This window comes from Salvelinus namaycush, chromosome 3, assembly GCF_016432855.1.
Source record: "Salvelinus namaycush isolate Seneca chromosome 3, SaNama_1.0, whole genome shotgun sequence".
NCBI lineage: Eukaryota > Metazoa > Chordata > Actinopteri > Salmoniformes > Salmonidae > Salvelinus > Salvelinus namaycush.
In genome coordinates this window covers 22,852,504-22,972,721 of record NC_052309.1, presented here as the reverse complement: position 1 = coordinate 22,972,721, position 120,218 = coordinate 22,852,504, and the positions used below count along the sequence as shown (strand labels likewise).

Genomic DNA, 120,218 nt, shown 5'->3' with positions numbered 1-120,218 from the left:
GCTCAAAGGCTGGAAAATCCCCCCGAAGGAGCCCCTCGAGTAACAGACAAGGCCTTAAATTCTCTATCACCTTGGTGGCTAAGAGCCCCTATAGGCTAACATCACAACTTTACAGTGTCTCGTTAATCTAAAAGCCATCATTAGGAGTCAAACTTGTGGTCGTCTTAGTGATTTTAGTGATTGTATATTTTCATTTCACTTTTATTTTACAGTCAAGGTAATATGGCGGTGATATTTAAAACCAATCATATTAATTAACATGTGGCCCTGGCCTCCACATAATGTTACTGAAATTAGATATGCATTAGGTTGCCTGCCTCCCAGGTGGGTCCATAGGCAGGCAGAGATATGCTCTACTCCTTTTCCACATACCGTAAATTGTTCTATGCCAGTGTTGCAGACCAAGTGGTGTTCGCTAATTAGCCGACCCATTAACGAATGAAAATAATCATTCCTCAAATATGTTGGTCAAATTAGACGACATGCTTATGGTCATCTTAAAATATCTGGCTCAGAGCAACCACACAGAGAGATACAGTAAAATGGCTGGGCTGAAATGTCCTGGGGCCTGGAACCTAAAGCCTTGTGGTCTGTCCGACTACCCCTGTAAAGTCTCTGGTGGCAGGCTCGTAAAGCTGGGCATGATTCATCCGTGCCTCAATGCTTCTCTCTTATACAGTGCAGTGACACCATGCCAGACAGTGACGATTATGACAGCCATGTAGTTGCTAGTATGATCATACAGCATTGCAGTGTTTTAGTTTCACTATACAATCTTACATTTAAAAAAATGTTGATGGTTTGAGGGGGTGTAGTACTTGAGTCCTATATTTCTGGGTAAATTCAAGGTCAACCAAAGTTGTACTTGACTCCTTTTGTAGTAGGCTTTACTAACAGGCACAAAGCAATTGACCTCAAGCCTTTATACTTGTGTTGTGTACAGTAGCCACCACCTGTAGAAATAAATGTCTACTGATAAAACGTGTTTGACATAATTGAGTAATGATGGACGCAAATTATGTATGCACATTGAATGACTTACATTTAGATGTAGATGGATGTTTAATCTACATTTAGATGTGGATTTATAAGGCATTTTATTAATTGTAATGTCTTAAGAGATTGACCGCTTACTGCTTACAAATGTGTATTGTATGGGTGGGGATCTGAGAGGGCCGTAAGGTTGCCTGACATGATTTGAGAGGCTGAAAATACAGGCACATCTTGTCCTTTCAACTGTACAATAATTTGTTTTTGAATAATTTTATTTGACTAATGACATGCTATACTAAATTAAGCCACAGGATAAAAGTGTGCTTTTGTGAGTGATGTAGTAAACAAATTACCCCTCTAAAAATAATGAAGCTGGAGTAGCTCTGACTCATTTATTCTCAGAGCAGAGCAGCACACTCATATTTTCAGTCTCTATTTCTATCAAGTATTCTACATTGTTGAATAGCAGAAATCAACTGACCAGATGTTTCATGAGGACACTCCTGAAGTAAAGCATAGCACTCATCAAGAGTGCCTGTCTGAGAGGGTTGGAATTCCACTCCATGGCTCGGATGGAAAATAATCATATTTTAACCTACCATTTACTGCATGGCGGTTTAGGGGTTTAGGGGCAAGAAGAGAAGAATAACATTCACACATCGCTATCATTATTTATTATTTTATCAATAGCACAGAAATGTGTTTCTATGTTCCCTGAGTGTGCGTGCCAAGAGTCATGGTACATTTCAGTTGGTTCAATACACCCAATTTTCCAATAAGCATAATTTGTTTTGAGTGTGATAAAAAAAAATGCCAGAGTAAGAAAACCAATGAGAAGGCGACATTCTTCTGGATAGGTACAATATTGGGTTTGTTGTAAGTTATTAAAAGCATGTCACCTGATTATTTATGTGAAGCTAGCACCAAGCACGCCAGGTACCAACGCATCAGTGTCATATTTATACAACGTCTACTGCAGTACATTTTCCTTTGTAACATTATCTCTTCAAGTGGATATAGATTTTTAGCTAGGAATGTCTGGCCAAAGACAAATGGCAAGGCAAATCTACGTATCTCTTCCTTTGTACTGTAAAAACAGACACTTTCTATGTACTGTACAGCTTTTTTCCTGCCCCTCCCTCGCACCTGTAGTGAATATGATGGATGTTAAAAGCTGTAGATTTTATGTCAGCATGGAACTGTACTGTACTCAAACCGGGAAAAAAATATAACATTTTTCCCCCCTCATCCTGAAAGGTAATTCTGCCTGCAGCTGGTGCTCAATATTTTGATCAGTCCATTACTTGCCCACTGTATACATCAGCACTGTGACTGTTTTGCTTTCATCAAAGTAAATGATACAAAGGATGCATCCTTCAAAGCTATTGTGAGACAAGATTATTGCATATCTTTCAGTTTGACAGCGATTGAGCCCCTCTCATAAAGATGATGGGCCTTTTAAAAAAGTGTCCTCTTACTCAGAGCAAAATCTATAAAAACTGTTGTTGTTTGCGGGTCAGATGATGAATGATTCAGTCTGAAAGACAGGAAGGCTTTCCGTGCCCTGTGGCACAAACAAAGCAGGCTGTAATGTAAACTTGTACTATCGGATTACCCAGACTGTGCCGGTGGGGCTGTTTTTACCCTCGGCTCACTTGCCTTGGCTGTACAGTGGTACATCAAGAGCACAGGCTAATAATACATTTCTGTGTGGCAAGGACCCACTGCACACATTTAGCTCCAACATGGAGATCATTCAGGGCAGGACAGTGCAGCTGTACTTGGAATTAGATCATGGGTTACTTGTCTTTTCTTTACGTTTCCCACTTCCTACAGAGGATGGCTGTTAGCTCAGGTCACAATGGTTTCTAAACGTAATGTCATTTGGTCAACTAATGAGCATAGGCAGAATTTTTCTACCTCCAAATAGATTACTTCAGAGCAGCGTTCCTACAGCTGATGACTTTGATTTGCAGTACAGGAGATTTTTTCTCAACCAGAATCTGGGGGAATGTATTTTTGGCTAATGCAAATGTAAATAATAGCAAGTGTTAGAATTACGCATGTGTTCAAACCCTTCCCCAACACTTCTTGTTGTGTTGGGAGTTACTGTATTCCTCATGGCCATCAAAACAAGACCCTACATATCTGCTAAGCATATCCAGATATTCATATTCTAACAGTTTCAATACTCTTGTGGCATTACTTTCAGCAATGTTCTTGATGCCAGACTCACAACAGCAAGCTTTCCAGAACATTTTGCATTCTTTTGGTTACAAGTCTGCTATATGAGAACACGCAGAATGCAAAGCTCAGAGGACGTCAAGTAAATCCAGCAACTACCTACATTATTAATGAATCAACATCCACAACTGCTTTGTTTCCTGAGAGGAGACCCCTCCAACAGCCAGACACAGCCCCTGCTTATGAATAAGCAGTGAGAACTGCCCCATTTTCCCTGGAATGCTGTGGATGGATTTATTGACTTGCTCCCTCAACTGTGACTCGACTGTGATTATGTCTGTGTTGACTGGAAACTCGCCCTTCATAAAACTCAACCTTTGGGACTGAGAGGGTTCACTTATACGTCTATTAAGGGAGCAGTTCTAATGAATATAACTAACAACATTGACATCTTTATTCTAGCTTTCCGTACTGTATGTGGTGTGTCTGTGTTTTTTTACAGTATATATCAGCTGTTTCCATGAAGAAATAGCTATTTATATCCCTAGACACTCATAGAGTTGGCGTTGTTATGAAGAACAGAATAAGTATACCACTGCTTGGCCTCTCCATAGGAAATGCAACTTCCCTTAACACCCCATAAAATACGCATTCCCCCTCCCTTTTAGCCCGATGTGTAAAACAAACAGACAGGCCTTAGAAATGATGGTAGGTCCTAAGACCTTTTATACAATGATTAAGTAAAGCTCTCTGTCTGCTTACAAAAAAACCTGATATTTAACTGGGTCTTAGAATTTATACATTAGAAACAAAAGATTTCTCAAGATTTTTTACTAGAAATTGAAGCAGCGTGTTTTCCCCTGAGTATGCCATTGCAAAACAAACAATCATTGTTGTTTAAGTCTGCCACAGGTTTGAGCGATACTGTAGTAAGTGATATCTTCAATTTCACAGTGTGATGTCATGTCTCCATTGACATTTTGCCTTCAATGCAGCTTAAAATTACACATTAGATCAAGTCATTGGAGGGGAAACTGTGTTAGATGCGTACATCACTGAAAAAGTAGAAGGCTAGCCAAATAATGGCATTTTCTTTGTGAGGAGAGTGAGTGAGTGCATTTAGTGATACATCTTTCTATTCTAACCACAGTCTTATCAGAACTGTGATGGACTAGAACAATAGATGATTTGAATGGGAAATGATAACACTGAGGTGTTTGCTGTTGTAGCCTAAATATGTGCCAACGGGGATTTCCAGAGGCTAATGATTCATTATCTAATGCCTTCAGCTGGCAAACTGTTTGTCTTTTACCTACTCCATTGCAAACAACAATGTTATCACATCCATGTGTCACAATCTCTTACACACATTACATACATAGATCCACACACAGTTTTGGCATGAAATACTAAGCTGGTTTGAATTCATAATTCAAGGCATTGCTGTGTTAACATTAAATCTATGATACAAGTGATATTAGCTTACAATACAATAGCCAAGGGGGAACTCCGCCTGTGTCCACCACTCCAGGTCCCATCAAATCCCCTGTGATTACTCTCCTGCCCTCCACTAGGACATAAATCTCTGATTATCTCAGCCCCCAAACAGCAGGATTTTTCTAAATATCTGCTTTATATTAAGTTGCAGCCTCTAAAAGGAGAACAAAGTCTTGTTGAGGGAATAAATAATGCCCAGGGTGAAGCCATGAGCAGATTTACACTGCTAGACTGGGGGGAAGGGATTACCGCTGCCACTCCTCAGCTAGGCTGTAGCCCAGCACTGACCCACTCTCTGTCCAGTTAGAAGGATGTCCTAGGGCCACGTAGGACCAGGCCTGGGTCTGGAATGTCTGAGTTCACAGGGTCATCACAGAACCTTCACCCCACATAATCAGGGTCCAGTGATTAACTTCCAATACTCCCCTTTCCCAACAGACGCAGCTCGAAACATAAAGAAAATATTTCAAGCACAGATTATGTCGGTGCTCTATTGAGATTGATGCATAGTAGGCCTAGTGATCCATTAGTTTGTTTGAACCAAATGTCTTTGTTGTTTATCACAAGCATTTATAGCAGCAGGCGTCTTTAAGTTGTGTACACTTGTAGGAGGTCCTTCCAAAGCCCTCATAGAATGGCTTTGCTCGTTGAATGTGGATAATTGAGTGGATATAGATTTGAAGGGGCATTGCAGGAGGAATCTCTTGAGAATTATTATCAATACCCAGCGTTCAAGCAAAACTAAACATGAAATATTTTAATAAATGTTCATGTTTGGTTTTCTGCTTTGTTTAAACTTCACATGAAATTCCAAATGAAGCATAAAGATAATAACCAAGAGTTTAAGTATTGAGTTGCCTTTAACAGTCATCAATTTGTAATTGCATGTTTGAAATGACCAAGGAAAAAAAATATTTGTTCTAGTCATTGCTTCTAATTTTTTCTTACATAGTATTGCAATAGATCATTTAGAAAGAAAACAACCTGTGAATGTTTTCTTAATTTGGTGGTTTCTTCCTGGGCAGTATTACTTTCATCATTAAGGCCTCAAACATTCGACCACCGTCTGTATTACTCGGAATATGTAACCGATGTGCATAGTTTTTTCTTTACACATGCCTACACAGCATAGGGAGCTTGTCACTAAACTATTCCCGCTAATCTTTATGGCTCGTGAGAGGGAATCCAAGAGCAAACTTAGTGTTAACATTTGTGGTGGTCATCTGAACCTGTACAGCACCTTCTATTACAGTTGGATTACTGGACATTTAATAACTCTGGACATTTTTGCTCAATAATTCTGCAAGTACAGACCTCTGAAGTTTGAGTAAGATGACCTCAGCAATTTGTAATATTCTCTAAAGAAATGAACAATTGTATTGTTAGAAAAACATTTTATTTTAAGGACATGGCATTGTCCTTAAACAACCTTTAAGGGTAGGGTGCATTTTTGTGTGTCTATGGTCAGCATTTCCTGTTTATTTGTATCACATAATAAACCAGCCTAATAACAATCCTAGATTAATGATTGTTTTATCTTTTGGTTTTAGGTTTATTTAAAGGGCAAATCAGCATTTGCTACTGTACATCTATTTTTGGACTAAATGAATGATATTGATTCTTGAAGAATATAATTTATATATGCCTCATGAGTGGTTGCACCCCATCAGAACCCAAAATATAACATTGTTTTACTCCAATGTTTGAAAACAAAGAAAATGTAAACAAACACTATGGAACCTCAAAACATGGATAAAACTAAATGTTTTATATCATGGATGGTCAGTTCTTGCATCCATAGCTTTGACTATGAATTTGAGAGTGGTTACATTTCTCCAGCCCCATCCCTCAGTTTTTACCGAACCAGGGGCGAGGAGTCCGCTTTGTTATTGTTAATTCTGCTGATTGTCGCTTTAAATGTATGTAACTATGTATTATTAAAGACTGCAGACTTGGTCTAAAAACATCTGTTTCTGGTATGTGTTACCTATCCAGCCAGGTTAAACATTTGGTCTTTCTATCTGAGCCTCTCCTGGGACTAGGATTAGGGTGAGATTAAAGGAGGTTATAGTTTCCCCACGGTGTTTAGTTTACTCAGTGCATACTCTGGGTTAATAATCTGAGTTGGAGAGGAGAGGTTTTCTGTAATTAATATCACGGACAGTCACAACATTGCACTTCATTCACGACTCAAATTAATCTAAAGTCTAAAACAACAAAACTATGTATTTGTCATGAAGGGAGTACTTCATGTTTTGTTAAAGAAATGTTTCATGAATGCATCAAAATGTGGTTGTGAAATAGACCTTTATTTTTCTTATCGTAATATGAATAGACTATAGATTGTTAATACATTTTTTGAAATATGGAAATTGTGATTCCATATGGCGACTGACATGTAGTACAGTACTCTGCCATGGGAATATGTTCAGTAGCTGCCTGTCCAACGTGCTAACGTAAAGCATGGCACTGTTCTCTCTGGTGGAACAGAACAGGACAGGGTGCAGGGTAGCAAAGGTCTCTCATATAAACATCTCTTTGTTTAGACATGTCAGGGACGTGGTGTAAATATAGCCATGTGCGTCTATGTATTTATCCTAACATTTCACAGTCCTGCAGACATAGCATTGGCATTTCCTGTAGTTGTTCAGTGTGAAACTAACAAGGTCATAAGAACCCTAATGTCTCATACCGTATCTGAAGAATGAAGAGGAGTAGAGGCCCATCGTTGCCCTTTTCATGAGAGACACGTTTGAAAAGCGCTGGAAAGTAAACACAAGTTAACCTGTGGGAGTGGAGAACTTAAGAGCTCCCACTATCTGTCCATCCGGGCCTATGGTGCCTAGTGATTAATGCTGTGTGGTTGGGAGGCCTCTTCAAAATATACAGTCCCTTCAGCTTGTTCTGTTGTTCCCTTTACTATCTCCAGATAAACCATAGCCAGCTGCAGACTGGTTAGTTCTGGTCCTAGGGTGCTCTAAGATATTAGACATCAGCTGTGCTAACAACCACACCTCAGAGTCCCGGATGTTATATCCCAGTTGACATGTAGAATTATTTTTTTGTGGCCAAAAAATACATTGAGGAGGAAATTATGTCCTCAGTGAAGTAATGAGAAGGGTTTAGGCATACAATAGGAGTCCGTTACACTGTAGTGTTGTAGGCATACTGCTGTGAGACTGAGGGATAAAGATACAATCCAACTTTCTTTTCTCCGTCCCAGTCTCCCATGAATTCCTGGGGCAGCATATAAAAATAACAAATGACCACAATGAAAACTAACAATTTCACATGTTTCACACATTCAGGATCAAATCAGTTGTTGTTTCAGTACAGACAACAATGCTTTTTGATTCCCTCTCATAAGGTTTGTGCGTAGCAATATGCACTTTTATGAACATTGGCTTTTGTCTTTAGTGAGGCAACTGTGAAGATAATTTATTTTAAATAAAAAACGTAAAATGTGATGCTTCCTAAAAGAGCACTGATAACACTTCTGCACGACTTAAACCTTTTACAACAAGCTTAAGTTCATTTGGCCCCAAATATTTTGTTGGGGCACTTTCGATTCAAATGCGAGTGTCTGCCTCCAAACAAGAGGCAGTTAAAGCAAGAAAGTAAGAAATAATTAACAAGGTTGACAAGTGATCAGAGAAATAATTTGGTCTATTAAAAAAGTAGCATAATAATACGTACCTAAATGTAATGTTTAAAGTTTTATTAGCTTAATTACTGTTTTGACTGCTACTTTGTAGTCAATTTTGTTTGTGAAATTGGCTTGAACAGGAGAAGTTATATGTAACAAGTATTATTTTTTTGATCATTGATCATTGATCATTAAAGCCCTTTTGGGTAAACTCCCTCTTTACCTCTGATCTCCTTCACCACCAGCAGTTACCGTACCCAGTCTGCTAGGTGGTTGCTACTTAAAGTCCAGAGGACATTTACAGTATCGTCTTGTGCACCAGTGGCATGGCATAGTCTACAACCCATGCTTCATCTAGATATGTTAATGCCACTGAATACATTTTACATTTTGATGGGAGACTGTTACAGTGAAGTGTAAATGCTTTTTTTAGGCTGGATCATGTTGTTGAATTGTATTCTGTTGTTGTATATTTTAATCTTTAATGTATTGATTTTTGCTCCTTTCTTGGCCAGGTCTCCCTTGAAAAAGAGAATGTGGGTCTCAATAGGCTTTTCCTGGTTAACTTAAGGTTAAATTAATTAATTAATTGTTACGTGAATGAATTTTTTTTTTACGGGAATGAACCCGGGTCTATAGTAACGCCTCTGACACTGCAATGCAGTGCCTTAGACCGCTGCGCCACTTGAGAGGCCCCTGCTGCTAGGTTTAAACTGAATACGATTTTAGCTCAACAGCTAAAGTCATTACTTTAAGATGAAAAAATATTCCACTTACATTAAAGCCATAGTGCAGTGGGGCTTGGCTGGTAGAAAGGGTTTTAAAGTCTCTGCATTCTTCAGACATGTCCTTTCCCATCATTTATGTGTGTTTGTCACTTATGGTAAGCATTGTCTAAGGTCATTATATAATGAATATGATTGCGTAATGAATATGATTGACTGTCACTTAGCACTCTCACATTGATAGATCTATTTTCTAGAGCAACTTTCTTCAGAAGTACAACCAATTCTTTATAAAGATGGTTCCCATTTTAGAGGATGCAAAATGACTCCAATCCTGACCCAGAGAATGTATATCATCAGGGCTACGTCACCTCTAAGTGTTCCCATGTTCTGAATCAATATTAAGTGTCTTTATTGACCATTATAAATTATGTTTATGGATTACTGTACCCTACTGGTCATCACGTGAAAACCAAAGCATGAGTGTATATGACACCAATTTCGTTTCCTTTCACATGGCAACCAAAGTGCCCGAGTCCTATGCAGACTAGAATTGGCAGTGTTGAAAGAGTAGAGATTGTTTTGGTCATGGAATATGGTGGGAAGTTCAGAGATTTTTTTAGGCTGGTTTGTTGTTGTGCCAACATAGTGAGTGTTGATTGCCATCCTAAAGCTTTTTATTTGGTTGAAAGATTGTTGGAAGATAGGAGGAAAACTTGGAAGACTTAGTTTTTTTTCTCAGTGGATTGAAAAACAACTTCCTCCACAATGTATGTTGCAGTGCAGAAACACCGGGGTGTTTAATACTGGGTGACCGTGCACCACTCCTACCCATAATGATGTCTTTGTATCACAGAAAGTGCCTCTGGCTTTCTGTTCAGTACTCTGCTAGGACCGTTTCAATGCACACACTTTTCCCCAAGCCGGAAGATAGTTTTATTGTGCAAGAGTATGGCAAGTATTGTAGCTCAAGTTAAAATAAACAACTCTATCCCCAAGCTATTAAACAAACAGTCATGACAAAATCAAGTTACTTGTTAGGTTCAGACCAAGTCTCCAAGTTCTTTCCCCCCCCCGTTGTTGTTCATTCCCTTCTCTGGATATGCATATAAAAGTCCCTGAGATCCCCCCCCATCCAAAAGTCCAAAGACTAAGAAAGCGCCCCAAGTGTTGTGCTAGAAATCGAACAGGCAGAAGCAGACATTTTCTAAATATCCTCCGGTTTCTGACTGCTTACATTACACAAAGTTATTAGTTTGGCCTTAGCAATCAAAGCAAATCAAGAGTCCACACTCTGAAAACCAATCTGTGTTTATTGGCCTTGGTGATGCCGACATTCCAGCTGGTGGCTCTATCCCGAATCCTGATCCTGCTTCACTAACTTTTAATGGCCTCAGCAATATGTCACGAGGGCCAACGCGGAAGCCAACGTGCACCCAGAGCACTGCAAACGATCCATGAACTAGCCTTATATTTTTGGCCAACTCTTCATAAAACTAAGACCCCTCTTCCTACTTTCAATCAATAAGTCACGTATAATATACGGGCAGTAAGATAAATACATAATTAATTACCAATGTTTTCATACTCCACATCTGTAAAAACAAAAGGTGTTAAAGGTTTTTTGGGGGGAGCACTTGCTATGAATCACTCATCGTCGTCGGATCAAATGAAAAATAGTACTGGCTTTCACAAGAACACCTATTCCCTGGGACTTCTCTTTTACATGAGCTAACAGGCCCTGTTGAAGTGAAATGCACTCAAAGTGAACATGTTGGCTAGTGTTACACATCTCCAAGGTACAGTGGTTTCACAGTGAAGTTGGTTACGGCGGCGTGGTCATGTTCAGAGTTTGGTCTTGGCAAGAAACGAGGCTCCTGGTTTTAAAAGTGCGGGATATCTTACATGAGAGAATGAGGAGTCAGGTTCAACAAACCTGCCACAGGGACAGATCGAACCTGGCAAATAGGAACAAATTATCTGTAATTGTTGAAGGCTCTTTTTAAAGCAAACCATGGCCACACACTCTGACAGCCCAAGAGGAATAGCCCTCTTCTCCTTACAAAGAGCCTGATGTTTAGGTGAGGTCCAACAGGCATAGGAGAGACATCCAGCATCCGCTCAGCTATGCAAACAGAGCACGACTCCAAATGCAAAAACAATGTTTGACTGTGTGTGCGTGCGTGCATTGCCGTGTGTGTGGCCGCGCATGTGCGTGTGTATGTGTATGTAGGCGGAGGAGAGAGGAAAGGACACAATGACTTTCAGAGACAGAACAGCATTGCATGAGCCTTCTCTGCCGAAGGCCACCCATTGGCTGTGACAGGTCATTTCTGTGGTGTTGCTGCAGGTGTGTCCTCAGCTGTGCAGCGTGTGGGAAAGGAGCAGGAGGCCTGTATCCCACTGCCACATGTACAGAATGGAGCGGAGCAGGCCACAGCCTGACTGACTGTGGGCCAGCCATCACCCCTCCTTTCTGAACTGCCTCCACCATATTAGCTACAGACGTTTCCTTCTATGGCAAAACTAAACAGCAGATATGAGAAAGAAGCACCGCCGCACCACGTTATATTTTACAGCGAAGGCTGCAGCAGAAGCAAACTCTGACTCTTTCGTCTGTGTGTGCGCGATTGGCTGTGAAACAACGTGTCCCCGTGGGGAAACTTGTGAAGGCTCTCATATCTTTTCTGTGGGGAAACTCGTTTAAACCTGTCTGAAGGCTCTTATATATTGGTTCACTTATGACCTAAAATAAATGTGTTCATATGGGCAGATTATTGTATATAAATTAGTTAAGATGGGCAGAATATTGTATAAAATAAAATAAATGAAATGCGCTGCATGCATTGTGTTACTTTTATACAAAATAAATAATACAGGGTTGGGTAAATAACTTGAAAAATGTAATCCGTAAACCTACTAAGACATTAATTAATAAATAAAAACGTGCACATGTAAAGACATTTTATTTCAACCTTGTAATAATGTAATAAGCATTACAACTCCATCAGAACAACCATTGCATTAAGTACATTCATATCCAGTGGAATGCTACGTTTGCCTTGCAGCATACTCCGAGTCGATATTCACTCATAAGAATGAATTCAACCGCGACCACGGTCATAAAATTGGGGAAAACAAACATTCTTTCCCATTGACCACTATTGTAAAACAGCCAACTTCGTCATCGATTTTTAGTTATGCAGAAATAACAAAACATGCCAAAAAGCTGCTGTGTTGTTCAATGTACATGTAACCAAGTAGAAAATCCCGACCTATGGTTTGCAATGCACATGTAACCAGGTCAAAAATCCCGACCTATGGTTTGCAATGCTCCCATGTACTGTAGGGAAATAGAGCATGCGAGAAGAGCCCTGTGGGCTTCAGGCTATGCAGATGTATAGTCTGTTTGTTTGTGTTGTTTGTCTTGGCTAGCTTAATGTTCCGGTCGGTAGCTAACTAGCACTCACTCATGTAGCTGTTATCACCGTCATGAAAAGGGGCATGTTTTTCTAAGTAGTGAGATTGCTCGAGAGCAGGCAATGTTGAAAAATAATTTTTAGACATGTTCTACTTAAATGTAGTTTTGTAATTAATGAAAACAAGCACACAACAAGAAAACTGCATTTGAAAAAAGATCCAGTTTTTGCTGTGAACCAATGGGATAGGGAACCACAGGTTGTTTACCACACAGTCGAATGGGGCTGCTACGTTCTATAATACCGACTGGGACTATTGAGTTGCAGAGGCAGTTGCAGTGCGTTCTGTGTTCTATGTGGTGCATTTATTGGATTTATCCAAGGTATGCATCAACTTGTATGCATAGACTTAACAGAATAGTAGCAAAAGGTGAATGTTTAACTTTTGTTGCACAAATATCTACTAAAATTTTACATAATTACATAATTACATAATGAAAAGAGTTTAAATGCAAAATGTATTATGCAGTATTGATGCAATGACGCTGTCGGTCTGATCAAGGTGTTAGTCTATAGTGAGCTGCACCAATAGCCTATGTAAAGTCTGTATCAATAGGCTACCAGTTGCATTTCTTCGATATGAAAAGGAGAGGGATATATGACTGATTTGGACTGCACATAGGAAAGTGTCCAGATGACTGTGAGCTGATTGACAAGTAGGCTAGGTGTGAATGGTCTGAAAGCTGAATATGAAACCCATCGACCCTTTATGGCCCATCAGTGGGACAGAAGTCTGGCTGAGTCTATGCGATGGTGCACTAGTAAATGGCAGCTTTATCAAATGTTCATATTTATATTTTAGACTACGCCGTGAAAACAGTTTTCATGGGCACACAAATCCAAAATGTTGTAGTCCTATGCGATTGCAAAGTCGAAGGAAACTCAATGTATCTCAACGATGTTGAGTGCGCGGGGGTCTGTAGTACCTTCCACAAAAAGTTTTGCTCAACAAAAAGGCATGTAAGCACTAATGTCAGAAAAAAAACAATAGGCTGGGCAGCACCTCCTACTGGAGAATTAATACCTACAGCTACCCTTTGGTCTCCCAACCAGGGATTTAACCATGCCCAGCTATGATATTTGTTACTGACTATTACCAATGTGCTATGGGGAGAATTATTGTTGTGATATCTCTACTTAAAAACTAAATAGATTCACTGTTGCTATTGCTGTCATTGGAAAGGATAGGTTTAAGAGAGCAAATTAAATTTGAGCATACTTTACCACAAATGTATCATCAATGATGCTATTTAGGACTATATAGCATTTGCAAAGTCATCAACAGTTGTTTCAATTCAACCCAAAATTAACCTCTACGGGATCACCCCCCCTCCCCCTCCCTTCCCCAGCGGGACGGTTGAGCTGACATGCGCTCATGTGATTAGCATTACGTTGTAAGTAACAAGAACATTTCCCAGGACATAGACATCTCTTATATGGGCAGAACGCTTCAATTCTTGTTCATCTAACTGCACTGTCCAATTTACAGTAGCTTCTACAGTGAAAAAATATCATGCTATTGTTTGAGAGTGCAGAACAACAAAAAACGTTTATCACGGCAGCTGGTTTGATACATTCACCTCTGAAGGTAAATAATGTACTTACATTCAGTAATATTGCTTTGATTTGTCATCCTGAGGGTCTGAGAGATAAAATGTAGCATAGTTTTGTTAGATCAAATATTTTTTTATTCAAATGTAGGAACTGGGTTCTACAGTTTGAACCCCTGCTGTGTCTGATCCCCCCCCCCCATCTAGATGTGTGAAGGTTATTGTCTTTTCTGTAGGGAAGCTAATTATCCATAATTTATGACATTCCTGGGAGTGTGTAAACTTTAACTATTACTATATCATTTTTGTATGTTCTCTGTAGTTATGTACTTGAAAATGTATCAATTGACCAATTCGGCACATTTGGGCAGACTTGATACATCATTTTGAACATTAATGCAATGGTTCATTGGAACAGTCTAAAACGTTGCACATACACTGCCAAATTCTAAATTGCACCTAGACTCCTAAGTGATATAATGGCCTTTCTCTTGCATTTCAAAGATGATGGGGGAATTTTTTTTGAAAACGCATATTTTTTCTTTGTATTATTTTTTACCAGATCTAATGTGTTATATTCTACTACATTCATTTCACATTTCCACAAACTTCAAAGTGTTTCCTTTCAAATAGTATCAAGAATACGCATATCCTTGATTCAGGTCCTGAGCTACAGGCAGTTAGATTTGTACAAAAATGTAAAAAAAAGTCAGATCCTTAAGAGGTTTTAAACTAAAAATAGACAATACAATAGTCTTAGGGTTTCAAGCTCTGGTTGATTTAAAATGTAATCACATTTAGTGATATTCAATTGTGTTTGGTTGATATTTGTAACCAAATATCAACATCAACCTCAGAAAAGTTCCTTGCATAAGTATTCAGACCCCATGTCAACAAACTTACCAAAATACTCTGTAATGTCAAAGTGGAAGGAAAAATCTATTTCACATTACAGAGTATTTTATGTAGTTTGTTGACAAGTAGTCTGAATACTTATGCAAGGTACTTTTGCAAAGTTGATATTTGGTTGTGTTGACAACCAAACAGTTTTCTGAGGTTGATGTTGATATTTGGTTACAAATATCAACCAAACACAATTGAATATCACTAAATGTGATTACATTTTAAATCAACCAGAGCTTGAAACCCTAAGACTATTGTATTGTCTATTTTTAGTTACATTTTGGGTTGAATTGAAACAATAGCTGTTGATGACTTCGCAAATGCTATATAGTCCTAAATAGCATCATTGATACATTTGTGATAAAGTATGCTCACATTTAATTTGCTCTGTTAAACCTATCATTAGAAAATGTATAACTAAAATATAGTTGTTGCGTAAGTATTCAGCTCCCTGAGTCAATACATGTTGTGAGTCTTCTTGGGTAAGTCTTTAAGAGCTTTGTACACCTGGATTGTGCAATATTTGCCCATTATTATTTTCAAAATTCTTCAAGCTTTGTCAAGATGTTGGGAATCATGGCTAGACAGCACTTTTCAAGTGTTGCTATAGATTTTCAAGCATATTTAAGTCAAGACTGTAACTTGGCCACTCACTAACGTTCACTGTCTTCTTGGTAAGCAACTCCAGTGTAGATTTGGCCTTGTATTGTAGGTTATTGTCCTGCTGAAAGGTGAATTCCTCTTCGAGTCTCTGGTGTAAAGCAGACTGAAGCAGGTTTTCCTCTAGGATTTTGCCTGTGCTTAGCTCCATCCCGTTTCTTTTTATCCTGAAAAACGTCCCAGTATTTGCCGATGTCAAGCATATCCATACCATGATGCAGCCACCACCATGCTTGAAAATAAGGAGGCAGTGATTTGTTGTGTTGTGCCTCAAAGATAAGGCTTTGCATTTAGGCCAAAAAGTGTATTCCTTTGCATTTTTTTGTTGCAGTATTACTTTAGTGCCTTGTAGCATACAGTAGAAGATTACTGTTTTGGAATCTTTTTATTCTGTATATTTTTATTCATCTTTTACCACTGTCATTTAGGTCATTTTTGTGGAGTCAATACAATGTTGTTGATCCGTCCATAGTTTTTTCTCTTCACAGCCATTGAACTCTGCAGCTGTTTTAAAATCACCAATGGCCTCATGGTAACATCTCTGAGAAATGTAATTCCTGTCCTGCAGCTCAGTTCAAAAGGACGATTGTATCTTTGATGTGTCTGGTGGGTTTAATATATAATCCACAGCATAATTATTAACTTGACCATGCTTAAAGCGATATTTAATGTCTGATTTGTTATTGTTATTCATCTACCAATCCCTGCCCTTCTTTATGAGGCTTTCAAAAAGCTCCCTGGTGTTTATAGTTGAATCTGATCTTGAAATGCAATACTTGACTAAGGGACCTTACAGATGTTGTATGTATGGGGGACAGAGGTAGGAGTTGGTCATTCAAAAATCATGTCAACCCCTATTATTTCACACAGAGTGAGTCCATGTTACTTATCATGTGATTTATTAAGCCAAATTTTACTCCTGAACTAATTTAGGCTTGCCTAAATAAAGGGTCTGAACTACTATATAATCAACTACTATATTTTAGGTATATATTTTTTAATTATCTTTAAAAAATATATAATTTTTCTTCCATTTTGACATTGAAGAGTATTTTTTGTAGATTGATGACAAAAATTACAATTAAATCCATTTGAATCCCACTTTTTAATACAATACATTTCACGGTAAAGTCTACACTTGTTGTATTCGGAGCATGTGACAAATAAAGTTTGATTTTATTTGAAGAAAATGTGAAGAAATCCAAGGGGTCTGAATACTTTTGCAAGACACTGTATCTTCTGCTTGGATAGCTCCATCTGTGCCACTGGCTTTAACGGTAGTATATATGATACCAAAAATGAAAGTTAATTTTATTTAATTGGACTAAATCAAATCAAACTTTATTTAAAGTGCATTTAGTCCTATTATTTAACTTGGTTTTTGGGTTGAGATATTGATTATTCATTTGTAGACAAACTGAAATTAAAGCCAGTGGCACAGATGGAACTATCCAAGCAGTAGATGCAGGTAAGTGCCAAAATAAAGGAAAGCCTAACATAAAGCGTGTTAATAGGGCATTGGGCCACCACGAGCCAGAACAGCGTGAATGCGCCTTGACATAGATTCTACAAGTATCTGGAACTCTGTTAGAGGGATACAACATCATTATTCCACAAGAAATTCCATAATTTGGTGCTTTGTTGATGGTGGTGAAAAAACGCTCTCTCAGGTGCTCACCGCTCCTGAATCTCCCAGAAGTGTTCAGTTGGGTTGAGATCTGGTGACTGACACAGCCATGGCATATGATTTACATCATTTTCATGCTCATCAAACCATTCAGTGACCACTCGTTCCCTGTGGATGGAGGCATTGTCATCCTTTGGGGGAATAGCCATGGTGCAAAAATGAATGACCCTAAGCATGATGGGATGTTATTTGCTTAACTAACTCAGGAACCACACCTGTGTGGAAGCACCTACTTTCAATATATTCTGTATCCCTCAAAGTGTTTCCTTTACTTTGGCAGTTACTTGTACATCTCTTTTAAATGTTGATATTTGGTTGCAGCGTTTTTTTTGCCATTGAAATTAAATGTCATTGCAAAATGTCCTTTTGCTTAGCGTTGATATTATTTTTATTTGCTTTGATATATGAATAAAGGTATTCCCCGTCTGCCTGCCACCTGTGTAAAAAGTTTGCCTTTTCTTAGTTACAGTATATCATTTAAGTAAACACCAAGAAGATGCAGTAGTGTCCAATGTGGATGTAAGCAATTATGAGGCCATAATGAAATGTAAGCACTCAGTATAATGAGGACTAATGACTTTATAATGTAGACACACAAAGGAAACTATGTATGTTTGGTTGCTGTAATCACAAAGACAGCCCTCCAGTTCTGCCTACTGGCTCTAAATCCCAAGGAGACAAGCCCACTGACCCTCTCATTTGTAAGGTCCTGCGCCTCAAAACGCACAGGCCTTTGATCAGTGGAGTCACCACAGAACTCGTCCTGTAGACTGACTCCAACAGCTCTGAGATCAGTGATAATATCATACAGAAAAATCACCTCTTTGGAAAATGAGCTGGGGGAATTCTGCAGATAGAGTTGCAGGCAGTAGTTTTCTGGGTTCGTTGTATTTTATAACACAGCAGTTAACCATCTGTGCTAGTTTTCTTTTTTCGTTTGCACCTGAGCCCATGGTTGTAAATCTCAATTACCTTACATGCCAGTGCACATGTAGGATAGCAGAACCAATAATACTGGCAATTTGTAATAAAGGTGAGGGTTGGTTTTATCATTTAGCCTTTAATCTTACTTAAACAGTTCAATACACGCATGTGGAGTAACACCCGGGAAAGCATAAAGAATAATACAAGGGTCTTAAGGGCATCTCTATACCGATGGATCCTTGCCTGCTAATGAGCAGCTCAGCCCTGAAGCAAGAAGAGAACTAAAGATAGTTAACTGATAGTTTTACTGAAACTTTTAACTTTTTTAAATATTTATATTGATTTTGCTTTGTGCAAGTTCAATAGAGGAATCTGGCTTTTTTCCTCAATAATTGTCAAGTTTTTAATGATCCACACTCTTATCAAGGAAAATATTTTCATAATATTCCATGAGGCTCACATTTGACCACGTCCTTAAGTGACTGAATCAAGTTTGTCACAGGGATGTCATCTAATTTTTCATCACTAATCAGCTCCATATGTGGATGAAAGCAGTAAAAATGAATGTGTGCCTCTGAGTGAGCCTCCTCAAACACAATGGAAGGAAGCCATACCAGAGAGAGCCTCTCGCATTGCACACGCCTGACTGAGTGTGTGTGTGTGTGTGTGTGTTTGTGTGTGTGTATGTCGTCTCCCTAGCCAGGCCAGCCTTGTGTACGCGGCTCATTAGCATTTCCCATATACTTCCTGGCCATCAGCTTGGAGAGGTTTCACAGCATATGTAACTGATGAAAAAGCTGTGTTGAGCCCACCATGACACAGTTACTTTTTAAAGAGCTCAAAGAGGGCAGTGTTTCATGTGAAACGCTGTGCTATGTTCTCATTGTGTATCAGAGCGGTGTAATGAAGGCTGCTCTGACTGAGCTAATGGTACAGACTTAGTGCTCTCCCACTGGGCTCAGACGTGAGTTCAACGTCTAGTTTTGATTTACATTTGGTTGAGTTGTCGACTAACATGAATTCAATGTGACATTATTATTTATTTATTTTAGACTAAATTCCCTTACGTTAATGACTTTCTTTCAAATTCAATCAGTCTTACACATTGATTCAACATCATCACATTGCATTTTTTTGGTTGCAATGACTTGGAAACAACGTTGATTCAACCTAGTGGGCTAGTACTTTGTTCCAGACTTTTCTATTTCAGTACTAACCACTGCAAAAACTGCCCTGCTTGCCATAGACTCTCTCTTAAGTGAATTTACTGTAATACTGTATGTTATGTGATTTTCACAAGTCTTTTAGGACATAGTTAGAGCCAGAAGGGCATTCTTTTCAGTGAATCGAAAGGAAATGTGCTTTTCTTGTCTTTATTTTGAGCTTGTCGTCCTCCACCCATTGCACTCAAAATGGTAAACGGCTCAGCCTCTGTTTTCCATTTTTCCAGAGAAGGACTGTGTCATTACTCTGTGTTGGCTGGGTGGTGGTGAGACTGTGCATTTTGGTGCTGGCACATTAGTCATATGAGACAGGAAATGCAGTTGCTCATATTCTGTTGACGTGTCAAATGTACTTGCTTTTTCACATCCAATGAAGAAAGGGCCCCAAAAAAGAAATGGATTTATGCTGACATTCTGTTCAAAAACCCACAAACCAATATGACGTGGTGCAGCAGCACATACAGAAGTCCAGAACCTGCCTTGTCAATGAATAAGACAACAGACTAGTTCAACCAGGAAAGACTGTTACTGCCATCTAATGGTTCAATTTATCACAAACAGATTTTCTTGGCAGTAATGGCTTCAATGCGCTCTCATTTCTTTCAGAAGATTTTGGTTTCAATGTTTGGGTACCTCTAGTTTCACATTTAGCCTTTTGGTTTCCGCAAATGCTTTTTTTATATATACTGTACATCATGGTGTCTCAGGAGTCATTAAGATGGCCTTTAAAATTCAGAATGGCTTCACTAACTTTTGTAAATATAAAACAAAAAGTTACAATGGCCTTACAGTAATAGAGAGTTGTTAGAAATCTCATATTTTTGAGAGAAAAAAAACGACACATCCCCGTTCTTACGTCTCTGCACACTGAGATAACCTGCCCTAAATAACCCGTCCTCCTACTGCTTAAAAGCTCAGACCTTACCTCTTTCTTAAGTGTCTACTCTTTCACTTCTGTTATGACTTAAACATGGTCTTTATCAAAGGGCAGCTCTTGGAATTTGTACCCTGCAGTGCTGTTTACCAAGAAGCAGTAGGAGGACAGATTACTTAGGGCAGGTTATCTCAGTGTGCAGCGACGTAATGCTTATTGGCAGCGTAAGCGCGGGGTTGTGTCATGTGACCCAGGTCACTAGCCTACTCCAGACAGAGGGAAGAACTAATCAAATTCTAGGAGGGGCAGAGGAGTGGCTCCTCTTATGATGTAATTCACTCTAAGTCTCCCCTACCTGACAGTCATTACTCATCTTGACCCCTGACCCTTCAACTCTGTTATCCCAGGTCCTGTCATAGAGAATGTGCTGTGTTGCATGGAGCCAAAGACCAGGCTAGTTCTGTTAAACCTTTTGAGTGTGTGTTTAGAGGTGTGTCAAGGATGATCCGGGAACAGTAAAATGAAACTCAGAATGGACTGGAATAGTTCTAAAGGGATTTTTCTTTTTCCTCAAACATGAATACTGTGTAGGCGTACACCAATTAATTCATGTTTCAATATGTTACTCCATTTTTTTCATAAGCATAGGCGTTTTATAACATACGTTACTGTATCTAATCAAATGTGTTCTAACTAGACTGTAATGAGTTGTAAATGATGTGATGATACTATTCCGATTGAGCGAATGAATGTAAACTTAGTTTTTTGACTTGCTTCACCACAGCAAGGAAAAGGGTAGCTCTGTTATTCTACATCATTTCCCACTTATAGAATGGCACTGGGTGGGGTGCAGCATTGCAAAATATACTAAACAATGGCTGCCCATGTTGTGGTTGGCAGGCGGAACACTGTCATTATCAAATAATTTATGTGACAACTGCCTGCCATCGACCAACATAGGGGAGCATGATGACAGCTATCATTAATAAAGACTTAGAGGCAACGAACAAGAGACACCACAAGATGGTTATTGTTGGCCTTTAAGGCTACAGAGGGAGTCAGCTTGTCATTGGAGTTGTTTTTTTACGAAATGGGCTCAATTATTTGATTGAGATGGCATCTGTCATGTTACCAGTCATGATGGCTGATACTTGACATAAAAGACAATGCATTAGATTGTCTATTTTCTAGAATCTGCATTATTACAAAATGCAAAACCATCCATTTTGAGTTTTGATTGGAGCTTGTCTGCAATCATACATACAGTTATATAAATCTTCCTTGCACTGGCATCCCTCTAACAATTCCCATAACTTTCATTAATGTAATGACCCACTGGGCACAGACGTCAGTTCAATGTCTAGTTTTGATTTACATTTGGTTTGAATTCAACGTGAAATCAACATAACATTTCACCATGTCAATGGATTTAGGCTACATTTGAGTTGCAAATCCTATTAGTTTTTCACAATGATTCAACGTCATCACATTGATTTCTAGGATTGAAATGACGTGGAAACAATGTTGATTCAACCAGTTTTTTCCCAGTGGGGACTATATGTTGGCTCCAGGAACTATGGCTGTTGGCCTGTGGAGAAGCAGCCTGGCAAACGATTAATTTGCTATTTTTTATGGGGCCGATCCACACGGTATGGTAGAATATGTGGGTTTACAGTACAACATTGTGATTGTATCTATTTGTCCTACGTCTTAATAAATAGACATATAATGTTGATAAACAGACATCTAATCTCACAGATACAGTACATTTCTGAGTACCATATATCAGATATTTTTGTGTATTGGCTTAAATGGATCACACCAGCGTTTTCACAGGTGTGTTGTTATCACCTGAGACTCGGAGCCCTCACAAATCAAACAGGCAGAGACGGGGAGCTTTGGCCCTCTCAGAGAGGGTAGGGGCCTAAAGAGATTCACTACATGGTCACCTCTCAGCACTTTGGCCTATCACGTTACGCCAGCTCTCCAAACATACCAGGGCCATTCAGGCCTGCCAAAGGAAGTGTTATCTTATCTCACAGTTGAGCAGGTTTGGACTCCTGCACTTTCAATACCCTCACCACTCCTTTAGCCTTCAGTAGTCTTTAAAGACTGAATCAGGATCAGCTTCTGAGTGACCTCTGGAAACACAACACTCCGTGGCAGTTTAGACAGATATCAGGAGCTGGGCAAAGACTGATACTAGCATTTTGCCTGGCAGTGGTGGCTAACCCTTGACCTTGGGGTTTGAGACTGATCATTGGAGCTCTTGGGAGAGGCTGTGTATTATTCTAATTGAGAAGTAGAATACTGTTGATCTGCACGCACAGGAAAGTCATGAGTCTTATTCTTGAGGGATGGATTACTTGGTCCTGCTCTCATAACTCAGGCAGTCAACCACTCCATTACACTCAATCCGTGTCCTTCTGACGCACAGGAGGCAAATAACCAATGATGTCCCCCATGATCTCTCCATCAATGCTCTGCTGTAACTCAAAGCCTATTGAAAAACATTAGAGAACTGGATGTTCTTGATATATATATTGGACTAGATGTCCTCAATGCAGGGACATGAGGAAGTTATTGTCCACTGATCTGATTCACTGCTATTGGCATTTTCTATTTTGGTCATTGGGTTTCTGTCTGTTATCAACCCAATAAATATTGACTTGTTTATCCACTAATTTGGCCCGTATAGATTCATGTATTAATTTAGATTCGCTGCATTATGGAATCAGGACTCTGCTCTACAGTCATCTGTCAATAATAATACCCATAGGAAATACTTGACGATTTTGGCCATGTGTGTGGGTGTGTGTGGGCTTGGGGTTTGTTATGGGTGAGACCCTTGAGTCTTTAAGAGCAACTTCCTGAGAGAGGGAGTCGACAGCCACACTGACGGCAGGACGCTGCAACAAAACAGCCATGTCGCCACAAAGCCCTAAGCAACGATCAATGGTAATATGGCGAATCAAAACATAGGTTGTCTTTCATCTGGAGTCATATAGAAGTGTGTTTACACGCAAGTATTCTCAAGTATTTATATAATGTGGGTTAGACGATATACCTAATGGCAATGACTTAGCAGACCCTTTACTTTTTACTCTCCAACAATAAAAGATGCAATGCAACACCACATCTGAAAATATTGGTGGTGTAAAAACACTACGTCACTGTCACTGTCATTGTTTGATAAGGCAATCTTATATAAAGAAATAAAAACTACCTTATCAACTTCTTTATAGAGGAAGCACCTCTAAATCTAATCCACTCAAAAAGTCCAGCTACGGTCAGGTTGAGTTTCATCTTTGTTAAGCTTTTACTCAGCAATTGAAGCAGTGTGGAGCAGATAATTACCAGCTCATTATTCCCCATGTCCCCAGTCCAAGACACAAGGCTCAGTGATTGTGACTGATTAGATGTCTAATGATATAATGTGCCTGTTTTGTGGCCTTCTGGTGATGTGATGGGGAGTCTGTCTAAACTAAAGCACATCTCTCTTTGAATTCCTTCCTTCTGCAGAACCTGATTCCTGATCTGGCTGTCTCTGATTTACGACGCTGTCCCGGAGGCTGAAACAAGCCCAAACAGACCCCCTTTGGCCTGGACACATGGCCCCACACGATGGCCCAGCTGGTCATGCAGCTATCAGAGGTAAATATGTAAACATCTCTCTGGGATCTGGCCGTCCAGACAGCTGATACCGCAGTGATATACTATGGAGCCCAGAGACGTAGAGACAAAGGAGCAGAGTAAAACACATGCATTTGTTTTGTGTTTCCACTTCAAACAGACTGTGCTATTTGAGCTGGAGCGAGGAGGGGAGTGAGGAGCTGCCCAGCACACTGTGCTCATATCAAAGAGGACTTCCTTCACAACATACCTCCCACCCTGTCACACACACACGCATGCGCACACACACACACACCACACACACCAACAACAACCTCTGACTTTCTTTAGCCCTCATTGTATGAGAGTGGGTTTGAGGAGGAGAGTGGGTTACAGAGGAGAGAGAGTTTTCGATGTCATCATGAGGGCTCGGGTCAGGAGGATATTGTACTAAGCAATACATCAATGACAGACTTGAAAAACATACAACTAACTAACAAAAGAGGCTTTCAGACAACTTTCCTAACCCCCCATTAGGTTCTAAAAGGCCAGACTTGACGTTTCGGGGAATGTTTAATAGTGTTTTTAAAATATGTGCATTGAAATGCATATATCTACAGTACTCTAACTGTCATCGTGGCTAAACAGAATTATTAGAAACTGACAGCATCACCCACTGATGAATATTAGTATTTTTTATTTAACCTTTGTTTAATGAATGTGTCAATAAAAAAGCATTGTTTTAGCATATAGAAAATATAATCTTTGTTGAAAAGAATAGTTTAGTGTAAAGATAAATAGTTGATAACAGGCTTATTGTTACATTACTTTTAGAACACACTTTTTAATCATTGATCTGGTCTCCATCGCCCTCTATTGGCGATAAATATGTACGTTGTTGTTCTAGAATTCTCTTACCAGCAGGGGGACCTGCAAAACAATTTATAGTACTGGCATGTATCCTGATACCATATTGTCAATGGTTCCTTTCCTATGGTTGATTGAAATCATGTGGTATTGAAAGTGGCTTGTTAGTGGAAGGTAGCATGTGGGTTTTCACTATAGGCAGGTGGAATCATTATGTGTGTGTGTGTGTGTGTGTGTGTGTGTGTGTGTGTGTGTGTGTGTGTGTGTGTGTGTGTGTGTGTGTGTGTGTGTGTGTGTGTGTGTGTGTGTGTGTGTGTGTGTGTGTGTGTGTGTGTGTGTGTGTGTGTGTGTGGTAGAGACATGGTAAAAATTACATCAATTACATCATATTCCACATCCATCTCAAGTCCTGACATCATGGGAGAGGAAGTTTCTAATTCCACTTTGGCAATTTACCACTGATGTAGTCTTAGAAAGTACCACATTTCAAGGGAGAGAAATTGATTTCCACTCCTATTATATTTTTAAGCACAAAATACTGTACTTTCATCTTCTGCCAAGCCTCCCCTTGTAATAATAGACAGAACTTTTCTGAGAGAGGACTGATTGTGGAATTTACTCTTGGTGTTCGGGTTTTACAGTCTTACACTAAAATACAGAATGCATAGACAAAGAACATTTGGGTACAGTGCAATCTGTGAGCAACACACTGCATTAAAATTGTATTCTACAAGTGTATGCCTTACCGGTACGGTGACAATGTTAGAGCACATTCAACAGCCAGATGCATTTACAGCGAAAGCACCTGCAGGTCTGACACACCAGTCATCTGTGGTTGACCATTTATTTTGAAAGAAACCACAAGGGAAGGAGAGGTGTCCTCTCTGAAGATACTCCTTTCACTATAGATATGTGCTGGTATGGCATGGCTTCAAATACCCAATCTGTGCACCAAAAAACTATTCCTGGATTTGTGATGATTGATGACTCTTTCACTTGGGAGGCAGAGGGGGAAAATAACGATGTTTGATGAAATCCAGGTTAACACCCTAAAGAAATGTAATAAAGCACGGGCAATGTTTGCAGCTGCTCGCCATGTTAAAATGACTAGGGCCTGTAGCTGGCAGGTTATCAGGGCAGATGGTTCTAATTGAACCTTTGATCTTGGTGCCAAGGTCTGTCATAAAGAAAGCTCATTCTCCCCATCTGCTAGTGACAAGGCTTCATCTTTAAGGCCTGTCTGACAGAGGAGAGGTGAGCCACATGTTCATGTGCATTACAGGGTTAGCTACCCTATATAGTCTGATCTCCCATGGCTAACGTGGAGTTACATTACAATAGGCCATTTTCTGACTTCAGAAATGTGTTTTAAACTTTCTTTGTACAAATGTTCTGATTTACGCAGAGTTTGAACAATGCATGTTTGTCTCTCAAATCATCATCATGATCATGACTTTTTATTAACTGTTTTTGGAGGGAGGAAACTAAATAAATGCCAGATACAAAACATTGATAAAAAATTATTTTACTGACAAAACTGAGTAAAGCATTTAGCATGCGACTACTAGAAAGAGGGGGGAACATACCTCATACCTAGATCTGCACCTGTGTGAGATACTGTACCTGTCAAAATGTCTGCTTGTTTACTACCTGGTAATATATTTTATTCATGTTAATAACATTAAAAGACACCAAGTTATATAAAACGTGCCAGTTAATAAGACATATTGTTATTAAAAGCACTTTGCTAATGCTAAGTTAATATGTAGTTTATTAGTTAGTTCTGTACATCAGTTATTTAAAGGGAGTCAGTCATTCTTTTTCCAACAGGTGTCCCTGTATATCAAAAATAAACTAGTTTGGTCAATGGTTGACAATTATACCTGATTCACAATATAGGGCTTACTTTTAACCTCTACAGGATTGGTGGGTCCCCCAGGGGTTCGGTTGAGCTAACGTAGGCTAATGCAATTAGCATGAGGTTGTAAGTAACAAGAACCTTTCCCAGGACATAGACATATCTGATATTGGCAGAAAGCTTAAATTCTTGTTAATCTAACGGCACTGTTCAATTTACAGTAGCTATTACAGTGAAAGAATGCCATGCTATTGTTTGAGGAGAGTGCACAGTTATGAACTTGAACAATTATTAATAAACCAATTAGGCACATTTGGGCAGTATTGATACAACATTTTGAACAGACATGCAATGGTTCATTGTATCAGTCTAAAACGTTACGTGTACACTGCTGCCATCTAGTGGCCAAAATCAAAATTGTGCCTGGGATGGAATAATACATTATGGCCTTTCTCTTGCATAAAAAAAAAACATGTTTTTTTTCTTTGTATTATCTTTTACCAGATCTAATGTGTTATATTCTCCTACTTTCATTTCACATTTCCACAAACTTCAAAGTGTTTCTTTCAAATAGTATTAAGAATATGCATATCCTTGCTTCAGGTCCTGAGCTACAGGCAGTTAGATTTGGGTATGTAATTTTAGGCGAAATTTGGAAAAAAGGGGCAGATCCTAAAGAGTCCTTTCCAGCATAGTTCCAGCAGCTAAGGTGTATGCGTAACCAGGCCAGCCTCGACCAGCCCACTTCAGCTCAGCATGGATTGGCTCGATTTGCCCTATAGTGTGAATCAGAGTTAAATCTACTTTATATATTATATGAAAATTATATGAATTTTAAGCAGATGTCTTCTGTTAGTGCATGTGACATGGTACAGCAACCCAGGATCAGTCTAACAATGAGTAAAAACAGGTACTCAATACCTTTTGGACATGTCTAACACAATGAGTTAAAGTAGGTACTTGATACCTTTTGGACTTTAAACAGACCAAATTATAGAGAATGGTTGGAATTTTTCTTATTTTATTCATTGATGTAGCTAGTCATTTTGCCTGCAATTCAAAAACAATCTAATTTGTCCATCAAGGTTTGGGCTTACTTTCTTGTGGACTTAAGGATGACTTTACTAATTAATTTACAATACAGTATAAGGCTTGATATACAGTACTGTGGGGTCCGAAATTATTGACACCCTTAATAAAGGTGAGCAAAAATGACTGTATAAAATAAATAAATCAAATACTGAGCTATATTGGGGCTGTAGTGACAGTTCCTCCAAGGCACACAGACAGTTCCTCCATGCTGTGGCTGTTTCTCTCAGCATGCACTCAACAGATTCGTCCAAACAACAACAGCCCCCTGATGAGCAGGAGGCGTTGTCGTGCCCTCTTCACAATTGTGCGAGTGTGTGGACCATGTTAAGTTCTCAGTGACCATGTTAACATGCTCACCAATATCTACAAGGCAAAAGGCCTTGTGCGGGGAAGGGGGCTGGGATTCAAATGTTTTAATTTCTTTAAAAATATAGGAAAAAACACACGACAAGAGAGACACCACAACACTACATAAAGAGAGACACCACGTCACTACATAAAGAGAGACACCACATCACTACATAAAGAGAGACACCACAACACTACATAAAGAGAGACACCACAACACTACATAAAGAGAGACACCACCACACTACATAAAGAGAGACAACACAACACTACATAAAGAGAGACACCACAACACTACATAAAGAGAGACACCACATCACTACATAAAGAGAGACACCACAACACTACATAAAGAGAGACAACACAACACTACATAAAGAGAGACACCACAACACTACATAAAGAGAGACACCACATCACTACATAAAGAGAGACACCACATCACTACATAAAGAGAGACACCACAACACTACATAAAGAGAGACACCACAACACTACATAAAGAGAGACACCACATCACTACATAAAGAGAGACACCACAACAGGACATAAAGAGAGACACCACAACACTACATAAAGAGAGACACCACCACGCTACATAAAGAGAGACACCACAACACTACATAAAGAGAGACCCCACAACACTACATAAAGAGAGACACCACAACACTACATAACGAGAGACACCACAACACTACATAAAGAGAGACCCCACAACACTACATAAAGAGAGACCCCACAACACTACATAAAGAGAGACACCACAACACTACATAAAGAGAGACAACACAACACTACATAAAGAGAGACACCACAACACTACATAAAGAGAGACACCACAACACTACATAAAGAGAGACACCACAACACTACATAAAGAGAGACACCACAACACTACATAAAGAGAGACCTGCCACAACACTACATAAAGAGAGACACCACAACACTACATAAAGAGAGACACCACAACACTACATAAAGAGAGACACCACAACACTACATAAAGAGAGACCCAAGACAACAACATAGCATGGCAGCAACACATGACAACACAGCATGGTAGCAACACAACATGACAACATGGCAGCAGCAGAACATGGTAGCAGCACAAAACATGGTACAAAATTATTGAGCACAGACAACAGCACAAAGGGCAAGAAGGTAGAGACAACAATATCATGCGAAGCAGCCACAACTGTCAGTAAGAGTGTCCATGATTGAGTCTTTGAATGATTGTCCAGTTTGAGTGTTTTTTGCAGCTTGTTCCAGTCGCTAGTTGCAGCGAACTGTAAAGAGGAGCGACCCAGAGATGTGTGTGCTTTGAGGACCTTTAACAGAATGTGACTGGCAGAACGGGTGTTGTATGTGGAGGATGAGGGCTGCAGTAGGTATCTCAGATACAGTTGAAGTCGGAAGTTTACATACACTTAAAACAAATTTTTTAACCACTCCACAAATTTCTTGTTAACAAACTATAGTTTTGGCAAGTCTGTTAGGACATCTACTTTGTACATGACACAAGTACATTTTCCAAGAATTGTTTACAGACAGATTATTTCACTTATAAAGTTTACATACAATAAGTTGACTGTGCCTTTAAACAGCTTGAAAATTCCAGAAAATTATGTCATGGCTTTAGAAGCTTCTGGTAGGCTAATTGACATAATTTGAGTCAATTGGAGGTGTACCTGTGGATGTATTTCAAGGCCTACTTTCAAACTCAGCAAAATGGGGGGGGCCTTGTATGCCTTGTATGGAAGTTGGAGCAGTGGTGACCCGTCATTCAGGGCAGAGCCTATTTCGAGCACCCCATTTTTGGCAAAATATAAAATAAATCAAATTTGTATTTTTTGGTGGGGTGGGCTTGCCTATTTTGCATGTTTTTTTGGGCATTAATACGTCTCATATATCAGTTTGCAAACAATGTAAAAAAATATATATCATTGAGTTAATAAAGCCGCATACAAACATTGTCTCTTTTTTGTTTTCTTGAGTAAGGCAGCTCCAAAATGCAGGTGTTTCAGCCTAGCTCAGTGCTTTCTGTGGTGGTTGGGCAAGCCAGCAGAAAATAGGAGCATTGTGCCATGATTGCCTCAGTGTTCTGTCACTCATGGGGACACACCGTCACGTCAAGTCTAAGTCCTTAGTAAAGGTAGACATCGAACATTTAAGCCCTTTGGGTCCTGCCGTAGAGTTACGTTAGAAGAGCCCTTCCAAGAAGGCTCAAGGTCATTGGCTACAGATAAAATAACGTCAAATCACGTTATATGTACAGTATATCTTTTGTGTATCTCTTTTGACACATCGTTCGTGGCCGATGTGTGCATGTTTGCAGACTTTTTGTACAGCTTTGACAGTGCTACTGATAGTAGTGGTGGCGCTTAGCTTGCACGTGCGAATTCAGCACAAACAACATTCTATAATAGAATTGTGTTATTTGACATATCAAATTATAAAGCTTATTTAACGCGTCAAATAGTGTTATCTGATGTGTATCTTTTTTGACACGCAAAGACCCAAACAGTATTCAATGTGCCTCACCCTAATCATTTGGTCTATTTTCACCTCTGAATTTTGCCTTCTGTTCTGACTTGGTGGTGCACATGTAGCCTATAACCTGTTTTAGAGAAATGTAATCATTGAATATTGTAAGAGCTTTCAATGTCTGCTTATATGCCCCCTTTATTTATCCTACGGTTCTGACGTGGTGTACAGGGAGAATACTGTAAGAACGGCCCATGTTCTGAGTTCTGTCGCTGTACATTTCAAAAGTGCAGAACAAATAGTTATATTGACTACGTCCATCGTCGCTTGCTCATTAATGTCTTAATCGAAATGACGGATTGCCTCTTATCCGCTCATCGTTCCCTTCAGCCATAGTTTGTACATCTAAACTGTCAGTAGAAACCACATTTGTTTAAGCAAGTCAACCATATCAACTTAGTTTTTTTTAAAGGCAGTAAATGAGGCTGAATTAACTGTTTCGCTGCCAGACAAGGCTCAGCTGAAAGCCAGGTGTAGCAGTGATAAGGTGTTGGGACTGCTGTTGGGACTCTGCTGTATGTAGGCACTAACAGTTTGTGGGCACCATTTGTCACCGTTATAGTGCAATTCATGTATTGTTTAGTGTTGTGTTGTATTGTGTAGTGGCTTTGCTGGTATGCATCCCACATTTTTGCTAAAATTGATTTGGAGTAACAGTGGTCGAGTGTTTTAGCAGCGTAAGTACTACAGTCGATATGCTGACATTCCTTGAGGGCTGTCATGGTATCGGCTTGAGGGGTGATATACAGAGAATTATCTTGGGAGATAATACGGTCTCCAGAAAGGCATCTTCTGAGGCTGAGGGGTGCTTTTCCGACGGTGCTGTGGTGCTGCATGGAGATCACAAGCTCTTCAACTGGGCAGCAGTGTCACGATGGAGGGAATAACCTATATGGAGACTACCTAAAAACCATTGCAACAGAGTTATTGTATAGTGTGGGAATAGGCTTATGCCAGACTTGGACTACATTTAACCTCTCCCTACAGAATATGCTTTGGCAAGATTTTGAGTGATATCAAAATATTCTATAAAAATATATTTTGAGTGGCAAAGTCTCCAGTGGTTATACATAATTCATAGATTCAACAAACATCTATTATTATTCTATGTTTCAATATTCCTGGTTGATACTACTGGTTATGATTGCAGACAGAGCCCAGAGAATGGGATGGTGCAATATTGAATTAGTCATAAGGTGCATGCATGGGGATGCCCGTGCTGTATATACTGTACACCTAGCAGACTGAAACTTCACTGTTGTAGGCATAATACAGCTAGTGCTATCTAGACTTGCGCTGGCAAACAAATCCATTACATTAGCTACCTACATGTGAAGTAAACTCAACTGAGTAATAGAGAATGGAGACTTTTAACTTGAAAACGTGCAGGATACCTCTTTCCGGTTATGCTTGTTCTCGTAGCACTCCTCACAGGCCGTTTGGTGTACATTTTTTTGTGTGTGTGAGATGAAACTGCCAAAAACTCTGAAGGGTAGTATTGTACGTCAGAATTGCAACACAACATTTGTTCAAGCCTAAAATGTTAGTCCGTAATCGTAACACGGTGTTTGTATGTTCACAGATGAAATGTCACATTTATGTTTCATGTTTCACGCATGGCTTTTCTTAAGATCCTAACAATTTACTTATGGATTTTCTTACGATCCTAAACGTACGTACGTGCAACCTTTTGGAAGGTATCTAGCTCCATAGCTCCACCCCTGTCACTCAACAGGCAGGCAACATACAGACAGTTCCTTCACGCTATCCATGTTTCTCTCAGCATGCACTCAACAGATTCTTCCAAAACAACAACGATACTGCTTTCCACGTTGCTTCTAAATATGAATCCACATGTTTTCGCTATTGTAATATTAGTTTGTCTATCTTGCTTTTTTCAAAAAGCGAGTTAGTGTAAGGAACCTGGCATATGCCTAAAGCTAATCGCTAGCTGGCTAGTTAAATGCCCTTTAGCTAAATGCACTATTTTTGTATTTATTTGATTTAACCTTTATTTAACTAGGCAAGTCAGTTAAGAACAAATTCTTATTTACAATGACGGCCTACCCCAGCCAAACCCTAACCCAGACAACGCTGGCCCAATTGTGCGTCGCCATATTGGACTCCCAATCACAGCTGGTTGTGATACAGCCTGTAATCGAGCCAGGGTCTGTATTGACGCCTCTAGCACTGAGATGCAGTGCATTAGACCGCTGCGCCACTCGGGAGCCACTAGCTAGGGCAATGCAAACGCTAGCTCTAATACAGGTTGCTAGCTCTAATACAGGTTGCTATTCGTCTGGGCATGGACTCTACAAGGTGTTGAAAGTGTTCCACAGGGATGCCGGCCCATGTTGACTTCAATGCTTCCCAAAGTTGTGTCAAGTTGTCTGGATGTCCTTTGGGTGGTGGACCATTCTTAATACACCTGGGAAACTGTTGAAAGTGAAAAACAGCAGCATTGCACTGCTTGACACGAACAGGTGTGCTTGACAACTACTAGCATACCTCGTTCAAAGGCACTTCAAGCTTTTGTCTTGCCCATTCACCCTTTGAATGATACACATACACAATCCCCTTTGCCTCCACTGATTGAAGTGGATTTAACAAATTACATCAATAACATAACTTTCACCTGGATTCACCTGGTCAGTCTAGGTCATGGAAAGAGCAGGTGTTCATAATGTTTTGTACACAGTGTATACTGAACAAAAATATAAACGCAACATGCAACGATTTTCCTGAGTTACAGTTCATATAAGGAATCAGTCAAATTAAATAAATAAATTAGGTCTTAATCTTAGGATTTCACATGACTGGGCAGGAGCGCAGCCATTGGATGGCATATGCCCACCCACTGGGGAGCCAGGCCCAACCAATCAGAATGAGTCTTTCTCCACAAAAGGGCTTTATTACAGACAGAAATACTCCTCAGTTTGATCAGCTGTCCAGGTGGCTGGTCTCAGACGATCCTGCAGGTGAAGAAGCCGGATGTTGAGGTCCTGTGCTGGCGTGGTTACACATGCTCTGTGGTTGTAAGGCCGGTTGGACGTAATGCCAAAGTTCTCTAAAAAGACATTGGAGGCAACTTATGGTAGAGAAATTAACATTACATTCTTTGGCAATAGCTTTGGTGGATATTCCTGCAGTCAGCATGCCAGTGGAATGCTCCCTCAAAACTTGAGAAATCTGTGGCATTATGTTGTGTGACAAAACTGCACATTTAGAGTGGCCTTTCATTGTCCCCAGCACAAGGCGCACCTGTGTAATGATCATACTGTTTAATTAGCTTCTTAATATCCCACATCTGTCAGGTGGATGGATTATCTTGGCAAAGGAAAAATGCTCACTAACAGGGATGTAAACAAATTTGTGCACAAAATTTGAGAGAAATAAGCTTTTTGTGCATATGGAACATTTCTGGTATCTTTTATTTCAGCTGATGGTACCAACACTTTACATGTTGCGTGTATATTTTTGTTCAGTATACAGTATATTGCAAGTCAAATCACGATATTTGGTTGAAAAATCGCAATTAGATATTTTGCACATATCGCCCGAACATCCTGGTAAGTTTTAGCCTCATACGAACCATCCTGATCTGACGAGCTCACATTCAGAATGTGTGACAATAGTAGGAACTTTATGTACAAAAAAAGTCAACATAATCACGAAAAAAGCTAGGTCGGGTTGGAACTCGGAAGATGTTGCCCTTCTCCGTCGTCGCCATTTTGCAAGGAGTAATACATGTTTTTTCTCAAAAAGGTTGGACACCAAACCCACCACTGTTGTGCATGGCCAATTAGTTATATTTTCAGGTCACACCCAACAAATATAAACGCTTGGAGTTTGCTAAACAACATTGGCACTTGGATTGGAACCGGAGCTTTGTTCAGATGGCATGAAAATAGAGCTATTAATTGTCAACACGCACCAGTGGTGGGTTTGGCGTCCAAATGAGATCGCATGAGCAGAAAATAATCCCATACCTACTATAAAATATGGTAGTGGATGTTTGATGTGAGGAGGCTATTTTGCTTCCACTGGTCCTGGGGCCCTTTAAGGTCAACGGCATCATGAACTTTACTCAGTAACAGGATATTTTAGCCAAAAACCTGGTTGCCTCTCCCAGGAGACTGAAACTTGGCCGCAAGTGGATCTTCCATCAAGACAGTAACCACAAGCACATATCAAAATCTACAAAGAAATTGGTAATTGGCTTCAAAATCAACGTTTTGTAATGGCCATCTCAGTCTCCGGACTTGAAACCTATTAAAAACCTGTGTTTTTAATTGAAGAGGGCAGTCCACAAGAGCAGACGAAGGCTATCTTGAAGGATCTGGAAGGATTCTGTATGAAGGAATGGTCTAAGATTTCACCCAATGTGTTATAAAACTCATAAAACATTTTCAAAAAAGGCTCAGTGCCGTTATCCTCGCAAGGTAATGTATTGAAAGTATTGAGTATTGAAAACAGGGGTATCAATCATTTTCACCCCTACCCTTTCGAGAAAAAAAATATTACTTGTTTAACAAAATCTCTTTCTCGGAGCAATTCCATTACTATAAAATAATATAATTTCCCAATTTTTTTGAGCATACCATCTAGCTCCGTATTTGAATTATTTATTTTATAGAGACAGTTTTGCTCATTTTATCAAGGGTGTCAAACATTTTGGACCCCACTGTTGTTCTTATGTGCAGATTGCAGAACCATATATAGAGATTAGGATTATTGTGATTATTGATGATGATGCTAATGATGATATTTAGTATTGTTATTATGGTTATAAACTGTAGTAGTAATAATTTGCCTAGTCAGGCATTAGTAGTAGGCCTACAGTAGTACTTGATGACAATCCATACCACTTCTTCTTTAAAATATGTTGGAAAACATCATCAAATAGTGTAAAATTAACAAACATTTTGAAAAAATCCTGTGACCTCACATTTTCTCGGTGTATAGAATTACCACACTCAAAACCTGTACTATTACTACACTCGAAACATAATCTAAATCTGTTTACCATGGAATATTATTTTGTAACATAACATTTCATATTTTCTTGCAAACCTTGCAAACCAGATGAATAATGTTTAATCTCTCTCCTTAAATTCCTCCTCGGGTAAGGATGCCCAATGAAAGGATTGAATGAAAGTTGGGGAATGAATGGGCTTGCGTTAAAGGCCTAGTGCAGTCAAAAACGTTTTATATATATTTCCACACCATGAGGTTGGAATAATTCTGTGAAATTGTGAAAATTATGATAATCCACTTTTACTGTAAGAGCTGTTTGAAAAGACAGCCTATAATTCCAGCCTGTTTTGGTGGGATAGAGTTTTAGCCTGCCTGGTGACATTACCAGGTGGTAAATGAGTTAATAGATCAATAAGAAAGAGTTCCAAACCTCTGCCAATAACAGCTAGTTTTCAGTTTTCCCCTCCCCACTCAGAACACTCACAGACTGTCATAGCAAAATACTTATTTGAGAAATTGCTCTTTGCTAAGAAGCTATTTTTGTTTATTTTTTACCATTTTAAAAACAATCACAGTAAGGCACTTAATTGTTACCCAGAAAGTATTTTCTATTGAGATAAAAACGGCTGCATTGGACCTTTAATGGGAATGTGAGAGGAGATGTGGAACCACAGGGGCGACCAATAGCGCAGGCGCTCCACCCCCTTCAATTAAATAATCTGAAGGTTTTCTGTGCTAAACCGAAGATGGCGACAGATTAAACTAGACTGTCAAACGGAAGGAGAAAATGAGAGGCAAATGTCGCTTTTTGCACTAAAAACGGAAGAAAATATAAGACTTGTCATGTTTGAGAATGGCAGATCTAGAGTAAAGATTTCGTTTTTGTACGTGCTATGCGTTTCTTGTGTGATGCTGCACCGGTGCTGGGGGTGTCGGTAGGATTTCACAACATGTTACAATTTTGGGTGTATAGGAAATATTATGCCGGACGTTATCTATTTGCAATGGATTAGACTCCGGGGTTTGGAGCTGGATTGATTTCTTGACACAACAACTTGGAAAAAAATGCTTCCCATCACCATGTTGCAAACGAGGTAGGTGACATTGTTTGGGGGATATATTGCAAAGGTGAAAAAGCCATCTGAGATCGCTTTTGTCTACCCCCAAAAATATGATCAGGGGTGCTTGGATGTTTCGAAGGGAAGATGACGCCGTGTTAAAAATATGTTGTGCACCCAAACAAAACGACAAACCCTGTGCCGATTCCGAGAGGGTACAGAAATGGCGAATGTCTTTGGCATCCCTATTATTTTTCACTGTCCTTCTCTCTAATCACCTCTGGCTGTGTGCTGGAGTTAAACTGAGATCCAAGGATAGGAGCAACCGCAAAACCTGGATCAACGCGACTGACGGGGTCCATCCGGCTCTAAATGAGGGGAAAAGTGGTATTTTTCTAAGCAATTTGACCAAATCCGCTGCTCCAGGTCCTCATTGCACTGATGCTCAAAGCCACCACACTCACCTGGAGTCAGCCTGCACCACATTGTATCGGCAAAAAAATGGCTTTGGGTCCTCAACTCCATCAACGTTCTCGTCACAGATGTTACTTGATTATTTTAGGAATTTTAGCCTCTCTTTTTGTGATTCTTACTCCATTTCCGATTTACTGTTGGGGATGTCAAGCCCAGACAGTTTAAATTGCAGTCTTCAGAACATGGTTTTGGATTTGTTTAGCAGTGGTGGGGATGATGAGGATGTCTGCAGCATCTGTATCCAGGCTTACATGAGGCTGGACCAACACGCTCAGGAAAAATATGAGGAGTTTGACTTCTTCTTTCTCAAGTATTTATCAGAGGATTATTCTGTCCGATCCCACACAGAGGACTGTAAGGTAAGATCAATTTGTGCTTCCTGTCATAGGCTACACCTGTTCTCCAGGTGTGCATGTTCCCTCATAATGGCAGTTTATTTTCAGCAGGGGACCAGTAGGCTACTCTCTTAGAAAAAAGGGTTATTTGGCTGTCCCCATAGGACAACCCTTTTTGGTTCCAGGTAGAACTCTTGGATTCCATGTAGAACCCTTTGTGTAAAGGGTTCTACATGGAACTCAAAAGGGTTCTTAAATTCTTCAAAGGGTTCTCCTATGGGGACAGCCGAAGAACCCTTTTAGGTTCTAGATGGCACCTCTTTTTTCTCTAAGAGTGTATGGCTGGTAAAAGCTCCTAAGTCTCCATTGGCATGTGTAGGCTACACACAATGTTTTGAAAACACATTTACACACACATAAGTGACTAAATTATTACATAGATAATGTACACAATACCTCTTCTTATGAATGTTTGCCATTTTGAAACAATGAATGTGCTGCATGAATAATGTGACTATTCACACTGAGTTGATGAATAGGCTAGTATGCATTCAGAATAAGTGGTTCATGGTTGCCTAAGACTCCCACAAACATCTACCTATAGCAGATGTTTCCTTGTGCTTCTATAACAAAAAACATGTTAATAGTGTTTTGTTTTTCATGCCACTTCTCAGCTCTGGCGTCTTGCCACCTGTGTGTTGAGCTCTGATGTCACCCCTCTGTGCCCTCTCCGGGTTGCCTGAGTGGTCTGGCAGAGCCTTTGATGTTCCACTACCTTGCAGCACAGGGCTATCTGTGGTGAGGGGTATTTATGAGTTATTATGGACCACAGGGCTGTCTGTGGTGAGGGCTATTTGAGTCATTATGGACCACAGTCAGACTCTTTGACCTGGTTGGTATTGATAGGGCCATGATAGCCTACACTGTTATTATTTTTTAAATAATCTCAAATCCTATTAATTTACAGTAAGTCTGGCAGCACAGGTGCCAGAAATAGACTGTAAAACTACAGACTAAAAATGTACATAAATAATCTGTATAAAAACGGTGATTACTTTCCATCAAATAAAGTATATTACTGCAATTTTCCGACATTAACTCCTATTTTTACCTGTAATCTTTTTTTTGCTGGCATTGGTTGTGAAAATAAAGAATTGGCCAGCTAAAAAGAATAAAGAACTCCTTAATTGATGACAAATTATAGTTAGAACACAGATTATAATCATAAAATTACAAAAAACTGCTCTCAATTTATCAGTTGTGAAAATAGAGAATTAGACAACTTAAACCCAGAAATGACTCCTGAATTGATGCCAAAATATAGCTAGAACACAGAATTGTCATATTACTTAAACCTACTTTCAATATAACTGGTATCAGTTGTGAAAAATAGAATTGGTCAGCTAAAAAACTTAAATAATTCCTTAATTGATGCCAAAGTTACACAAAAACACAATTGTCATATTACAAAAACCTACTCTTGATTTAACTGGCATCAGTTGTGAAAATTGAGTATTGGTCAGCTAAAAAACAGACGACTCCTTAATTGATTACAAAAACCTTACTCTCAATATAACTATTATTGGTTGTGAAAATAAAGAATTCTCCAGCAAATAAACAATAAGACATTACACAGGGATTTCCTTATATATTTATATATATCTTACGTATATTACGTTATTCAATACACGTTCAAACCTTAACCTGTGTGTGTGCAGTGGCATGGTAAAGGGGTAAAGGGAAGGGTGTGTTAAGAGGGGTATCAGGTAATCTCAGTGTACAAACATTTCTAGAACTATACACTTGATAGTTACTATGTCAAACATAGGAAATTCAATTAAAGGTTGTTTATTTTTTATTTTATTTTTTAAATATCATTTTTTTAAACATTTTGGTTCTGAAATGTAGGTCACGTTATTATTCTGTCGTCCTAACCCACAACTATATGGGGGGGAGATGTGTGTAGGACAAGGTATGTCGATCCAAGTGCAAAAACATTTCTTCAACTCAAACTTTACATATATTGTGTCAAACATTCACTTAAAAGAAACTTACAACATGCTAATGTAAAAATATTCAGTTCTAACATTTTGGTCAAGTGTTTTTTTTATCATCTGCCTGTTTCTTGACTGTGTGCTGCAGTCGGTGGATTTAAGTGCCTGTGTGTGTGCGTGCAAGGCCACTCCCTCCTTAGTCTGCAATGTTTGAGATCAGGGAAATCATTTTTGGATTGATTGCATGTCACTTTGAGTTCTTCTCCACTTTGGACCCCTTATCTGGGTTGATCTTGAATAGGCACCTGCGTTGGATGAAATAACAAATGCCATTCTATACTAGTGTGTCCGCCATTCTTAAATCACTAGGAGTGGTCCTCTACCCCTTCAAATACAAAAATTAGATTCGTTGACTAACATGGATTTTTGCAGGTACATTTGTATCTAATTAAAGGGGCTACATGTAGGATGTTTGCAATGTAATATTAGAAAATGTCTGATACAGTTAACAGTGAAACGATGTTTCACAATGTTTTTTTCACCAGAAAGTATATTGGGTGCATAGAAAGTGTATCCTGAAATGCTACATTTCTGTTGGCCAACAAGGGACTTGTGTGGTTCTGTTTTGAAATTGAAAGTTGTAGTTAACAGTAAGGCATCCTAGATGACAACACCAGACTAGAGTTAGTTGTAACGTCTGCAAAGAAAGTAATGTCTATTGCAATAGGTGCGCAATATAATGTTACACGCCACTTTCCCAAGTGCTACAAAGAAATCCTGGGAGAACTATACAGTCAGTCACTTCAAATGAAATTGTAGTGGGTAATAAGGGATTAATTTATACCTCTGCGGGAACTCCAATGTTGCTGCCAGATCAGAGGGGTAATTTATGTTAAAGCGATAATATGCCACAAACGTCATTACCAGGGCATCATTGAAAGTAAGAATGCCATTCAGGACGATCTGGTCCACAGAAACCATGAAGTTTCCAGCAGTCAGAGGAGAACTCCCTATGGTAATAACAGACAAGGGATGAAATGTTTTACCACTATCTTCCATTCAAACTCTCCCTCTCTTTACCCACCTCTGTCATTACCTCCTGCAACCTCACCCACTTCATCTCCCTCTTTTTTTTGTTCCTGCTCCATCCCTCTCCCTCAAACTCCCATTCCATCTCCCTCACACACACCCACACAGGTCTGACACATTGTTACCCAAGCAAAAAAAGCTGTATACTTGTATTATTTTGGAACCACAAGTTGTACATTAGAACACTATATAGTATTCAAATAGTAATAAGCAGAGATGGGAAGAGTTTAAAAAAACAAGCTCTGATGCCCAGTACAGTTTTCAAAGAGCTACCAATTCAATGCAGTAAGCCAGAAGCTTGTTGTCAAAGTTACAACACCATGTGCCTAATGATGTTCGTCGCTTCGATACCTCACAACACCCTGACAGGAGTCTGACTCCTCTCCTCCTATTCATAAGTATAGCTTCTGTTAAGTCTCTTTTTTGTTCCTTAGAGTGCATATTGGTTTACTGTTTATTTTATTTCCCTTAATGGTCAGAGAAGTTGACTTGTTTATTTAATTGAAAACACTTTAAATTGCCCTTGGTTCCTTTTGTCTCGTTCCTTTTCCACTTGTCCTGCTTTATTGTTATGCAGGACCGGTCACAATACTTTTAATACAAGATTACAAATACCATTTTGGTACACTTAATAAGCTATTAGTTTTAAATTAGGAATATATTTTAAGTGTATTAAAATCCTATTTCCAATCCTGTATTATAAGTATGCTAAAATATAAAATAAATAGGTTTATATAATGATTACTTTTAATACTATTCAGTGTACTAAAGTAAAACTTGTGGTTCCAAAATAATACACTGTAGGAAAACTGCTGATTTTAACTTGGGTATGTAAAGTGAAAATGTCTTGCCACAAACAACAATGCATGGTGTGCTTGGCAGCTTTGCACAGTCAATTTCCGATGAAAGGCAAGTTTCATCAACGTTGAGGAACATCTTGTTCTCTTCTTCATTTAACGAAGTTAAGTAGCAGCAAAACAGACCCAGGTAGGTTGGCTTCTGGCTTCTCTTTGACAGTTTCTGTACCTGACAGTGTCTTGGCAATCTTGCTCCCCCACTCACGAGGGAGAGATTTGAAGTAGGACACAATTCTCCCACATTTGCTCGCCCAAACCGGAAACCCAAACCGGCTGCGCGTGTGCGCTATCGTGCATACATTTATTTTGCCCCGCCCACACCAAATGCGATCACGACACACAGGTTAAAATATCAAAACAAACTCTGAAGCAATGACATTAATTTGGGGACAGGTCGAAAATCATTAAACATGTATGGCAAGTTAGCTTGCACTTGCTAGCTAACGTTAATTTGTCCTATTTAGCTAGCCTGCTGTTGCTAGCTAATTTGTCCTGGGATATAAACATTGAGTTATTTTACCTGAAATGCACAAGGACCTCTACTCCAACAATTAATCCACACATAAAACGGCCAACCGACTCGTTATTAGTCATCTCTCCTCCTTCCAGGCCTTTTCATCATTTAACTTATATGGTGATCGCATCTAAACTTTCATTGTATTACCACGACTACCGGCAAAACAGTTTGTCTTTCAATCACCCACGTGGGTATAACCAATGAGGAGATGGCACGTGGGTACCTGCTTCTATAAACCAATGAGGAGATGGGAGAGGCAGGACTTGCAGCGCGATCTGCTTCAGAAATAGGAACGCTCGCAAGCAGTGTGGGTGCAATAATTGAATAACATGGATTTCTACATTTATTTTGCGACGCACGCGACATGTCCGGTCTGGTCACCATGTTAGGATACGTCAGCACCATCTTTCTGGCTACTGGACAAACTGTAAGGATTTCATCTACAATCAGGTGAATAACTTTGTCTCTCCCTTCCAGTTGGACCCTCCTTGTTCTCCAGCTTTCTTGTAACCTCAGATGGCATTCGATTCCAAGGAATTACAAAACTGAAGTGCCAGTTATTGTTCACTGCTGTCCGTCTACTGGGCCTGGAGCATGCGGTTGAACTAGCCAGTGGTGAGCTTGTGCTTTCAGTGTTGTATCTAGACTGTCAAGGTGCACAAGAAACACATTTGGGGTTCTCTTAACTCCACATTTTACTCCCTGACACCACATACATTATCATCACTGAGTTTCTAATCCAAACTTAACTCCCATTGTAACATACACATCTTGTTATCAATTGTCTGCTTTTTAAATTATATGATTATGACAACTTTTTATAAAAGCAATAAAACTACATTTGACCCATGAATAGGAGGGCTACACTAGGCTTAATCAGAGTCTGAGAAACTGAGCCTACACCGTTCTAATGTCTGTGTAGATTGAAATCATTGTAGTATAGCTCAAAGCTTTCCAAAAGTTATGATTTGAATTAGACATATTACCTGACTTGACACCCACCTTAAATACTTTATTGTCAATCATATCGTTATACATAGAGCCCATTTTTTTAAGTTTTGGGTGTATATGCATTTTTTTTTAAAGTAAATGTATAACCAGTTTAGCATTCTTTTATGTACTTATGTATAGCAAAGGAACAATCCTTGCTGCGGGGTGTTTGGGGGCTACCAGACACACTTCTGGGTGTTAGATCATCCTTTCAGTACTATCCTTTTCACCTTGGATAAAAAATAAGAGGTTGGGAATCAGGCCGTGTACCATGTTCTAATTTTCGCACCATGCTTAACACATTTTACATAGTGACAATACCATGTTTTAATGACCGTTATCATGAGTTTTCTAAGTAACAAACTGATACTTACATGTAGCGTTCACTTGGGCTATCTGCTTCCTTGCGTCTACTGGCCTCAGGACATGGAGAAGATCTGCCTCCTGGACATACTTCATGTCTTCCAGCTCTTCCACACCCAATGTATTAAGAGAATCCAGCACTGACTGATGTCACACATCAATAAGATCTACTCCGAACAGACTTTCAGCATCATCATGAGAACTCACTGAATGAATGGAATAATTGGACACATGCGCAGCTGCAGCATACCTATGCTGCCTTGAAATGTGGGAGGTAAAAGAGGATCTTAATGTAAAGGCTTTGCCACAGTCTCTGAATGGGCATTTGACTTTTTCTCTTTTTGAAACGTGACCTTAGATGAGCAAAAAGATTCTTCAGCTCAAGGCATTGTTTCTGACAATGACGAGTTTCACATGTAAACGGCCCTTGCGTCTTGTCACATTGATACAGCAGACTATGATGATGACGACACATGACTTTTAAAAGTATAATATATTTTCTAAACTGACATTTGCAGCTAACCATGCAGCATACATATTTGCCATTTGCTTTATGTCGGTGTAATGACTGATGAACCACAAGATCGTAACGTTTTAACTGTGAGGCCACAGGAACGACGTGCCAATTTGGGAAAACCTGACATGTTCCCAATTTCTCTATATTTAACTTAACAAAGAAAAATAAAAAGTAGTTTGTAGATTTTAATCTAGGTTCCAATTAACTACTGACGTATATATTTCTGATTTGCTTGATTAGAATGACAATGGACTTCAAAAGGGGACAAGAGTGATTTATTTCTTTGTACTTCCATGCTAAGCTACTCAGTTTGCTAAACTAGCTATGAATATTACTTCAGTTTGAGGATTGCAGGGAATTTCCTCAATTCCAATTCAAGTAACTGTTGAGTGAGAAACATATGTTATCAGATGGAATTGGCTTACAGCAAACTACCTAGCTAGCAAGATTAGCGCGCGCTGGCTAGGTTATGAAATGCAACTAGCAATCTAGCTAAATAGCTGAATGTCAATGCATCAATATTCATAATTAAAACTTTAACGATCATATTTTACAAAAAAAATTATTTTAGCTGGCTTGCTGCTAGCTAGCCAAGGTCTGGTTGGTAGCTAGCGCCTCGGGTAGTATTAGCTAGCTATCTTGCTAATGTGTGAGCAGCCAACTACACACTCCACGATATTAGCTAGCAAATACAACACAAAGTTAATGAGCTGCACATCTAGCAATTTCGTCAACTATTTAAACTTTATGTTAAACAATTAAGCAAACGTTTGGTGGTAGTGCTTGCCTTGGGATGATGGATATCCGCTCTCCTAGCAATGCATGTGCCAAGCTGCTGTATTCAATTGGTGCCAGTTGTGTGCGCGGGCGTTTGAATGACGCCTCCAACGTGTTTCTGATTCATTTGACAAATGGAAAAATGCGATGTGAAATATTGACTAGTCTTTAATTACACTAACCTTTTTAATAGTTCCGAAGAGTGATGTAGAGGATGGTGACTTTGAAATAGTGGAGGAAGTGTCTGATATGGAAGAGAATGTTGGATCATAGTGAATGATCATAATGAATCATACTCAGATGAGGACAAAATTGCATGATATTGTAGCGACCCGCACAGACAGCTGTGTGTTGTGTTAGGCTAGTAGGTGGTTGTGTTGTACTGACCAGTACCCAGTGTTAGCAGGTTGATTGACATGTCGGACCCCGCAATCTGCCAATCACGGGAATGCCTGGAATGTTCTGATGCCGGGCATCCTGGCGGTTGGCGGAGTGGCGTGGAGGGGGGTTGGGCAGGGGGATGGAGCATTGGAAGTTAAGACCAGGTTTCGCCTTTGTTCTCTCTCTTACGTCTGGGCTTCACAAGAGAAGGTCACGGTTGGCTTGTGGGTTATCTTTCATTTATTTGGCGTGGGCTTCGGCCAAACAGTAGCCTGTGTAAAGTTAGGTTAATAAACCGTCAATTCGTAAACTCAAACCTCTGTCTGGACAATTGTTCCTTTATGATCTAGTCAGGTCATTACATTGGTGTCAGAAGTAAAAACGTTGATAAAAGTTAGCCAGCTAGCTAGCTGACTTATGTGGCTAGCTACCGTAGGTGAGAACGGGGGTTGAAAATGCTTCGAGGGAATCCGAAAGTGAAGGTGGAGGTAGGGGACGATTATGGCCAAGGAGGTGCGTGTGCATGGACGTCGGAGGTTCTGGCTGAGGAGATCGCCAGGGCGTCGGAGCGCAGAGGCCGCTTGAGGGAGGACGCAAGAGTGATGGCGGCTGAAGCGGGCATGAGCGCCTCGTCGACTGTGTTTCGCGCGGATTCTGGTGGGCGGGCCGAAGTGGTGACGTCGACGCGGCGGGACGAGGAATCTGGGGCTCAGGATGTAAACAAACATGGCGGCGCCCAGTTCCCGGCTGCGTCCGTATCTGTTAAGACCCCGAAGTATTCCGGTAAGGCGGATTGGGAAGCTTTTCATGCTCAGTTTGAACTGTTAGCTCATTTTAGGGGGTGGTCGGATGAAGAAAGGGCACTGCAGTTGGCTTTATGCCTCACGGATGAAGCTCTGGCCTGTTTGATATTGATTAGCCCCGAGGACAGACATGATTATGGTGCTTTAGTGGGAGCACTGAGGAGGCGCTATGGACAGTGTGTACAGCCCGGGCTACTGCGCTCCGAACTGAGTAATAGACGCAGGCAGCCTGGAGAGCCTCTACGGGTGCTAGCTAATGACATTGAGAGCCTCTCTCGGCGGGCATATGCTCACATGCCCCCCTCCGTGCAGAGCGAACTAGCACGGGACCAGTTCATACAGGCGCTCTCTCCTACGGAGCTGCGCATACAGACCCAGCTGGCTCATCCTGAGTCATTGCAGATAGCCTTGGAGATGGCTTTGGAGAGGGAGCTGGTGTGGGCTGGGGCTTCAGCTGGGGCTTTGGTGGGGGTGCAGGGAGACACACCCTCTGTGCGAGCTGGGGGGCAGAGCAGCCCGGAGCCGGAAAAGCCTGCATGGGTGGCTGAAATGACAGAACTCATTCGTGCTGTGTCGCTACAGGCGGCACGAAACACACACCCTGGTCCCAGGGTCTGCTGGGGTTGTGGCCAGCCAGGCCATCTGCGCCGAAATTGCCCCATGTCCCCCAGAGCTCAGGGAAACGGCTCGGGGTCCGCATAGACCGGGTCGTGCGGACCCCTGGCTTTCTATCCCAACCACCATCATCTTCAGGAGGAGCCCACCGGCACAGACGGGGAAGCAAGGCTCCACTTCCCCCAGAAGCAGACGAGAGCAAGCGGATGGAGCCTGTTGTTGTGGTGGGCCGGACCTGTGTTGGGGACTTTTGTCATGTCCCTGTCACTGTGGAGGGGGTGCCCTGCTCCGCCCTGGTGGACACTGGGTCCACAGTAACCCTGGTGAGGCCAGATATTGTGCCAGGTTGGACTCAGTGTGAGCCTACAACTGTGCAGCTCCGCACAGTCACAGGTGAGCTGGCACCCATGAAAGGAAAGGGAAGGGAATAATGACTCTGACAGTAGGGGGCAGGACTGTGCGTCATCCTGTGTGGGTGGCGGCTGTGCAGGACCCTTGTATCCTGGGGTTGGACTTTCTTAGGAGCACAGGCTGCCAGTTAGACCTAAATAGGGGCACACTGAGCTTCCAGGGAGGGCCGGAAGTCACCATGGCCCCCCCCTAATGTCACATTCACTCAACCCAACAAACCCTTTACTCCAACAGTTAAAGCAGCAGAGACTCATGGCTGCCCCCCCCTCCCCCACAGCTGTGTGTGACTTTTCCCCAGCCCCCCTGTCACCTACGGCGGTGTGTTACATTCCCCCAGCTACCTCCATGACACAGCCCTCTGTGAGCCCAGGCCGCGCCCCCCCAGCCCAGCTACCCCAGATGGGAGAGGAGAGGACACTGTCTGCAGTGAGGGAGATATGGGGGAGGAACTGTGTTGGTCTTGACCCCGAGCAGCAGGAACGGTTGTGGCAGTTGCTGTTTGAATTCAGAGACAGCTTTGCGCTGAGTGAGGAAGAGGTGGGTCAGACTCATCTGGTGCAGCATGAGATCGACACAGGTGATGCTCGACCCATCAAGATGCGTCCCCGCCGTATCCCGCTGGCACGTCAGGAGGCGGCAGACAAGGCTGTGTTGGAGATGCAGCGGGCAGACTTCATTGAGCCCTCAGACAGCCCCTGGGCGGCGCCAGTCGTCATGGTTCCGAAGAAGGGGGGCAAGCTGAGGTTCTGTGCGGACTACAGGCGGCTGAATGAGGTAACCAGGAAGGACTCATACCCCATACCACGTATCGATGAGTCGCTGGACCTGGTTAGGGGGTCCTCCTGGTTCTCCTCACTAGACCTCCGCAGTGGCTACTGGCAGGTGCCCCTCTCCCCAGAGGCCAGAGCCAAAACTGCATTCTCCACTAACAGAGGACACTGGCAGTTCAAGGTCCTGTGCTTTGGCCTGTGCAACGCTCCAGCTACTTTTGAGCGTTTGATGGACAGGGTGCTGGATGGCATCCCCAGACAGCAGTGTCTGGTATACCTAGATGACATCCTGGCCCATGGCAGCTCCTTCCAGTCAGCCCTGGGGGCGCTACGGCGTGTGCTGGAGAGGGTGGCTGCCGCAGGTCTGAAGCTCCACCCCGAGAAGTGCCACTTCATGAGGAGAGAGGTGTCCTTCTTGGGCCACCGAGTGGGGAAGGAGGGGATCAGCACCATGGAGGACAAGGTAGGGGCTGTCAGAGACTGGCCCACCCCCACCGACCAGCGTCAGCTGAAGAGCTTCCTGGGCCTGGCCTCGTACTACAGGAGGTTTGTACGGGGCTTCTCAAGCGTTGCTGCTCCACTGAACCGCCTGCTGCCGAAGGACAAGGCTTTCACTTGGACAGTGGAGTGTGAGGAGGCGTTCAACACCCTCAAACGTGCACTGATCGAGGCCCCCGTGCTCGCCCCCCCTGACCTCACCTTGCCCTTTATCCTGGACACAGACGCGAGCAATGTGGGCATGGGTGGGGTGCTGGCCCAGGTGGGGCCAGAGGGGGAGAGAGTGGTGGCGTACTTCAGCAAAACATTTGACAAACATGAGCGCTGCTACTGTGTCACCCGGCGGGAGCTCTTGGCTGTTGTGGCTTCCGTCAAACACTTCAAGTACTACCTGGGTGGTCTGCCCTTTACTGTAAGGACTGACCACTCTGCTCTCCAGTGGCTCATGTCTTTCAGAGAGCCAGAGGGGCAGGTGGCACGCTGGTTGGAGGAGCTTCGGCCGTATGACTTCACGGTGGTGCACAGGGCAGGGGCACGCCACTCCAACGCCGACGCCATGTCCCGTCGGCCCTGTACTGCAGACGGCTGCCGCCACTGTGAACAGAAAGAGGGACGGGAGAGAGAGCTGTGTGCAGAGGGGGTCTGTGCCACAGTGTGTCGGGCGAGCGGGCCTGTCTGCAGTGAGCTGCAGACTGTCGACGTGGCTGAATGGCGGCAGCAGCAGGGACGGGACACAGACCTACAGCCAGTGCTACAGTGGGTAGAGGCGCAGGTGAGGCCACCATGGGAAGAGGTGACAGCGCTCTCACTCGCGACCAAAGGGTTGTGGTCAAAGTTTGAGAGACTGCGGCTGGCTGATGGCGTGCTACAGCGGGCATGGAAGGAGTCAGCTACGGGAGAGGAGAGGTGGCAGGTGGTGGTCCCAAAAGCATTGCGGGAGGCTGTGCTCCAGAGTACTCATGGCGGGGTGGGGACTGGACACTTTGGGGTCACAAAAACACTGCGCCGTCTCCGTCAGGGCTTCTACTGGGGGCAGCACAAGAGGGATGTGGAGGACTTTTGTCGCCGCTGTGACAACTGCACAGCGAGAAAGGGCCCCCCAGGCTGCTCTCATGCTCAGCTCCAACAGTTCCCAGTGGGGGCTCCCATGGAGAGGGTGGGAGTGGATGTAGTTGGGCCGTTCCCCACCACAGACAGTGGAAACCGCTGGGTGCTCACGGCCATGGACTATTTCACAAAATGGCCCGAGGCCTATGCTCTGCCTGACCAGGAGGCAGAGACCATCGTCGACGCCCTTACAGCGGGGATGTTCAGCAGGTTTGGAGCTGCAGAGTCCATCCACAGCGACCAGGGCAGAAACTTTGAGTCCCGTGTGTTCGCCACCATGTGTGAGAGGCTGGGTATGCACAAGACCCGCACTACTCCTCTCCATCCTCAAAGTGATGGCCTTGTGGAGCGCTTCAACAAAACGCTTGGACAGCAGCTGGCCATCGTCTCTTCCAAACACCAGCGTGACTGGGACAAGCACCTGCCTATGGTCCTCATGGCATGCCGCTCCGCTGTCCAAGACTCCACCTCCTGCACGCCTGCCCTCCTCATGCTGGGGAGAGAGATCCGCACCCCTGCGGAGATGGCGTTTGGTCGGCCCCTGGATAGCCCCTCATGTTCCCCCGGGGCCGGAGTATGCCCGGAGACTCCAGGACCGCCTGGAGACAGCCCACACCTTCGCCAGAGAGCAGCTGGTGAATGCAGGTGTGAGGCAGAAGAGGAACTATGACGTGCACACCCGGGGAAGGCACTTTGTGGCTGGGGAGCTGGTCTGGGTCTACAGCCCGCTAAGGAAAAAAGGCAGATGCCCCAAGTTGGACAGTCACTGGGTGGGACCCTGCAGTGTCCTGGAGAGGGTAGGGGAGGTTGTTTACCGGGTGCAGCTTCCTCCCAGGGGGAGAAAGGTGGCACTGCACCGGGACAGGTTAGCCCCATACAGAGGGGCCTCTTCTCCCCAAACCCCAGGAACCCCCACAATTCCCCTCTCTGGCAATGCCATTCTCCAGGCACCCACCCCCAGGTGCCGCAGACAAGGCTCCAGACAGCCCACTCCCCCTGTCTCCCCCCCTGTGTCACCGCGTGGTTCCCCAGAGCCACGGACTGTATTACCCGTTCCCGCTTCCTTGTCCCCCATATCCCTGCCTTCATCCCCTGGTTCCCAGAGGGGCACTCTGCGACCATCACGGCCACACAGGCAAAGGAGACCTCCGGGTCGCTTCAGAGACTTTGTTTGTTCCCTCGGGGACGAGGGACTTTGTGGTGGGGGGGCTGTGTAGCGACCCGCACAGACAGCTGTGTGTTGTGTTAGGCTAGTAGGTGGTTGTGTTGTACTGACCAGTACCCAGTGTTTGCGGGGTCCGACATGTCAATCAACCTGCTATCTGCCAATCACGGGAATGCCTGGAATGTTCTGATGCCGGGCATCCTGGCGGTTGGCGGAGTGGCGTGGAGGGGGGTTGGGCAGGGGGATGGAGCATTGGAAGTTAAGACCAGGTTTCGCCTTTGTTCTCTCTCTTACGTCTGGGCTTCACAAGAGAAGGTCACGGTTGGCTTGTGGGTTATCTTTCATTTATTTGGCGTGGGCTTCGGCCAAACAGTAGCCTGTGTAAAGTTAGGTTAATAAACCGTCAATTCGTAAACTCAAACCTCTGTCTGGACAATTGTTCCTTTATGATCTAGTCAGGTCATTACAATATTAATATAAGAAAATCACAATATCGCATGGTCTTCTACCTGAGAGTCAAGGTAGAATGCAGTCTACCTACATTACATAACATGTAAGCACAATCTCACACTTGTAAAAGTAGGCAACTCCTGTATGGTCACTTTGATGGCAATAAACCTTAAATACTTAACGTAAATAGTTTTAAGTATTCTAGTTAGCTAGCTGGGTAGATTCGTACTGAAGCATAAATGCAATACAACCATCTGCTAGGTCTGCCTACTGGCTAGGTAGCTAGTAAGCAGTTGACAATCTAGCTAGCTACTGGTTAAAGGGGCCACAGAAGGGCAAATGGGAAAGGGGGTGTTGAAACTGGTCAGAACCAGGCTACCATAGGCTAAATCAAAACTTTGATTATGATGTTCCAGTCTACTATGCCCACACAAAACCTAGCTAGCTAACTAAAGCAGTTGAGTTTAGCAAAAGTCTTGGCTATATGAATGCAAACCAACTCGTGTAAGTATATTGTCATTAGTTTGCTTGTTAGTCTACCTTGCTAACTAGTGGTTTACCGGTAGCCTACCTAGTCTCAAAACAACTAGGTAGATGCGCCCCTCAAGTGTTCCACAAATCCTAGCTAACTATTCAAAGCAGTTATGAGGACATAATCTACCTCCATTGTAAATGTCAGTAGGAATGCAAACCAGCTAGCTGGATCAAGGCAAAAGCAGGATGGAACTGAGACTACTGTACATATTCACAGCTTTTTTTTGTGAACAGTCAGTATCTGTTAAATTATATGTATTCACCTTCATTGAGGTATTGTAAATACTCATCATTTTACAGTTCATGTTTAATGTAGTGATCAATATCAGTTCAATCAGATGACAGCATTCTTTTTACATTCTCTTGCATAGTTTTATAAACATCAAATCTTTTTTTTACTATAATTCTGCATTTAGAATGTAAAACCTAAAGTAAATATCCATAAAACAATGCTAAATGTAGTTATTTCTTTATTACTGTATTTCTACAGATTATTGTTGTGAAAAGGGTATGCATGTCTGTAAAAATATAGGAAGTTTAATATATTTTGCATTTACTGACATTTCATATTATTCTACACGACGAGAGTTAAATAAGTTTATCCCTGTAATTTCACAGTATTCTACCATTATTCATAAATATAGAAAAAACATGTAGAAATGAACAGTTAAGTATTGTAAAAAAAAAAATATAATAATAATAATGTTTTTTACAGTGTAGGTGCTGCCCAGGACTCTAATGAGCGCTGCAGCAACCAGGTATTTCTTAGGCTTTGAAACTACTGTTTCAGGGTGGCACAAGTGGAGAGAGAAGGTGAGACACTGCACCGTATTGACAGCTGTAGGTTTAAGAACAGCCCTAAGATCAGAAAGAGTGCTTCCAGCAAACAGAGGATGTACGCTACATAGGGCAAAGGTAATGTTTTCTGATGGTTGTCATAATGTTCAGACCTAATGGCATGAATGTTCTAAAAACGTGGTAGCCCTGCATTCCATGCAGGAAAAACACAAGCAAGAAGGCCACAGGAGCACATCAACCTTTTCTTGCTGTCTATAAGTTGCAAAGTAACAACTTCATGTAATGTAATCTTGTTATCAAATTAAAATGTTAGAAGTTATCTTACTTAATCTCTATTTAATTACAACCTCAATCTTGATGAATTGAAAATGTAAAATTGACCCCACACATACACTTAATGTGCATATTTCTGCATACACACGAGGTGCTAATAATTGGTTACTGTGTAACTGCTGTTACTGTGTAACTGCAGTTACACAGGTGCTGTGTAACTGCTCAGAGGCCAGCCTTAGTGACTGTCTCAGGCATGACATACTTCTCAGTTTACATATTTTTATTTAACTAGGCAAATCAGTTAAGAACATATTCTGGGTTAACTGCCTTGTTCAGGGGCAGAAAGACAGAGTTTTTCCTTGGCAGCTCTGGGATTCGATCTAGCAACCTTTCGGTTACTGGCCCAAAGCTCTAACCACTAGGCCATTGCCTCCCTTACAAAAAAAAACAAACATGGAAAACGGCGGATGTGCATTCGGAACGTATTCAGGCCCCTTGACCTTTTCCACATTTTGTTACGTTACAACCTTATTCTAAAATGGATTAAATGTTTTCCTCATCAATCTACTGTACACACAAAACTCCATAATGACAAGGCGAAAACAGGTAGGTGGAATTGTTTTACAAATGTATAAAAAATTTAAAACATCAACACCTTATGTAAATAAGTATTCAGACCCTTTGCTATGAGCCTCAACTGAGCTTCGTTGCATCTGATTTCCATTGCTCATCCTTGAGATGTTTCCACAACTTCACTGGAGTCCACCTGTGGTAAATTCAATTCATTGGACATGATTAGGAAAGGCACACACCTGTCTATATAAGGTCTCACAGTTGACAGTGCATGTCTGAGCAAAAACCAAGCCATGAGAAAGAAGAAATTGTCCGTAGAGCTCTGAGACTGGATTGTGTCGAGGCACAGATCTGGAGAAGGGTACCAAACAATTTTTGCAGCATTGAAGGTCCCCAAGAACACATCATTCTTAAATGGAAGAAGTTTGGCTCCACCACGACTCTTACTAGAGCTGACCGCCAGGCCAAACTGAGCAAACGGGGGAGAAGGGCCTTGGTCAGGCAGGTGACCAAGAACCTGATGATCACCATGACAGAGTTCCTGTGGAGATGAGAGAACCTTCCAGAAAGACAATCATCTCGACAGCACTCTACCAATCAGGCCTTTATGGTAGACTGGCCAGACGGAAGCCACTCCACAGTAAAAGGCACATGACAGCCATCTTGGAGTTTGCATACTTTGCAAACTCCAAGATGGCATACTGTCTGAGTACTTTTAAAATGTATTATCATTTTGTGCCAAAATGCCTAAGCCAGGTTTTGCACATCTAGCAATTTCGGGGGGGGGACTTTTGAAAACATTTTAGAATAAGGCTGTATCGTAACAAAATGTGGAAAAAGTTAAAGGGTCTGAATACTTTCCGAATGCACTGTATACCCTTAGTCTCTACGGACAAAGCCATAAGACTGCTGAACAATTCATTAAATGGCCACCCGAACTATTTACATTGACCCCCCCCCCCCCCCCCGCCCATTGTTTTTACACTGTACACTGCTGCTACTCACTGCTTATTATCTATGCATAGGCACTTTACCCCTACCCACATGTACAAATTACCTCGACTAACAGGTACCCATGCACATTGACTCGGTACCGGTACCCCCTGTATATAGCCTTGTTGTTATGTAATTTTCTTGTTACTTTCTGATAAAAAATTTTTACTTAAGTTTATTTAGTAAATATTCTCTATTTCTTTGACTGCATTGTTGGTTAAGGGCTTGTAAGTGAGCATTTCATGGTAAGGTCTACACGTGTTGTATTTGGCGCATGTGACAAATAAAATTAAGATCATTACAGTAAAGTCAACAAAAACACTACAGTGAATTCTATATTATTTATACTATAGTGTTCATGTGGGATGTTAACATCACCTTTTCACGTGAGGAGAATAACACTATTTTAACATCACGTGAACTTGTAATTCTACATGTGAACTGTCACACCCTGATCTATTTCACTTGTCTTTGTGATTGTCTCCACCCCCCCCCCTCCAGTTATCGCCCATCTTCCCCATTATCCCTTGTGTATTTATACCGGTGTTCGTCTGTTGCCAGTTCGTCTTGTTTGTCAAGTCAACCAGTGTTTTTGTTATCAGCTCCTGCTTTTCCCAGTCTCTTTTTCTCGCCCTCCTGGTTTTGACCCTTGCCTGTCCTCTGCCTGCCAACCTGTACCTTTACCCCACCTCTGGATTATTGACCTCTGCCTACCCTGAGCCTGCCTGCCGTCAGGTATCATTGCCCCACCTCTGGTTTACTGACCCCTGCCTGCCTTTACCCGTCTATTGCCTGCCCCTGTTGGATTATTAAATCATTGTTAATTCAACGTTGTCTGCATCTGGGTCTTATCTTCATACCTGATATGAACGTTAGATTTACACATGAGAAAGTGTTTAAGATTTGAAACAGCAAACTTCACATATGCAACTGCAATTCACATGTAAGGTGTGAAAACAAACATGTTATTCTTCTCACATGTGTAAAGGTGGTGTTAACATGTGAACCCTTATTCAAAAGGCACTCGCACATCTGAGTTATGTTTGTTGCAGGTGCATGGTAACAATTGAATAAGATGAGAAAAAATAAGAAACCTGCGCACAGAGCTTTTATGAATGCCTTGAGGCCGATTGGTAAGCTTAATAAAGAGCAGTGATACTAGCAAGAGCAGTGTGCGGGTTTCTTCTTTTATCAACATGTGAACTCTAAAATTAGTGCATGTGAAAATATGGTTTCACATGAAATTTAAGCTCAGCATGTGGAAACAGCTATTTCACATATGACAATGTGATTTCACATGTGAAACTGCACATTTGAATCATGTTTTTTTGTTGTAAGAGCTGTGTGGCATAAATATCAAAAACAAGCAAGGTACCCTGTCTTCCTCTTAAACAAGACGGTCTTAAAAGGTTGTATCGAGGTCACCTTTTGTAGAGCACATCGGTTGCCCTCCGAGTGTGGCACACTCTCACATTTTATTTTTAATGAGCGTCTAGTAGAAACGCCTGTCAGCTAAGGAAGCCTATCCAAACAGATCCCCCTCTCTTTCACTCGGCTGTAGGGTGGTGACACGTGTCCCCTCCCTGTTGTCCCTACTGACACCCTGTGTTATGGCAGATTTGCTATCCCAGACAAGTGGAGGCACCATGGGACTACAGAGTTCATGCGTTCTGACAGGGTGGCTAATTGGTTTGAGGGGTTTTAGCATGGATGTGGCCTCTAGCGCACCTAATGTATTATACCAAATCAACCTGTCCCAACAGTAGTCTCTGCAGTGCAGAAGCTAGAGGGGACAGCAACTTTCACTCAGCAGGCCTTCCATTCCATGTTTTCAAATCAGTCAAATGTTTTTCTCACAAATGTCCAAAATGCAGAAAAACAATGTGAAATAGAAAATAATTTGGTGTATTCCTGTATTAAAATAGCCTGGTTAGTAACAATTAATTTAATAAGCCCAAAGGAAATACTTTAGGATTTGAGGGTATGTACACTGAACAAATGTATAAACGCAACACGTAAAGTGTTGGTCCCATGTTTCATGAGCTGAAATAAAGCCCCCCTAAAATGTTCCATACACACACAAAAATGTATTTCTCAAATGTTGTGCATAAATTTGTGTAAATCCCTGTTAGAGGTGTGACATATCAAGAAGCGGATTAAACAACATGTTCATTACACGGGTGCACCTTGTGCTGGGGACAATAAAAGGCCACTCTTAATTATGCCATAGATGTCTCAAGTTGATGGAGTGTGTAGTTAAAAAAAATTATAAATATAACCTTTAACTAGGCATGTCAGTTAAAAACAAATTCTTATTTACAATGACGGCCGACACCGGCCAAATCCGGACGACGCTGGGCCAATTGTGCACCGCCCTATGGGACTCCCAATCACTGCCAATTGTGATACAGCCTGGCATGCTGACTGCAGGAATGTCCACCAGTGCCGTTGCCAGAGAATGTAATGATCATTTGTCTACCACTAGGCTACCTACCGGGGCGGCAGGTAGCCTAGTGGTTAGAGCGTTGGACTAGTAACCGAACGGTTGCAAGATCGAATCCCCGAGCTGACAAGGTAAAAATCTGTCGCTCTGCTCCTGAACAAGGCAGTTAAACCACTGTTCTTAGGCCGTCATTGAAAATAAGAATTTGTTCTTAACGGCCTTGCCTAGTTAAAGGTAAAAAAATAAAACGACTCCAATGTTGTTTTAGAGAATTTGGAAATGCGTCCAACCGGACTCACAACTGCAGACCACGTGTAACAACGCTAGCCCAGGACTTCCACATTCAGCTTCTTCACCTGCGGGATCGTCTGAGACCAGCCACCCAGACAGCTGATGAAGCTGTGGGTTTGCACAACCAAAGAATTTCTGCACAAACTGTCTCGAAGCTCATCTGCGTGCTCGTCTTCCTCCCCAGGGTCTTGATTTGACTGCAGGTCGGTATCGTAACTGACTTCAGTGGGCAAATGCTCACCTTCAATGGTCACTGGACAAGTGTGCTCTTCACAGATGAATCTCGGTTTCAGCTGTACCGTGTCATGTCGCAAGGATCTGTACACATTTCCTAGAAGCTTGACATTTCCATGGCCTGTATACACCACCAGACATGTCACCCATTGAGCATGTTTGGGATGCTCTGGATCGATAGTGTATGATGGAGTGTTCCAGTTCCCGCCAATATCCAGCAACTTCGCACAGCCATTGAAGAGGAGTGGGCCAACATTCCACAGGCCACAATCAACAGCCTGGTCAACTCTCTCTCTAGATGTGTCGTACTGCACGAGGCAAATGTTGGTCACACCAGATACTGACAGATTTTCTGATCCACGCCCCTACCTTTTTTTAAAAGGTATTTTTGACCAACGGATGCACGTCTGTCTTCCCAGTCATGTGAAATCCATAGGTTAGGGCCTAAGGAATTTATTTCAATTGACTGATTTCCTTATGAACTGTAAAGTCTTAATGTTTGCATGTTGCGTTTTTTTATATTTTTGGTCAGTATATGTACAGTGAGCCTATTTATTTAATAGAAAGCCACACGGCTTCTTCGTTTCACTAGTAAACATCCAGAAGGGTCTGTGAGTAGGGCCATGAACTGAAATATTTTAGTTCAGAAGATGTTGCTGTCAGAGTCCGTTTAGTTCTCACATGTCTGATCTCCTTTGCTGTGGATATTCTTGTTTGTGTGATCCTACACTGGACTTATGGTTGCAGTAGTAAAATAAAATAGAGATGGATAGGAGGTGACAGCCCACACAGTCTAATTCCTTATCTTTCCTCTTATGTAGGCTACAGTTGCTGTTATTTCAGACTGTCTCTCCAGGCCCTTGTCCAATACTCCCGAAAGCATTCCCCTGTTTGACAGAATTATTGTTCTTTCCAAGGACAAATATCTTATTTTTCTCAGTATCTTATTTTTCTCAGTGTGACCTTACAGATCAGTCTTCTTTGGTGACGGAACACTGAAATCCTTCAGGCATAACTGTTATGGATGATGTCAACATCTTGGTGGGGGCATATACAGATAACTTTCAGTTATGTTTTAACATGGGAGTGTCAAGTCTAAGCTGTTATGTATACTGGCTAATACTTTACATAAATGAATGGACACATTTCATAGGTGCAGTGGATTAGTGGGATTGTCCCTGTGCCTACCTGTCTCATGCCTTGAGTCATACACATTTACTCTTAAAACATTACAACTGCTTTGTGTTCTGTAAAACTGCTCTGTCTGTACAACCATGTACTGTATTGTGCACATTTCTCAAGTTCAGCTTAACCGGTTGGCCTATCCTAATATTCAGTTACAGTACTTTCCTGTTACCATATCATTATCTGAGTAGAGTGTAGGATATTTGTTAGCTTTGATTCTACATATTTGCTAATGTATTGGACCAGCTCTCACTATTTTAAAAATATGATATGGTCAATTATGTATGAACCCCCTTCTGCTGCTGCTGCACAAAGGCAGCCAGTAAACACACCCTAGCAGTGTGTCTAATCAGAATCCATGTTTAATCACTGTTAATCTTATGTGACATTAGCTTTCTTGACGGAATAGCAGGAGCAGCAGCTGTGCACTCTGCTTTTAGATATGATAGTACAGCCACCACACCAAGCTGCTTTGAGATCTATTTCCTATTGCAGGAAGTAAAGAAAATGTTATAATTTTAATGAGTACTGTATATTAATATTTACCCCTGACACTCACATTCTTAACCCATATCAATCTCTTACACATTTTCAAACACGTTTTCAGCAATATATTGCTTTCGGTTATTCGTGTGAATGTGTATTTACTAATTGCATCATCAAATATACATCCATAACCTAGGAGTATTTTGCTTCTATGTAAACAGGTGTATATGATGTTGGATGTCACATCTGACCCCATATGCACCTGTTAACCTAGGAGTATGTAAAGGATGGTAGTTTGGAACAGAGAGGGCTGGGTTTTGAAGTAACACAGCTGGCTCAGAGAGAGTGGCAGAGTATAAAGCAGCTGACTCACAGCATTCTAGAATATCAATGAGGCAAGCTGGAGCTTCCTAAAGGATTTACGAAAGGGTTGTCACATACCCACACCACCAGTATTAGTCCAGACCATTGGCTGCTGATTGGCATCATCTGACCAATAAAAGGGTGTTAGCCTGGACCATCTCTTTCATAAGCATGCGGTCATCCATATTCACCCCATGCATTGAGGAACAAGCATACTGCATCACATCTGTGCTGTGAATACTTGCAGTATAAGGAGTGACATCTTGCATTGGGAAATCATTACATTTATCCTAAATGGAAGTCATAATAATAGTAATCTTAACGTTGTGAATTACATGCTGATAAAGTCGTTGCCCTGATCTTTTTTTCCTTCTTCCTGAAAGCAGTGAAGACTCCCTCCAGGATCCTATTGCTGATGTACTTGCCTTGACGGAAGGCCATGCTGTCTGCCTGCTTATCACCCTGGTGAATGGGCTCCATCAGCTGTGTAATGTGCCCTCCCTCTGTTGTCCTGGATGGCAATATTATAAATGTGCTCACAGATGAAAGTGGCACCACAGGGAGAACGACTGTTTCTAATGTAAACAAAACCTAAACAAAGGGATATTTGCTTTATGCAGTTAATCAATTCCATGCCTAACATTGGAGGTTTTCAAGTAAAAGCTGATTGTTTTTATTTTTATGATTTTGGCTTTGCATTTATAGAATTCATTACAATTGGTAAAAAAAATTGTTTATTCCATTTAATTTGGTTAAATAATAATGTATGAATGATAATTTAAGAAGATTTTTCCTCATTGAGGTTACAATTTTCAACAACATAGTGTCCTCATATGTAATCTATTTAGTAGTATAGTCTGAGGTGTCCACCTGAGAAGATATTTGTAAATATAGCTAGTTATGAAAGTTTTATTACTTTCATTACACTTGGGCTTCATATAAAGGCCCTTTTAAAAGACTGCAGAATTGGGGCAGTTTTATTTTCAGAAACAATCTCTCCATGAACCAGTTTCAATAATTAGATAGGATGATGTCTTACAGTGCCTTCAGAAAGTATTCATACACCTTGACTTATTCCATATGTTACAGCCTGAATACAGAATGGATTAAATATTCTGTAAATATTCCAGACATGGCGCTTTACAAGTATTTTCTCACCCATCTACACACAATACCCCATAATGACAAAGTGAAAGCATGTTTTAAGAAATGTTTGCAAATTTATTGAAAATTAAGTATTTAATTTACATAAGTATTCACACCCCTGAGTCAATACTATAGTATGTAGAAGCCCCTTCGGGCGCCGATTACAGCTTTGCGTTGTCTTGAGTATGTTTTCAGCTTTGCACATCTGGATTTAGGGATTTTCTTCCCTGCAGATTTTCTCAAGCTCTGTTAAATTAGATAGGGAGTGGCGGTGAACAGCAATCTTCAAGGCTTTCCACAGATTTTCAATGTGATTCAAGTCTAGGCGTTGGCTGGGCCTCTCAAGGACTTTCACATTTCTGTTCTGAAGCCATTCCAGTGTTGCTTTGACTGTATGCTTGGGATCGTTGTCCTGTTGGAACGTAAATCTTCGCCCCCAGTCTGTCATTTTCACTCCAGCAGGTTCTCATCAAGGATTTGCCTGTATTTGGCTCCACTCATTATTCATTCTATCCTTACCAGTCTCCCAGTCCCTGCAGCTGAAAAGCATCCCCATAGCATGACGCTGCCACCACTGTGCTTCACAGTAGGGATGATGTTAGATGTGTGCCTGGTTTTCTCCAGACATGGCGCTTTACATTCAGGCCAAAGAGTAAAATTTTGGTCTGTCGTATGCATTTTTCTCAGGAGTGGCTTCCGTCTGGTCACTCTCCCAAAAAAGCCTAGATTGGTGAAGTGCTGTAGAGACTGTTGTCCTTCTGGCAGGTTCTCCCATCTCAGCCAAGGAACTTTGTAGTTCTGTCATTGGGTATTTAGTCGCCTCCCTGACTAAGGCCTTTCTTGCTCAGTTACTCAGTTTGGTCGGATGCCAGCTCTAGGCAGTCTGTTCCATATTTTTTTCAATTTCCCAATGATTGAGACGAATTTACTCTTGGAATACACACACACACACAGTGCATTTGGAAAGTATTCAGACCCCTTGACTTTTTTCACGTTTTGTTACATTACAGCCTTATTCTAAAATGGATTAAACGTTTTTTTCCCTCAATCTACACACAATAACCCATAATAACAAAGCAAAAACAGGTTTTAGCAAATGTATTAAAAATAAAAACAAGTATCACATTTACCTAAGTATTCAGACCCTTTACTCAGTACTTTGTTGAAGCACCTTTGGCAGCGATTACAGCCTCGAGTCTTCTTGAATATTTTATTTTTGCATTTTCCAATTAACAACATTCAAGACAAACGTGAAAAGATATTAGACAACAATAGGACAAAGTGACAGTGACAGATGAGCGTAACAAAGAAAGAAAAAATAAAACATAATTATATATACAAACATACAATAAAAAAAATGTATAATGAGACATTGGATTATATGGTCACCTGCTGTAGGCTACATATTATACATTACGTGTGAAACATTATATAAGGATAATATAGAGATTCATTCAATGTGATGTGGGGGGAGATTCTCCATATAGTCAGTAAAAGGTTGCCAAATTCTGTAAAATGTATTTAACTTATTCCTCAAGCTGTAAGTAATTTTCTCCAGTGGGATACAACTATTAACTTCTGATAGCCACATTGCAACTGGCAGGGGGGAATCCAATTTCCATTTCAAGGCGATACATTTCTTGGCAATCGCTAGCAATATTTCTGTTAGCTTTATAGTATGGCTTTGCCTAAGATTGGTGTTAGTAAAGTTGCCCAGTAGACAGACCTCCGGGTCTAAAGGGAATGCAACCCCATGAATTGAGGATATGGTATCGCATACCCCCTGCCAGAAACCGTGTAGTTTTGAACACTGCCAAGTGGAATGGAGGAATGTTCCTTCATCTGAGCCACATCTAAAACATAGGGAGGAGATATCAGGGTTGAACTTGTGCAGTCTAGATGGGGTGATATAGAGCTGATGGAGGAAATTAAACTGGATCAGTCTGTATCTGGAGTTCAATGTGGATGTAACACCATCCCTGCATAGGTCACTCCATAGACCCTCATCAAGATCAATACCCAGATCTTTTTCCCATCTAAGTTGGGGTTTATCTAGCCCAGGCAGTGTTAGTCCTGACATAAGAGCATCGTAAACACGGGAAATGGTCTTGAACAGTGGTTGGTCTGCGTGGCAGAGTTGTTCAATAGGTGACATCTTAGGTAGGTTCCATTGTCCCTTGAGAGACACCCTAATAAAGTTTCGTAGTTGTAGGTAGCTAAAGAAGTCCCTGTTAGGCAAGTGGTATTTCTGTTTCAGCTGATCAAAAGACATAAGAACTCCCTCCTCGTAACAATGTTCCAGAAGAGTGATCCCCTTATCAGACCATGGTCTAAAGTTACTATTCTGGAAAAACATAGGAATCAATCTATTGTTCCATAAAGGGGTTTTAGGGGAAAGGAATCCCCCTCGTCCGAACAGCTCATGCAGTTTGCACCATGCCAGGACAGAATGTATGATTAAAGGGTTGTCTGTGATGGTTTTTATAGATTTTCTGTCCCATTTGTAAAACAATTCTGCCCCAGTGTCATCATTTACCTCAAGCTTTTCAATGTTCAACCATGAGGGAGAGGGACCCTTGTCAAACCTCTGAGCCAGAAACCTAGACTGTGCTGCCCAGTAGTACATTCTAAAATTGGGGAGGTTTAAGCCCCCTTGACTGTAATCCAGGGTCAGTTTATCCAGGCCAACCCTAGGGGTTTTGCCGTGCCAGATAAACCGTCTGGTCATCTTGTCGAGAGAGGAAAAGAATGCTGCGGGAACAGGGATAGGGAGAGATTGAAACAGATATAGAAATCTGGGCAGGACATTCATTTTAATTACATTGATTCTACCCAGTAGAGTGAGAGGTAAGTCCATCCATTTACAAAGGTCACCCTCCACCTTTTGCAACAAACTGGCCAGATTGAGTTTATAGAGGTTGTTCAGGTTACCATCCACCATTATGCCCAAATATGTGAAGCCCATAGGCGACCATCTAAAAGGAAACTTGTGCTTGATGGTATGATGGTCAAAGACAGACAACGGTAAGATTTCGCTTTTATCTAAATTGACCTTATATCCAGAGAAAGAACTATAACACTGTAGTAGGATCTGCAAGTGAGAGAGGGAGTGTTCTGGGTTTGTTAGAAATAAGATAAGGTCATCCGCAAAGAGTGATAATTTATGGGTATGGGGGCCCACCTCAAAGCCATGTATGTCAGGGCACGTTCTAATAGCCTCAGCCAACGGTTCGATGGCGAGGGCAAAGAGGTGGGGGCTAATTGGGCAACCTTGTCTGTTCCCCCTATAGAGAGGGAAAGAGGAGGAAGTAATCCCATTGGTAGCAATCCTAGCTTTAGGAGATTTGTAGAGTGATTTTATCAAATTTACAAACACGGTACCTAAACCAAACTTTTCCAAGACGCGAAAGAGGTATGGCCATTCAACCCTATCAAAGGCCTTCTCATCGTCGAGGGAGACTGCGACACTAGGTATTTTGTTTTTGTTAGCAAGGTGAATTATATCAAAGAACCTTCTGAGATTATTGGAGGACAATCTATTAATTATGAAGCCAGTCTGATCTGGGTTGACCAACAGGGGAAGACATGACTCCAGTCTCTTAGATAGCATCTTGGTGACCAGTTTACAATCTGTGTTAAGGAGAGAGATTGGTCTATATGAGGCGCACTTTAGTGGATTTTTCCCTTTCTTGTGGATTACAGTAATCACTGCTTGAAAAAAAGACTCTGGAAAGCAGTTGTCTTCCCTGGCTTTTTTAAGTACCTCCATAAGGTAGCGGACCAACAGCTCCCTAAATTCTTTATAGAACTCTGGAGGGAAGCCATCCTCCCCAGGAGATTTATTAGAAGGTAAGGATTTAATGGCCTCCAACAATTCAGGAACTGAGAAGTGTTCACTCAGGCGCTCGCTGTCTTCCCCTGACAGGCATGGGAGGTTGAGAGAGGAGAGAAAGGAGTCGATCTCTGATAGATCATCGCTTGATTGGGAAGTGTAGAGGTCTTCATAGTATTTCTTAAAAGTATTATTAATTTCAGTAGGGTCGAAAGATATCTCATTAGTAAGAGTTTCTATAGCATTAATTGTCCTCTTACTTTTCTCTGCTTTCAGTTGCCATGCCAATACTTTGTGAGCTTTCTCTCCAAGCTCGTAATAACGCTGTTTTGATTTAGTGATGGCCCTCTCAGCTTGGTATGTGTTCAGAATATTATATTTCAGTTTTTTATTTACCAAAAGCCTGTATAGATCTTTATTCGGGCCTCTTTGGTAGGTTTTCTCTAGCTCTGAGATTTCAGATTCAAGGGCACTCAGTTCCGCACCGTGTTTTCTCTTCAGCCCTTTAGTATAGGAAATGATCTGTCCCCTCAGATAGGCCTTCAATGTGTCCCAAAGAATGAAACTGTCAGGAGCGGAGGGTTTGTTTGTCAAAGTGAAAATATTGATCTGCTCTTTGATGAATGCACAAAATTCAGGTTGCTTTAGGAGTGTAGAATTTAGTCTCCATCTATATGCTCCATTTACCTTGGTAGGAATGGAGATTGATAATACCAGGGGAGAATGGTCACTAAGCAATCTGGGGAGATACTCGACATCTAACACTCTATGAAACAGTTGTGTCGACAGTAAAAAGTTATCTATGCGTGTGTGTGTCTTGTGTGGGTGTGAATAAAACGAGTAGTCCCTATCCTGTGGGTGCAACTGTCTCCAGATGTCTAGTAAATTGAGATCTTTCATGAATGACATGGTGAGCTTGCTGGCTTTGGTAAGAAGTGAGGGTTTATCAGAGGACCTATCAAGAACTCTATCTAAACAAAAATTAAAATCTCCTCCAACCAGTAAACATCCTGGTGGTGCTTGAGCAACCTGAAGGAAGACATTCTGAATAAACATATGGTCATCGAAGTTAGGAGCATAGATATTCAATAGGGTCCAAGACTCTGAAAACATATGCCCCTGCACCAAAACAAACCTGCCAGAGGGATCAGAGATGGTGTTGTTGACGCAGAAGGGGATGTGTCTACTTATCAAAATTGCAGTTCCTCTTGCTTTGGAGTTAAAAGAGGACGCAAAAACTTGTCCTACCCATTCCCTCTTCAATTTCTTGTGTTCACTGGCTGTAAGATGTGTTTCTTGTAAAAACACAATGTCAGCCTTTAATTTCTTAAGGTATGTATAGACTCTATTCCTTTTAATCGGGCTGTTAAGATCTTTTACGTTGAATGTGACATATTTTAGTGGGTTAAGCATAGTTGGGTTTCAAATATGTAACTGAATGGAAATCTATCATATGTAGATAGTTAGGAAATGTTTCAACTTTGGTTTGAACACAGAAGTGACCTATGTGTCTCTTTAGGAAGGAAACAATAAACATAGAAAAAAGGGGAAAAAAATTAAGAATCCCACCCACCCCGATTGTTAGACTAAAACCACAATCCCAACAATCAAACATGAATACACTTGTAGAGATACGTTGCCTCTCGCTTTCCATCTTGCTCTTACTAGCTAAACCTTGGCGTAAACTAAAACCTGCGAGCTCTCTAAATTGAAAACAAACGTTGTGAATAGACATTTATGGCTGAATATTTACTGCCCACGGTAAGGGCTGCTTGAGTCTCTTTTCGAAAGATTAACATAAATGAGGGGGAAAGCAGTGGGCCTAAACCCACTTATTTGCTTCGCCCAGTGATATGGACTAAACCAAAATATACTCTACTGTAAATGTAATAGAACTCACCCCGGAAGGATACGGTTAGTTGAAAATGTACAAATCAATTATAGCGACCGGAGGATATCAGCGGTTCAGTCCGGATAAGAGAAAACAAACAAACTGCATCTTATCCCCCAAAGAGACCGTCCTGGCTCAGACGTTGCTCAGTTCTTTGAGAAAAGTGTACACTTCTCCCGGTGTGTTGAAGAGATGGCTTCGGCCTTTGTACTGAACTTTCATCCGCGCAGGGTGGATGAGGTAGCCGGTGATGTTCTTCTCCTTCAGTGCTTTGGCGGCAGGTCTGAACTGCTTGCGACGTCTTGCGAGATCCGCGCTCATATCCGGGAAAAGGCTGACCCTCTTGCCATCAATGGTGATGTCCCCTTTGGCTCTTGCGAGTTGCAGTACCTTCTCTCTGTCTTGGAAACGGAGGAACCTGATCAGGACGGCCCGTGGGGGCTTATCTGGCCGGGGTTTCGGCGCTGATGTTCTGTGGGCGCGTTCGATTTCCAGTGGCTTGGTGAAGTTGATTATGCCTAGGACATCCGGGATCCATTGAGTGAAGAAACGGACCGGGTCACGGCCCTCGCTGTCCTCTTTCAATCCCACCACACGGATATTACTACGTCTGCTCTGGTTCTCCATCTGATCTACCTTGTTTTTGAGGTAGGCATTGTCCTTTTGCAGTTGTATCAAGACCTGGTCATGTCGAGCGATGGTGTCTTCAACTGTGCTAATGCGCAACTCTGCCTCAGTCGTTCTCAAAAGGAGATCATTCATGGAGGATTTCAGGTCGTCAATGGAAGAATGGAGTTCAGCCGTTTTCTTATCGATTTTCATAGAAAGACCTTTGTTACAATCCTGAATTTCCCGGAGGAGAGTAGCCAGCATGTCGGCAGGCTCGCAAGTGGCCGAGAGCAACAGTCTGGAACTGTCGTTTGAGTTATGAGGGCTAATGCTAATCTTGCTACCTGTAGCGTTATCGTTATCTTGGGAATCAACGACGTTTTGGTCGTCCTTCTTGCCTCTCGGTCGGAGGTCCATGGCTCTTTGGGAAGGTAAGTACTTGACAATTTATCAGCCGATGTTAGAATATTGTTTCAACGTTGTTATTTAGGTAATAATAGAATAACTTTGAAGAGCTCGGTTTGTCAACGTCTGCTCAGCTCCGCGGCATCATGTGCTCCAGCCTCGAGTCTTCTTGGGTATGACGCTACAAGCTTGGCACACCTGTATTTGGGAAGTTTCTCCCATTCTTCTCTGCAGATCCTCTCAAGCTCTGTCAGGTTGGAAGGGGAGCGCTGCTGCACAGCCATTTTCAGGTCTCTCCAGAGATGTTCGATCGGGTTCAAGTCCGGGCTCTGCCTGGGCCACTCAAGGACTTTCAGAGACTTGTCCCAAAGCCACTCCTGTGTTGTCTTGGCTGTGTGCTTAGGGTCGTTGTCCAGTTGGAAGGGGATCCTTTGCTCCAATCTGAGATCCTGAGCACATTGGAGCAGGTTTTCATCAAGGATCTCTCTGTACTTTGCTACATTCATGTTTCCTTTGATCCTGACTAGTATCCCAGTCTTTGCTGCTGAAAAACATCCCCACAGTATGATGCTGCCACCTCCATGCTTCACCGTAGGCATGGTGCTAGGTTTCCTCCAGACGTAACACTTGGCATTTAGGCCAAAGAGTTCAATCTTGGTTTCATCAGACCAGAGAGTCTTGTTTCTCATGGTCTGAGAGTCCTTTAGGTGCCTTTTGGCAAACTCCAAGCGGCTGGCATGTACTGAGTGGCTTCCGTCTGGCCACTCTACCATAAAGGCCTGGTTGGTTGAGTGCTGCAGAGATGATTGTCTTTCTGGACGGTTCTCCACAGAGCTCCAGAGCTCCTGTCATGGTGACCATCAGGTTCTTGATGACCTCCTTGACCAAGTCCTTTCTCCCGCGTTTGCTCAGAGTGGCCGGGCGGCCAGCTCTAGGAAGAGTCATGGTGGTTCTGAACTTCATCCATTGAAGAATGATGGAGGCCACTGTGTTCTTGGGGGGCCTTCAATGCTGCAGACATTTTGTGGTACCCTTCCCCAGATCTGTGCCTCGACACAATCCTGTCTCAGATCTCAACAGACAATTAATTCGACCTCATGGTTTGGTTTTTGATCTGACATGCACTGTCAACTGTGGAACCTTGTATAGACAGGTGTGCCGTTCCAAATCATGTCCAATCAATTACATTTTTGAATTTACCACAGGTGGACTCCGATCAAGTTGTAGAAACATCTCAAGGATGATCAATGGAAACAGGATGCAACTGAGCTCAATTTCGAGTCTCATAGCAAAGGGTCTGAATACTTATATGGTATTTCTGATTTCAAAACATTTCTAAATACCTGTTTAAACTTTGTCATAATGGGGTATTTTGTGTAGATTGAGGAAAACATTTCAATTGAATCCATTTTAGAAAAAGGCTTTAAAGTAACAATGTGTAAAAAGGGAAGGGGTCTTAAAACTTCTTCTCAATAGGGGGTGCTGTTTGCACTTTGTAATAATTTCGTTCCCAAATTAAACTGCCTCGTACTCAATTCTTGCTCGTACAATATGCATATTATTATTATTATTACTATTGGATAGAAAACACTCTCTAGTTTCTAAAACCGTTTGAATTATATCTGTGAGTAAAACAGAACTCGAGTTGGAGCCTTTTTCCTATGTGGATGTGAGAATGCTGAATTATGCAAGCTGTTCCCAGGTCAGTTTATTAATTTGCCTGTCTTCTATTGGTTGAGATGCACTGCATACGCCTTCCCCTGGATGTCAGCGAATAGTGAGATTTGAAATGGAGTCTCTAGGCAGATCTGAGAGGTTATAAATGGCTTGGGAATGAAAGGTCCGGTCTTTGTTCACTTCGCTCTGACGCAGGAAGGACCTTGGCATGTCGTATTAGAAAGCTCCGGTTATAGCTCTTAGATATATCCGGCTCTGTTTTTATTCGATATAGCTGTTAAAGACATCATAATGTTGTTATTTTAAACCGAGTTATATCAGTTTATGTCAGTATATTGCGATTTTCGGATATTTATTAGTGTTGCGTTCTAGGGAGTTGGTGATGTCTGGCCCACATGGCTAATGTTTACTGCTAATTGCAACGTTGAAGACTACATTCTACAACCGAGCAACGATTCTTTTGGACAAAGGACAACTTTCCCAAGATTCTGATGGAAGCACATCAAAAAGTAAGAACTATTTATGCTGTTAATTCGTTGTTCTGTTGAAAAATGTAAAATGCATAATCCGCCATTAATTTCCGTGCGGTCTCACTTTAACGCACGCTGTATGTCGTAGTAACGTTAATTTTAAAAATGTGACACAGCGATTGCATTAAGAACTAATGTATCTTTCATTTGCTGTCCAACCTGTATTTTTTAGTCAAGTTTATGATTAGTTATCGATTAGAATAGGTGCCTCTCCCCAGATTTCTCCCAACATTTTGTTGGCAGCTTGGCTACTTTTCTCATTGTATAACCACGATTTGTGCCGCTAAATATGCACATTTTCGAACAAACTCTCTATGTATTGTGTAATATGATGTTATAGGACTGTCATCTGAAGAATTCTGAGCAGGTCAGTGAAAAAATTTATATCTTTTGCTGGGTTATACGTTATCGCTATTTTTGGCTTGAATCAATGCTGTTGTGTGGTTTGCTATTGTGGTAAGCTAATATAATGCTATATTGTGTTTTCGCTGTAAAACACTTAAAAAATCTGAAATATTGGCTGGATTCACAAGATCTTTGTCTTTCATTTGCTGTACGCTGTGTATTTTTCAGAAATGTTTTATGATGAGTATTTAGGTAATTCACGTTGCTCTCTGTAGTTATTCTAGTCACTTTGGTGAGAGTTGTGATGGTGGCTGCAATGGTAAACTATGATTTATACCTGAAATATGCACATTTTTCTAACAAAACATATGCTATACAATAAATATGTTATCAGACTATCATCTGATGAAGTTGTTTCTTGGTTAGTGGCTATTTATATCTTTATTTGGTCGAATTTGTGATAGCTACCTATGCAGGAAAAAAATGGTGGAGTAAAAAAAGTGGTGTCTTTTGCTAACGTGGTTAGCTAATAGATTTACATATTGTGTCTTCCCTGTAAAACATTTAAAAAATCAGAAATGATGGCTGGATTCACAAGATGTGTATCTTTCATCTGGTGTCTTGGACTTGTGATTTAATGATATTTAGATGCTAGTATTTACTTGTGACGCTATGCTAGGCTATGCTAGTCATCTTTTTTACTGATGGGGGTGCTCCCGGATCCGGGATTGGGAGGAATTAGAGGTTAATACTTTCCGAATGCACTGTACCTCATGACAATTCTACCTTGTAGATCTACTAACAGTTCCTTGGACTTCATGGTATAGTTTCTGCTTGGCCATGCACTGGGACCATTATATAGACAGGAGTGTTTCTTTCTAAATCATGTCCAAAAAAATATAATTGGTGTCAGGTGGACTCCAGTGACATCTCAAGGACGATCAAAGGAAATTGGATGCACCTGAGCTCAATTTCGAGTGGCATAGCAAAGGGGTGTTAATACTTACAGTACCTGTCAAAAGTTTTTCTTTATTGTAGAATAATAGTGAAGACTTAAACTATGAAATAATCATATAGAATCATGGAATGGAATCATGTAGTAACCAAAAAAGTGTTAGAAGAATCTATAATATATTTTGATTTTTTAAAGTAGCCACCTTTTGCCTTGAAAGCTTTGCACACTTAGCATTCTCTCAAACGGCTTCACCTGGACTGCTTTCCAACAGTCCTTGAAGGAGGTCCCACATATGCTGAGTACTTGTTGGCTGCTTTTCTTTCACTCTGCGGTCAACTCATCCCTAACCTTCTCAATAGCATTGAGGTCGGGTGATTGTGGAGGCCAGGTCATCTGATGCAGTACGCCAGCACTCTCCTTCTTAGTCAAATAGCCCTTACACAGCCTGGAGGTGTGTTGGCTCATTGTCCTGTTGAAAAACAATTGATAGTCCCACTAAGTGCAAACCAGATGGATTGGCGAATCGCTGCAGAATGCTGCCATGCTGGTTAAGTGTGCCTTGAGTTCTAAATAAATCATTGACAGTGTCACCAGAAAAGCACCCCTACACCATCACACCACCTACTCCATGCTTCACGTTGGGAACCACACATGCGGAGATCATCCGTTCACCTACTCTGCATCTCATAAAGACACGGCGGTTGGAACCAAAAATCTCAAATGTGAACTCGTCAGACCAAAGGACAGATTTCCACCGGTCTAATGTCCATTGCTCGTGTTTCTTGGCCCAAGCAAGTCTCTTCTTATTATTGGTGTCCTTTTTAGTAGTGATTTCTTTGAAGCAATTTGACCATGAAGGCCTGATTCACGCAGTCTCCTCTGAACAGTTGATGTGTCTGTGAAGCATTTATTTGGGCTGCAATTTCTGAGGCTGTTAACTCCAATGAACTTATCCTCTGCAGCAGAGGTAACTCTGGGTCTTCCTTTCCTGTGGCGGTCCTCATGAGAGCCAGTTTCATCGTAGCGCTTGATGGTTTTTCTGACTGCACTTGAAGAAACTTAAATTTTCCGCATTGACTGACCTTCATGTCTTGCTTATTTGAGCTGTTCTTGCCATAAAATGGACTTGGTCTTTTACCAAATAGGGCTATCTTTTGTATACCCCCCCACTTTGTCACAAAGAAATTCCACAAATTAACTTTTTAATAAGGCACACCTGTTAATTGTAATGCATTCCAGGTGACTACCTCATGAAGCTGGTTGAGAGAATGCCTAGTGTGCAAAGCTGTCATCAAGGCAAAGGGTGGCCACTGAAGAATCTCAAATATAAAATATATATATATTACTACATGATTCCATATGTGTTCTTTTGTAGTTTGTCTTCACTATTATTCTACAATGTAAAAAATAAAGGAAAACCCTTGAATGAGTAGGTGTGTCCAACCTTTTGACTGGTACTCTATGTAAATTAGATATCTGCATTTCATTTTCACTCAATTTTGAAAAACAATTTTAAAAAATTGCGCACTTTGTTGTTATGGGGTATTGTTAGTAGATTTTTAATTCAGGCTGTAACACAACAAAATGTGGAATAAGTCAAGGGGTATGAATTCTTTCTGAAGGCACTGTAAAATGGTTTTGGCATCAGCATTTCAAGTTTCAACAAAACTCCAGAGGACACCTGATGACTAATTTACTTTTTGATTTTGTTGCATAAGGGCATTTTATTGAATAAAATTGTATCCATCTGCATTTATTTTAAGATTTGCCACAAATAACTTTATCAAAGGGGTGAAGATACTTTATCAAATTAAATTATGACACATTATCCAAGTCTAAGGGCAGTTTCAAAAAGAATGGTGAGAGATTGATGTACTGGTAGTGAAGTGGTAGTCAAGTAAGACAACAAAGCGAAGTGAGAACTCATTTACTTAGCCATTATTTAGCCATGTCCACAGACTTTATGTTCTGAGAGGAGGTTTAAACTAAGAAGATTGCGTATTTAATCAGCTCTCCATCTCAGGGTGCCTATCAGGGGAAGGGGATGTAACTCTCTAGAAGGATCAGAGACACACTGTAAATTAAAGATACCTCACTTTTTCTGTTCCTCTTCCCGTAACTGTGCCTGCACAAGATGTCCAGGACCATAACTCAATCATCATCCTCACTCCAGAATTGGCATGTCCATTATGAGCTCTGTTAACACAGGAAAGCTCTTAATTTCCCATTATCCAGTGTGTATGCCTGTCACGGCCGTTGAAAGAAGACCAAGGTGCAGCGTTGTGAGCGTACGTTTTCCCTTTATTTAAAATGACGCCAACAAAACAATAAACCATACAAAACGACCGTGAAGCTTAAGGGCTATAGTGCCACAAACAAAGACAACTACCCACAAAAAAAGGAGGGAAAAAGGGCTACCTAAGTATGGTTCCCAATCAGAGACAATGATAGACAGCTGTCCCTGATTGAGAACCATACCCGGCCAAAACATAGAAACACAAAATCATAGAAAACAAAACATAGAATGCCCACCCCAAATCACACCCTGACCAAACCAAATAGAGACATAACAAGGCTCTCTAAGGTCAGGGCGTGACAATACCAGAGATCCCTCTGCTGATTATTTTGTGAGCATTTTTCTATAGGGGTTCATTACACAGATTTCATAATTTCAACTGCCCATTCACACACCATAGCACTCTATGGTCTCTAACACTGCCGACATTGTGAGACTATCAAACAAATGTTCAGAGGCCTTTAGTAAGAGGTACTGCTCAGCGTTAGGCCACCCGGGATAACAAAGTGTAGTATAGTAATGGCCTTCTCTGCCCAAAGCTGGTGTAACCCTCACAAGGTCTTGGTGCCCTGCCTGATTGGTGCCCACCTGGGAGACCTGTACTCTCCAACTCGTCTCCCATGCAGCCACCCTCTGCTTTAAGGGACACAGCGCTCCATCATCTGTCCAGATCGTTTTGTTTCCTCATCATTTTCTTGCCAAAGCCAATCAGTTTGTCTACAACTTAAAATCACTTGTAACATTGAATTCTTATGAAGCCACTATTTGTAACATGAAGCGGTATATTATTACTTCTGTGCTGCAACTGTTCTGTGTGGCATCTTAGCGGAATTGACTGACTGCCATCATTTACTATCTATTAACCATAACCTTTGTCAGAATGCCAGATTTCTAATGATTTTTAATGAATCCATTCGGGGATGTTTGATGAGATCTATGGACACTCCAGCATTACAGGTATAACTGTCACCCATTAATATCTTCATATGGCAGAGGGCAGCAGTTACATTAGACTGCGTCTTCAGATATGAAATTCTGTGATATTTTGCTCCAGAACAGCAACTGTCTGTTATTCAGACCACTAGTTATTCAGACCAATGATGGCCTCCTACTTCCGGCGCCGGCCGAGATGGCCGCCTCGCTTCGCGTTCCTAGGAAACTATGCAGTATTTTGTTTTTTTATGTGTTATTCCTTACATTGGTACCCCAGGTAATCTTAGGTTTCATTACATACAGTCGGGAGGAACTACTGAATATAAGAGCAACGTCAACTCACCATCGTTACAACCAGGAATATGACTCTCCCGAAGCGGATCCTGTGTTTTGCCTTCCACCCAATACAATGGATCTGATCCCAGCCGGTGACCCTAAACAACGACGCTGTAAAAGGGGAAAACGAAGCGGTCTCCTGGTCAGGCTTCGGAGACGGGCACATCGCGCTCCACTCCCTAGCATACTACTCGCCAATGTCCAGTCTCTTGACAATAAGGTTGATGAAATCCGAGCAAGGGTAACATTCCAGAGAGACATCAGGGATTGTAACGTTCTTTGCTTCACGGAAACATGGCTCACTCGAGAGACGCTAACGGAGTCGGTGCAGCCAGCTGGTTTCTTCACGCATCTCGCCGACAGAAACAAACATCTTTCTGGTAAGAAGAGGGGCGGGGGTGTATGCCTTATGATCAACGAGACGTGGTGTGATCATAATAACATACAGGAACTCAAGTCATTCTGTTCACCAGATTTAGAATTCCTCACAATCAAATGTCGACCGCATTATCTACCAAGGGAATTCTCTTCGATTATAATCACAGCCGTATATATTCCCCCCCCAAGCAGACACATCGATGGCCCTGAACGAACTTTATCTGACTCTTTGTAAACTGGAAACCACACACCCTGAGGCTGCATTCATCGTAGCTGGGGATTTTAACAAGGCTAATCTGAAAACAAAACTCCCTAAATTCTATCAGCATATCGATTGTGCTACATGGGCTGGTAAAACCTTGGATCATTGTTATACTAACTTCCGCGACGCATATAAAGCCCTCCCCCGCCCTCCTTTCGTAAAAGCTGACCACGACTCCATTTTGTTGCTTCCAGCCTACAAACAGAAACTAAAACAGCAAGCTCCCGCGCTCAGGTCTGTTCAACGCTGGTCCGACCAATCTGATTCCACGCTTCAAGACTGCTTCGATCACGTGGATTGGGATATGTTCCGCATTGCGTCCAACAACAACATTGACGAATACGCTGATTCGGTGAGCGAGTTCATTAGAAAGTGCATTGACGATGTCGTACCCACAGCAACGATTAAAACATTCCCAAACCAGAAACCGTGGATTGATGGCAGCATTCGCGTGAAACTGAAAGCGCGAACCACTGCTTTTAACCAGGGCAAGGTGACCAGAAACATGACCGAATACAAACAGTGTAGCTATTCCCTCCGCAAGGCAATCAAACAAGCTAAGTCCCAGTATAGAGACAAAGTAGAGTCGCAATTCAACAGCTCAGACACGAGGTATGTGGCAGGGTCTACAGTCAATCACGGATTACAAAAAGAAAACCAGCCCCGTCGCGGACCAGGATGTCTTGCTCCCAGACAGACTAAATAACTTTTTTGCTCGCTTTGAGGACAATACAGTGCCACTGACACGGCCCGCTACCAAAACCTGCGGGCTCTCCTTCACTGCAGCCGAGGTGAGTAAAACATTTAAACGTGTTAACCCTCGCAAGGCTGCAGGCCCAGACGGCATTCCCAGCCGCGTCCTCAGAGCATGCGCAGACCAGCTGGCTGGTGTGTTTAAGGACATATTCAATCAATCCTTATCCCAGTCTGCTGTTCCCACATGCTTCAAGAGGGCCACCATTGTTCCTGTTCCCAAGAAAGCTAAGGTAACTGAGCTAAACGACTACCGCCCCGTAGCACTCACTTCCGTCATCATGAAGTGCTTTGAGAGACTAGTCAAGAACCATATCACCTCCACCCTACCTGACACCCTAGACCCACTCCAATTTGCTTACCGACCCAATAGGTCCACAGACGCGCAATCGCAACCACACTTTACACTACCCTAACCCATCTGGACAAGAGGAATACCTATGTGAGAATGCTGTTCATCGACTACAGCTCAGCATTTAACACCATAGTACCCTCCAAACTCGTCATCAAGCTCGAGACCCTGGGTCTCGACCCCGCCCTGTGCAACTGGGTCCTGGACTTCCTGACGGGCCGCCCCCAGGTGGTGAGGGTAGGTAACAACATCTCCACCCCGCTGATCCTCAACACTGGGGCCCCACAAGGGTGCGTTCTGAGCCCTCTCCTGTACTCCCTGTTCACCCACGACTGCGTGGCCATGCACGCCTCCAACTCAATCATCAAGTTTGCGGACGACACTACAGTGGTAGGCTTGATTACCAACAACGACGAGACGGCCTACAGGGAGGAGGTGAGGGCCCTCGGAGTGTGGTGTCAGGAAAATAACCTCACACTCAACGTCAACAAAACAAAGGAGATGATTGTGGACTTCAGGAAACAGCAGAGGGAGCACCCCCCTATCCACATCGACGGGACAGTAGTGGAGAAGGTGGAAAGTTTTAAGTTCCTCGGTGTACACATCACGGACAAACTGAATTGGTCCACCCACACAGACAGCGTTGTGAAGAAGGCGCAGCAGCGCCTCTTCAACCTCAGGAGGCTGAAGAAATTCGGCTTGTCACCAAAAGCACTCACAAACTTCTACAGATGCACAATCGAGAGCATCCTGTCGGGCTGTATCACCGCCTGGTACGGCAACTGCTCCGCCCACAACCGTAAGGCTCTCCAGAGGGTAGTGAGGTCTGCACAACGCATCACCGGGGGCAAACTACCTGCCCTCCAGGACACCTACACCACCCGATGTCACAGGAAGGCCATAAAGATCATCAAGGTCAACAACCACCCGAGCCACTGCCTGTTCACCCCGCTATCATCCAGAAGGCGAGGTCAGTACAGGTGCATCAAAGCAGGGACCGAGAGACTGAAAAACAGCTTCTATCTCAAGGCCATCAGACTGTTAAACAGCCACCACTAACATTTAGTGGCCGCTGCCAACATACTGACTCAACTCCAGCCACTTTAATAATGGGAATTGATGGAAATTATGTAAAAATGTACCACTAGCCACTTTAAACAATGCCACTTAATATAATGTTTACATACCCTACATTACTCATCTCATATGTATATGTATATACTGTACTGTATATCATCCACTGCATCTTGCCATCTTTATGTAATACATGTATCACTAGCCACTTTAAATTATGCCACTTTATGTTTACATACCCTACATTACTCATCTCATATGTATAGACTGTACACTATACCATCTACTGCATCTTGCCTATGCCATTCTGTACCATCACTCATTCATATATCTTTATGTACATATTCTTTATGCCTTTACACTTGTCTGTATAAGGTAGTAGTTGTGGAATTGTTAGGTTAGATTACTTGTTGGTTATTACTGCATTGTCGGAACTAGAAGCACAAGCATTTCGCTACACTCACATTAACATCTGCTAACCATGTGTATGTGACAAATACAATTTGATTTGATTTTAGTTCCACCGCTGAGGTTATGTGTGTGTCGTTTCTTTGCCACAAGGATATTCCAAAGATCTTGACAATGGTTATATAACATTGTAGCTGTGTTAATTGACATGAAAATGTAGTTCCCATTGCTATTGGTCATAATGTGCTGCCACCCCACCTCTCACATCACTGTAGGCTATGTGTGGCATGTGCTAAGCTGCTCTCCTCCATGTGTATGGTCCTGGGTATGTTCTGTCCATGAAATGGATGCAGTCAGTCAGTGTTATATTCTGTGATGTGTGGGAGGAAACTCCCTTTTTGCGTGATCCGTTTCCTCTGTCTTTATTTAGCTGTCCAGGCAGCTGAGTGTGTCCAAATGAAGGGTTGGCAGTTCACAAGCTCCTAGCCTTCCCTCGGGACAGTTACCATAGATACCACAGTCCGTGCCTAGCAACCTTCCTCTGTATGGCTTAGAGAATAATCACAATTAGAAAGGATATGTTTCAATTTAAACTAGCCTCTGAAGGGTTTACCGATAATGTCCCTTTTCAGGTGTTTAGATACTTTGACCATGTGCAGATGAGATAAGTAGTGAATGGTGATAGGATTGTTCAAGTTATTAGAAATTCCAGAATTGTCATAAACTGTCACATTGATTAGATGGGCACCACTCAATCTGAAATTATTCCTGGAAATGTAGGGTGCATTGCGTTTTAAGTTCTACCATGAAGTGTAACACATTTTATTTTACTCTTCAGAGATAAAGTAGAGTCAATAATATTAAACATCTCACAGTTAAGATAAGAAAACAGAGGGACATCCAAAGGATTGAGCCAACACAACTGTTTGAAGCGATATCATCTGTAGCCAACATATTACACGTATATTCAGGAGCAGTCAAAGATTCTTCCTCCAGCAATTAGCTTTTTCTGACAGAAACTTCACAGTTAATCCTAAAATTAGTCTTCATAGATATCTGAGATTAGTATGCCACAAACACCTGCTCCTGTAGATGCCAATCAACCAACAGATCAAAACCTACATCCAAAGGTGTGTCTGTGCTTTTAATGCTACTTATAGTACAACATAGCAGAGGTACTATACCGGTCTTAATACAACAGCTATTGCGGTGGACGTTGATTAACAAGAACTTCCTACAACAGATGTTTAGTGGACTTGATGCACCATGTTATGAACATCAGGGCTCTTCCTGAAACCTACCGGTCTCCCTATCTTGCTACTGTACATGTAGTGTATGGAAATGTCTGAATGCATATTTTGAAATATTTGGGAGAGATATATCTAAAGCACATCTATTACCAGTTTATTACAAACAATACACTTGGAAGAATATATTATTTTCCTAGAATAGGGAATAGCACTATTGCAAGTAGACATCAGAGAAAGCAGAGTGACTCATCTATTGGCAACCGACATGGAAGACACAGGGCAAAACTAGGGCATCTGTTGCTCTTAATCGTATCTGTATCTCCACTCTGGCCACTGACTGGAAACCTCCATCCGGAACTGTAGTATTCTATGGTCTCTATCTTCCAGACCGACACACAGATACCTGTGTGTCACATTCCTGTGTATCATGTTTTAATGTGCCATTATGCTTAGCACTGCATTATCCTGTAATACAACTCCAGTAGTATAGTCATGCAGGGGGAAAAGTGATCAACTAATGTTATAATGTTCAACATGATCTTGTGATCATTTAAGTCAGATGTTGACCCATCAGAAGCTCCTGATACATTTTTCTGACCCATGCCAGTATTCTCTTTCCAACAATAAGGTGTTCCTTGATCCAGGTCTTCAGTGAGACTTGATCTTTCTGATTATTCAGAGGATACATGTTTATGACAGCTGTATGCTGGGCCATTTCCACCCAATTTATACATGTATAATTGCTTCACATCACTGTTACTGAAAAGGAACCCAGCTGCCATAGAGCTGCAGTGTAGGCCCACTGTCACCTGACCCCTTTAGCTATGAGAATAGATTTGGGAGAGAGATACAGAAAGAAAGAGAGCTCTTATAGCAGGACTTCTATCCCCTTTAGCGATGATAATTTATTTTGGAGAGAGAGAGCTCTTAAGACCGTCTTCAATAATATATTCCTATAACATACAGTATAGCTTTTGTCCCAAAGGTAGCCATATGGGGTTGCTAAGTATATTTGGATTCTAGATTCCCTATAGGTCATAAATACTTGAAAACCGATCTATTAAAGCTACCACTGGTTAGTTCTGCAACAAAAGATACTTGACGGTATCGCTTGTCAATGTCTCAAATGTGTTGGACTAAAACTGGTCTGTATTTTGTACTAACTGAGTGTGATCTGAGGTCATATTCGTTAGAACTGATACAGACTCCAAAGGATTCTCTTGGAACAATTCATTTGGAGTTGTGTGGTTCCTCCCCTTAGCAACAAGCTACCTATTGATTTAACAGCAAGCCAGGTGCTCCACGGGCATGGAGCATTTTAATGTTTGACAGGTCGCCATTGTAAATATGAATTTGTTCTTAACTGACTTACCTGTATAAATGAAGGTGAAATAAAAAATGTATCCTAGCTAAAAGTATAGGAGGGAAAATTAAAATAGTAGAAGATTTGAGTAGGCAATACTGTAATAAGCTGTAGGTAAATTGAATACAACACACTCCATAATGCTAGGACTTTCTAGACTTGTTTTGGCAACTCCAAGCGAACCTTTGAGGCTCATGCTCTTAACTTGCTCTCTGCTCTTTTCCTGAGCTGTGCATAATGACAGGTTTGCTTGTGTAGTGGCAGGAGTGGAGAGGAGAGGCACTCACACTGGTTCTTGCACTGTGAAATGAATAAGCATAACTACTGCATATGTTTGATGAAAAACTCATGAGTTGACTAATTGATAAATGGAACAAATTAAGAGGTTCTGAATAAATATACTATGCCATTAAACAGACGCTTTTATCCAAAGTGACTTACAGTCATGCATGCATAGATTCTTATGTATGCATGGTCCCAGGAATCAAACCCACTATCCTGGCTTTGGAAGTAACAAACGCATGCTTTACCAACTGAGCTACAGAGGACCACTCTGCCACCTGGATGTGAAAGGGCTTGTTTTGCTTTGGCTTATCCAAACATTGAGGTAGTTATGGTCTTATCTTGGAGAAAAAAATATTGCAAATCACATCTGCTCTGAGAGACAATGGCTGCTAACTGGCTCCACCATAGAACTGACTCCAAAAGGTTCATGATTAGATACCTGCTTAACACCATGCTTAACGAGGTGATTAAAACAGTGCAGACGTACTTTGCTTTAATTGAATCTGCTCTGGATGCTTTCCTCATCACTTTCAGTCCTGGCCAAATATAGGACCTGCCGCAGACAGTGAATATGACTCATTACGTTCTACCTCACCTTTACATACTAGACACTTGCTGCATACACAAGACATCTGTCACACATTTTAAAAGAGCTTACATGAAATACATCACTTATCTGCACTTTAGCTACACTGTACAGGAATGGAAACAGGTTACAGCAGCATGTGAAAAACTGTAGGAGTGGTAGAAGGCTTCTTTTCACTGTGTCTCTTGTGTTTTTCTATTGAGCACTTGAAAAATCATTGGTCTCATGCAGTTGACTGTCTCCAGCCTGTTAGAGCAGCCCTGTGCTGTACGTCTGTCTGCCGGGCCGGGCATAGAGCCAGCTCATTGGGCTGTATAAGGATAGCCAGCCAGCCAGGTTAACAGGCCCACATTCAGAGCCAGACAAGCGGCTAACACTCCTTAGTCTGAGACCCACACAAAGCCATGTTGTCAGGTTAGCACACTCTGATTGTGTTCTTTCACAGACTCAAGGAAAGCAAAGTCAAGCTAGCTTTTAGCCCTTCTAGCAGGCAGACTATCACCTTTATGTAGAACATAATTTAATGATTTGGGTTTGGGTTCATAATGTACTCAAAGTCTATTTGACCAGGAATTCACTGCATTAATGTAATGGTGTCGGTCTGAAAGCCATCTCAATCAATTGCACTGCTCTATACAATTACTGATTGCTTTCTGACTGTTAAAACTCTTCACATCAAACTCACCTAAGTTTGTTTAATTAAGGTAGTTTTATTATGATTGGAAAATAAATTATGGGTTTGTGATTCTTCACATTTTATAGGAAATTATTTTGAATCATTGGGTGTTAACCATGCTGTATGATTTCTGGTGACACAAACAGGATTTCGGTGTAGCAGTAAGGACATCTGCTGGTGAAAAGAATACTGCAGGCAACTTTTGCATTGACAAAGACTGTAGTAGACTATACAGCAGTATGTGCAAAGCCGTGCCCAAAGAAGTACAATCAAAACAGACATTTTATAAGACTTGACTACCCATGTCACGCTGTGTGGTCTCTAACTGTGCAAAGGATTGCTGTGTGGAAGACAGGCCTGGTTTTAAAAGGGTGTTGTCGACTGACTGGGGATGCCCAGGGGTGTATTCATTAGTTGGATCTGTTGAAAACATTTAGTCTGTTGCAAAACGTTTAGCAACAGAAACCGTTTACCGTTTAATTTATGAACCAAACGGGTAGGGAACTACATTCATTTGTCTAATAGAAACTGTTGTTTTCGTTGCAAAACGTTTAGTCAACCGTTTCCTCCAAACGGAAAACGTTTTGCAATGAAAACAACAGTTTCTATTAGACAAATGAATGTAGGTCCCTCCACGTTTGGTTCATAAATTAAACGGTAAACGGTTTCTGTTGCTAAACGTTTTGCAACAGACTAAATGTTTTCAACAGAATCCGACTAATGAATACACCCGAGGGCAGACTTTTTAATAGGCCTAATAAAAAAGGCAGACAAAGCCCTGATGTCATGAGAAAATCCATGGAAAGGTTGTTAAAAAGCAGACATTAAAGAGCCCCCAATTAGCTTGAAGAGTAGACTTCATCCAACTGTGTGCAGCATTTAAAGTTAACTTTAGGCCTAAATGTAACTTAAACCATTGATTCTGTTAAGTTTTTGTACCTTGTGCAGTTTGCTTTGGCAAGACGAGTCCACAATTTTTTTTCCTACAGTATCGTTGGTCGGTGCTGTAGATCTACAGTTAAAGTCAGAAGTTTACATACACTTAGGTTGGAGTCAATAAAACTAGTTTTTCAACCACTTCACAAATTTCTTGTTAACAAACTATAGTTTTGGCAAGTCGGTTAGGACATCTACTTTGTGCATGTCACAAGTCATTTTTCCAACAATTGTTTACAGACAGATTATTTCACTGTATCACAATTCCAGTGGGTCAGAAGTATACATACACTAAGTTGACGGTGCCTTTAAACAGCTTGGAAAATTCCAGAAATTATGTCATGGCTTTAGAAGCTTCTGATAGGCTAATTGACATAATTTGAGTCAATTGGAGGTGTACCTGTGGATGTATTTCAAGGCCTACCTTCAAATTCAGTGCCTCTTTGCTTGACATCATGGGAAAAATCAAAAATAAATCAGCCAAGACCTCAGAAAACAAATTGTAGACCTCCACAAGTCTGGTTCATCCTTGGGAGCAATTTCAAAACGCCTGAAGGTACCACGTTCATCTTTACAAACAATAGTACGCAAGTATAAACACCATGGGACCACGCAGCCATCATACCGCTCAGGAAGGAGACGCGTTCTGTCTCTGAGGAAACAGGTACAAAAGTATCTATATCCACAGTAAAACGAATCCTATATCGACATAACCTGAAAGGCCGCTCAGCAAGGAAGAAGCCACTGCTCCAAAACTGCCATAAAAAAAGCCAGACTACGGTTTGCAACTGCACATGGTGACAAAGATTGTACTTTTTGAAGAAATGTCCTCTGGTCTGATGAAACAAAAATAGAACTGTTTGGCCATAATGACCATCGTTATGTTTGGAGGAAAAAGGGGAAGGCTTGCAAGCCAAAGAACACCATCCCAAGCATGAAGCACGGGGGTGGCAGCATCATGTTGTGGGGTGCTTTGCTGCAGGAAGGACTGGTGCACTTCACAAAATAGATGGCATCGCAAGGGGTGAAAATTATGTGGATATATTGAAGCAACATCTCAAGACATCAGTCAGGAAGTTAAAGCTTGGTCGCAAATGGGTCTTCCAAATGGACAATGACCCCAAACATACTTCCAAAGATGGGGCAAAATTGCTTAAGGACAACAAAGTCAAGGTATTGGACTGGCCATCACAAAGCCCTGACCTCAATCCCATAGAAAATTTGTGGGCAGAACTGAAAAAGCGTGTGAGCAAGGAGGCCTACAAACCTGACTCAGTTATACCAGCTCTGTCAGGAGGAATGGGCCAACATTCACCCAACTTATTGTGGGAAGCTTGTGGAAGGCTACTCAAAATGTTTGACCCAATTTAAACAATTTAAAGGCAATGCTACCAAATACTAATAGAGTGTATGTAAACTTGACCCACTGGGAATATGATGAAATAAATAAAAGCTGAAAAATCATTCTCTCTACTATTATTCTGACATTTCACATTCTTACAATAAAGTGGTGATCCTAAATGACCTAAGACAGGACATTTTTACTAGGATTAAATGTCAGGAATTGTGAAAAACTGAGTTTAAATGTATTTGGCTAAGGTGTGTGTAAACTTCCGACTTCAACTGTATGTCAGCATCAATCAAGCTGGCCTCGACAGTGTTGATAGTGAACTCAGGGGTGGCCATAGGTGGCATTTACTTTGTGTACGTTCATCATTGTGATATTGTTACAGAGATAAGTCAACTTAATGTTACTAGATATAAGTTTTTCAGAGGCATTATCCAAAATCCCCAAGTGCTATAATGCTCCAGCTGTTTTTACACTTTGAAAAGGTAAACGTGTCTTGCGGTCGGGGAGGCAGGCTAAGGATAAGAAAAGGAAAAACATCTGATTTCATTCACAAGTCAATTGTAGTGATGGTAGCGGTGGTCAGAATAAATAATAATGTCCGCAAAATAAGCGAAAATACAAAAACACACGAACAATGACATTTTTTTGACAGGTTCTGACATCAAAATCAAACCTAAAATAATCCACACTAGATCTGGCCTAGAATCAGGCTACGAGCATAGCAACAAAAGTGGCCTACCACATCAACACTCTCAAACAACACTACAGAAGACTGGCAGAGCTACAGTAGGTAGAAATACCTGGTGCCACGTCGTGAGCTAAACCACAATGAGCAATGACCAATTAACTAGTAGCCTCTTTTAACCAACACAGAGACAAACATTACAATGGCTACAGCAGACTATCATCATAACAACATATTCACAGGCCTTTCTCAAATTAATCCCAGTTTCAACTGTACCGGTGTCGTGTGGGTGAGTGGTTTGCTGATGTCAACGTTGTGAACAGAGTGCCCCATGGTGGCGGTGGGGTTATGGTATGGGCAGGCATAAGCTACGGACAACGAGCACAATTTGCATTTTATCGATGACAATATGAATGCACAGAGATACCAGGACGAGTTCCTGAGGCCCATTGTTGTGCCATTCATCCGCCGCCATGATAATGCACGGCCCCATGTCGCAAGGATCTGTACACAATTCCTGGAAGCTGAAAATGTCACAGTTATTCATACACGCCAGACATTTCACCCATTGAGCATGTTTGGGATGCTCTGGATCGTTGTTTATGACATCGTGTACCAGTTCCCGCCAATGTCCAGCAACTTCGCACAGCCATTGAAGAGAAGTGGGACAACATTCCACAGGCCACAATCAACAGCCTGATCAACTCTATGCGAAGGTGATGTGTCGCGCTGCATGAGGCAAATGGTGGTCATACCAGATACTGACTGGTTTTCTCTATACCAGATACTGACTGGTTTTCTCTATTCCCAGTCATGTGAAATCCATAGATTAGGACCTAATGAATTTATTTCAATTGATTGATTTCCCTATATGAACTGTAACTCAGTAAAATCTTTGATATTGTTGCATGTTGCGTTTTGTATTTTTGTTCAGTATACATATAACGTGGGTAAAACAGTATGTACAAATGATTAAAGTGACCAGTGTTCTATGACTCTATATAGGGAAAAGCAGTGTCAATACATGACAAACACAATGCACTCCAAATAAATGCACCAGTTGGAGGAAAGAACTCCACTTGAATTACACAGAACTGATATTTCATAGTCACGTGTTTAAAATCAGTAGCAAAATTGGGGAACTTCATAATTTAGTGGAGAGCACACAAGTGTGAACAGGGTTTGAATTTGGCACGAATGTGATAGTCACCATCTTTGATTGCTGTGTGCGGTGAAGCTAAATTGTCCCCAATACAACCATATAAAATGGAGTCTTTGTACAGATTGCAGACATGGCATCGCAAGAAGAGGATGAAGGAGTTTTGAACTTAATCCCAGATTGAGATTGAATGAATCAGTGCTTGCTGGAGGCTCATTGATTACACCTAAAATCGATTTATCCCTCCCGTCATTGGTTCCTTTCTCTGCCAGCTACTGTCTGTCACCATGCACTAGGGTTTATTATCATGTGCTTTTCAGTAGCTTTTAATGCTAAACATGTCAGAAACTAATGTTGGAATATTATTGATGGTTTCTACCCAAAGAGGGAGAAAGTAGACCTACAGTAAACAAAATTGGTAAGAATGGATGAGATACACAATTTATTCTTCTAATCCCCTCATCCCTCAAGTATTTTATTTCTTATTACAGGATTAGTATTGTGTTGCAATAGGTTGTACATACAGTACAAAAATGTTGGATAACATCTTATGTTAGAGTCAACTTCTGTGGTTTGAACTTATTTATTCAGATGAGTTCAGTTCTGAGGCCCCTTGTTCTTGAGGATGTTGCTGAGTCCCTAGATGGTCTTTGTCATTCTCGAAACACAATTCCAGCGTACCATCTGTCAGCAATATACTGCAGGTTAATGTGTATGGAAATGTAGTCAGGGAATTCCTCTCTCATATCTGTGTCTCTCAGGAGTTTGTAATTGAAAGGTGAATCGAGGAAGCACGCAGAGGAAGACATACTGAACATTGGGCTAAGGTGTAATAGTGTGCAATGTAGTTTGTTTTAATTGTGCGAGAAAATAATTGAGTATCTGTTGAGTATCCTCCTCCTTTAGCGATCTACCATGTTTATTCTTGGTGGGGCAGGTGACTTTAGTCCTTTAGATTAACCCCATCTCCTTGGGTTGATGTGTCACTGGATAAGCATCATCTTATCCTCTTGTGATTAGAGCAAAAGATGGTTGTAGTGTTGTGTGTACTATACCGATGATAAATATAATGGCTGTGAAAGAGGCTCTGGCTCATCCTGCTGCCATGACAGCAGTAGCCCTTGGCTCCACAGCAGAGCGGAGGTGAAGAAACTGCTGTGGTCCTCTGTCTACATCACTGCTGCCCTGCTTCCTGTGCATCTGTCTATGGAGAGCTGCTGCCAACTTGCTCATATTAACAGCTATATTTATCTCTCTTACTTTATCATACACAGGGCCCGGTGAAGAGCTTTCTGAGTAGGTTGAAAATATGCCCTGCGTCTCCTTTAGATACATTGTACTGTACTCCAGTTTGCCCCAAACAGTGCTTGTTACAGTGATTTACAGTGTGCATTACCACATATGCTGACTCAGTAAGTTTCACTATATGGTTCTGTGGTTATAGCCTTGAGAGTAAACTGTTGATGAAGTGTATACCGGGTTGACTTTGTTTTGACAAGGTTTTCTTGCACTGTAGTCAGCCCAATTAGTATCATCTGTCCACTTATGGCCACCTCAGCAGAAGATAGTAGATGTTTGTAAAAGCTGCTAATACTGTAGAAATGGTTTTAATGTCCATCCATTAGCCTCAATTACACCCATTATCACCTCGGGCACTGCTATGACAAAAACCTGCTGTGTGTGAAAGCTGCCAGGCGCTGTGCTCTTCTCTTGCAGTCAGTCTACAAAGCCTGGTTATGCTCAGAATACTTCAACGCCACCCAGAGCCAGTGTCACCACAGGATTCCCTGCAAGCAATATTGTCTGGAGGTCCAGACCATGTGCCCCTTTGTGTTACCAGACAATGACGACTTGGTCTATGGAGGACAATCCAGTTTCATCTGTACAGGTACAGTATGATTGGGGCCTTGACTGACATTCTGTTGTTTGTGTTGCCATTTTTCTCTCACCTCCCATAATTTCACAGGGACTGTAACTTGTTTGTCATCTGAAGAAATCTGTTTCTTCTCTGTGTGTGATGCAGGGCTACTAGAAAACCATTTAACCAATGCAGACCCAGAGTGTTGTGACGTCAGACGGAGTGGCTGCGACCCCTCTGTGGGGGCGGCGTGTGCCCTGGCCCAGCTTCCGGGGTCATCATCATGGCAGCGGCGCAGCTCCCCGCCTGTGTCAGCTGCATCGCGGCTGTGCAGCAGCAGACTCAGACTGTGTGTTCTGGTCCTCATCCTGCTGCACACTGTCATCTCCTTTTCCACTGTCCAGAGCAGTGGCGCTGTGGGCCTGGAGGCCATGGTGCCCATGCCCCTGGAGGAGAGCTCTGCCCGAGAGGAGTGACTGATGATGAACAAGAGTTTCTACTGTTCCCCCCCCCGGCTTCCAGTCTACAGAGACTCCCTTCCTTCCCACTACCTGAGGAGTGAGGCTTTATAACCCTCTCTCTCCATCCAGTCCCCTCCACAGGACATCAGGAATGAGGAGGTTATACACCGCTCCAGGGAAGGCTTCAGGTCGGTATACCTCTTCGCCCTCCAACACACTAGAGGAGTGGCGAAGCACGGGCCCTCCCCTCCCGCAACACAGAGGGATATGGAGGTAGTAGATAAGGCTTCGGAACTGAGAGCCAGCCATATCTCACGTGTAAGGAGGACATGAGAGGGCATGGGGAAAGAGGCGGGTCTCCCATCATGCTGAAAGAGGTACTGAATGCTGTTTCTAAGAAGGGTTTGGGTACAAATGGCCTTTTTCGCTTATCACCACTCTATTTAATACGTTGAGTGATGGTTTTGGGGAGTTACGTACGAGGTTGAGTTTGTGAACTGCACAATTGGGAAAAGAGTTGCAGGCTTGTATGCTATTTTTATTAGTTGTGTGTGTGTGTGTGTGTGTGTGTGTGTGTGTGTGTGTGTGTGTGTGTGTGTGTGTGTGTGTGTGTGTGTGTGTGTGTGTGTGTGTGTGTGTGTAAATGCAGTGAACAAGTCAGCAATATAATTTATATGACCCAACACATGAAATCAGGTGATCATTACATCTATCAAGCTAATAGTATACATGCGAGAAATACTTTGTTTGGCTTACAGTAAATATAGTTATTATTATTCTCAGTAACACTAGCCTCATTGTCATATACCAAGCAGAATCATTTCATGCAAATATTAGATTACAGATCCTCACCGAAGGTAAACCATGTTGTTTTTGATAGATGTCAGAGGTATACTACTAATGCTGTGGAGGAACATGTGTCTATGCAAAGCTGATTGAAACCAGTGGAAACTCCCCCTGGGTGTCTAATCGCTTACAGAAGGTAGATGATTGTGCCATGGAAGACTGTCTGGATTATAACTACACCAATCATTTCTTACTCATAAAACAGACAATTTACCACATATAACATATAACAAAGACCCAGAGTGGCTAATTGGAGCAGGAGGCCCTTAATCATGGCTAAATGTTTAAGAAAATATTTTCAAGATGCGAATGCGTCGCATCATCAAAAACAATTTCTGTCACAGTAGAGATTTAGGGCGTGTCTATGCCCTCAATGTGAAATAGAGTGATTACATTATTTGGAAAGAACCAAAACGTATATATATATATATATTACTTCTAAATTCTAAATATCAGAGATATGAAAAAAGATCCACCTTGATTTATTTCATAAAGGTCATCTGTTGGCACGGTATTGTTATTTGTAAAGAAGAGCTAGAGTATGACTATATAAATGGTTCTCATGTGTTTCTGATTTATAAAATAAAATTATTCTGACCTCTCTTTTCCTGGCATAATCTGTGTATTATTATTTTTTTAAATAATGTTTTTTAAATTTGGGCTTGTCTTTGGGAAGCTGAAATAAGATGTCTTCCAATGTGACAAATTGATTCACAAATACAAATATATTTGACACATTATTTGTATCTTACAAAGTTATTCTAAGCCAAAACAATTGTTTTAGGGTAATCCTGGGTTCACCTCCCAAACACATACTGTATGTGACCTTGGTCTACCACAACACAGGCATACTGTTTATGTCCTAACAAAGCTATTGTAACTATTTTACTATTGAAAAACTATATCATAGCAGAGGTTTTTACAGAGTATATGTATATGAATTGAACTTGGATTTGAATATATGATATAAAAAAGTATGACATTTATGATATTCTTTATTTATCCTAAATAAAATATATAATATCACTGTAGCCTTTTAATGCCTACAATGAATTAGTAGGCGCTAATTTTGTCAGTGTCTAACGAACTGCTAGTTTCTTTAGTTTATATTGCTAAAAGATAGTTATTTTTCTTATGACTGACTGTGGTGTTTAACTGAATATCTAACAGACATTGTTGACATGCTGATTTATAAACTGGTTGAAGATACCAAACACTGTAAAAGAGACAACCATGTTGATAACTATACCTTGGGATTGAAAATCCTGCCTGCCTTGTATGACTAACGTGTGAAACATTGTCTGGTCTCCCTATTTCCAAAAAGGCCACTTGTACCCTTCATTCATATCAGTCATGGCTGTTGCTCATCCTACTAGAATATGAAGGAATCGTACCTCTATCAGATGAGGGAAAAGGGGATATAAATCTACACTGGTGTCCTAAGCCTGTATTCTGTAAGGGAAATACTTCTTATGCCATTTTATACACTGTGCTTTAATGTTTAGAACTTTTTGCACTAGTTCTAATAACATTTATTTTTCTCTGAGATTGTTTTGAAACTGTGCTAATTAATTCCGTTCTAAAAACAAATATTATCCCATATCTGTGTTTCTAGCTAACCTGTATATATGAAATCGGTTTTCTGTTTCTATTGTATTTTGGGCGGATCAGTGCCTGTTCACTGTTAAAGCCCAATAAAGTAATACAATTGTTCATCAACAGCCTCTCTTTTTGTGAGCAGTACAATGTTATACAACCTGACATTTAGATTAAAGGTGAGCATCACCATCATAATCATGCAGAGAAATATATCAGTTGATAGGTCACATAAATCATGTCATCCGTGTTACTCTGTTTTACCAGTAGAGAGAGCTATTGTTAAGTGAGAAGTGTGAGAAAATCCGTATGCTGTATATTTGTGAGAGAACTGTCTGCAGCACCATACTATTTCTGCATCAATGTCAGTGAGAAGGTTTTATACTGATTGCTATTAAACAATATGATTTAACTTCCTACTGTTATATGATCAGTCAAATTCCTGGAACATCAACAAATAGACACCGACTACTGCACATTGGATTATCACAATCACATTTCAAATGTGATGTGTGACAGTATGCCTTGATAAGCAAATTGCCTTAGAAAACAAAAAAGTCTACTCTGTGTGTAAGTATGTTCTTATTTTAGTTTCGCTTTAAACACTGGAGTGAGAAACCACATTAGCATGGTCAAGTGTTTCATAAATGGTACACCTTTTGAAATGATTTGAAATGATTACCTTGTGAGTGGCCTATTCATGTCCTTGTGAATTATGCATATTATCTGCTGAAGTAGTCTCCAACATTATTTGGTGGTACTACAGTGTACAGTATATCCACTCTGACAGCACTTGTGTCTGATTGATTTTTGCAATAATGTTGTTATTTCTCTTCAAACAGTGCAGTATGAGGGCCTGGTCTCTCTAATACGTCTGCTGTTCTGTTGACATCTGTCAGATGTTGAGAAAAATAATGGATCACAGCAAATCTTCACATCAGAAAAGGGCAGTTTCCCAGTTCTCTGTTGTATTGATGTTCAAATCTCATTCTGAACATTGGATCTCATAAAGCTCCTCTAAAAGCATGATCCATTCCCAATGCTGGAAAGTGATAAAAGGCATATTTATATGAAGCTTGTTTTATTGCTCTTGGAATGGTGCTTCTACAGAAAGTCCTTTCTAAAGTTAATACTTTAAGGAACAGACATGGCCCATGAAAGATATAGGGACAGCCCCACTTGGTTCTGGGATGGAGACAAAGGATCCATGATTTAAGGTATGTTCCCCACAAACTGTTTTATTTTGTCAATGTATTACCTATTACCTTCCCACCCACCACTGTCATGTCTGTAGAAATGTATCACTATGTAGAAACATGAACATCATCTAGTTAACGCTGGAGATATTCTTGGGCATACTTAAATAGAATAAATATGGGTCAGTGATTGTTTTGCCTGTATTTACATAGCACCACTGAATGTTAGTGGGTGATAGACAGGGGTTGTCTGGGATTTTATGTATGTTCATGTCTGTTCTGCTATGCATAAAAACAACAGTGCTGGAATCACTGCTTTACTCTTTTATGACAGTGATGGGCATTCCTTACCATTGGGGGCCTTGGTGTCTGCAGGCTCCTGGGGTTGCCTACCAATCCACAACAGATCTAGACTTGGAAAACCAGATGGAGTCACTTACTGCCTATTGTGCTGAAACATTGACAAAACAGAAACCAGCAGATCCTAAAGCTTTCCTGTAGCTTTCCAGGCTTACCAACAATATATCTATGGCCAGTGTTCATGTGTTGGTCAAATAAACTCAGAAGGTCAACACATAATGTTACCTTATGACCTGAGAGATTACATCAACGAGGAAGGATATAGGTCACAGCCAATGTTTTACACCATTACTGTGTGAGAGGCCAGAGGCTCTCAGGGACTCAAATAAGAAGTGACTAGTCTGACATCAACAGGCTGTTACTGGTAGTGTATGCAGCTAATCATCAAATCCTTCAAACAAACAACAACTAAAAAGGGATCCAGGTACTAGAGTACTGTATGCTGAGGGCCTTGTCATTGTGCCATTCTATTTGCTTTAATGCTTTTCACTGTGAAATCATCAGATGGCTGAGGGGGTGGGGCTTAAATGAGGCCCCATAATATACTACGTTGATCTTTTTAGTGGGCATGAGGAAATTATTACACTCTCCTGTTTTAATCATATTTTTCCAATTTATAGCCAAACACCATCCATAATATTTGAAGTCTTGCAGCCAAGTGTTCTGTGACAGATGCCTAGACAGGAGTGAGCTGGGCAGCACCGCTCTCTCTCCCCATGCCAAGAGCTGACAGATCCTGCTGTTTCAAAGGGAGTCTAACACTTTGAGGATTACGGATAGCTCTGACATGGAAGGGGCTCAGCGCTGGAAAGTGGAATACCAGTCCCGGTTCAACCCCCCCCCCACCTCCACAGGCCCACTGAGGTACTCCTGTGGACCTGAATGTGTGACAGGCAGTGAGTGTGAGAGAGAGAGGGATTCATTAGACATGTTTTAAACAGCATATCATTATAACCAAACAGCTGTGAACAAAATGTCTGAGTTGACTTGAATGGGCGGATTTGGTAAATCCAGTCAGGTCATGAAGAAACTCACACTGCACCGCATCTGTTTATAGTGGGTTTAAATGTGTAACTATGGAAAATATGAATGTGTATTTTACACAAATGACAGTGTTTAGAAGAGGAAATTAATAGGGAGCCATCATGGTTTTCCATTGCCATTTTCACATGATGCATCATCGTCACTTTAACCAACTGTATCCCACATGATCTCATTATGAGACATAAACAGTGCACTGTCACAGAACCAAAATGTATATCCCTATCCAATACATACATACAGTAGATGGATAAGGTCATAGATTCTCATGGCTGATGACAGGATGTGCTTCATGCCACAATGGGCACTGACCATCAGTCATAGTGGAAGAATGGCTGAATTTGTTGGCAGAAAACAGAACTTGATCATGTGTGTATGTTTATTCAAAGTTCTTTGACATATGAATTTCACAATTCCTGTCCTTTTAACTGACAGGCTTGAGGGTATGAAAATATATCGCTCTACATATGTTACTATAACGCTATAATGACTTTTATATTAACACTTTAAAGATGTCAGCTCTATGTGCTTTCAGAAGGCCTCGTATGTCTTCAGCTGTTGATATTGTAATAATGTTGGGGGCATGACCAGTGAGCAAGCAATGGGGCTGTGGGCATGCACCCAGAAAAGATATGTCACCAAAATAATTTACATAGCATGACTCCAAGGTTATTGATACCCCCAAATAGTGTTACAGAATAAGAACATACTTTTGGTTGATGTTTCTCAGGGGACCCTAATTAGTGGCGGACATGTGAAATGTTAAAAGCATCCCTTACTCATTTTTAGGTGAACGCTTTTGTCCAGAAGATCCCGGTTACTGTACATAGTAACACTTGTAATTTATGGTGCATGGCTAAGCATTCAGAATGTGTGTCTCTGAAATACACTTAGGTTATGTGTGGTCTCAGGTAAGCCAGAATATTGACCTCTAACAGGTTGCATTATATTCAAGACAGGTTACATTATATTCAAGATTTGTATTTATTATGGATCCCCATTAGCTGCTGCCATAACCCTAACCTAAACCCTTGGCTTAACCATTTTACAATTCAACTTCAATATGGTAGGGACGTCTCAAGGACCCCGCATAGCAATTACCTTTTTTTCCAACGGAGTGGCGTGTAATAGCCAATGAGAGATGGAGGGGCGGATCTAACAAACGGGAACACTTTATTTTACGGTATCAGTGTGTGGGTTACCGTACCGTCCCCCTGACTAGATGTGGATGGAGATAACTGTCACTGTGCTATCGTTTGAGCATCAGTCAGCTCAGGTTAGGGACATAGCATCATAGACAAAAGCCGAGTATGCTGAAATAGCAACGACTGAAAGAGTATTTAGACATGGCACCCAAATCGTTTTCTGAAAAGTTAGCAAATTTAGAGGACAGTGACTTAAAAGAGTCTACCTGCATTTGCAGGAAACAGTGTAAGAACTGTAAAATCTTTCTGGGATTCTTCGTCTTATCCCTTTCATTGCATCTAGTTACGCTTTTCTGTTATTTGGACCTGAGATCCGAAGTGAAACGCGAGATTCTCCAGAAGAACAGAGAGGAGACACTGTCACCGGCCGCAACCGATATGAATGACCGATATTCTCCAGTATTCCAGCTGTTGGATATCAGCTACCCAGCTGATCTACAGGTAGGATAATTATCGCCTAACTTAACACTAAACACATATTTACATTTTGTAAGAATGCATTGAAATACACATCAGGGACCAAAGTGTAGCCTTATACACCATATTATTTTATACAGATTATGGATAATTTATTATTACAAATAACTGTATTTGTAAGTTCAATATGGACATCACTTTTGGTCTTTAAACATCTTTGTAAGACCTTGCATTTCAGTTGCTTATTCTCAATATTTAACCTAACTGACCAGATGAACAACTGGCCCCAGGGTGGCATACATGGTTAGCCTACTGATGATAAACGGTATGATGTCTAGAACGTGGGGGACCTCATGCAGAGATATTTTCCTACACGGGTGTGCTTTGCGTAAAGTGCCTGGAATGATCACATGGTTAACATATTTTTCACTTGTGGGATGTTGAAACAACTGCCAATGTCTATCATGAATGTGTATGATGATTAGGCTATTGGCTGTCGTCAGTTAGAACCTTTCATTAGTCCTTGATCAGACAGAATAATATATTGGTCCATGGTTCTCAAATGAGAACTACTTAGGCTTTCTTTGATTATGATACAGTCTCGTTGCAGGTTGGCAGTATGCTTATAGTAATACAAATCATAATTTCACAGTTGTGGTGCCCAATTCTCTATTGTTACTTGAGATTGATAATGCTTAATAATGCTTTTGGTGAAAGTACTTTTTCCAAAGTGGTTTAGCGAGGATTTGAAAAGTGAGTGTATGATTTGAGTGACCTGGTGGTGCATGTTGAGACGAGCAGACACCTACGAGAATACTGCATGCCATCAGCATGTGGCACAGTAAGATTACACCCATCCCCTCCATGTATTAACAAGCCACTCACACATTTTACTGCATTGTTGGCATATTATAATCGCCTACAATTTCGTCATGAGGGCAGAAAACACCTGGGGCCATTGAAGTTGTTACTGGAATCAAATCCTAAAAGGCGCTACAGTTCTCTTGTCAGCTATTCTTTTAGCCTGTGAATTGACATAATGGGACAGAGCTCCCACTTGTCTGAGGCTATAGTGTGTACGATGCCAAACGTGCGTGGTTTGAAATATTGTTTTACATGGCATGGTAAGCCATGTGAAAAGTACTACTGCACAGAAACGTATGGTAGGAAGACGACAGTCAGTGGATGCCTTTCAATTTCAGATCAATTAAATTACACATAATTCGACAATGTTAAGATCCATCTAGCCCTCATCGACATTATAATCAGATGAGATGAAAAGTTGAATGATTTGGTTGTGATCATGTTGCTCTGAGTTCTCCAGAATCCACGTTGTTGTCTTTGACCTTGCTACCAGCTGTGAAAGTACTACACAGCACTAGTGGTTGTAATTTTCTTTTTTTTAAATCCCCTAGTAGACTTATCAAAAAAATCCTTAGCTTTTAAGTTCAGTCACTATGTTTGTTGTAGGCCTATGGATGATTTGTTCATAGAGGTTTATATTGAGAAAAAGACCTAAAAAAGCCCAAATGAGATTGTGAATGAACTATAGCAGGTATACGACCCCTTGCTTCGTCGTTTCAACTTCCCCAGGCATTGTGGCTTGCCTCCAGAGCTCAGTGTGAAATCTCTAACTAGCACAGTTAGCTCCACACAAATATCCGGTTCCAACCCTCAACATCACTATTAAATCAGACTTTGTGCTCTGTTGCAGTATGAGATTTCTTACAGGATATTACCTTAAAAGCAACGTTGTGCAACGCAAGTAATTACATCCACTCAATTACTCAACTCCATTAAAATGGAGCATTGTGGGAGAATGTACATATGGCAGTACATGTTAATATAGATGCAGACATATATAAGAAGTGAGAGACGTTTTAGAGTTGATTTAGGCACCATATTTGGAATTACGTTTATGGATGTGTTTATTGTTTGCGCTTGTATTTGTCTGTATTGTCAATTGCATTGAGTCCTTATTACCATAGATTTAAGCAAAAACCTGAACCAAAGAACCATCCAGAGTATGTATGTGGTCAGGGTTCAATCTGAGGGCTGTAGTTATAGAGGTTAGAGTTAGGGATGGGCCATGTGTCATTTTACATAATCTATTGTAATACCCACCACTCAAGCTAATAAAACATAAGTAAACACACATTTAAACACACATACATTTAACACACACACACATACCACCACATGACACACCACCTCCCTCCCCTCAATTAGATCATTCCCTGATGATGAACTGTAGATGTGTGGTCAAGAAATATGTGTTTACTTTAGCTGTAGGTTTTAATTGATATTTGGAATGCTTTCAAAGGAACAAGTGGGCCTCGGGCCATATTTGTTACTGGGGACAGGTGTCAAGACTGTTGCTAGTTTTGTTATGTTTGCAAGGGAGTTAGGAAAGAATGTTTGAATGTCCCTAATTGTGGATGATGTTTGCCATGATATGCACCTGCTTCACTTTAGATTGTCTTGAGGGTTTAGCTAGTGGCTACACAGATGTTATTCTCTTTCTTATGGGAAGCTATTCATACAAACAAAACATTTTATGTCTTTCGGTATGTTTAGAAAACAGAGGGACCGTTACTGCTAACTAAAGAGTAAAAAGTAAAAAAGCCTAAAAAGGTTTCCTGTTGAGTATTATTTTGAAGGTGAAAGCTTTTTACATCATAAAGGGCTTTACCTCTTGCATGAGACTGGACAAAATAACACATTTTCATTGTTTGGAGCAGCTAATTAGTGTGACCAATTAGTTTCTAACCTGGGTCACGACTCAAGATTGTGTTAGCCCACAGAGCCTGTCTAGGCAATGGCATTAGCTTTGGGAGCTAACGCAAGCTCTTTTCATGACATAGACTGACCAGATTAATCCAGGTGAAAGCTATGATCGATCCCTTATTGATGTCACCTGTTAAATCCACTTAAATCAGTGTAGATGAAGAGGAGACGACAGGTTAAAGAAAGATTTTTAAGCCTTCAGACAATTGAGATGGATTGTGTATGTGTGCCATTCGGAGGGTGACAAAAGATTGAAGTACCTTTAAACGGGGTATGGTAGTAGATGCCAGGCGCACTGGATTTAGTGTGTCAAGAACTGCAACGCTGCTGGGTTTTTCATGCTCAACAGTTTCAAGAATGGTCCACCGCTCAAAGGACATCCAGCCAACATAACACAACTGTGGGAAACATTGGAGTCAACCAGCATCCCTGTGGAACGCTTTCGCCACCTTGTAGAGTCCATGCCCCGACGAATTGAGGCTGTTCTGATATATCGATATCAATGTTCCTCTTATTTTGTACACTCAGTGTACAGTACCAGTCAAAAGTTTGGACATACCTACAATTTCAAGGGTTTTTATTTATTTTTACTTTGTTGAAAAATTGTTGAAAAATAGTGAAGACATCAAAACTATGAAATAACACACATGGAATCATGTAGTAACCAAAAAAGTGTTAAACAAATATATTTGAGATTCTTCAAAGTAGCCACCCTTTGCCTTGATGACAGCTTTGCACACAGTTGGCATTCTCTCAACCAGCTTCATGAGGTAGTCACCTGGAATCCATTTTAATTAACAGGTGTGCCTTGTTAATTTGTGGAATTTCTTTCCTTCTTAATGCATTTGAGCCAATCATTTGTGTTGTGACAAGGTAGGGGTGATATACAGAAGATAGCGCTATTTGGTAAAAGACCAAGTCCATATTATGGCAAGAACAGTTCAAATAAGCAAAGAGAAATGACAGTCCATCATTACTTTAAGACATGAAGGTCAGTCAATCCGGAAAATGTCAAGAACTTTGAAAGTTCTTCAAGTGCAGTTGCAAAAACCATCAAGCGCTATGATGAAACTGTCTCTCATTAGGACCGCCACAGGAAAGGAAGACCCAGAGTTACCTCTGCTGCAGAGCATAAGTTCATTAGAATTAACTGCACCTCAGATTGCAGGCCAAATAAATGCTTCACAGAGTTCAAGTAACAGACACATCTCAACATCAACTGTTCAGAGGAGACTGCGTGAATCAGGCCTTCATGTTTGATTTGCTGCAAAGAAACCACGACTAAAGGACACCAATAAGAAGAAGAGACTTGCTTGGGCCAAGAAACACGAGCAACGGACATTCGATTGGTGGAAATCTGTCCTTTGGTCTGATGAGTCCAAATTTGAGATTTTTTGTTCCAACAGCCGTGTCTTTGTGAGATGTGGAGTAGGTGAACGGATGATCTCTGCATGTGTGGTTCCCACCGTGAAGCATGGAGGAGGTGCTGTGATGGTGCTTTGCTGGTGACACTGTCAGTGATTTATTTAGAATTTAAGGCACACTTACATTTACATTTAAGTCATTTAGCAGACGCTCTTATCCAGAGCGACTTACAAATTGGTGCATTCACCTTATGATATCCAGTGGAACAGCCACTTTACAATAGTGCATCTAAATCTTTTAAGGGGGGGGGGGGGTTAGAAGGATTACTTTATCCTATCCTAGGTATTCCTTAAAGAGGTGGGGTTTCAGGTGTCTCCGGAAGGTGGTGATTGACTCGATTGACACTTAACCAGCATTCTGGGGTGGCAGGGTAGCCTAGTGGTTAGAGCGTTGGGATAGTAACCGAAAGGTTGCCAGTTCGAATCCCTGAGCTGACAAGGTACAAATCTGTTGTTTTGCCCCTGAACAAGGCAGTTAACCCACTGTTCCTAGGCTGTCATTGAAAATAAGAATTTGTTCTTAACTGACTTGCCTAGTTAAATAAAGGTTAAAATAAACAATTCTGCAGCGATACGCCATCCCATCTGGTTGCGCTTAGTGGGACTATCATTTGTTTTTCAACAGGACAATGACCCAAAACACACCTCCAGGGCTATTTGACCAAGAAGAGTGATGGAGTGCTGCATCAGATGAACTGGCCTCCACAATGACCCGACCTCAACCCAATTGAGATGGTTTGGGATGAGTTGGACCGCAGAGTGAAGGAAAGGGCAGCCATCAAGTGCTCAGCATATGTGGGAACTCCTTCAAGACTGTTGGAAAGGTATTCCTCATAAAGCTGGTTAAGAGAACGCCAAGAGTGTGCAATGCTGTCATCAAGGCAAAGGGTGGCTACTTTGAAGAATCTCAAATATACAATATACTTTGATTTGTTTAACACTTTTTTTACTACATGATTCCATATGTGTTATATCATAGTGTTGATGTCTTAACTATTATTCTTTAATGTAGAAAATAGTAAAAATAAAGAAAAACCCTTGAATGAGTAGGTTTTTCCAAACTTTTGACTGGTACTGTACGTTCCAAATCACATGCAACTATTTTTGAGGGAGACAAAAATTGAGCAATCGTATAGCGGTGAACTAACAGTTTAACAATATGCATTTACTTATGTGCCAAAATGTATGTATTGTTTTCACCACTAATCTGTAAGGTAAACCACTGCTTTGAAGTGACCTTGACATACAGTACTGTATGTCCATACGATGTTACCTATTATATAGTCTTTAGTCAGCTTTTGCTGAAATATGGTGCTCACTTACTTTAGAGTGGTTTATTTCAAAGAAAACTGAGAGATCAGTAATCACACAATTTTTTCTAACCCCCCCACTCGGAAACTCAAAACAGCATTGGTTTGAGGTTCACAAAAATATGTGTCTTCAAAGTAGCCTCAATTCCCAGTTAAATCATCTGTGACTCCACACGTTTGTCATATAAACGTAGAGGTCATGTAACTTGAGTTGTGTATATTGAACATACTAAAAGTCTATTGAGCCATATTGTAGATTATCAAAGAGGCCTGTATGCATCAGTGACCTTTTCACTCAGTATCCCAGTTGTTACATAAGATCAGGCTTCATAATTCCATCATGATAGTAGCGCAGACACTATTAGGCAGTTCTGCCATTTTACTTTAATTTCCTAGTAGTCCTGGAAGGCTATGGAGGGCTATGGACCTCCATGACTCAGAACAGTTGGAGACCAAGGTGTATCCACATTCTACATGAGCTTTGGCGCCTGCCGGGAGACCAGCCAAGAGGGAGTTACATTTCATTTTAGGAAGCAAGAGTACTAAACAAGACACTAACTCATTCAACTATCAATCATGTATTGTCAATTTGTCATATTATCAACAGTTGAACAGTATAGTCATTTTTGTGGTTTTTGGCTAGCCACAATTAGTCCTTTATTTTTCAACTTGTATTTTCAGACCAACCATGGATGTTTTGTTATTGCTCTTCTCTGTGAAGTTCAATTTGTGTGGGTAAGCCCAGACATTTTTGGTGAAGTAGTTTGTGCAATTACTTGAGAGGAATTCTTGTGAAACTGTTGTCTCTCTGTCCTGTGATGGAAGACCACGGCACAGCCACTTTATGAGAGAGTTTTTACAAAAGGCAGGATTACATTTGCTTGAGTTTAGAAGAGCCAACATCCCATTCTGGATTTTGTATTTTTTTGTGGGTGAACCTTTACTAACTAGAACACATCCTTTAAAATAATCTCAGGACAGCGCATTATAAATCAATACACATAAAATGATGGCCTTATACTGACTTGAGGTCTGTGCCTAATTCAATTTGAACAAAAGTCTGAGCAGAAAGAGTTTAGAAAGTGATTGTGCATAATATTGTTCTTGTATAAAAAAAATATTCTCTTAAAGGACTTTGTTTTCTGGACGTTCATGTATATGAGCATCCCAAATTCTTAACATTATTAAGAAGCATATCGAGGAGATTGATCAAAACAAATTTGTTCTCATTCTCACAAGTCCATCACAAATAATTAATTTCAGAATCCAACATCTTCCTGCATTTCTTCCCTTCTACACCTCACTCAGATAGTGATCATAGCAACTTCCTGTGCCCATTGCTGGACCTACAGTACATCCTGCCTTCAGCACTGTAAAGCATGTAATATTAACCTTAATTACACTGTAATGTCTGTTGGTGTATTAATTGCATTACCCATTGCTGTTAATTTATTGGGAAACATTAAATGACCCCAACAAATACTGCAATAGTTTAATCTTCAATTAATAATTTGCATACATGTAATAACAATGTACTGAAGTAGAAATTGAAATCATGAACACTGCTATTATATCAATCAAATAAATAATAGAGGCCTATTTATCAGCCTAGTCATCATATTCCCATTCTATAGTGGTTTGAGTTTTGAAAGAGACTATGAAAAATAGAGGAGTAGTGAAAGCAAGTCGTCAACCTTGCTGCAGAGCAGATGTGGGCCCACATTTACGAAACATGTTTCATGTGGTTTTCTGGCTGTCCCAAATTGGAATTGTTTTAAAGCCACAACACACAGAAACTGTGCCAGGAGGAAGGGTAGGGTGAGCACTTGGAGGAACAAAGGGAGGAAAACGAGGTAGCAGGTGGAAAAACATATTTGCCAAATTGTTGACAGGTGCTCCAAAGCCTTGGTTAGAAGGTTCAAATAGAAAACCCAGCATGGGGAATTGAACAAGCTTTCAGAATTTGGCTAAGAGCCACTCAAAGCAAGATGTGGCAATTTTAGCTACCTAGCACCAGTAGTGTAAAGTACTTAAGTAAAAATACTTTAAAGTACTACTTAAGTTGTTTTTTGGGGTATCTGTACTTTACTTTACTATTAATATTTTTGTCAACTTTTACTTTCACTTCACTACATTCCTAAAGAAAATAATGTACTTTTTACTCCATACATTTTCCCTGACACCCAAAAGTACTCGTTACATTTTGACAAGAAAATGGTCCAATTCATGCACTTATCAAGAGAACATCCCTACTGCCTCTGACCTGGCGGACTCACTAAACACAAATGCTTCGTTTGTAAATTGTGTCTGAGTGTTGGAGTGTGCCCCTGGCTATCCGTCAATTTAAAAAAAATACTAATTGTGCAGTCTGGTTTGCTTAATATAAGGAATTTCAAATTATTTATACTTTTACTTTTACTACTTAAGTACATTTTAGCAATTCCATTTACTAATGATACTTAAGTATTTTTAAAACCAAATACTTTTAGAATTTTACTCAAGTAGTATGTTACTGGGGGACTTTCACTTGAGTCATTTTCTATTAAGGTGTCTTTATTTTTACTCAAGTATGACAATTTAGTACTTTTTCCACAACTGTCTAGCACCAAGTTGTTGACATATTTGTTGGGATTTTTTTTGTTGATATTTATTTAAACCCACTCACGTGCCTTGCAAGAATCTGTGTGTTCAGAGCTACAGTTTTTAGACGCAATGTCAATTGATTGGTTGCTGTGCATAGTTTGGTACAGAAAGATGTAGGCCTACAGTGCATCTAGCTGGACATATTGTGGGGATTCACAATAGGTACTGATCTGAGCATGATTGTGTTAGCTCAGCTGACTGATAGAGACTTTAGGGTGGATTTACATTAGTAAAATATGTCTAGTAAGAGCTATCTCTCTTTAACATCAGATTAGTTACTTTTCTGTTTACATTGGCTTAGGATGTGGTGTGGCCAAAGCCTCATTCCTAACTTGTGTGAGTGCAACTATTAGCATACCGTAAATACCATGGTATATAGACAAACAAAATAAGGATAGCAAATCAAACTATACAGGAGCTTCTCATCTAAAACATATTGCATATAGTGTTGCACACTTGATTAATCAGACTGGTCTCATAGACAATAACAAAAATAGTAAACGTAAATCCAGGACACTCAAATGAGTATGTTACGTTTGGTTACATAAGATGGAAGGTTACTTAAGGCAAAAATGAAAGGAGGGTGGTTGGTCGGGGTAGATGGGTTTGCGTATAACGTAAATGTCTAGCAACCCAAAGGTTGCATGTTTGAATCTCATCATGGACAAATTTAGCATTTTATCTAATTAGCAACTTTGCCTCTACTTACAACTTTTCAGCTACTTTGCAACTAGCATGTTAGCTAACCCTATCCCTAAAATACCATTTATGCTTGGTCTGGCAATGCGGTCTGGAAGCTCCGTATGTTAGCCACAACAAATTGGAATTTGTAATATATCATACATTTTGCGAATTTGTAACATATTGTACATTTTGCAAATTCGTAACATGTTGTACGAATTGCAATTCGTAACATATCATACAAAATGGGTGATGAACATCCACAAACGAATACATACCATATGAAACGTAACATATCACACTAAATGGAGTGTCTCAGATTTACATACAAAATAATACAAAATGCTCCGAGACCACGTTAGATTAATGCAATGATTCACAAATGGGTAGATACACTACATGACCAAAAGTATGTGGACACCGGCTCATCGAACATCTCATTCCAAAATCATGGGCATTAATATGGAGTTGGTTCCCCCTTTGTTGCTATAACAGCCTCCATTCTTCTGGGAAGGCGTTCCACTAGATGTTGGAACATTGGGACTTGCTTCCATTCAGCCACAAGAGCATTAGTGAGGTCGGGCACTGATGTTGCGTGATTAGGCCTGGCTCGCAGTTGGCCTTCCAATTCATCTCAATAGTGTTCAATGGGGTTGAGGTCAGGGCTCTGCAGGTCAGTCAAGTTCTCCCACATCGATCTCAACAAACCAATTGCCTAGAATGTCATTGTATGCTGTAGCGTTAAGATTTACCTTCACTGGAACTAAGGGGCCTAGCCCAAAACATGAAAAACAGCCCCAGACCATTATTCCTCTACCAAACTTTACAGTTTCACTAATCACTCTGGCAGGTAGCATTCTCTTGGCATCCGCCAAACCCAGATTCGTCCGTCGGACTCCCAGATTGTGAAACGGGATTCATCACTCCAGGAATGCGTTTCCACTGCTCCAGAGCCCAATGGCGGCGAGCTTTACATCACCTTTGCCAGCGATTACAGCCTCAAAGTCTTCTTGGGTATGACGCTACAAGCTTGTACACCTGTATTTGGGGAGTTTCTCCCATTCTTCTCTGCAGATCCTCTCATGCTCTGCCAGGTTGGATGGGGAGCGTTGCTGCACAGCTATTTGCAGGTCTCTCCAGAGATGTTCGATCAAATTCAAGTCCGGGCTCTGGTTGGGCCACTCAATGACATTCAGAGACTTGTCCCAAAGCTACTCCTGCGTTGTCTTAGCTGTGTGCTTAGGGTTGTTGTCCTGTTTGAGGGTGAACCTTCACTCCAGTCTGAGGTCCTGGAGCAGGTTTTCATCAAGGATCACTCTGTACTTTACTCTGTTCATCTTTCCCTCGATCCTGACTAGTCTCCCAGTCCCTGCCACTGAAAAATATCCCTACAGCATGATGTTGCCACCACCATGCTTCACCGTAGGGATGGTGCCAGGTTTCCTCCAGACGTGACACTTGGCATTCAGGCCAAAGTGTACAATCTTGGTTTTATCACACCAGAGAATCTTGTTTCTCATGGTCTGAGAGTCTTTAGGTGCCTTTTGGCAAACTCCAAGTGGGCAGCCATGTGTCTTTTACTGTGGAGTGGCTTCCATCTGGCCACTCTACCATAAAGGCCTGGTTGGTGGAGTGCTGCAGAGATGGTTGTCCTTCTGGAAGGTTCTCCCATCTCCACAGAGTAACTCTGTCAGAGTTGCCATCAGGTTGTTGTTCACCTCCCTGACCAAGGCCCTTCTCCACCGATTGCTCAGTTTGGCAGGGTGGCCAGCTCTAGTAAGAGTCTTGGTGGTTCCAAACTTCTTTCAATTAAGAATGATGGAGTCCACTGTGTTCGTGGAGACATTCAATGCTGCACAATTGTTTTGGTATCCTTCCCCAGATCTGTGCCTTGACACAATCCTGTCTCGGAGCTCTACGGACCATTCCTTCGACCTCATGGCTTGGTTTTTGCTCAGACATACACCATCAACTGTGAGACCTTATATAGACAGGTGTGTGCCTTTCCAAATCATGTCCAATCAATTGAATTTACCACAGGTGGACTCCAATCAAGACAGTGATGATGATGGAAACAGGATGCACCTGAGCTCAATTTAAAGTCTCATAACAAAAGGTCTGAATAAATAAGGTATTTCTGTTTTTGGTTTTTAATACATTTGCAAAAAAATATTAAAAGCTGTTTTTGCTTTGTCCTTATGGGGTATTGTGTGTAGATTGATGAGCAAAACATGTTTTAAATACATTTTAGAAAAGGCTGTAACTTAACAAAATGTGGGAAAAGTCAAGGGGTCTGAATACTGTATTTTAAAAGCCTTCCATTTTTTATTTGGGTAACAGAGCAAAAATGCTGTCTGCTGGTATTAAGGTAATTAAGGTAATTCTTGCAGGGCGTGAGAAAGCTGTTGTCTTTACACTGTACCACTCATGGTGTAGATGTCTCCCCCCAGAGGTAGTGTGGGAGACATCTCTTAAAGAGAGATTTGAATCTAGATCCGTCTCTACACTACACAAGTGTCTCTCCTGGACCTAGTTTGTGTTGTCAAGGTAGTGTAGTGTACAGAGGGTATGAGATCATGTCAAGCAATGCCACTTGTTCACCACAGGAGATCATCATGCACGAGCAGAGGTTTGAATTTAGATTTGATCATGGGTTCATGTTCAAATGTAGCAATCTCGAACCTTGTGTGATGATGGCCTATGCTCACTTAATGCTCAGATTTGAGCATAATTGTTTTATAAATGAAAGCCCATGTCCTTAAGGCTCTCATACATCTATTTTTAATCCTTAAAAGCCTTCAAAAGAATGTGTATTTTGGAGGGGGAGGGTTACTTTTTATGGACCCTGTAAAATCTGGTTAAAAAAACTCTAAGAACGTTGGGGCGACAAAAAGCATGATCATGTGTTAAAGATGTTAAAACATTCCAGTCTTTTCTTTGAAACAACCAGATGATCATATACTGTTAGGCTGTCTCCTAAAGTATTACAGAAGAGTGTGTCATATCCAGAATCATGTTCTGCAAGGCTATCTGTTGAGAGTGATTTGGGAAAGCCAAATGGCACAGATAACTGAGCTGTCTGATCTTTCAATAACTAAAGTTGATGAAGGACTCAAGGACATCACATGCATGGTGTCTGTGTTATGAGTAAATTGTCTCATGGACCAAGATTCTCTGAAAACCCAATGACGTTCTACATCCCAAAAGTAAACATCCATAAATGAATCTCTTCTTTTGAGAAAAGTTTGTTTTCCACTAATTTTATCTCTCTTTCCCTCTTTTGTCTTTTGATGCCATAGAGACAGCTGATTATGACTGTATCATTTGTGAAGATCCAGTATCTTAGTTTCTTGCAGAGCAACATCCAAAGGCCTTCGTGACTGCCTTACTGAAAGCAGCTGTGAGACATTACTGGGACTAGATGAGATAAGGCGTGTGTGAAACGTCCCAGGCCCTTTGTTGATATGAAAAGTGTTTGATGTCAGTTTCAGTGCAGCTTGGCTTATGGTAAAAAAGTGTCATGTTGGAAAGCCTTGTATGACTTATGCTTTAGCGAACACATCCCAGTTTGTCTTTCTTTGTGATTTAGTCCAATTTTAGAGAGCTATAAAACTCACTTACAGGGATGAGGGGGTTCCCTTTTTGATTTGTAATATCCACTGAAGGATGAAGTACAAGGGCTTTGCTGAAAAAGACAGAGATAAAGAAAGTACGAGAGACATATACAGTATTCGCGTAGTGGAGGGCATATTCAGTGGCTATCTTTTGAACTGCATTTCTGAGTTGTCAATCATTTACTTTTGACATTGTTGGGAGTTTTGATCAAATCTACATCTGCACCTGTGGCTACATTCAAACTAACGGGCACATGTGCAGTATGTGTAAATCATTTGAAGGTTCCTAGATATGTTTGGATTTAATTGCATGTAGTTGTACATACGTGCAAGTCCTGTAATTCTTTTAGACCACACATTCTCTATTCTCTGAAACAAGGTGGCCTCGTCATTACACAATGTTGTGACTTTACTATGTTTGATGCTGGCTTTACGAGGTGCTGGGATAAATTATCTGACTTGATATGAATTATGATCTGTTTCATTTCTTGAATTTCCTAATTGATGTAGAATTAACTACAATAATCATTTTATTATTTACTAGATTACATACAGATGTTCCGTTAAAGTAGCGTTTTTATTTCAAGAAAAGCAAAGGCACAAGATATAAAAAATATACGCTACTTTCTGTTTTATCTTTCTCAAACTGACTCACCATGCATCTCCCATGTAGGCTACCCTTTAACACGAATGCCATTCCAACAATTCTTCTATAATTCTATGATTAATCAGTTCCCTGTTTGCAGGTAGCTGATGAAGGTGTGCCTTGCATGTTGGATTGTAATATGGCAGCTGAAATTAGTTTTTCTTATACAGTATATTGGGATTTATTAAAAAGTTACAGCCGGTGACCGTGTTTTACCATTGATTCAGTTTCCCAACCTGCTGCTATAAAGCTGCAGCTTTAGCTGCTGCCAGTCACTGTTATTTTCAGTTGTTTCTCCCTTCATGCTATTTCACCATGACAAGAGTGGTAACTATGAACTTATACCATTGCGGACATCCACGGCCATGACATATTAAGAGTCTGCATGAGGAGGACCAAATGACTTGGGATTAGTGAAGAAAATGAGAAAACTGAGGGCCTCAGACTTACATTAACTTTTCTCCTGAGAGGTCAAGAATGTGGGGGTCTTGAACTGTATGTTTGGAGCCTCAAGGTAAAAGCTGAAAGAGAACATGCTTTTCCCCCTGGTATTTTCATGTATTCTTTAAGTCAGTGACACTATCTTAGTTTATTATTTCTGGCCTTATGTACTAATTCATATTTGATTTTGCATGTAATACATGAATTGGCTGGCTACAGCCTAGAGTATTGCATGTCTATTTGATTCGATTTATTACTTATCCACTTTATGGAGTGGTTTTTATGAACTCCCCCCATGTGTATGGGTCCTGCAGCACAAATGTAAAATCTCTTATCAAACCATCTCTAGAACAGTGCAGCTGATTGCCAATCTCTCAGTTATTTGAGATTCATTCCATTGCTTAGTCAAAAAGGGATTTCTGGTTTCTGACCTTTTGTGGGAACAATTTGAGCTTGGGAGTAGTTAGAATAGTATATTCTCAATATTACTTTTTATAGTTTAAAGAGAGAAACCAATGAGTCATATGACAGGCATCTTGGCTATTGTTTAAAGAGGCTATATACTGTTTGTTGTGTTCAGACAGAGGAAAACCCAGCACTTAAAGATGTTTCTTCTCATAACTCTTGCTGAAAGGGCCCAGTCTTTGTTTGAAGTCTTCTTGGAGTGTGTTGACATGACCAGAGTTGTCTCCATAGTAACACTGATTCCCAAAGCTGCACTGGATGTTCTCGTTCCATCAGATTACATTATAACAATAAAAAAACAGTGAAAATATTTTATATTGACAAGTTCTTTGGTTTCCATCTGATGGCCACAGATTGGATAGTGATAACCAGGCTAGTCGCAACTTTCATGAAGTCACAATTTAAGACTTCCCAATGAAAACTATTTGAAACTGGCCATAACGAACTGAACGGAAAAGATTGAGAATCATTGTGAATTTTGTTTGTTACTCTGAATCACAATGTACCAGATCCAAAATATTTACAGTGTGTAGTTCAGTTACTGTGAAGACCTCAAACTAATATGTAACAGCTGGTTCCTGTTTTTTAACATTTTCATCAGAGGTTTGATCCAGTGAATTTTGTATGCAATTGTTGAGACTATTTTCTCCCCTTTTGAGCTTTTCTCATGGTTAGTTGCAGCTTTTACATTTCTTATAAGGCTAATTATATTGGTTTGAAGAAAGCACAGCTGGGTCTCAACCCAGTGCAGGCTAATGCCCCACATGCTTTTAATCAAAGATTAATTTCCTATGAAAAAAAACAGACCGCTTTCAGAACTTGTCGTGGCACAACATGAAGTGTGTTTACTAAGTGTAACCAAATCCTGTTTCTTGTAAAGAGAGCAAATCCGCAAGAGAGTCACAAACACATACAGATGAGTTTTTCAAAGCTGTGGCTTTTGCTACTGCGATGACAAGTGAGTGTGCAGTTCCTCCACATCGGCCGGCGGTGCAGACAGCGTAGTCTTTGAATTATCACACTGCTGAAGATACAATGTAGGGTACTGAACCCCATCCACCAACCCTGTGTTGCACAGACCTTGGTGATGAATAGCTGTTATTTTGGGTAGGAATGCCAAAATGTTTACTCATAGAGGGTTTTGGCTCACCATGATTCTCTTTGTGTAGGATAGTTTACTACTCAGTGTATTGTTTGACTTTTGAATCTCTTTTGAAGTAAATTCATGTTTTTACCAAAGCCTTTTGGTTTGTGGAGGACAAAGATGTATTCATTGATTCTTGTTGTTTCTGACCGAGTGACTATTGGGCAATCATTGTTCATTGCCTAAAAGACTCCTCTCATGCTGTTGAGGCATTGGCATTTATTGAGATGACTCATGTTCTGGAGGCAGCTCTGCAGAGTGGTCACTAGCTGGCACAGCCACAAAGTCATAAAACCTAACCCTAACCTTAACCGTAACCATACTGCTAGCCCTAGTGCCTAACCCCAACTTTAAATGAAGACCAAAAATGTTTGTTTTTTTGTCATAAATGTTTGCAATATAGCCAGTTTTTACTTTGCAGCTGGCCCATCTAGCGTAAACCACTCAGTTCTGTCTCCAGGGCAAAACTCATGACAATGAACGTCAACCTGCTCAAAAGACTAGAGATGGATGATATAACCGGCCTTCGTTTTGTTAAGAATTGTTGTGTCACAGATGGCCTGATCAGCTATTACTTCATATCAATAAGATCTAATTCTGTTGTCATTTTCTCATCTCGTTGTGCACCGTTCTTCATGTTTCATGTTCTGTGATCTTTCAGTGAAAACACTGTCAAATATTGATGTGTAGGACCAGATGGCAATACTTGGGGTGAAAACACTTGTGCAGCTGTAAATGTTTTACTACACACACTTATTTGCACAGATGGCAGTATTAAACAATCCTGATTATGGGTTCAGATGGATTGCCCTCTCCGTTGAACTCCAGGGCTGACTATCATTCAACTCTGTCATGATGAGTGATGTTTTAAAATAAATCATCATCATGGGTAATGTCCCATACAATTCTGGATTGTCGAATACTGTTCTCTGACATTGGTATTTTATACCCTATTCCTACTCCTACTGTATATTAGTATTTTATAGAGGCAAAGCTGGCAATACTTTGTTGGTATTCTGAAAACGGTTGAGGAGAAGGAGCACAGTTCGGAGTGGGTTAGTATGTATGAGGTCTGTAGATTGCATGTAATGGGTGAGGTTGGTTTGCTGTGTCAGGTTCAGGTCTAGTGTCAGTGCTGTGATGTGATGTAGGCTAGCGTTGCTTCAATACAGTACAGCTGTGTCCCATCTGGCCAGGGCTGCAGACTGGTGCAACATCTGGAGCTCTGTGGACAGACAAGTCTCTCTCTCTCTTTCCTCCACTGGACTTTATCTGGGCTAACACTGGGCTTATGAGGTGAGAACATGTTCACGTCTTGTACGAGACAAGTGCTCTAGCTGTAACATCTCATCCAGCGTGGGTCACCATCATCATGCCACTCAGCACACAGAGGCGTCATGCACCCCAAAAATCTGAGGGGCACAAAGTAGGTGATGATGGCTGGGGGGGGGAGGGGTCCGGAGAGGGCTATGAAACTGCTTTTTCCTGCAATCTAGAGACATAATCATCACGCTTAATTCTATGTGAAATGGTGGCTATTTTTATACATATCTAAGCATACTTCTTGAGCTGTCGATATCCTCCTCACTGATGGTTCTTTTTTTAAATAAAATAAATACGCTTCTTTGCATCTCTGCTAAAATCTGGGTAAAAGATTGAGAGCAATGAGTGTTATTCAGTACATTTAGTAATTGCTTGCTTTTGTGAAGTCTACCAGCCTTGCCAGCAGACATGCGTGCCACTGGCGTAGCTCAGTTTCTCTGGATCCCTGCTAAGTCGGAGTTGCCCCCCCCCCCCCCCCCCCCCCCAAAAGAAAATTGGGGAACGTGTCAGCCACTCACAAAGAATAGACAACCGATCGCTGTCCATGATTCTGAAATTGTGACGTCTACACGGCTGCCTATCAGATTATGTGGTGATAGTGCTTGTAGTAGTCTATAGCTTTGCTTTAATGGATTCATGTTTATTTTTATTTGGTCAACATTTTCTCATGTTAAGCCTAACGTTATGTTTCACGAAGCTGTAACCCAACGGTGTCACAATCCTGCTATTTAGAATGCTGGATGGCGTCAATAATGTGTTTACTTGTTCAGTAATTAAAGTGGGAAATTCAAACGGCAGGTAGCTTAGTGGTTAGAGCATTGGACTAGTAACCGAAAGGTTGCAAGATTGAATCCCTGAGCTGACAGGGTAAAAATCTGCCATTCTGCCCCTGAACAAGGCAGTTAACCCACTGTTCCTAGGCCGTCATTAAAAATAAGAATTTGTTCTTAACTGACTTGCCTAGTTAAATAAAAAATTAATTTTAAAAAATGGGTTAAATATACAACTGTCCTTTAGGCCTATAGCATATCTTTGCCGTTGTCGAGCTCTCTCGCAGCTTGGATGTAAAGTTTGTGCTGTGTAAAACCAGTCTATTAATGCCAAATAATACAATAAGTCCACCGTCAAAACAATAGCTTACTAGGGATTAGCTTACTAGAGTTTTCTAGCTATATACAGTATTTAGCTGGTTATATACAGTGGGGCAAAAAAGTATTTAGTCAGCCACCAATTGTGCAAGTTCTCCCACTTAAAAAGATGAGAGAGGCCTGTAATTTTCATCATAGGTACACTTCAACTATGACAGACAAAATGAGAAAAAAAAATCCAGAAAATCACATTGTAGGATTTTTAATGAATTTATTTGCAAATTATGGTGGAAAATAAGTATTTGGTCACCTACAAACAAGCAAGATTTCTGGCGGTCACAGACCTGTAACTTCTTCTTTAAGAGGCTCCTCTGTCCTCCACTCGTTACCTGTATTAATGGCACCTGTTTGAACTTGTTATCAGTATAAAAGACACCTGTCCACAACCTCAAACAGTCACACTCCAAACTCCACTATGGTCAAGACCAAAGAGCTGTCAAAGGACACCAGAAACAAAATTGTAGACCTGCACCAGGCTGGGAAGACTGAATCTGCAATAGGTAAGCAGCTTGGTTTGAAGAAATCAACTGTGGGAGCAATTATTAGGAAATGGAAGACATACAAGACCACTGATAATCTCCCTCGATCTGGGGCTCCACGCAAGATCTCACCCCGTGGGGTCAAAATGATCACAAGAACGGTGAGCAAAAATCCCAGAACCACACGAGGGGACCTAGTGAATGACCTGCAGAGAGCTGGGACCAAAGTAACAAAGCCTACCATCAGTAACACACTACGCCGCCAGGGACTCAAATCCTGCAGTGCCAGACGTGTCCTCCTGCTTAAGCCAGTACATGTCCAGGCCCGTCTGAAGTTTGCTAGAGAGCATTTGGATGATCCAGAAGAAGATTGGGAGAATGTCATATGGTCAGATGAAACCAAAATATAACTTTTTTGGTAAAAACTCAACTCGTCGTGTTTGGAGGACAAAGAATGCTGAGTTGCATCCAAAGAACACCATACCTACTGTGAAGCATGGGGGTGGAAACATCATGCTTTGGGGCTGTTTTTCTGCAAAGGGACCAGGATGACTGATCCGTGTAAAGGAAAGAATGAATGGGGCCATGTATCGTGAGATTTTGAGTGAAAACCTCCTTCCATCAGCAAGGGCATTGAAGATGAAACGTGGCTGGGTCTTTCAGCATGACAATGATCCCAAACACACCGCCCGGGCAACGAAGAAGTGGCTTCGTAAGAAGCATTTCAAGGTCCTGGTGTGGCCTAGCCAGTCTCCAGATCTCAACCCCATAGAAAATCTTTGGAGGGAGTTGAAAGTCCGTGTTGCCCAGCAACAGCCCCAAAACAGCACTGCTCTAGAGGAGATCTGCATGGAGGAATGGGCCAAAATACCAGCAACAGTGTGTGAAAACCTTGTGAAGACTTACAGAAAACGTTTGTCCTCTGTCATTGCCAACAAAGGGTATATAACAAAGTATTGAGAAACTTTTGTTATTGACCAAATACTTATTTTCCACCATAATTTGCAAATAAATTCATTAAAAATCCTACAATGTGATTTTCTGGATTTTTTTTTCCATTTTGTCTGTCATAGTTGAAGTGTACCTATGATGAAAATTACAGGCCTCTCTCATCTTTTTAAGTGGGAGAACTTGCACAATTGGTGGCTGACTAAATACTTTTTTGCCCCACTGTATATATATTACCAGCAAAATATATATATAGCAAAATATATATATAGTACCAGTCAAACGTTTGGACACACCTACTCATTCAAGGGTTTTGGTTTATTTTTTACTATTTTCCAAATTGTAGAATAATAGTGAAGACATAAAAACTATGAAATAAATAAATAAATATTTTGTATTTTATATTCTAAAAATAGCCACTCTGTGCCTTGATGACAGCTTTGCACACTCTGGGCATTTTCTCAACAAGCTTCACCTGGAATGCTTTTCCTACAGTCTTGAAGGAGTTCCCACATATGCTGAGCACTCGTTGGCTGCCTTTCCTTCACTCTGCGTTCGAACTCATCCCAAACCATCTCAATTGGGTTGAGGTTGGGTGATTGTGGAGGCCAGGTCATCTGATGCAACACTCCATCACTCTCCTTCTTGGTCAAATAGCCCTTACACAGCCTGGAGGTGTATTGGGTCACTGATAGTCCCACTAAGCGCAAACCAGACGGGATGGCGTATCGCTGCAGAATGCCATGGTAGCTATACTGGTTAAGTGTGCCTTGAGTTCTAAATAAATCACAGACAGTGTCACCAGCAAAGCACCCCCACACCATCACACCTCCTCCTCCATGCTTCACGGTGGGAACTACACATGTGGAGATCATCTGTTCACTTACTCTGCGTCTCACAAAGACACGGAGGTTGGAACCAAAAATATCAAATTGGGACTCATCAGACCAAAGGAAAGATTTCCACCAGTCTAATGTCCATTGCTCATGTTTCCTGGCCCAAGCAAGTCTCTTCTTATTATTGGTGTCCGTTAGTAGAGGTTTCTTTGCAGACCATGAAAGCCTGAGTCACGCAGTCTCCTCTGAACAGTTGATGTTGAGATGTGTCTGTTACTTGAACTCAGTGAGGCATTTATTTGGGCTGCAATCTGAAGTGCAGTTAACTAATGAATTTATGCTCTGCAGCAGAGGTAACTCCGGGTCTTCCTTTCCTGTGGGGGTCCTCATGGGAGCGAGTTTCATCAAAGTGTTTGATGGTAATTGCGACTGCACTGGTTCTTGCCATAATATGGACTTGTCCTATTACCAAGTAGGGCTATCTTCTGTATACCACCAATACCTTGTCACAACACAACTGATTGGCTCAAACACATTAAGAAGGAAATAAATTTCACAAATTAACTTTTAGCAAGGCACACCTGTTAATTGAAATGCATTCCAGGTGACTACCTCATGAAGCTGGTTGAGAGAATGCCAAGAGTGTGCAAAGCTGTCATCAAGGTAAAAGGTGGCTATTTGAAGAATCTCAAATATAAAATATATTTTAATTTGTTTAACACTTTTTTGGTTACTATATGATTTCGTATGTGTTATTTCATAGTTTTGATGTCTTCACTATTATTCTACAATGTAGAAAATAGTACAAATAAAGAAATAGTAGGTGTGTCCAAACTTTTGACTGGTACTATATATATTACACATTGGTAATTATACTCCACGCTGTCGGGGCTATCCGTCTCATCACTCGTAAGCTTACCAGTGTTCACAGAAGGGGGGTTGCTCTCATGAGCACTGCTGGTTTTCTGGGAGAGGAGGAGAACGAGGTCCTGCACTCTCACTAGAGGAACTGTCACTATTCTCAAGGGGAGGAAGATGAGGAGGAGCAAGGCCACTGTCATTGCCGGGCCTGAGCAGTGTGGTCTCTGTCAAGACTGGGAGGCTGCTAGTGCTAGCTGCTGCAAAAGTAGGCCTCCTAGCTTCCACCTGTTAGGTATTTCGTCGGTCGAGATTTGGCACGCACTTGATCAGGTGTTTTTGTGCACCACTTGGTCTTGCCTTTTGTTTATCCATCTTGAGCAACGCACACTTTTTTGAACTTGATAGCCAATTAGGTGCGGCGGCTGAGTCTGCTACCACTGGCACCGCTTAGAAATAGGTAATTAGATGCATGACAACTATATTGTCTGTCTCTCTCACCTACTGCCATGCAGACTGGACAACACAAATACTTCACTTGCTACATGTGTAAATTAAAAAGGACAGTTCCTGTCAAATGTATTTCTTTAAAAAATTTATCAAATTTAGACATACTGTAGGTGTGAGATGACAGGCGCATTGGCCCCCAGAGCTCGTGGGCCACCCCACCTTGCGTGGGCTGCGGAGGTTTCCGCTACGTCAGTGATGCCAGTCAGGATAGACAAGCTAGCTACTCAAACTTGATAGCCTGATATGGCTTCTTGGTGATCAAATTAATTTCCAAACATACCTCCTGTGAGTCCTGTCCATCACCAGCAGCTACACCATGTGTGTCCCTCTACACCGAAGATGGTGGGTACTCTGTGAATATAGTCAATTCAGGCCGTTTACCATTGAAAACAATGGTCCGCTCCGGTCTACTTAAGGGGGTTGCGCCCCCATAGACACCAATGCGATACCAGCTGGGTCTGGTCTACTTAGCTCATTGAATTCCATTGAAACAGAAAAAATTTGGGATCCTCTTCCTTCTCTGCTCTACAATCTCCTCTACTGACGGGATCCATGCACCTCAGAAGGAAACACTTACTAGGGAGAATAGCAGAGGTACTCTTTGCCTTGTCTAGTCAGTGTGCCCCCTCCTCAAAATACAGCTGACAGATATTTTTATAAATAAATATGATAAAACATGGGCAAAAAAATGAAGTTTAGTAATTATTTGTTTTGTATTTATTTTAATTGAACAGTTTTTTTTTTTACTTGAATGTTTGTTAACCTGAGGGGGCACGTGGCCCTGTGCACCCTGTGGGCATGACATCTCTGAGCACACACCACCACCAGATTCTCTTCTCTTAGTCCCTGGGAAATGGATATGATTTGCTGGATAAGAACTCTCATACACTCAAGGTTATAGGGTGGATTATAAATACAATGTTTAAAAAGGAAGCCAGGAATAGATCTTCTTAGACCATGTCAAGTGAGGCATCATGATCACATAATTGTTCACATATATCTCCATTGTCCCCTGAAGTCATCATTATTGTTTCTGCATTTTTCCCAACTTGGCGAACAGGAATCTGCATACTATTAAAGTTGCTGGTGTCAGTGCATGATCTGGATGAGAGGAGGACAATGTCCAAACCTCTTCTTTCAATATCTCTGTGTAAATCTGACCAGACTCATGTCTAAGGAATCATTACATTTGACATATTTAGCAGACACTCTTATCCAGAGTTACTTACAGTTGAAATTAGGGTTAAGCACCTTGCTCAAAGGCACATCAACATCATTTTCACGCAGCCAGCGCTGTGATTCAAACCAGCAACCTTTCAGTTACTGGCCCAACGTTCTTAACCACTAGGCTACCTTCTGCCTGTATCACAATAACACTGATGTGATGCAAGATTCTGACAGTATGTATGATTAAAGTAGTCTGGGGAATTCCCTTTAAGAAAGAGAAGGCCAGATCTCCTCTGATTGTCAATTCAAACTTTTTCAATTGCTTTGTCACTGATGCCTTATGGATGGTCTGACTTGTTTTGAAGATACAATGTGGATCAATTGACTTTGTGCGTTCTTCAATCTAGTGAAAAGTACTATACAATGTGTAGCTCCCAATCCCCAACACGTTGATGTATTCAGTTTGTGCAAAACTGTAAATGAGGCGAACAGTGCTCTTTACTAATGTAGATGGTAGACCCCACTTGAGCTTCCAGTCAGCACAATTGTTCATTATATTCTGATGTCAGCATTCCTATATTATAGCTAAAGAGGTAATGAATACTGAAGTCTGTTGACTCCTACGTACAAAGGCTGTAATGTTCTGCATGTGTGACTTTTTCATTGTGCTTACACTGTTCAATTTCCAAAAGGCTTGTAACATGAGTTTAATTCTGATTTATTCGTGCCAGAGACAACCAGTAAGGCTTGTCTGGGCTGTACCATGGCAGTTTCTGACACATCAGTGGATCCGGTTGGTTGCCTGTAGATCTGAAATGACATAATGACACACAAAAGCAGAATATGTTGCACTGGTTTGTGTCCTGGAATGAATATATAAAGAGGCAATCTCCTCAACCACAGTCACTTATTGACTAAGTAATTGATGGGCTTACTCCCCCGTTCTCCATGGAAGTGTTCTTTACAAACGTCATGAGCACCCTCCACACCAGGGAATCCTTTTTGAGGCAGTGTACTGTAGCTACTACCGTCATGGTTACGATGAGTGAGTCTCTGAATACAAATTTATCTCAGTGAAACCCCTGATGTGTCTCCCTTCATGAGTCACTCCCCCCTCCTCCACCCTACACATCCCTCATGGTGTTCAGACGTCTGCACACACTCCAAAGTTTTGGGTTAAAACTATGTATGAATCAATTCTGATCTTTAATTTTAGTTTGCCAATATGGCTGCTGCACATATTGGTTGTAGTTGAACTGTTAGCTATTAACAAGTAGCTACTAAACATGTCAAGTGATTTATGTTCACCCCCATTAATTTGACATGTTTGAAATGACATGAGCAATAGTGTTCCAGCAATGAGTTCCTATGATTGAGAGCACTTGGACAAGGTTGAATACTGTTAACACTCACACATTTGGTCTAACATGGACCCAGTGCCCAGTTCAAACATGGGCCTCTGAGAATGGTGTCTGCTGACTGGTTCATGTAAGGCAGTGCGCTTCAAGACATGTTTTATTCCCCTTCTTTACAACAGTAATTTATGCCTATATTCTCTCTATATACAATACATTCTGTGCAGTTTAAACAATAGCAGTTGTGTTTATTCTTTAAATCATTCTTGTGGAAGGTCATGAAATGTTCCACACATTCATTGCGGGTGTTTTTATGGGCTGTTCACAGCATAATGACTAACTACATTTTTCATGAAGTAAAAACACTACTCATGAAGGCATGCTTGGGTTTGTACGACGAGTACAAATAAATATGAAGGCAGAGGAAGCTACTGTGAAACATGCCCACACATCCAGGGTAATCACTCTCCCTCTCAGTCCCAGTGATCCAAGCACTGCTAAACATATTGGCCACAGTGCCCACAGAAACCAACCACATGCTAGGCCTTCTATCTATCCAAATACCTCTCATCAGAATCATCGTGAGGTGTCCAAACATTTGATTAAACACCAGCATTGCAGAAAACGAGATCCTTCTTGATCCTTTTCCAGCAATATCAAACCACCTTTCACCTTACATATACTGTAACTTTGGCAAAATATAGTTGTCTTCAATTTCCATGTATTATGGATGAGTAGAGCTGCTATCCAACATGTATCTGATAACTAAAAATGTGTGGACCAGCATGGCACGCACACAGACTGAATATGAATCAATAAAGCAGTAGCCTCAGGCTCTACTGTTCCACCCATGGCTCCTCTTTCCCAAAAGCGTTCCCAAAAGTGATAGCACTACCCGCTGTGCCAAAAATGCTTGACATGTCACTGCAGGACTGAATTTAGGACGATTTTGGAATGAGTTGAGTTTTTTCCTATATTAGTGTTTCCCCTATATTCATTAGCAGCGGTGGCACATCGCTGCGAAATTGTTGTCACCGTTGCTAAAAATCTGACGCAATTTGTTTAACACACACACATATATATATATATATATACAGACGCCTCACAAGTCCTCAACTGGCAGCTTCATTAAATAGTACCCGCAAAATACCAGTCTCAACGTCAACAGTGAAGATGCGACTCCGGGATGCTGGCCTTCTAGGCAGAGCATATCTCAGACTGGCCAGGAAAAAGAAAAGATTAAAATGGGCAAAAGAACACAGACACTGGACAGAGGAACTCTGCCTAAAAGGCCAGCATCCCCGAGTCGCTTCTTCACTGTTGACATTGAGACTGGTGTTTTGCGGGTACTATTTAATGAAGCTGCCAATTGAGGACTTGTGAGGCGTCTGTTTCTCAAACTAGACACTTTAATGTACTTGTTCTCTTGCTCAGTTTTGCACTGGGGCCTCCCACTCCTCTTTCTATTCTGGTTAGAACCAGTTTGCACTGTTCTGTGAGGGGAGTAGTACACAGCGTTGTACGAGATCTTCAGTTTCTTGGCAATTTCTCGCATGGAATAGCCTTCAATTCTCGGAACAAGAATAGACTGATGAGTTTCAGAAGAAAGTTGTTTGTTTCTGGCCATTTTGAGCCTGTAATCAAACCCACAAATGCTGATGCTACAGATACTCAGCTAGTCTAAAGAAGGCCAGTTTTATTGCTTCTTTAATCAGAACAACAGTTTTCAGCTGTGCTAACGTAATTGCAAAGGGGTTTTCTAATGATCAATTAGCCTTTAAAATGATAAACTTGGATTAGCTAACACAACATGCCATTGGAACACAGGAGTGATGGTTGCTGATAATGGGCCTCTGTACGTCTATGTAGATATTCCATAAAAAATCAACCGTTTCCAGCTACAATAGTCATTTACAACATTAAAAATGTCTACACTGTCACGACTTCCGCCGAAGTCGGCCCTTCTCCTTGTTCGGGTGGTGTTCGGCGGTCGACGTCA

General features: G+C 41.2%; 1 protein-coding gene across 1 annotated transcript; it reads left to right on the top strand.

Moving 5' to 3' along the window:
* The first annotated feature begins 36,814 nt into the window (after nt 1-36,814).
* LOC120043684 (transmembrane protein FAM155B-like) lies at nt 36,815-87,794 on the top strand. Its single transcript, XM_038988238.1, has 3 exons — nt 36,815-37,534; nt 87,177-87,348; nt 87,484-87,794. Exons 1-3 carry the CDS (start codon nt 36,815-36,817, stop codon nt 87,792-87,794), a joined length of 1,203 nt encoding a protein of 400 aa, XP_038844166.1.
* Nucleotides 87,795-120,218: the final 32,424 nt, after the last annotated feature.

Bases quoted from the DNA above. Each gene is read 5' to 3' on its own strand.
- LOC120043684 (XM_038988238.1), top strand. From the start codon at position 36,815: ATGATCAGGGGTGCTTGGATGTTTCGAAGGGAAGATGACGCCGTGTTA. The intron at 37,535-87,176 runs GTAAGATCAATT...CTTCTCTTGCAG, and splicing joins CCCACACAGAGGACTGTAAG to TCAGTCTACAAAGCCTGGTT. The intron at 87,349-87,483 runs GTACAGTATGAT...TGTGTGATGCAG, and splicing joins ATCCAGTTTCATCTGTACAG to GGCTACTAGAAAACCATTTA.